General features: G+C 32.4%; 14 protein-coding genes and 3 non-coding genes across 23 annotated transcripts in view; 8 read left to right on the top strand and 9 right to left on the bottom strand.

Moving 5' to 3' along the window:
• Positions 1-13151: 13151 nt before the first annotated feature.
• LOC112422185 (uncharacterized) lies at positions 13152-15881 on the top strand. The gene is made up of 3 exons (XM_024785020.1): positions 13152-14183; positions 14231-14350; positions 14754-15881. Exons 1-3 carry the CDS (start codon positions 13152-13154, stop codon positions 15879-15881), a joined length of 2280 nt encoding a protein of 759 aa, XP_024640788.1.
• Positions 15882-22061: 6180 nt separating this feature from the next.
• On the top strand, positions 22062-28670 carry LOC11432900 (CBL-interacting serine/threonine-protein kinase 3). The gene is made up of 15 exons (XM_003617097.3): positions 22062-22508; positions 23407-23640; positions 24398-24460; positions 24701-24772; positions 24991-25098; positions 25213-25293; positions 25407-25460; positions 25565-25690; positions 25781-25870; positions 26565-26687; positions 26785-26895; positions 27465-27578; positions 27675-27731; positions 27815-27889; positions 28333-28670. The coding sequence occupies exons 2-15, from the start codon at positions 23470-23472 to the stop codon at positions 28411-28413; spliced, it is 1326 nt and encodes a 441-aa protein (XP_003617145.1). The 5' UTR covers positions 22062-22508; positions 23407-23469; the 3' UTR covers positions 28414-28670.
• A 1835-nt stretch (positions 28671-30505) lies between these two features.
• On the top strand, positions 30506-35120 carry LOC11429359 (protein TRIGALACTOSYLDIACYLGLYCEROL 2, chloroplastic). 3 transcript variants are annotated; one of them, XM_003617096.4, is made up of 7 exons: positions 30515-30706; positions 31673-32264; positions 32685-33014; positions 33417-33532; positions 34069-34159; positions 34246-34370; positions 34787-35120. In XM_003617096.4, exons 2-6 carry the CDS (start codon positions 31746-31748, stop codon positions 34336-34338), a joined length of 1149 nt encoding a protein of 382 aa, XP_003617144.2. In that variant the 5' UTR covers positions 30515-30706; positions 31673-31745; the 3' UTR covers positions 34339-34370; positions 34787-35120. The 3 variants fall into 3 exon arrangements, with proteins under 3 accessions (XP_024640242.1, XP_003617144.2, XP_024640241.1); XM_024784473.2 differs by lacking the exon at positions 30515-30706 and adding an exon at positions 30803-31024; XM_024784474.2 differs by lacking the exons at positions 34069-34159; positions 34246-34370; positions 34787-35120 and having other exon boundaries at positions 30506-30706; positions 33406-33532.
• Positions 35121-39125: 4005 nt separating this feature from the next.
• Positions 39126-43464, bottom strand: LOC25494927 (oligoribonuclease). Its single transcript, XM_024783586.2, has 8 exons — positions 43277-43464; positions 42039-42161; positions 41866-41942; positions 40935-41016; positions 40746-40801; positions 39950-40039; positions 39673-39763; positions 39126-39458 (listed from the first exon to the last, which is right to left on the bottom strand). Exons 1-8 carry the CDS (start codon positions 43356-43358, stop codon positions 39340-39342), a joined length of 720 nt encoding a protein of 239 aa, XP_024639354.1. The 5' UTR covers positions 43359-43464; the 3' UTR covers positions 39126-39339.
• Positions 43465-44994: 1530 nt separating this feature from the next.
• Positions 44995-45075, bottom strand: LOC112422298 (small nucleolar RNA snoR114). Its single transcript, XR_003012666.1, has one exon. It is a non-coding gene; the product is annotated as a small nucleolar RNA snoR114 (small nucleolar RNA).
• Positions 45076-45082: 7 nt separating this feature from the next.
• TRNAG-GCC (transfer RNA glycine (anticodon GCC)) lies at positions 45083-45153 on the bottom strand. The gene has a single exon. It is a non-coding gene; the product is annotated as a tRNA-Gly (tRNA).
• Positions 45154-46268: 1115 nt separating this feature from the next.
• LOC25495069 (glycosyl hydrolase 5 family protein) lies at positions 46269-48443 on the bottom strand. Its single transcript, XM_024785019.1, has 4 exons — positions 47865-48443; positions 47296-47708; positions 47092-47204; positions 46269-46687 (listed from the first exon to the last, which is right to left on the bottom strand). The coding sequence occupies exons 1-4, from the start codon at positions 48441-48443 to the stop codon at positions 46269-46271; spliced, it is 1524 nt and encodes a 507-aa protein (XP_024640787.1).
• Positions 48444-50254: 1811 nt separating this feature from the next.
• On the bottom strand, positions 50255-50325 carry TRNAG-GCC (transfer RNA glycine (anticodon GCC)). Its single transcript has one exon. It is a non-coding gene; the product is annotated as a tRNA-Gly (tRNA).
• Positions 50326-53079: 2754 nt separating this feature from the next.
• LOC11431828 (calmodulin) lies at positions 53080-56191 on the top strand. Its single transcript, XM_003617094.4, has 2 exons — positions 53080-53300; positions 55369-56191. Exons 1-2 carry the CDS (start codon positions 53225-53227, stop codon positions 55740-55742), a joined length of 450 nt encoding a protein of 149 aa, XP_003617142.1. The 5' UTR covers positions 53080-53224; the 3' UTR covers positions 55743-56191.
• A 3494-nt stretch (positions 56192-59685) lies between these two features.
• Positions 59686-62614, bottom strand: LOC11431827 (pentatricopeptide repeat-containing protein At4g14850). Its single transcript, XM_003617093.4, has 2 exons — positions 60714-62614; positions 59686-60238 (listed from the first exon to the last, which is right to left on the bottom strand). The coding sequence occupies exons 1-2, from the start codon at positions 62300-62302 to the stop codon at positions 59773-59775; spliced, it is 2055 nt and encodes a 684-aa protein (XP_003617141.2). The 5' UTR covers positions 62303-62614; the 3' UTR covers positions 59686-59772.
• Positions 62615-65611: 2997 nt separating this feature from the next.
• LOC11431826 (putative pectinesterase 52) lies at positions 65612-68700 on the top strand. Its single transcript, XM_003617092.4, has 5 exons — positions 65612-65855; positions 66723-66873; positions 66988-67176; positions 67297-67538; positions 68379-68700. The coding sequence occupies exons 1-5, from the start codon at positions 65632-65634 to the stop codon at positions 68545-68547; spliced, it is 975 nt and encodes a 324-aa protein (XP_003617140.2). The 5' UTR covers positions 65612-65631; the 3' UTR covers positions 68548-68700.
• A 793-nt stretch (positions 68701-69493) lies between these two features.
• On the top strand, positions 69494-72769 carry LOC11434724 (putative pectinesterase 52). The gene is made up of 5 exons (XM_024785018.2): positions 69494-69537; positions 71151-71304; positions 71449-71637; positions 72207-72448; positions 72589-72769. The coding sequence occupies exons 1-5, from the start codon at positions 69494-69496 to the stop codon at positions 72767-72769; spliced, it is 810 nt and encodes a 269-aa protein (XP_024640786.2).
• Positions 72770-77533: 4764 nt separating this feature from the next.
• LOC120580695 (putative pectinesterase 52) lies at positions 77534-80349 on the top strand. Its single transcript, XM_039834763.1, has 5 exons — positions 77534-77541; positions 77869-78019; positions 78390-78578; positions 79789-80030; positions 80172-80349. Exons 1-5 carry the CDS (start codon positions 77534-77536, stop codon positions 80347-80349), a joined length of 768 nt encoding a protein of 255 aa, XP_039690697.1.
• A 2111-nt stretch (positions 80350-82460) lies between these two features.
• Positions 82461-91398, bottom strand: LOC11424555 (SNF1-related protein kinase regulatory subunit beta-1). Of its 2 annotated transcripts, XM_039834472.1 has the most exons (5): positions 91371-91398; positions 87663-87912; positions 84433-84611; positions 84183-84345; positions 82461-83174 (listed from the first exon to the last, which is right to left on the bottom strand). In XM_039834472.1, the coding sequence occupies exons 2-5, from the start codon at positions 87831-87833 to the stop codon at positions 82857-82859; spliced, it is 831 nt and encodes a 276-aa protein (XP_039690406.1). In that variant the 5' UTR covers positions 87834-87912; positions 91371-91398; the 3' UTR covers positions 82461-82856. The 2 variants fall into 2 exon arrangements, with proteins under 2 accessions (XP_039690406.1, XP_003617136.1); XM_003617088.4 differs by lacking the exon at positions 91371-91398 and having other exon boundaries at positions 87663-88036.
• Positions 91399-105019: 13621 nt separating this feature from the next.
• Positions 105020-105610, bottom strand: LOC11421449 (F-box/LRR-repeat protein 2). The gene has a single exon (XM_024785017.1). The coding sequence runs from the start codon at positions 105608-105610 to the stop codon at positions 105020-105022; it is 591 nt and encodes a 196-aa protein (XP_024640785.1).
• Positions 105611-109707: 4097 nt separating this feature from the next.
• On the bottom strand, positions 109708-114302 carry LOC11421448 (ABSCISIC ACID-INSENSITIVE 5-like protein 6). 2 transcript variants are annotated; one of them, XM_039834511.1, is made up of 4 exons: positions 114005-114302; positions 112714-113405; positions 112524-112595; positions 109708-110342 (listed from the first exon to the last, which is right to left on the bottom strand). In XM_039834511.1, the coding sequence occupies exons 2-4, from the start codon at positions 113368-113370 to the stop codon at positions 110262-110264; spliced, it is 810 nt and encodes a 269-aa protein (XP_039690445.1). In that variant the 5' UTR covers positions 113371-113405; positions 114005-114302; the 3' UTR covers positions 109708-110261. The 2 variants fall into 2 exon arrangements, with proteins under 2 accessions (XP_039690445.1, XP_024640889.1); XM_024785121.2 differs by having other exon boundaries at positions 112714-113398; positions 114005-114301.
• Positions 114303-119544: 5242 nt separating this feature from the next.
• Positions 119545-120104, top strand: part of LOC11435209 (UBP1-associated protein 2A) — a 4572-nt gene continuing 4012 nt past the window's right edge. For 2 of the 3 annotated variants that reach the window (XR_003012424.2, XM_024784581.2), the window contains exon 1: positions 119545-120104. This exon is cut by the window's right edge and continues 1051 nt beyond it. Coding sequence is in view for 2 of the 3 variants with exons in the window: in XM_024784581.2 (XP_024640349.1) it covers positions 119662-120104 (443 nt within the window). In the remaining variant the exon portion in view is untranslated. The other variant, XM_003617084.4, reaches the window with a different exon arrangement.

Genomic DNA, 120104 nt, shown 5'->3' with positions numbered 1-120104 from the left:
TCCTTGTGCATTCCGGATTTTAAAATCCGGATTCATATTTACTATTTCAGATTTTATAATCCGGATAATTCTTACGTATAATCAGCCATCAGACTCTCTCACATTTCAACAGTTTTGAATTTTGCTTTTAAAAACAACAAAAAACTAAGTAAAAAATGCTAAAAACCTGGAAAATAAAATCATAAAAATATAAATATAGTACCAAAAAATTCTAAAAATCAACTAAAACTAATGCAAAAAATTTTGGATTTTTTTGAGAATATGAAAAAAAAATTAAAAAAAAAAAAAGGGTCTAGGCGATGGAATTTTGGATTTTGAGGGGTGGAGTCCCGTAAGAAGTCTCTTCTAAGGAAGTCATGGTCCTTGAATTTTTTCTGATCTTCTGGGGAAGTTTCGGAGCGATCCGATCAAGTAGCCCGAAAACCCAATTTTTAACTAAGAACATGTAACAATGACGAATTATGAGAGTTAGGAAGATTAATATTGTCCCTAAAATGACTATCCATGTAACAAACATGTTTAGAATTTGTGCTAATACAGTTCGGATTATATAATCTGAACTGTTTTACCTTGAAAAAGGGTATTTAAGGGGTTTCCGAATTATGTAATCCGGAAACATCATGTAACCCGCCCTATTTTTTTAAGTTTCCGGATTACAAAATCCAGAAAAATCCGTTACTCATTTTTTCACCCTTTAACAAAAGAAAGACTAAAGAAAACACAATTTCGGATTATATAATCTGGAATGCTCCGAGGATAGTTTTGGGAGAAAATAGGACGCGCGAGGAAAGTCATAGGGTGGAAAAAGTAATGCTCAAAATTTATATTCGATGGGCCTCAATATAAGGATGTTTATCAAACTACTATAGCATCATGTTTACACTTCAGTTTTTGCTTTAAAATATATGAAAATTATACTACATCCGTCTCTAATTATAAGACCCTTTTGAAAGAAAAAAAATTGTCCCTTTTTATAAGATCCTTTTTGTTATTTCCAACTACATTAATTATTTCTTTACATACATGCCCCTATTTATTATACATCTTTTTCTTGAATCAGCAATAAATAACATGTTGAAAACATAAACCATCTCTCTATTAAAGAATAAAATTGTAAAAATAATATTAATTACAAACATATTTAATACAAATACCCACAATCTTAATTTCCATTATTTTTTCAAAAGGGTCATATAATTAGGGACGGAGATAGTACATTTAACTTCAACGGTAGTTAAGTACGGTTTGAGAACAAAGAAAACGCAAGAAGCCAATGGATAATTAGTTACCGTTAGAGTTAAATGTGAAATTTTAATGTTTTTTTCAAGCAAAAACTGAAGTAAGTACAACAATTTTCAACTATTAATAAGTTTTTTTGTCAAAAAAAAAAAACTATTAGTAAATTTTAAACTATACTAACCTTTTTCTTTTACAACTCTATAATAGCACTTCATAAATTTTAAACTATACCAACGTCATTAGTTACGTAAGCTTTTCTTACTTTTGCGCTTGTAAATTGTTAGTGTTTGAATGTGACTTAACTATTTTTTATTGATAATTTAAATAATATTATTATTGAAAAGATAGAGATTAATAAGGATAAAAATGAAAGAAATAAATCTAATTCAAAATTGTGTACCTCGTTTATATATCTTTATTTAGAGGAAAATTTTAACGAGTGTTTTCGGAACACTTTTTAAGAATCATTAATAGTAAATGTTTTTTAAATTTAAGATCCTTAAAGAGTGCTCTGGAGACACTCGTCAACAAGATCCTTATTTAAAATATCCAATTTTAGAGGATTAGTCATCTTCTTTAAAAAACCAATCAGTAGTTGTCTTGGATGTTCTGTCTATTTTTGACATGTATAACTCACATTTTTAGTTAATTAATTAGTATCTGTCGTTGACCGAAATATACATGAAAGTCCACAATGACACAGTCCATGAAAGAAAGGGTAATGAAAATTGTTAAACATGAGCCATTCGTTTAGTATAAAAATAAAATTTAGGGCTTTTCTTCCAGAAAAAATATTAAAATGGAGAAAATCCCTACTCCTTGTGCAATAGATGGGCATTTGAAACATAATCCTTACTTTTTTTTTTTTTTTTAGTTGGGGATCGAACTCCGGACCTTACATATTTTATGCATTGTTTATATTAATTGAGTTAAGTTCACGATGACAGAATCCTTACTCTTTGACAAAACAATTCAAATCCCAAAATTTTTTTTTTTTTTTTGAGGAAAAATCCCAAAATTAATATAAATAGGGTCTTACTAAAAAACAAATTAAGGACTTAAGAATAGAAATAATTGATAAATTTTACGTAGAAAAATTTACTTTTAAAAACTTAAATGCATTCAATGCATCATTTTCAAGACAAAATTTCTTCTTTACACCCTCCGGTCACTATTGTAAGTAAAACTTTGTATTTTATATTTATTTAATTAATGATGTATATGATCTTTATTATAGACTACATACATCATTTAATGAACGAATCTAAAATGCAAAGATTTGTTTATAATAGTGATCGAATGATGTATATTTTTTTAATAAATATCCTCAAAGACACTTGTTAACATTTTCCATATATAAATTCAAAGTGAATTGAGAGCTTTTGAAATGAATTTGAAAATTTACTCTCAAATCAATTTTCAAATATAGAAAATGCTACCGTCCTCCAAAAACACACATGTCGAAGAATTTAAATAGAAATATTATCTTAAAAGTTAATTTCTAACTCAAATGGACATTTAATGAAAGTCAAGACAAAATGGTTGATGTAAGTGCATGAGTGTATTTTCGGTATAACTCATATTGAGTTTTAAAATGATTGTTGTTTAAGGTTTTTACACATATATTAATAAATGCATTAATTAAAATAAAGAGATATGTTATTTTACCAAATTATCCTAATCAACTATTTGTTCGTTTTTCATTAATAAAAAAATAATACTTTGAAAGTAGTGTATATAATATTAATTGAAGAGTACAATTTAAAAGAAAAAGTTATTATTGCATTGGAAATAAAAGTGATATTCATTTTAAAACAATTTTTTTTTACTAAAACGACATTCATTTTAAAACGGAGGGAGTAAATTTTTTATTTTTTTTTGCTTTCGCACCGATTTCTAACCCATCAAAGGTGGGTTACTAATCCGACTCGTGCGTAGAGGCATGCGCACTGGCCAAGTGTTGTTCCCCTGAGAATCGAACCCGATATTCCCCGAGTACGTACTTGCCACTGGAGCCCAAACAACTTAGTTGGAGGGAGTAAAATTTAGACGGGAAGAAATCCTCTTAATTTTTTTTTTTTAAATGCAGTTAGTATTTAGTTTTTGACAACTGCTTTCTTAGTACTACTAGTATTAAATTCATTCTACATTTTTTTTGTGATTTTAATTCTACATTCTTATTTAATTCAAAGAAAATTTAGTCAAAAATATTGAACATATTTATTATGAAATCATTGCAACATGCGAGTAGATTTGGGTGATAAGAAGTTTCTCTCACTGAGTTGTTTATTTAATCCAATGAAGTATATTTCCCGTAATTAAATCATTAGAAGTTTAGTCAACATCTACAGTACCTTATTAATTTGAAAAGGTTAATAAAAATGAGTTGTTTATTTAATCCAATGAAGTAGTATATAATTAAATCATTAGAAGTTTAGTCATACATCTACAGTACCTTATTAATTTGAAAAGGTTAATAAAATTAAGAAAAAGGATATCTATACAACTCGTTTTTGGACAAATTTTGGGATGACATTTTTTCTCTCTTTTTCTAAAACAAAAATAATAAAGAGAAAAAAAAATGAAAAGAGTAATTTTTTTTTTTGAAGGATGAAAAGAGTAACTTGAGGACATTCGTTAATAAAACTCAACAAAAATATATAATTTCTCAATAAATAAAGGCACTAGAGATATAAGCTTTCAACCGAAGTCTCGATTCTATAGTGCAGTCTTGTAGCATAAATGTGCTACTTTAGCATTTTATACCCACTTTGTCTTATTTATGTGACAAAATGGAAGTTTACAAGTAAAAGTGAGTCAAATAATTTTGATGTATTTGATTCAAAATTTAGTTCAAATATATCAACTTTTTTTAACTTACTTTTGTTTATATTTTACGACGGAGTGAGTATGGTCTACTTATCACCATGTTAAGTCTAAACATCATCGCTATTGTAAATAGAATTTCAATTTTTACATAAAGTCAATTAATAAAATAGAACTTCTGTGCTCTTTACAAATAAAATATAATTATAACTAAAACTATTTTGAAAAAACTTTTAGAACAATTCTCTTTCTCATTTTCTTATTGTATTCTTACTCTATTTTTCTGTCTATTATTTTTGTCCAAAAAATAATTATACAAATATCATTTCTATATGTCCCTCAAGTTGTCCACCATCTTAAATAATTTGATTAAGAGTTACACTCTGATCCAAAAAAATAATAGTTGGATCCCTTTGTATACTTTGTACGATCAAAAGGTCTAGTCTGATAAATTCGAGGGTTTTTAAGCAATGTGAGTGGTCTATAAAGTAATATTCTATTTGAAAAGGATTAAAGGATCAGAATTACTTTGAGATGGACCTAGCCCATCTTTGGTAGAACATATCAAGAAAGATGGGGTCAATAAAGGGAAGTGCTTTTTAAACCCGTCAAATTTCTAATACTACGTTTGTTTATTGAAGTATGCTTTTACTTCTAGACGACATAACTCATATGATAATTTACTCCCTGATTTTACTATCACATCTTACGGTGAAAGCTCTTTCTCCTATCTACCCTTCTCTCAATTTGGATTATCATGGTGCCACTGATAGCTAATATTTGGATGAGAAATGCAAGTATGTAACATCTTTTCTTGTCGATGAAAGCAACCCAAATCAATCAAATTTTGAATTTAATTCATTTAGACAGACTTGAAGCCTAATTACCACTCAATCAATATTTATTTTAAGGGACATGCATTCATGCTATTATTTTAAGAATTGTGGTAAAACGAAGCTCACTTATTATAATAAGAGAAATGACATTTCGACTTCTAAATTTGATATCAAATACAGTGTTTGTCAAAGCTGCTATGCCTTCATGATCAATATTCTCCAATTTGCATTTAAATTTGATTCCTCGCTGTTTTTCTTTGTTTTATTTATATATAATTTATATTGCAGAATTTTAAATTATTAAACATGATTAATACTCAATTCCAAATCCAACCATCGTGATTGCAGGGACCTATCAACAATTTGCATTAGTATAATAATTTTGCCCTAGAATTTTTCTCTCACCAATCTGACAAGAAATGATCCCCACACACGTATATGATTGTACCACATGAATTGATAAATCATGTGCAACAGATTTGTGATGGCTCAAACCTCAAGGTGTACGGAGTACTGGATTCAGTTTACTATACACTTTAACGATCTTTGCCTTTTACTGGGTTATGTACTTGCAACTTGCAAGAGGAATGTGTATGTGTTTGTTTAATTTAATTATTTTGAAGCATAAACTAAAGATCCTGAAGTTTACTAAAATTGATTATCAGATCTTGGGAGTACAGTGAATGTAGAGAAAAGAGAAACATGCATGGTTTTGTTTTGACTTAATTAAATTCACTTTTTTTCTTTTCTTTTTTTTGTTAACCTACTTGGGGGATTTAAGTACACTTTTTAACCACTCTATTTTCACTCTTTAATTTCCTCCTTTGCAATTTAGTTGCCCCTCCTCTATTTTTTTCCTCAAATTTATGCCGAAGATATTATTTGACGTTAAATCAAATACGCATGCTCATTGTCAATGTAGCTTTTCTTAAAAAAGATATATATAAAGAAAAAGTTGTAAAAATAAGTGTGAGCTCGTGAGGTCAATTAAACGAGTTCAATTTTGTTTCATTTACTTTGTTTTATTTATGGTCCATTTACGAGAGAGGTGGACGCAAAAGATAAAATAATGATTAAGTGAATTCTACTTGCTAATAGATCTCACTAAACTATCATGCGATGCTATGTGATTAAACATATGTTTCTATAAGCGTCCAGTCTTCAAATATCACGTTACGGGGCAATTTTTACCGTGGTTTTTAAAAGCTACAAAATGTGATGCAATTTCTACTGTGTTGGGCCGTTAGGGCACTTGGTGGTGTAATTGTGCTTTGACTATTACTTTTTTCACCATATACCCTTCCTCGCGCGCCTTTTTTTTTCTTCCCAAAATACCCTTTGTTCGGAAAATATAATCCGAACTACTTTCAGAATATTAATTCCGGATTTATTCGTGGATTTTGGCACTTCATCATCCTGATGGATGAAGATGTCGGTGATGAATAGATGAATCTGAATTATATAATCCAAACATTTTATATCATTTTCGAATTATATAATTCGAATAGTGTAAATCACCCCGTTGAAAGTCAACAAAAGTGGGTGGTGAACGACGGTTCCGGATTATATAATCCGGAAAGTAATAAACATGTCCGGATTATATAATCCAGAATGCATCACTACAAAGGCAGAAGACATCTGTTATAATTTTCAAACATTAATAAAACATAATTATCCAAATGTTACATAACATTATGATCCAAAATATTCAAACATTAAAAGTAAATAAAATACAATCAATCCCTAATAACTACACCCCCAACACCTCTGCCACCACTGCCACCACCCCTGCCACCATCAGTAGCTCCCCGACGACGGTAAACTTTCCCATCATGCACCTCTTTCAACGCGTCCTCCAAATGTTGTCATTCTTCAGTCTCTTTCGGCACCAGACCACTACTCATCATAGCATAGATGTGGTCTCTAATGCGGCTCATCCTTCCGCTAAGATGTAAGTAGGCAAGGTCTCCATCCTCATGAGCAGCTCGCACATCAAGGATCTCACGCTCCGGTGGCCTCGGCACCGGTACCGGCATGTTTGGAAGAATCATGCGTGGATGGGAATGTCGATAAAACCAATCGATATATTCATCTTCTGCCTCCACACCATGAATTGCAGGCTCTCCCAACTGCTGAGGTGTCAGCGCATAATCACGTGCACGGAGAAAGCGGTATGTGATCTCCTCCAAATTAACATCAATAGCTGCACTCTCAACGGGATGTCTCGGTATGGTCTGAACCCACCCAAACTGACGAAGCACCCTATCCGACAGATATCTCACCATTCGGTCTCCGAATCTCAGCCATCTAGAGTAAAGGTTGACCCGCTCAAACTAATGTGCCTAACGGCGCACTCCATATGGGGCCATGACAACCCTCGTCAAATCCAGCGCATCGAGATAGTTTCTATAGTGGTCCACTGTGCCTAAACTAGACAATGGTAAAAAATAAAAATAAAAACATCGCACGTGGATACTGATTCTCTACATAATTTTCCCAAACATCCTTGTTTCCCATACCTGAGAAGTAATGAAACACCAAAGTCTGCACCAAAGACAACCACATATAAATATACAAACCATATACACTTACATTTAAAAAAATAAAACATAGTTTTTAATTTATACTTGCAACAAAGTCAGGTATCTTGCCACCTGACTGCAGTTTCAATGTGCAGCATTGTTGAGCTCCTTATACAAGTGAGCTAGTGTTGCAACTCCCCATGAAAAACTAGAAACAAGATCAAGGTCTCTGAAGAACTTCAGGTAGACCACATCAACAGCCCACTGGCTCTTGTCAGTGAATATCTTGATCCCCACCAAGTATAGCAAATATATGCGGACAGCCTGGTCCCATAACCTCTCCACCTCCTCAGTCACACCATACTCAGCCGCCAAATCCCTATGCTCCTTCAAACGCTCCTTGAAGATCTTCTCCAGGTAGCTAAATCGACAATGTTCACCTTTGGTCTTGTCGACCTCAATAAGAGCATCACCTGTATCAGACGCCAAGTGCTCCTCCATGGGGATATGCAGCAAAGAGGCCACATCATCAAGTGTGACTATCATCTCCCCAAATGGAAGGTGGAATCTAGAAGTCTCCTCATGCCACCACTCCACAAAGGCACATATCAGACCATGGTCAATCATGTTGTAGCTGGTATCCTGGAGCCAACCAAGGCCGGTGCCCTACAATCTGTTCTCCCACCACCGTGCAGCCATGATAGGTCTTGTGTCATCATCATGCATCTCTTCTATCTTCTTTCCATTGTTGATGCATTTTAATTTTCCACTCCACTGCAAATAATTAAAATTAACAAAGTGAGTTTAAACTTATGGCTTCACAAACAAATTTCACATTACATAAACAGGAAGTTTCACAAATATCAACATTATTTTCACACAGATTAACATTAATTAAGTGAGTTTAACATTAATAAATATCTCGCCATCAGCCGCCTTCCTGGCTACGTGCACATGGTACTTCCATAGGAGGCCAGTCTCGTGTGGCCCACCAGGATAGTCATCTAGTGGCTCAGGGTCCACCACCTTCTCCTTCTTTTGCCTTTTTCGTGGCTCTGCATCTTCCATTTCCACGTCCATAGCATGCAACTCCTCCTCAAGCTCCTGCTCCTCCATGTGCTGCAAGCCCACATCAGGCTGCTCTTGCTGCAAGTCCATATACTCTTGCTGCTCCGGCTGATGGTCGACACTAGGCTCGACATCAGCACAACGCCCTCTAGCACCCCGACGCCTCGGAGGAACACCACCTTCATCCTCTAGCCGTTGGCTACGCGCTTTCCTACGGGATGCATGCCCTGCCTCCCTTACGCGCCGAGTATTAGATAGGAGCAAAAAAAACATTTTGGGTTCAAATTAGGGAAATCAAACAGCACATAACAGAAGCAAAAAAAAACATTTTGGGTTCGTCCGGATTTCAAATTCCAGACATCAACAATCCAGTCTGGAAAGTGAAATCCGGATTGCACCCGACCAGAATTCCAAAAATAAAACTACCAAATTAACCATGCAAATGTACATAAATCGAATTAACCTTCCATGCTGGTTGACAAGGGTTGAAATGCGGTGCTTTTGAGCAACAAAACTCCAAATTTGGACAAGATTTGTGGTGTTCGGATTTTGGGATAATGTAGAGAGAGAGTGAATGTTGAATGTGGAACTGTAAAACTGTAAAAATGGGGGGTGAAGTCTCTTTTATACTTCGCAGTTGTCCGGAATATAAATTCCGGAATACGCATAAATGTTCTGGATTATAAAATCTGAAGGGCATTTTGGTGATTTGCATAGGGCGTGCGAGAAGGTCATATGGTGGAAAAAGTAATGGCCCTGTGCTTTTCTTTCGAGAACTTGAGAATTGGGATTGATCCACTACTTCCTCTCTTTGGAAGAAACACCGTTTTTTACTATAGTTGTGTAGCTTATATTTTGCCCATGCTCTTGATAAAATGAGCCACTTATTTTTAGAGGAATATTATTTGAACAACCATTTTATGTGACAACTTGTGGGACAACCAAAATATACAAAAAAAAAAATGTAGGTCATGGCACAAAAACCAAAGCAATAGAGAAAGAAAATGATACTACCTTCGTTCCTTTTTAATTGTCACAATTTGACATTTTACACAAACCAAGACAATCAACAATTGATACTAATTTTGATGCAATAAACTATACTTTTACTATAATGACTTTATTCATTTAATATCTCATTTCATATATTTCTCTCTTCGCAATTAATAACTAAGGAATATTGGTAAAACAACATTTAATGTTGCATTGAACTTTGAAAGTGACAGTTAAATAGGAACAAAAATTTTCTCCAAAAGTAACACTTAAAAAGGAACGGATGGAGTAACATGATGTGAGTATGAGAGAGAAAATTATCACAAAAATTATCATAATGGTTGTTCAACTATCACAAGTACATTGATCTTAGTAAAATGTGCTTTGGATGTACGCAGTTCCAAGTTAACGCCGGATAAAAAGGATTATTTCTCTTATTTTTACCTAATCTGTAAAAATTTGTAAGCAAGCAAATCCATCTTTTTCAGCGCTGATTCTTCTCATGGATCGATGAGGTGACATGATTGTGATATGGGTATTAAGTTGCTGCACATGTGTAGGGCCATACAATTTGTAGCTAGCTAGCTCAAGTGGACAACAAACCATAGAGTCATTCATCCATTGATAATGTCATGATATTCAAAATGAGAATATATCCAATGTCTATACACTATCGGGATTTGCCTTTCTCGTGGGATTTGCCAGCGTGGTTATTTGGGGCTATAGTAATTACGTGTCAAATTTTGCAGCTAACAACAGAACAACAAGGACAATTTGTTCTACTCCCTATATGTCCCTACTCATTATACAAGCTATTCCTCTTATCCTATCTCTTTATTTTTCATGTTCTATAGAGAGTAACCATGAAACCAAGATTTGATAAGTGTTCAAATCGAGGCAAGTTCGACCTCACCAACACTCCAATATACTACTCCCTCCAATCCTATTTAACTTTTTTATTCATTGCATAAACGATATATTTAGTCTATATTTTAGATAAGATACATCAATTTTTCAGTTAATCTAAAAAGTTAAAATTTTCTTATAAATATGACCGAAGGTAGTATCAAATTATTAAAGGTAGGAATTTCGATAAAAACTTACTTTATACTTCCTCCGTTTTAAAATGAATGTCGTTTTTAACTGAAAAAATGTTTCAAAATGAATGTCACTTTCAATTTTCAATGCAATAATAACTTTTCCTTTTCAATTATACCCATAAATTAATACTTTATATACTACTTTTAAAGTATTATTTTTTCTTTAATAAAAAATAAAACAATAGTTAATTAGGATAATTTAGTAAAATAACATTTCTCTTTCTTTTAATTAATTTATTTTATAATATGTGTAAAAACCTTAAATAACATTCGTTTTAAAACGGAGGAAGTAAAATTTTAAAAGTGCACGTAGAAAACTCATTAGCGGTTCTCTTATTGTATTCACGAGACCCTTTATTTCATTTTTAACTTGATCATTTTAGTTTGAGGACATATTCGTCTGTTTGTATAAAAAGGTACGTAGTGTATATATCAATATTTTTTGTCGGTGGTTAAGTGGAAGTGGAAGTGACTAGATGAAGCGAATGATGCTTTGCTCCCCCTTATTGCGCTTTAAATACATACTTCCTCCGATCCTATTTATAAGATAAATTTAGGTCAATAAAAGTGAATGTATTTGGACTGAATTTTTAAATAGATAATTCTCTTATAAATAGGACCGGAGGGAGTAATTATGTTGGAAGCCTCATATTAGATGTTCAATCGGAATAAAATGTGAAAAGACTCTATTGGTGGGTTAAGGTCATTCATTTTAAGGTTAACAATTTTTTAATTTTTTTTCTAGTAATCTAGTTGCTAGAATTCACATTTTTCAAGGAGAATAAATGGGGTGTCTGAGGTTCGAATTCCGGCCCCTGCATATCACAATGTATGTCCCTGTCAACTGAGCTATGCTCACGGGACTAAGGTTAACATTTTTATTTGGTGCATATTATTAAATCAGATTGTAACAAAGAACAATTTATTTTGGAGAAATGTATTATTGCATTAAATATTCATTGCTCGATTAATTGTGGATGTTTGGAAGACATAGATCGTTTGTTTTTCAAATGCGACTGTTATGGTCGCCTTTAGAATTATACTTCAGACCGGTTAGGTTTTGCATTGACTTCTCATGGGAATTTATCTGATCGTCTTCTCCAATTTAAGGGGTTAGTGGATTTTCAAAAAACTCTCATTTGACTTTCAATATTACCTGGATATCAGTACCGTATATTATTTGGAAGGATCGAAATGGGAGGATCTTTAATTAAAAGACTGATCTTCTCACATCTTTACTCGAAAAGGTCAAAACTCATTCTTATTGGTGGTTAAAAGCGTGTTATGTATTGTTTGATTTCAATTACTTGGATGCTAAATTCTTTAATGTGTTTAAAAGCAATTTCCTAAGTTTTCTTTGTTGTTGTGCTTGTAGTAGTTTTGTGTTGTAACATACTTTGACTCTTTGTTTCTCTGGTACGTCTTGTATTAGAGGAACAATTTTTGTTCATTTAATATATTTTCTTCGCTTTCCCAAAAAAAAATTGTAATAAATAAAATAGAATAAGTTGGTACTAATTTTAATCCATTATCTTTTTAATTTGTAAACTCCCATTGATACAAAATACCTCATATCTTGAAAAATAAACATTGCCCTAACTATTATAGACCATTTTAAAGGGCTTTGTTCATAAAATTGTATATTTTGTAAAAAAAGGTTTTGTAAAATTCTTAATCAGCCACGGTCTTATTCATCATTTGAATGGACTGCACAATATTAAATTACATGGCACCTTGAACATGAGAGAGACGTTGGAGGTGGTACTTGAATCACATTGTTCCCCCAAAGTATCTTCACTCCAATTTTTTTTTTTGACAAAATCTTCACTCCAATCTTTATTCTGTTTATAAATTTTCTTCATTTCATAAAGTCCACGTTAAATATAAAATTTTCGAGTTAGACTCCTTTAAGCAATTGGTGTTAAACAAAAATCCTTTAACTTAAAACACCAAGTATCAATCTTAAGGATATTCAAAGCAATTTTAGCTTCTTCGAAAAAAGGATATTCAAAGCATATCCAATAAATAAAGTGACTTTCTAATCAAATCAAATGATACATAAATGGAACTGTGGCTGTGAAGAATATTAATATGGCACGGCAGGGCTCCACATTTTCGTGCAAGTTTGTTTTATTGTTATTATTATTATTATTTTGAAGGAATTATTATTATTATTACTATTATTATTTTATTATTATTATTATTATTATTATTATTATTATTATTATTATTATTATTATTATTATTGTATTCAAGTTGCTCACCTGAGAGGATTATCTGACCACTGTCCTTTGATTCTTTCGGTGGATGAAGAAAACTAGGGACCGCGTCCGTCTCGCTTTCTTAAATGCTGGTCCGACAATCCAGGTTATAAGGAATTTGTGAGGATTACGTGGAGTTCTTTTCAAGTGGAGGGGTGGGGCGGGTATGTGTTAAAAGAAAAGTTCAAATTGATCAAACTGGCTTTGAAAAATTGGCATGTGTCGCACGCGCAAAATTTACCAGCGAAAATCGCAGCATTGAAAGAGAGATTGGCGGTTCTAGATGGTAGAGGAGAATTTGACGTGATGTCTGATGACGACTGTAAAGAGTTGCATGATGTTTCGACTAATCTGCATTCCTTGGCTAGGTTGAATACTAGTATATGTTGGCAACAATCGAGGAATCAATGGCTTAGTGAAGGCGATGCAAATTCTAAATATTTTCATTCTATTTTGTCTTCGCGTCGACGACGTAACGCTATTATCTCTGTGCTGGTTAACGGTGAGAGGATTGAAGGGGTTCATCCGGTTAGACAGGCGGTGTTCAATCATTTTTCGCAGCATTTTAAGGCGCAGGATGTGGAGAGACCTAGTATTTCTAATCTCCAGTTCCGGACTTTGTCGGTGGGGGAGGGAGGTAGTCTTATTAAACCTTTTTCCGAGGGGGAAGTTAAGGAGGCTATTTGGGATTGTGATAGCTTTAAAAGTCCAGGTCCGGATGGAGTCAATTTTGGTTTTATAAAAGAATTTTGGAATGAGCTGAAAGTTGATGTGATGAGGTTCGTTTCTGAGTTTCATAGAAATGGTAAGCTGGCTAAAGGTATTAATGCTACTTTCATCGTTCTTATTCCGAAGGTGGATAATCCTCAGAGGTTAAACGATTTTCAACCGATATCCTTGGTGGGAAGTATGTATAAAATTTTAGCAAAATTGCTAGCTAACAGATTGAGGTTGGTGATGAGTAGTGTGGTGGCGGAGACTCAGTCTGCTTTTGTTAAAAATCGCCAAATTCTGGACGGAATCCTTATTGCTAACGAGGTTGTTGATGAGGCACGCAAGTCTAAGAAGGAGCTTATGTTATTTATAGTGGATTTCGAAAAAGCCTATGATTCTATTGATTGGGACTACTTGGATTCGATTATGAAAGGCATGTCTTTTCCGGTTTTGTGGCGGAAGTGGATTTGTGAGTGTGTGAGTACTGCCACTACTGCTGTTCTTGTTAATGGCAGCCCTACTGATGAGTTTCATTTTCAGAGAGGTTTACGTCAGGGGGATCCTCTGTCCCCCTTTTTGTTTTTGCTAGCGGCTGAAGGACTCAATATTTTGATGAAAGCTATGGTCGAGAATAATTTTTTAAGGGGTTTTTGGTTGGTTCGCTTAATCAGGTCGAGGTGACGCATCTTCAATTTGCGGATGATACTCTTTTATTAGGAGAAAAAAGTTGGGCTAATGTGAGGGCACTTCGAGCTGTTCTTGTTTTATTTGAATCTTTGTCTGGATTGAAAGTAAATTTTAATAAAAGCTTGTTGGTGGGTATTAATATTTCTGATTCATGGTTGTTTGAGGCAGCGGCGGTGTTGAGTTGTAAAGTGGGTAAAATTCCTTTTTTGTACCTAGGTCTGCCTATAGGTGGTAATCCGCGGAGACTTCAGTTTTGGGAACCGATCGTTAATCGCATTAAATCTAGACTGTCGGGTTGGAATAGTAGGTTTCTCTCTTTTTGGTGGTCGTTTGACTCTCCTAAAATCAGTTCTGACATCTCTGCCTGTCTATGCTCTTTCTTTCTTCAAAGCTCCAACAGGTATAATCTCTTCCATTGAATCTTTATTGAATAATTTTTTCTGGGGTGGGAGTGAGGATTGTAGAAAAATTACTTGGATAGGTTGGGATTCTTTATGTTCTAAAAAGGAGTTTGGAGGTTTGGGGGTTAGGAGATTGAAGGAGTTTAATATTGCTTTACTAGGTAAATGGTGTTGGAGGATGTTAGTTGATAGAGAAGAGTTGTGGTATCAGATTTTAGTCGCCCGTTATGGCGAAGTAGGTGGGAGGTTGGAGGTGGGGGGCCGGAGTGTTTCCTTGTGGTGGCGGGAGGTAGGTAGGATTCGTGATGGCGTTGGTGACACAGGTGGAGGGTGGTTCGGTGATAGTATTAGACGGAGGGTGGGAGATGGTACGACGACGTTGTTCTGGTTGCATAGATGGATTGGAGGTACTCCGCTTTGTGTGCGGTTTCCCCGCTTGTTTGACTTAGCAGAGAATAAAACCATTACGGTGGCCTCTTTGTTCTCTTTGGGTATGGAGCAGGATGGGGAGGGGTGGAGGTGGAGGCGTAGTTTGTGGGCTTGGGAGGAGCTTTTACTAGAGGAGTGTAGGGCGTTACTATTTGATATCTGTTTGGTTCCTAATGTTTCAGATTTTTGGGAGTGGCTTCCAGATACTGCAGAGGGGTACTCTGTGAGAGGTGCCTATGATTTGTTGACGTCTGGGGGTGATTCGCAGATGGGATTACCTTTTGATTTAGTGTGGCATCCTCAGGTTCCTTTGAAGGTTTCAGTTTTTGCGTGGCGGCTTATTCGAGATCGATTACCAACGAAAGCTAATCTGGCGATTCGTGGGGTTGTCCCCGCGGATGATATCTTATGTGTTTCTGGTTGTGGTCACGTGGAGACAACCAGTCATTTATTTTTATCTTGTACTACATTTGCATCTTTGTGGCAGCATGTGCGTGATTGGATTGGTTTTTCAGGAGTGGACCCTAACATCATTTCAGACCATCTTGTGCAGTTTACTCATTTGGCAGGGTTTGCTAAAGCAAAAAGATCATTCTTGGAGCTTATTTGGCTTTTGTGTGCTTGGGTTTTGTGGAGTGAGCGTAACAACCGTCTTTTCAATAATTCTTTTAATACTGTCCCTCAATTGTTAGATAAGGTTAAATTGTTATCTTTGGGGTGGATGAAAGCTAAAAAAGTTGTGTTTGCTTATGGTACGCAGAGATGGTGGTCCGACCCTTTTGCTTGTTTGGGGTTGACTACCTAGTGTAAACCTCTGTTTGTTGTTACTTAAACTCTTGTATTTTAGTGGTATTCTAGGCACACCTTGTGCTTGGGTATTGCTGTTTGGTGTTATATAATTTCATTTTGATTTCTTCAAAAAAAAAATTATTATTATTATTATAAGATACAAAAACATTGTATCTATATACATGCAATCTACACACTTAATGTGAGACCTATTTTAAAAGTGTAAGAAATTCACTCTTTTAAAGTGAATAATTGAGAAGTTTGAGGTTCAAACTTCGTATATTGGAAGTCTCTCTCAACTAAGTTATTTTTTTTATAGGGAGAACAAGGCCTCTCTGACAAGAGTATGAGGGACTTCACTCACTTGTCTCCGACTAAATTCCACCTTAGAATTTTCGAAATAAACATTACAACATCTTTTACATTCGTCCACTATTGCTCCAAACTCGAAAATAATCAACACCTTTCTTTGCATCCATCTCAAATCTACATTTGAAAGTTGTAGCTCATGTATCCAATGAATTGTTGGTAGCAGACCCAACGCTTCCCCTATCTCCGGTGCACATATGGGATTAGTCCACAATGTCTTTGCCTTAATGAAGTTTCCAGCAGCATTCCGGATGCATAACCCAACACCAACACGATTTAAAACTTCCGAAAACGCCGCATCTATATTGTACTTAAGTCTTCCATGATGCGATTTTGCCCACTGCCTAGCAGAAGAAAGCACATGCGACCCTCCTGCATCTTGCAAGCTGCTAGCAACACCCGAGTCTGCCAACTAAGTTATGTTCGTGAAAACACTCTTTTTATTTTTATTAAGCATTTAAGATTATTATTTCAAATGTTCATTTGAATTACTCTTTCAAATTATAAAATCATGATGTTTTAGAAAAATGATCATTAGTAGAGCTGTCAAAATGGGCCGGGTCGTAAGGGCCGGCCCGAAAGCCCGAATAAAATGTAGGGCTTGGGCCGAATAATTGGAGCCCGAAATTGAAGAGGGCTTTTTAGCCCGGCCCGTAAAAGCCCTTGGCCCGTTAGGGCTAGCCCGTCCGGGCTCCGGGCTGCCCGGAAGCCCGCAAAAAATACAACTTTTTTTTTTTTTTGTGGTCTGTGTGTGTGAGAGACTGATACGGGCCCGGGCTGGCCCGTTAGCCCGACATATTTATGTATGTTCCGTACTTAAAAGAATGAAAAAGGGAAGAAAAAATACGGGCCAGGGCTGGCCCGTTAGCCAGGGAGCCCGTATAGGGCCGGGCTCGGGCTCATTTTTTGCAGCCCATATTCAAACCGGGCTTTTTAGCCCGACCCTTAAAAGCCCTTGGCCCGGCCGGGCCGGGCCTAAACGGGTCGGGCCGCCCGTTTTGACAGCTCTAATCATTAGAGTCGTTTTAATTAATACTAATAATTTCTTTCGTCTTCAATGTTATTTTTTAAAGAAGCGCTTAAACAATTTTTTTTTCTTGTTTCTCTTTATAAATTACTCTCTTCATTATTTTATCTATGGTCTCTTTCAGTTTTCTGTTTGTATTTTAAATCGAAACACCCTATTTGAATTATTTATACTAATTTAATGTCTATTTGGTGACAGAAACCAGTCTTGCACTTTTCACACCATTCCAACACTAATATTGTGCTTGATTTGACGTGTTTTTTTAATACTCTAGGTGCTCAATTTAATTTAAACATCTCTTCTTTATTAGTGCTCAATTAAAAACATCTTAATCAACCACAATTATACGAGAAATATTTATATATGCTGAATACTCATTTTCAGAATAAAAAAGAGATAGTGTGGTTAAATTATTTTTTATCCAAGTTGTAGGTTGTATATATTAAGCTATCATGAAGAAATGCTTATAAAAAAAAAAAACTATCATTAAAAAATGTCCTGAAACACAAGTCTCATTTAAAATTACTTAAACATTTATTATTTGGAAAATTATACGGTACACCTAACATATTTGAGTGTACTGGTACACCAAACTCTTAAATTTATAGTTAAATGAGTTATTTTTTGAACAAAAATATTATTTTTTATCATTTATAATTATAATGATTAAAATCGTATTCACCAAAAGCATCAATGAATTAAAATTGATTTTTTTTTTGAATTTTTATCGCTCGTAATAGAGAACTTTGATTATTTTATACGATAATATGTAAAAAAAACTTATTATGATTCTTATAAACAATGAATGATGTGTTTTTCTGAGATATAAGTGCCGACAAATAACTATTTATTTCATAAAATTGACTGTAGTGTATAAATTTAAAAAACAGGAGTACCGATACACCTTAATTTATGAGTGTACACCAGAAGTCATCTTATTATTTTTGTTTAGTACTTGCATTGGATTTTCTAACAGTCGCATCGAATCATTTGTTGTTTTTTAATCATAATTATTTTTGTCGTATTATTTGAAATATAAAAAAATACTTTGGCATGTGATAGAAATAGATGGTACGTTTAGAAGGCATGAAAGATCTGTGTCGACATATTGGAATTTGGAATAACAATGCATCACGGCAATTAACTATTAAACCTGTCTTTTTTTTTAACTATGAAACTTGTCTTGAATGATTTTTTTTTTTTTAATAGCTTAGCAACAAAAAATTCACACACACTATTAACTATGTAATGTAAAGTGGAAAATTATTGATTCAAATTGATGATGCACCAGCACACCCCTTAAAAGAAAAAAAGAAACTGATTCTCCAAAAGTATAATGTTTTTTTGTTTCAGAGTCACATCCAAGACACATAGAGCTGATATACCAATACAAAACTCAATTTTAATATGCATCAATGCATTGTTCATTTGTGTTTATCAACTGAGTTAAGCTCGCGAGAACGCATAAATGAAAATATGACTACATATAATATCATATCACAATTATAGTTTATAATGAATTTAAATGTACGAAAAATTAATTTAGGTTAATAAACTTAAATTACATAAAAGGTTAGAAAAATTTATGATCTAAACCAAAGTATAAAACCTAATATACTTACTAATATTAATAATAAAAAGTTATTCATATTTACTTACCAGCCTGGCCTAATATTTCTAAAAGAAATTTATTTTATGTTTTGTAGTGTGTTCATTTTGGTTAAATAGACTTTTAAATAGATTTTTTTAAACTACGACATCTCCATGTAGATCCACATGAAAACAATCCTAGTAGGATATTATTGGAGAAATATTTTTTTTGTGGTGTCCGAGGTTCAAATTTCGGACCTTGCATATATTATGCGTTGTCCTTACCAACTGAACTAAGCTCACGGAGACATTGGAAGAATATTTTTTTTTTTTTTTGAGGGATGGAAGAAGCAAATATAGTAATCTCGCATTGGAACTTGTGCATTCAACTCCTCAAAAGTCTAAAAAGTGGTATTTTCAACTTAAAACTTTCTTTTTTTAATTTCCTTAACCATTGCCTTAAGGATACCGGTTAGCATAACCCTGTATTTTATGCATTGCTAGTCACACTACCAATAAAAATACGGTACTTTAAAGTATTATTGATGGTGGAATTCATGACTGTCTATTAGACTATAATTTGAGCTTAAGCTTAAGGTTGTCTTTAGAACAACTTCAACGATGATAAACCACATCATCCTTTAATATTTGAGATAAATTATTTACTTGATTCGTTCTTTGATAGAGTTCACTAACCACTTAAATTAAATTGTTTGATTGAAGTTGCTACATTTTGATTTGTTTTGTATCCTACCAACATGTCACAATATGTCCAATTTAATTCAAACAAAAATGAGATGAAAACTATGAACAAATTACAACTATAACGAAGACACCTTAACCTAATCAAACTATCAGGGGTCGAATATATAGAAAACACTTGTTGATGGACCAAACTCAAGTTTTGGGTAGCATCTATTAGATAGTTTTCATTTGATTTTTTAATGAAATTTTTTATATCAAACTTTATTTACCTTTATGCCGAACTCTTAAATAAAACTCATCTTTTAAGGTTCCAATCAAGTTATGGTTGGCCCTACCCTAGGGATGTTACATATTAAATCACCTTTAATAAAAAACCAATTGTCTTATCTTGCTGTTGATGAAGAGAAAAGAAATGGTTATGATGGGCAAGGGAAACATTGCGTTGTTTTTTGGAGAGAAAACAATACCAAAGGATGTGATTTTAATGTTAGAAGAAACTTGATAGAGGTCAGAAAAAGGTTTGACAAAAAAACAAAATAAAGAGGAGATGCGAACAATTTTTTCAAGAGAGATGATATAGAAGAAGTTGAGTTATACACATACATTGTTATTGTTTAATTCACAAACCAACCAAAAAGTTTTTCACATATTACCTAGATTGACCGAATCACACTATTTTGGCATGAATTTCGTAAAATCTACACTTTGAAGTTTCGGCAAAATTATAACACTATTGTGAATTTGTTAAATTTATCGTCAAACTAAAGATGTATTTTGTTGGTGATAACATGATGAGTGCCAATAACAATGATTTTAAGATAAGATATGTCGATATAAGAATGTTTTTGAGAATAATAATTTAAGAAAATGAATATGATTTGTTATTAAAAAAATGAATTATTTTTAAAATTAGAGTGAAGAGTTATTTTAGTCGACTCAATTTAGTAGTTCTTGAGAAAAAAAAAAATGTTTCACTCTTGAAAAGGAAAAAAGACATCATAATCCATACCTTGGTAATACTTTGTTTGGTGAATAAAGAAAGAGAAATGCTGACAAGTAGAGCGTTTGAAGTTCGAACCTCAATCCTTACATAATTTTTAAATTTGAAACTCTTAAATAGTGCATTAGAAGAAACACTTAATGGCAGAGTCAGACAATAAAGTATGAGATGGCCGCCATTAAAATAAACTAAAATATATGAATCATATTGCATACAACACATTTAAGTTGTAATAAACCAAAAATCGATCATTCAAAATTTAAACACTTTACACTTTCCGAGTGACTTAGAATCATCAATAATTGATTCGGAACTAATAATACATGCACTAATTGGTAATTTTCATATTAATTGAAGGACATTATGGTAATTTTAAGTGTATAAATTTTTACTTTTTATTTTTAAGATAGGGTGGATGTGGCTCCCCCTTGTCACCCCCTGGTTCCGCCACTGGAGCAGGGACGGATGCATGTTGGCACATGTGTGGGCTTGTGCCAACACAAAAAATTTAGAAACACTTTTTTTTAGTAGTATAATGTACCAATAGTTAACATTTTTATCATATAACCCATACCTATTACAAATTATTTCTCTCTTGGTCACATATCTCAAATTCTTTCTTGATAATATGAATATTATCAAGAATATGTGAAACTATGTGAGATATAACATGATTGTTTAGTTATTTATGTAAAAAAAAAAAATATTTTTATTGATATTAAAAATGAAAAATCATTCAAAATTTACGTAATATAAAAAATCGTATAAGATAATTTTATATATGATGCCTCCACTGTTAAAAAATTATGAACCCGTCACCAGAGATACTTGTTATCTAGAACAGATACTTAAACAAAAGATAATTATTTAGTACCGTGACAACATACTTTATTGCTTTTAAGGACTAAATTTTTAATTCCCTCAAAAAAAAAAAGGACTAAATTTTTAAATAAAGTAAAAAAGACATATACTAAATTTTTCCACTTTATTGCTTTCAAGGACTAAAAATTACTTTTATTATTTTTAGGAACTTATGATACACGTGACTCCTTATTATTATTCCACCTTTTTTTTACCTACCATAAATAGTTAAAATATTTCCCTTTTCTATAAAAAAAAAAAAGTCAAAATATACTTTTCATAAAATAATATTCCCTCAGTCCCTCTAGTCTCTATATAATAAAAAATTATGTTTTAAGTTCACTAAATAATTGATATATCTAGTATGTAATAAGGACGATGTAGATCGGTTATTCAATATATTTAAAAAATAAAATTCTTTTAGATAAGTGTTGATATCAATTTAAAAATAACATATAAATCAACAAAAATTCTTAAAGTGTGTATAACCAAAAGATAATTCTAATCAATGGTTAAATTCTATATCAAGTAACAAGAAGTCAAAAACCATTGAACCAAAGCAACCTAATAAAGAAAATGGTCAAAATCAAAGACTATAAAACAAATGACAAAAAATAAAATAATATTCTCACTGCAAATCAATTCAGCACCACACCATTTTAACTCAAATTTTTGTATTGAAGTGTCACAATATAGCTTGTAAGAGATGTACAGAAACATTTGTGACCACAAAACAATTATGATTTTGCAGAACTGTTAAGAACAACAACCTCAGAAATATTTTCCTATCTGTCAATGTTTTTTTCCACAAATATTTTATTTATTTATTTTTAAGACAAACATTTTATGAAAACCAGATAAGCACTGATGTGTAACTGTTGTAGCTTTTTCTCCCATAATTCATTGATGAAAATGCAAAATTAGGCACAAAGATTTTTTGTCTGGTTTTGTTAGTTGTTGTCTCAAAATTCTCTTATACTATACCCTTTGGCCATAATCAAAAGCCAAACATATACTCTTCTTCACAGTCTGCACATATTCATCAACCTTCTCTTCATTCCTTCCACTGCCATATCATTTATCTCTTCAAAGTATTCTCTCTCTCTCTCTCATGTTTTGTATATATAGCTTATTAGCTTATTGTCTTGTGCAGCATGTTTGGTTATTGAATTTGAAAAAAAAAAAAAAAAAAGATTGGTTTGGTTTGTTATTTCTTTTTCAGCAACCCTTTGGATCATATATTGGTTTTCTGAGCTGTTTTTATGTTGATTTTTCCAACTTTACTATAAAGTTCAATTTTATCCTTTTAAAAATTGAATTTTTAGGATTTTTTGGAGGTTTCCTTTTGTCTTTTTGATTTGAAGAGTCTTTTTTTTTGTGGGGTGGGTCTCATTAGTACCCTTTTTGGTGATTGATGTTTGATGTTTGTGAGTAATTCATGATGAATGATCTTTGAACTAAGGACCTTTTTGAACATTGATGGTTTTCATACAAATCTAGTGTCTAAAGTTTGTGATTTTTTGGTGTGTAATGTTGAAATTGACTGGATGTTTCATATTCAAGCTGAATTCTGGTTTATTATTTACTAGAAGATAGACTTTGAAGTTTTTTCTCATACCAAAAATTGTTCATTTTTCTCTCTTCAACTTAAATCTAGCATCAATTAGATCTCTCTAACTGCATTGCTGGTTGAAAGTTGTTGGATCTCTAAGAATTTTCTAGTACTTAGAGCATGTCTGAATTGGCGGCGAGTTTGGTGAAATCACACTAGCACCTGATTACACCAAACTAGTGATTATTTCTTTTAAAGGAAGGAATAGTTTTAAATAGTTTGCATCTTGGACTCAAATTATTGTTTTGCTTAAAATTTGAAATTACTAGCTAATTTGCTTAATACATGAATTAAACTGTTTTCCTAAACACACACATTGCTGTTCAGTGTTTAAGTTTTGGATTAGTTTAGGAACTGAATTCTGATATGCATTTCAGGTAGAGATTCCTAATAAGCGAGGAGAATTTCTGTTTACGGAAAAGCTTAAAAGGGTGTAGAGAATGAGTCAGCCTAAAATTAAGCGTAGAGTCGGTATCTATGAGGTTGGAAGGACCATTGGTGAGGGAACATTTGCAAAGGTGAAATTTGCAAGGAACTCTGAGACAGGTGAAGCCGTGGCTCTCAAGATTCTTGACAAAGAGAAAGTTCTCAAGCACAAGATGGCTGAGCAGGTGGTTTTTGGAGATTCCCTTAGTCCTTTTGCTTCATTTAATTCTTGAAAAACATACATTTATATGACATAATTGTTTGCTGTATGAGCTGCACTTGTCTGCTCTTTTCTGTAATATCAATGATTGTGATCTAACTGCAATGGCAACCGCAATTTAAAACTTCCTTGCTAAGTAATTTTCTGACAAAGTCTAGCTTTTGTTAAACATATCATTAGGAGGTTTTAGACATCAGAACTCAGATGCATATTATTCTTTTGCATAACTATTTGTAGTTGCTTTAGACTTTGTTTGGTTTCGGAAAGAAAGTGTAAATAATGATTGTAGACGGAAAGAATAAGAGTAGAATATGAGATGATTTTTTAGTTGTTTGGCAGGTTAGAAATTAAGAGTGAAGAATGTTAAAACTTTTCTTTTCTCTTGGTTTATTGTATTTGTGTATATAAAATGAGAAGATATATGTGAAATGACATAAATATTAATGTTTGATATGCCAATCCTGTAAACTATTAAAAGAATACAGGGTACAACTTTTTCATTCCTTCCGCCTTGGGGGGGTGGAAACCATTTTGAGTGTGGATTCCACATGTAAATGTAAATTTATTCTTTCTGCGTTATTATGTACATCAAAACAAAGGAACAAAATTCAGTTTTCATGCATGATCTTTTATTTCCATCAAATTTTGTTCATTTCAAACAAACACTTAGACCCTCACAGGATGAAGTCAAGTCTCTTATATGTTTTAATGTGTTTTTTCAGATCAAGCGGGAAATTGCTACCATGAAGTTAATCAAGCATCCAAATGTTGTTCGACTATATGAGGTTGCTGACATGATGACATTTCTTTTCATTAATCTCACTAACCATGCAGATACTAAATTTGATGATAGTGTTGTCTTGTTTGCGTATCCTCTAGCATTTTCACTAGTGCATACCTTCCAACTAAACAAAATTTACTTTATTAGGAAGTCAATCTGCAATAAGAGAAGTCAAGTTCATTCTCAACACAGTTTATTATTTTGTCAAATTCTGATTCTAACGTTGAAACATTTTTGTTTACAGGTCATGGGAAGCAGGACAAAAATATATATTGTTTTGGAGTTTGTGACTGGCGGGGAGCTTTTTGACAAAATTGTGAGTAAATGAAATCTTGTTGTTTCATTTTCAATCAGTTCAAAATGGTGATTAATTGGTGACATATGGAGTCCGCAAATCATGAGCCTTATTTTCTTATTCAATCACAATCTGTTGGTTTTTTAAATGTTGTTGCGTTGGATCAAAATACATGAATTCCATCTTTAACTGCATGGGGGAAAATATTGTACGTGTCTAATGGAGTATTTGTTGTGAAGGTAAACCATGGACGGATGGGTGAACCTGAAGCGCGTAGGTATTTCCAGCAGCTTATAAATGTTGTTGATTATTGTCATAGCAGAGGTGTCTATCACAGAGATCTGAAGGTAAGAGCCATTTGTCAGACATTCATATATGCTGATGCCAGAACAATGTATTGATATAATTATAAAAAAAAACTCTTAACATAAATTTCATTGGTATTCATGAACTTTGTGCAGCCAGAAAATTTGCTATTAGATGCTTATGGCAACCTTAAAGTCTCCGATTTCGGATTGAGTGCACTCTCCCAGCAAGTTAGGGTAAGCATGATCCATTGCCTTCTGAATTTTTCTTTTCTTGGTTGTTATACTCGATGAAGTTCTCATGCATCAAACCGGTTGATTCATATCTTACAAAATGATTTTCTTTACAGGATGATGGACTTCTCCATACTACATGTGGAACTCCAAATTATGTTGCTCCAGAGGTAAAGACAAACGCCGCATTATTTCATGTTACTTTGTCGTGTGTATTTCTAAATTCATATTGAATCACTTTCTAACTATATATATTCTTGTTATATATATATAGGTTCTTAATGATAGAGGCTATGATGGGGCAACTGCAGACTTGTGGTCTTGTGGAGTGATCCTCTTTGTATTGGTTGCAGGTTACTTGCCTTTTGATGACCCTAATCTTATGGAACTGTATAAAAAAGTGAGTGCGCACCATTTGAACATTTTTCCCCCCTCCAATTTTACTGTTTGAATTGTTTTCATTTTATGACTTTCGTTTCTTGATCCACAGATCTCGTCTGCTGACTTTACTTGCCCCCCGTGGCTTTCTTTCAGTGCAAGGAAATTGATAACTCGAATCTTGGATCCCAATCCCATGACTGTAAGAAACAACATTTTATTATCTGTCTGCTTCTTGTCATGTAAATTGGCTGTTTGTAATCCTGTATTATCGATTGTTGATCTCAGAAAATAGCGGTTAGTTCAAATTTTGCTACCCAACAGTGCTATAGCACCGCTATTTGACAACATTTTGTAGTAAATAGTGTATCACAGAACAATAGTGACTTTTTCAAATTACGCCATGCTATAGTGCTGCTATAGCCGCTGTTTAACAATGTAGTTGTAATCTAACGATTATAAGGTCTAGTTTGGCCGACGTAGTCTGCATCGGTTTGATTCCATGGTTATGTAAATCATGCTAATAGATATTTTTGGGCCAGTTTGGTTTAAGAAAACTTTATTTATTTTCGTTTTATGTTTTCACTTTTGATTGAAAAATTTCCCCTTGTTTTCACTATGTTTCTGGTTTTCAAAGATTTGTAATAGTGAAAACAGAAGATAGAGTAAAAATAAGGGGCAGCTTTGCAATTTAGAATGAAAATAATTAATAAAAACATTAAATGTTTTCTTAAACGAAACAGACCCTAAAGTGTTAGAAGCACATTTAGATTATATCCTACTCCAACAAAAGGCTAAAGAGAAAAAAAAACTAATCAACTACATTGTCATGTTTATTTTTACACAAATTAGTTAAATTTTTGCCTGCGAATCTGACTTCCTCAACTGTATGGCAGCGTATCACCATGGCTGAGATTTTGGATGATGAATGGTTTAAGAAAGATTATAAGCCTCCAGTTTTTGAGGAAAGTGGGGAAACCAACCTCGACGATGTAGAAGCTGTCTTTAAAGATTCGGAAGTACGTTGAAGATTTTTTAAATATGGTTTTGATATTTGATTTTATTTTAGTTCTGGAACATTGTATCATAAAGGATTTTGTCTATATATATTCACAGGAGCACCATGTGACAGAAAAGAAAGAAGAGCAGCCAACATCCATGAATGCATTTGAGTTGATTTCCATGTCTAGAGGGCTGAACCTTGAAAATTTGTTTGATGTAGAACAGGTTTGCAAGTTTACATAATAAGATTCTTTCCGAGATATTCCATGATTGTGATGAATATTTAAGCTTTGTTTGGAAAAAAGTACCACATGATAAATAAGCTAGCTGATAGCAGATGAATTTATAACTTATAGCATATAAGCTAGCTTATAGATGATGACGGATAAGCAAGCCGGTTGAATTTGAAGTGTTTGTAATTGATAAATACAAATGACATAAAAAATATATGTTTAATTAATGTTTAAAGTTTTCAAACAAAGATAACGAGGGTAAAAATAGAGAAAAATGATACACTATAAGGTACACATTACTTGTAGTACAATATGAAAAAACACCGTTAGTGAAAAAATGCTTTAAGCTTGTGAGAGAAGATCGTTACCAAACAACCCTATTTTGATCATACGAGCTTAAACACTATAACCTATTTGTTATAAGCTAGCGGTTTGGCCTTTTCAGAAAGAGATGGAGAATTCAAATACAAGGAAAAACATGCATATTCATTTTAATCTATAAACAAGCATTTTGTTTTTCTTAAAACTAGTTAACTTTGTGTTGCTTTATTCTTTATGCAGGGATTTAAAAGGGAAACAAGGTTCACGTCGCAATCTCCTGCAGACGAGATAATCAACAAGATTGAAGAAGCTGCTAAACCTCTTGGCTTTGATGTGCAGAAGAAAAATTTCAAGGTAAGCCATACTTTTGCAACTCAATATCGGCTTCTAGTCGAACAAAGACAAAAGATTCAATGATGTTTTATGAAATTAATAAACCATTACCTGCAGATGAGGCTTGCAAATTCGAAAGCTGGAAGGAAAGGAAACCTTAATGTTGCCACAGAGGTATATGATCTTCATTTTTGTGTTTTTGTAATGTGGTACACTTTTATGTCATATTCTTGTATTAAGGTTGTCATTGTAAATAGGTATTTCAAGTGGCACCTTCTCTTCACATGGTTGAAGTAAGGAAAGCAAAAGGAGATACGTTGGAGTTCCATAAGGTTTCCTTCTACCCCTTTTTTTGTTTAATTGTTCTACATTTTCTGATGAACTTATTTGATATGCTTTGACAGTGTAAATATAATCATTCCAAAATATTCGACTCAAATCATATCCACCTTAGAAGTCCTACAAATGATGTTTTGTAATTGGTTGGCGGTGTAAAAAGTTTCACCTTGAGAATGCATCAAAATTAATCTTTTTTCTGACTCCCACGTTTCAAAAATGAATGTTCTAACTTCTATGTCATGATAATGTGTGAATTGTGAGAACTATGCATTGACAGTGTAAACAAATTGTACACAGCCACCAATCATGTTTCATTACTTATATTGTTGGTGTATAATCATTAAGTCATAATATATCATGATAACGGAATTTGTACGCGTGACACTTGTCATCACTTTGAAATCTAATTGAAAACCATTTGCCTCACCCTTTGCAGTTCTACAAAAAACTTTCAACAAGCTTGCAGGGTGTTGTTTGGAAAACAGAAGATGATATGCAAAAGCAAGAAGCAAAATGATATTAATATATTAGTATCATCATCAAAGTATAATATTCTTAATGTCTGAAGTCAATTTATTTATTCGTTATTTCCTCTTCAGCTTTCTTCTTGTAGGTTTGTTTGGACATATTTACATATTACTGATATATATATTGTATTGCATGCTGTTATTTTTTGTAAAGCATGAAGTTTATGTAAGAATTTTAGAACCAAGAGTTATTGTAATGTTCATGAAACAATTATATATATATAAGATAATTTGTATATTGTATATATTTATTTATTAATTTTTCATTTGAAAATAGTCTCTTTTCCTTTACTGCCACTTTCTAATTTCTAACTTCTAACAAGAAATATCATATGGTAAAGCTCATTACGTCCGAGAGGTGACTGCCACTTTCTAATTTCTAACAAGAAATATCATATGGTAAAGCTCATTACGTCCGAGAGGTGTCAACTCAGCGGTTAGAGCTTAACATTGTAACTTTATAAGAGACATGGTTTGAATCTCACCTTGGACGGTTGTGATAAGGATATTAGAGCTAATGTTATTAATAAAATGGTAAAACTCATTGTAGAAACTTGCAAATGATGTAAACAAAAACGAAAGATTGAGAGAAAGATACTGGTCTAAGTGTGAGCAATCTAATCTGTGATGTTGTATAGCTAAAAATTGTAGCACAAGTGCTAATCCTTTTAGAAATTAGTTGTATCTTTCTGAATTTCGCATCTGAAAGAGTGTTAGAAAATGTGTTGCGATAAATAACATTACTCAATCAAAATATATACAATGAAAAACAAAAATGGGACTCAAGATCTAAAGTAATTAAATTAATGGCCGGCTGTTGTCATATAAACACCCATTATAGGTAATTTCATATCACACACTCAGACACGTCTTTAATATGAAGTGTCGGTATTACTTAATTTTCTCCTTCCGCCGTATACCATTCATCTTCCCCACCCTATACCTAAGTACCCACCTTCTCCCACTCCTTAAAGGAGTCTCCATTCTTCACATTATAAATTGGCAATATGTGAACAAAAAGAAATTAATGTTAAAATATTTGGACGGTATTGTGGTCAAACACATTTGTGATCATTGCTTGGTGACTTTGGTGCGAAGAATGTTAAAGGTGGGCCAATTTAGTGACTATTTTTTTTATAAGCACCGGTTTACTGATTTAGTGACTATGATAAAAATTATTACCTCTTTTACACAAAGTAAATATAGCACGTTAATATTTTAATAAAAACACGTAATGGTTGAGTTTTTTTTTTCCAACAAAATATTTAAAGGTAATTAAAATTGTAAAAGTTTAAGTTTGATACATTTTCTATGTCAGCCAATCACATGTGTAACTTTAGAATTAGTTCGGATTAAAATCAAATATTTTTAATGATATGATAAATACAATAAATTGACAAGGAAAAAGCTTTCACAAGAAAGTGAATATGAATTAAATCCAATATAAAATATTTCCATTTGTGAATATATAAGAACCTTATAAGCACTCCAAAATATATCTTCTATTAATACTTTATCTTGAGTAAAACAGGCAAACTAAATATATATTTCAATTGATTAATACGAAATAACAACAACTATTGGAAAAACACATAAGTAGAGGAGTGAGGTTCGAACTCTGATCATAGCGCCCAGTCTAACAATTTTGATGAGTGGAGGAGTGAGGTTCGAACTCCGATCATAGCGCACAGTCTAACAATTTTGATATTGTTGTCAATTGAGATAAAACTTAACGATATATTCAAGTACTTATGTAATTATTCTCTTATTTTAGTCAAATACTATTGACTTAAACGCGTTTTTGACCCCCAATTTTTACAAACTTTCATATTTGGTCCCCTAACTATTAAAATAACACTTTTGGCCGATACGTTTAGGTAAAACTCTCAAACATTTACCCTTTTGTTAGATAAAACTAATATGAGTCTCACAATTTTATGTCAAATTCATTTTTAAAATGCAAGACTCACATGAATTTTAGTTAATAAGAGGATAAATGTTAAAAAGAAAGTGTTTATAAACACTTACAATGATGAAGGACCAAAAGTGTTATTTTTAAAGTTAGAGAACCAAAATGACAAGCTTACTCAAAGTTGAAGGTCAAAGGTTGGTTTAAACCAAAACTATTTTTTTCCCATTCCAACAAAACAAATCCGAATGAGAATATTCGAAAGTAACTACAACTACAACGTTTTTGTCTGCTGCACGTTTTTCTTCGATTCGGTGATGTCTATGATTCATGCTTCTTAGATTTCTCTCTCTCCCTTCCATCAACACTCTAAAGTACGTATCTTTCACACTCCTACTCTTTTCTACACTTCAATTTCATTCTTTTCTCTAATTGGGTCTTCAATTTTCTTTCTAAACTCATTCATCCAAAATAATCAACTTTTCATGATTTTCATTACCTTCAATATCATACATACCTTTATGCTTATTCATCATTCTGAAATTGCAGCATTTTTACATGAAACCCAATTTTAATTTTTCCTGGGATCATGATTAGGGTGATAATTAGAACTCAAACCCACTATTAATTTGGTCTCAAATTGCTACCTTTTTCATTTCTGCTATAATACTAATGTTCACATTATGGAAAAGGTGAAATTTTTAATCCTAACCCTGTTATTATGACTATCTTCATGGATTTGGTTTGTTTAATGGATTCATCTTGTGTAATCTTTTTACTCGTGTTATTAGAATCTTTGGAATTAAATAGTTGATTCATGTTATTTTGGCTAATTATGTGTGGTAAGACTATACGAGATAGGTTTAGAAATGACATTAGAGACTAGAGAGGAAGTTGGGGTAGCAGCTATAGTAGAAAAGACAGTGGAAAATAGGCTTAGGTGGTTTGGGTATGTTGAATGTTGATTATGTAGTAAGGAGGGTAGACCAGATGGAGGGCAATCGAATCACTAGAGTTAGATGAAGACTTAGAAGAACTATAAGAGAAACTATTAAGAAGATATAGAGATTAATTTGGATCGAAGTATGGTTTATGATAGAACATTATGACGTAATTTAATTTGATCTACGTAGTCGACGCTATTTAGTGGGATAAGGGTTGGTTGTTGTTTGTTTCTTGAATTCTTTTTTGTGTTAAATTACTTTTGTTATTAGATTATTTGGAATTAAATAATTGATTAATGTTATTTTGGGTTTACCTTTTTGTCCCCCTTTTCAATTTTTATGAATTCATTCCTGGTTAAGATTTATATGATTTTGATTTCTAGTTCAATTGTGCAGTTACTGCAGATCAAAACTTTTTTTCCTTGATAGATAGAACTTCTGAGTTTTGAGCAAGGAGGTTGGTTTGAAGATGGTTGGCAACCCTGCAATCCATCTCTCATCGTTGCCAACTTCTGTTTCTTCATGTCTGATTTCTCTACCAGGCAACTCATTAAAGTTCGCGCCGCTTTCAATTCGAAATCGGAATAAAATCAACAAGATTAGAGCTATATCTTCTGATACAGGCAATGTCAAAAAACAGTCATCTAGTTCAGAAACAAAGAATCCACTTTCAGTTGTATTCGACATTCCTAGACGTATTTGGAAGCAAACACTGGTTCCATTAAGTGATTTTGGGTTCGGTCGTAATAGTGTCTGGGAAGGTGGGGTTGGACTATTTTTGGTATCTGGTACGATACTATTTGTGCTCAGTATGGCTTGGTTGAGAGCATTCCAAATAAATTCCAAATTCAGAAAGTACACGGCAGTTTTCGAGTTTGCTCAAGCTTGTGGTATAAGCACCGGAACACCTGTGAGAATCAGAGGGGTCACTGTTGGCAATGTCATTCGCGTTAATCCTTCCTTGAAAAGTATTGAGGCAGTTGTCGAGGTTTGTTTCAGTACCATAATTTCATTGATGACTCTAATACATGGTTATAAATATCCTATGATACATGTGACTAGTGTCTCAATTGATGCTAAATTGAAACCAATCAATACGAATCTCTAGTGTGTATCTATTTGGACATGAATCCCATTGTGAATCCCAATTTATTGCGATGAATCCCGATTCACTATGATATACCAACATATAATTTTGTTATGTCTTTTGTTTCTTACTTAAAAATAGCATTTATTTTCTTGACAAACTGACAATGTATCTTACACTTCATAATAAGATTCGATTCACGGTTAGAATCTTGATTTGATAACCATGCTCTAATATCCAAGTGTTAATAATAATCTTGCGTTGGTTTGACTTTCATTTTTAGTTTTTGGATTCTATTAAACGTAAGTTTTCAATTTGCAGATAGAAGACGATAAAACAATTATACCAAAGAACTCATTCGTTGAGGTTAACCAGTCAGGTCTTTTGATGGAAACTAAAATCGACATCAATCCTCGTGATCCAATTCCGACACCTTCAGTTGGTCCTCTTGACGAAAAATGTGCTAAAGAAGGTCTCATTGTGTGCGATAGAGAAAAGATCAAGGGTCACCAAGGAGTAAGTTTGGATGAAATGGTGGGAATATATACCCGTCTTGGACGAGATGTAGAGGGAATTGGTATCGTCAACAGCTACTCATTGGCTGAACGAGTTTTTGCTGTTATGGAAGAAGCAAGACCACTTCTTACACAGGTGTGATGTTACTTTACTTCTGTTCTTGGCATGTGGAAATAATTCTCTTGATCGTATTGTTGATTCAGACAATTTTCATGCCAATAGAAAATGGATTAATGCATGGTAATGAATGAAGAAATAGTTTCTTCCATGTGCCTCTCTTACCCTAACTTCTATTGGTGATGTCTTGGACATAATCTTTGACTTTGGTAGGAGTTAAACTGATAAAAGATTGTTCATTAGTGCCTTAGAAATAAGAATTTTATGCTCATTAATGCCGTAAAATGAGTTATTAAAAATGATAATGGTGTCTAAATATGTGTCTGCAGCTTTATGGTAGTCATGTGTCATCTCTCTATTCCTTTACTATATGATGCATTCTCATGCCCGTATTTTCGTTTTGATGTAGTGATGCCTCAGATGAAAGCCATGGCTCTAGATGTTCAACCTTTGTTGGCCGAGGTCCGTGATAGCGGCCTATTGAAGGAAGTTGAGAGTTTGACCCGAAGCCTTACCCTAGCTTCTGATGATTTGAGGTCAGTTGCCTAAACACCAATGGCTTCTCTGTACGACTAATTTGGCTATCATGCATAATTGCATACATGTATGTAGCTATGTAGCGCATTGTCCTTTGTGTAGGGGATGTGACAAACTCAATAACCTCTTGATATAAATTATGATTGAGGAGACTTGTCAGAGATTTAATGGGAAAAATATGAGGTTGTGTGGCCTGCTCGAGAACACAGATGCCCTCATCCTAAGTTTAAATCAGTTGCCATTCGTATATTGATAAGCACGTCTCCGTATGTGATAAGATTTGCGCGTTTGTAACCTGTTCAGTTGAAGACCCTAAAACTGAAATTTCACATGAAGTTCTCTTATTATTACATCCACTGCATGAGAAAAATCATTAACCTATTATGTTTATCCTAATATGCAACTTGTGAGAATTGAACCGATTCAAAAATCTGTGTATTTCACATTGATAGTTAGATCATTCTCTAAGTATGATGACTAATTCAACTCTCTTGAAACATGGTAACTAATTGAAATATTCCCGTTGTGTATTCAGAAGGGCACATTCAACGATTATGACCAATGAGAACGCTGAGCTGATCCAGAAGTCCATACACACACTTATATTTACCTTGAAGAACATTGAGGTTTGACTCTAATTTCAAAACTGATTAAATCTAATTATTGTGAAGAAAAAAAATTCTCATGTTTTTTTTTGGTTGTATGTTTGCAGAATATTACCTCTGATATGGTGGGTTTTACTGGTGATGAAAGTACCAAAAAGAATTTGAAACTACTTATCAAGAATCTCAGCAGGTTATTGTGAAGTCAAGTTTCCAGCGAAGTAGCATATAACAGGTAAAAATATTATGTACCATATTTTTCCTCTGCCACAACATTGAAGGAGAAAATAGTAATTTAAATTGTTTTAAGGGCTTATTTAGATTAGCTTATTTATTTGTGCTTATCTGCTGGCTCAAGCACTTGACAAATTGTTTTGGAGAGCTTACGGAAACAGCTTATGACATGTCCATAAGTTGGTTTAGCTTATTTCCATAAATTGATGTTTGCTTATTTCCATACGTTTTCCATGATAGTTTATGAAAACGGTTTGACTTTATTTTATTTTGTTATAGAACTAGCTTATAGACAAAAACAAGTGTGTATGCTATAAACGCTTAATTAAGCTGTTCATCCAAACAGGGCCTAAGTCTATATTTCTTCTTGCATTCTGTTCTGTTAAAAGTTGTCGTTTGTGGTGTTGATGCGTGCAGGTGTCATTGAATCGAGAAAGTTGATTTTTATGTGATGACTTTTTTGGTTTCTGCTCAAGTTATTGGCGTCATCTGTGGATTATGTCACTTGTTAATGCCAGATTTTGAGAAGAATGAAGTCACGGTTTAAAGGCTTATAGAATTTCTTAGTGTTTAATTGGGTTGAGGTTTTGAGTTGAATGCAACCACCGTCTTAGCAATGTATTAATTGATGAACATGATCAATTCAATTCCCATGCAACAGTGCAGTTTAATGTTATAGAGGGTTTTCGATACTTTTTTTAAGACAGGTTTTCAATACATTGATATAATGTAGAACGTTCTTTTTTGTGTTTCTTAGTTGCTCTCTCTTCTTTTGGTTAATTCAAGGTTGCCAACAAATGCTTTTTAAGATGTGAAAAACTGGATTGGTTGGTTGCTTGAGAACTAGTATTTTGTTTCTCAAATTCAAATTACCAACTGGTTTCAGAATCGATAAATAAAAAATAGATCGAATTGATTGAAAATCGGTTAAAAATCCCTTGTATGAATCAGTTTGAGCTAGTCAGATTTATTGTTTTTAAGGTTCCAACTTACATAAGTAAGAGAGCTCCTATAACAACTAAGAACTCTACCCCCAGTGCTAAAAGCAGACTCCGAAGCAACAGTTGATATTGGCATAGCCAATATATCTCTAGCTATTAGACCAAGAGTAGGGTATTTGGTGGAATTCACCTTCCACCAATTCAAGATGTCAAAATCAGGATTTTTCTTCTCCCTAGGCTCTGAGAGATAGATATCCACTTCAGTTTGACTCAAATTCGGATCTTGATCCATATCCTTCTCAAATTGATCATCCACATCTTCTGTAACAAATTATGAACCTTCTATTTCTTGTGAAACACTTTCTGCTTGGCCTTTATTTGAGAAACGACTATAGCTTTCAAACATTTTGTTTAAAGCTTCCTTTACCTTATCACACAAAGAATCAGCAACTTCCTTTTCATAATACTTATTCAATCCCCAATTAATAAATTGGAACTTACGACGAGGATAAAAAATTACAGCAATAAAGACCAACATATTCATCTTCGCGACGTCCCCCCAATACTTGCTATATTTTGCTGTCATTTTGGTAGCCATATTTGCAAGTATAGGGTCATCTTTGTGACATCCCATCCAAGCATTGAATCCACCCAATATCTTACAATGTTCCATGAAATACGTAGAAGATGTTACATAAGTTGAACCTGACACCTTCTTAGTGATTTCAAAAAACAACTTCAGAAATTTCACAAAACATTTAGCATTATCCCAATCCACGTTATTTGGAACACCACCTTCCAACATCGCATACTCAACACACTTCTCACCTAATCTCTTAAATGCCTTTTGAAACTTCAATGCACTTTCAAGCATAAGGTAGGTGGAGTTCCACCTAGTGGGACAATCATACTGCACTGTAGACTTGTCTTGTATCCTAGCTTCTTTAATACATATCTTAAACCTATCCAAACGACTAGCTGACCCACGAACATATCGAACCGCATTCCTAATTTTGGAAATTGAAGAGTGCATGTCCTTTGACTTCAACCCATCACCTACAACAAGGTTAAGAATGTGGGCACAACACCTAACGTGTAAATGCTCCCCTTTTAAAGGATGTGAATTCCAATCCTCCATCCTATTTTTCAGGTAAGAGATAGCAAGATCATTTGAACTAGCATTATCAACAGTGATGGTGAAAACCTTATCTATCATCCAACCCTCCAAACACTTCTCAAACTTTTTTCCAATTACCTCCCCCTTATGAGATGTGATTGGACAAAAATTAAGAATTCTTTTATGCATCTTCCAATCTTGATCAATGAAATGTGCAGTTAGAACCATATAATTAATATTTTGCACAGATGTCCATGTATCAGTTGTTAGACAAACACTTTGATTTGCTTTAGTAAACATGTTTCTTAGCTTATGTTTCTCACTAGTGTAAAGGTTCAAACAGTCCCTAGCAATTGCAAGCCTTCCCGGAAGCGGGAGTCTAGGTTGTGTAACACTCATAAAATAACGAAATCCTTCATTTTCAACAAATGAAAAAGGCAACTCATCCACAATTATCATTCTAGCTAAAGCTTGTCTAGACACATCAACGTCAAAATGGACAGCAACAATTGTGCTATTACTACTGGTTCCTTTACTATCTTGAAGGCTAAGAATGGTTTGGTTAGGATCATAGTTAGGATCAAGATGTTTGGGAAATTTTTTACATTGTTTTCTTAAATGAGTTGATAAATTGGAGGTTCCACTATTGTGTGAATCAGCAGCATAAGATGCATTTTTACACCACTTACACATAGCCCGACCCTTTTCTTTTATAAAATGATCCCAAACCCAAGATTTAGGTCTACAAGGTTTTCTTTTACCTGGATCTTCAGCATTAGGATCATCAGCATTAGAAACATTCTTTGTAGCTGCTTCTCTGACTTTCCTTTTCTTTTTCTTTTGAACATTGTCACCTTGATCTTTGTCCAAATCAATAGTTTGGGGTGGTTCTGGTGTAGGCATTTGTGATAGAGTATTTTCAGCCTGCTAAAAAGATGAATAACATGTTATTTTCAATTAAGAAATACCAACAAGGCAGCGAATAAGATAAACAACTTATTATGCAATTTTACCTGATTTTCGTATGTGGATATTAAAGCATTAAAGGTTGCATTAGAACTCACTTCCTTATCGATAGTCATATCTAAAGTTAAAAAACAAAAATCATAAACAGCTGTATGTAGAAAATTCTAAACTTCAAAATGAATGGCACTCATGAATGACAGTAAAAAATGAATATTGTGTAGTTTCTGCAGTGTGGTATTGGACAAGTTGTCTTGAGTACAAATTCACAGTATAATTATACAATTCACAAAATAGTAAATGCTCCAAAGGCTAAGTACACTAAGATATAGACAACATATAATTTTATAGTTCAGATATAGACATATAATTATATGACTAATCAAAATAGTTAAAATTATAATTAACCATATTAAATTCAATACAAAATAGTGAAATAAAGTTTCTAAAATAGGCCAAGGAAACAATTGCAATATCACCGTCTACTACTGTAGTGTCTAGAATCTAGATACACATGAATTTTCTTAAAATTATCAACATAAGATCTTAAATATATAATCATATCATATATAGTCATATATAGTCGTATAATTGAGAGCTTCGTCTTCTTTTCTTTTTTTTTTTTCCTTTTTTCGATAACATATAATCATATATAGTCATAACAGGTAAAATTATAACTAACCATATTAAATTCAAACACAACTTATATTAAAATAGGTAAAATTAAGAAGAAACATAAGCATGAATCAAATTATTGGGAAGAAAATGAAACAAATTCATCATTGGAAATGAATTGAAGGAGATGGAAAGGAATTAGAATCGAACCTGATGATGCAACAATGGGAAAATCGAATTAAAGGAGATGAAATTTGGATTATATGGGAGATGGAATTTGGATTATGGGAGAGATTGAGGTACGCAGCCAGAAACCCTAAGGAAAATGAATTGAAATGAGTCTCCGAATACTGAAATGAAATGAATAGCTGGATAGTGTTGGGCTTGGGCTTGGGTTCACTTTGGTATTGGGCTAGTACAGTAATTACTTAGTTTAATAACATTGAGTATTTTTGCGGTTTGGTTTAGTTTGGTTCGGTTGCTGAGATGCAAACCGCAAACCGAACCGAACCGCGCGGTTCAGTCTAAAAGTCATCCGAACTCATCCGAACCAAGTGCGGTTTTTTGCGGTTTCGATTTGGGTTGGTTCGGTTTGCGGTTTTTCTATTGGGTTGGTTCGGTTTTGAACACCCCTACATAAGTTGATCTCAGTGAAAAGAGCTTGAATCCTTTAAGCAAATAGGTTCAAGGATATACTTTTGAGTGGAGTAACTCAGCTTAAAAATAGTTCCTCGTTGCACCGACAGTATCTTGAATGATTAGTTTTCAGTTATATGCGGGAATGTCTAGATTTGCCAAAATAACATTTACAAAATTCTATGTCTATATACATAAAATTGGTCATCTCTATAAAAAAAGAAAAAATTATCTATAAAATTTATCTTCAACCTTTTTAATGTTGTTCTTTATATTGCAAATCATTTTGATATAAATATAAATTTTAACTTTTGTTTTAACTGAAATTTCACTTTTCGTTAAAATATAAATTTAACTATCATTGTTTCATTTGTCAAAATAAAAAACTATCATTGGTGCAACCTGTGAACAGCCTTTGCCAAAAATATTAAAACAAAAAATCATGTGTACCAATGTCTTTGGTTGTTCAATCTCTGGTATATGATTTCAAAATCATCGCCTTTAGCATAAGCAAAACACTTTTTTGGGCACTGTAATAGACAATAAAATGATTGTACAACAACTGAAATGAGTTAATTTTAAATGTCAGAGTTCTCTATAATTTTAAATGTGAGTGTGCAATAACTGCAAAAAATACACTTCATAACAATGAGATTTGCACTTGTCAAAATTCACATGTTTTCTTGTTAGCAATACTATCATTTTTTGACCTTTGGCTTGAAAATGTTTGCCTTGTAGTATTTAAGTTCCTCAATACTTTCTCTAATATCATCCAGAGCTCTGTGCCTTTTTTGTTTTGTAGGTACTTTTTTCTGATCTGCACAAATCATTCATAATCCTTTACATATAAGTACACAATTTTTGTATTCTCAAAAGGACTAAAAATGAATATTTTTTTTGTAAAGACACTATATTTAATCCTAGAAAGAATCAATAAACAAGGACCATATAACCAGAAACCAACTATGGCCTTGTTTCTCATCTTTTGAAAGGCTATGCACTAATTACCAATGAAAGGTTTAATTTCTCACCTTTAGGATACCAGCGAATGCAAAGAGCTGAAATACTACTAACATCAACAACCACATGAGAGAAGATCCCCGCCAATTCTGGCATGTATTTCTGCGAAATTGAAGTTAAGACATGTCATGAAACATTTCAACATAGGAATAGTAGGTCTCAAATAAAACTGATGATACCAAGAATTTACAGATGACCATATCAACACGTTAATCGATGCTTCAACAATATGAAAACATAAAATTCACAAGTACACTATCGACTACTTTATTATGGTAGCCTCGATACCTTCATATATTGTAAATCCACATATATCGAATTTCCTGCCAAGAGAGGTTTGTAAGTACCTCCAACATGTTTCTTAACGAATTCAATAACCTGCAAAATAGAAACTTAATCAGTTGCCTCACAGATCAAGGGACGATGTACGGGAAAAAGGTAGCCAAACCATTATCTCATAATATGATTTGCAATGACTGACATAATTGGCTTGATATAGGAGTAGGATACTAAATCCCAGCTGTTTAAGTTACATTTGCAAACACTTAACAGCTATGGACAAGTACAAGATCTGCCACATTCTGTAGAGAAACGATTATCTCTTATTGATGATTTTAGGAAGAAATTTGGAAATCGCATATGTTTGTAAATGTAATTAGCTCTTAACATGGGATCACAAACTGGCCAAGTAAACTGTAAAATTAATAATACGTTTATTTCAAATACTCATTCTAACACCGTGAATCATTAGAGAGGGAAGATAACAGGTTCTGTGATAGGAACAATAACACTAATGTCTAATAGCCGCCAAGAGTTCCCTAACAGGGACTGAGTCCCGCCAGTATTCTTTATGAACTTAATGAGAACTCAATTCCCATCTATATGCATAGATGCTGGGATTATACAATCCTAATAGATGAGCTTAGCCATTTCATCTGTCTCATTCTATCTATATGAAAGAGAGAACAATATTTTTAAATTCATTGAAAATATATGATAATATTGCTCCTATTTAAAATAGAAATGTAAGTTCCCACGAAATGAGAGCATGTCAATTACATGGTATGGTATAGTTACTACAAACCTGTTCTTCAGCTTCTCTTTCACTAATTGTACTCTGAAGCACCTTTTTTGTTAACCCTACATTCATTGAAAACCGTTAGTCAATACCTTCAAAATTCAATTCAACAGGAAAAAGAAAGGGATTTAATAATGTTAAGGAGAACCAACAAATCAAAATGCAAATTAACATAAGCATCAAACTTCTACTTACCACTAGCAGCGTGATGACTTTTACACCATTCTCCCATCCCGTCAAGGCACTCCTTAGTTTGATGTATGACCAGATCAGGACCCTAAAATAGTAGATAATTTCTTTCAGACACAATCCAAGGTGATCATCCATACTAAATCAGTTTTTTACTTAAATATAATAGATAAATATGTAATCAACTGCAATTAACACTTCCATCTAGTACCAAGGGATTCTGTTTACAAACGTTTGATCTAGTAACACTTCCCCTCCTTCTTTAAATAAGGGTGGAGGCTATGAATATGATCACTAGTTAAAACCTGATAAATAATATTTCAAATTTATAATGAAAAAGCACATATTTTATACTTAGAGTCTTTGTCGATTATATTTTATACTTAGAGCCTTTGTCGATTAGCTTTTCAATCACTTAAAAAAAAAAGAAATATTACAAGAAAAGTACATTAACTACGACTATGAGTTTTTTTAATTAACTTCTTGTATAAGTTAAAACTAATATCTACATATCAATTTTTCAGAAGCTTTCTTAATAATTTTCAAATCTAGAAGCCAGGAACATCAATTTTGTGATGTTAAATTTTATCAATAGTTGTGCCATTTTAATAGCAATATTCCAGCCTTTTAACTTGTAGCAAATCAAATTGTAACTAGTAAAACATATTGAAGGATCATTTGGTGCTTTAAGCTCTACTAACACTTGGTATGACACAACAACTTCTAGCTTGCAAGCACATGAATGTCAAGCAAGGTGAGTTATGGATTAAACAAGTTTTCCCATAGAAAAACAGAGGAAATAAGTTAAAAAAACAGGGAAGTTACTGGCTAGAGACTGGAAATGTAGAATGTCATTCAAAATATACTGATGCAAGAAGACAATCCTCTAAATAAAAAACAGCAAGCATGCAAAATGTAACATCAAATAATTATATACCTCCACTGATTTGGTTAAGTTTCCATCTGTAATTATACAAGCAATCTCCAGAATTCTATCCAATTCAATATTCAAACCTGCAAAGTGAAAACACACAAAAGATTTAACCAGAAGTTTCAATGTACTGATCGAGAGCTTTGCCACTCTCGAAGTAACACATTCTACTTGCTCACCAGTCATTTCCAAGTCAATCCAGACAAGAGGTAACCTGTAATCAGACAAATATGGATTGTGTTGATCTTGTTTCTCAATTTTCACTGGTAAAGCTTTGCCGTTAGCTTTCTTTCCACTACTACCTGCACCAAGAAAGTATATTGCAGCTGCTTCTTTACAAACTTACGAATTAACATAATAATAACACAACCACATGTAAGCATTGGTCCAGAAATTTTAGAACTGGTTATTAATTTACATAAAAATGACAGGCAAAGAGGTAACACATAAGCATAGGTAACAATATAGCTAAAGAAGATGCATTATTACAACTAGATTAGCCTCACTGATGACTCAACGACGCAAAAACTACCAAGCATAGTTGTTTAATTGGCTGCATAACAGAATCTTGCATTGAGCAATGATCTCCCAGGAACTGAAATCAGATTCACTGAAGGTTATAAATGCTGTTTCTTTTCTTCCTGCATCCCCACTTAGGTTCTGGAACACGTATACCAAATCACCTATTTAACTACTTATAGCATGTTTGGATGGAGGAGTTTAGAGGGAAAAGAAGCGTAAAATATTCATTTCAAAAACCTATTCTCCAATTTGATAATTTCAGAACGAACCGGAAAGAATGACATTTTATCATAAAGCTTAATGTCCTAGTGCCTTGGTCATTTTTATCAAATTTACATAACTCTCATAATTCAAAACGGAAAAATCATACCATCCTTTCCTTTCCCTCCAAAACCCTCCATGCGAACATACACTTCTGGTTACAAGCAACAGTCGATTAAAAAAAAAAAACTTTGGTATTGCAGTTTTTCACCTATTTTGATCAGGATCTATCTAATCACGCCAATAAAGATTTTCTATCTTTTCTAGAACCTAGTGGGATAAGGCTCGATTGTTGTTAATCTACCATACCATAATTGTGCATCTTAAATTCCGCAACACACGAAGCACATGCTTAATTACAATAATCACAAACTCTGTAGCACCGACACTTCAGATCAAACATGTGTCAGTGTCGTGTTGGTGTTGGTTCTTCAAAGATTCACCAAAGTAAAAAAATGATTTTTTTTTTAAAGCATTTGAGCAGTAAAATGAAGTACACCCAGCATGGTAGACATGAAATACATTTCTTGTAATTGAAAACAGAAAAAAGAAAAATAAATTGATTGATTTGTATAATAAACATGAACAGTATTGAAACCCTAATAATAAAAAAGAAGTGAAGATTGAATAATACCAGAAGGAAGAGAAAGAGGTTGAATGGTGCTATCGTCAGCATCAAGTTCCAACACCGAAAAAGAGTTAACAAGATTTTCCATTTTTCTTCTTCTTCTTCTAATTTGTTTCTTCTCTCTTTCAAGTTTATAACTTTGGCGCAGTTTGTTTTTGTAAGTAAAAAAAATGAAAGTACTGTACGGTTTATTTCACTGGATTTTGTAAGACAAACAATCTTATTACATCATCACTCACTCACTCACGAGAGTCAAAACCCGATTGTGTTGGGTCATGGGTTTTGAGTTTAGTACCCATTGCTTGGGTTTTTGGGGTTTGAAATAACCCGATACATTTTATATTTAAGTTGTTGTATTTTGAAAATAATAGAAATTGTCTTTGAAATAACAAAATAGTTTTTAATATATAAAATATCAAGTCAATTTGACACAAAAAAAGTAAATAAAAAAAGAATAAGATCTACATCTCAAAAATAAATAATACATAATATACCAACATAAGGATAATGTTTGAGTTTTTTCTTCTTTTTTTCTAGACAATTAGACCAAGATTTTTTTTTTTTAAGAAGTTAAACTAAAGAATCGAACGTGAGACTTTGAGGAGGAGTATACTCCAAGGTCACACGGTAAACACTACTAGGCAACCCAAGTGGTAAAATTATTGGTTCCCAACATCACTAAGGAACAAACTATATTCCCAACACATTGGTAAAATGATTGGTTCTGAGGATTGGACGCGAAGGTCATAGTTTCGAATTCACCGACTGTTGTAAGACTGCTTGTCGATCGGGGGACAAACCAGGAACAATTCCTTTGATGTCTCTTCCCCGAGCATGAAACAATCAACTTAAAATTGTTGCAGATAAGATGAATCTGATTATTTTTTTAAGGGTCTTACTAACAAGTGCCCTTGTTAAGGATTCAAAAAAGGAAATAATTCATGAATTTTATGTTAAAAAAGTTACTTTTTAATGTTTCAATGTATTAAATACACAACTTATAAGACAAACCTTCCACTTTAAACTTCGTATCAATTGCCTTAGGGCACTTGTTAGCATTTCCCTTTTTTTAAATCAAAGCTCACATTTTCTTTTCTTAACTCTTCATTGTTTCTCAAGAGAAAGGACATATGATAATCCATAATTTGGTCGCGAATTGTTCAACCCAAAAATTGATATATGTTAGGTTCTTCGGAATCTCAACCATTTTTTACTTTCCATCATTTCGGTCACAAAAACGACCATGAATCCATGGGTCAAAACTAAATAAAATTTTACTCAGAAAAACGAAGGTAGAACCAAAACCAAAACCATCCAACAGAAAATAACATGAGTAAACCAAACTACAAACGCAAAATCGCAGTGCAAACACAGATGTAAAATTGTTTCCGGATGCTCTCACAAATAATGTATTCTGCCACGGTCCCCCCAAATAGTACTCATCTACGAGCTAAGTTTACTTTACATGGTATACAATCATATGAGGTAGTTTCTAGGAAAATGCCATCACTTTTAATGGAGTCGCAATCTTCCATTCCATAATGTTTGAAATACAAATGATTTCTCCCTCTCCAAATCTCTTTCATTCAAAAACATCGGAGCGAGAGCAAGCTATAGTTAATGTACATAAAAATGACTACCAATAATATAACACAACTAAATTAGAATCACTAATGAGGCTGACATTAACTGAGAATTGAGCCAAAAAAAAGAGAAAACCATGAAAGCTCAGAGGTATATTTTTTCATCCAGTGTTTCAGGGAAGGTGATGTTACCCAACACCACAAATATTTTCATCACAGCTCTAAGAAATGCACCAGCCGGGAATCGAACCCGGGTCTGTACCGTGGCAGGGTACTATTCTACCACTAGACCACTGGTGCTTCATATTCTTTTCATGCGGAAACTACAATATAATTATACACTATTTTAATGCTTATGCGACCTTCCTCATCATTCATCAACACGTTTTTGTTTTTCCCTTTCGTGGCTTTATATCCACTGTTATATAATATCATCATGCAAAATAGAGTCCATGAGGATTTCTAAAGTTGGTTTTGAGTGTGGAGGAGAATCAAATATTTCTTGATGGATAGGGACATATTTTTACATAGGAAAACATCAATTAGACGAGACCTTCTGTATTTTGGATCAATATGGTTTCAATCCAAGCCTTAATATATGTATGTTGGTCAACTTTGAACACTTCTAATGCAAAGGTTTGTAAAACTTAAACCATCCAAGTAAACTTTCAGTGGAAGCATTCAACAACATAACTATATAAAAAATTTATAATGAGAGAGTTACACTACTAGACTGATACAAAATTGGTTTTTTCTCTCATTTTCTCCTTTTTAAAGACACATAAAGAAGGAAAATATTTGTAAATTTGAGCAGAATTGGACATGTCTATAGTGGATAAAGAGAAGACCAATTTATAAGTTGCTCTATTTAATGTGAGATGCTTATCAAATACCAATATTTTTTTTAGTAGATAGACGAAATGACAAATAACTATTAGAACTCACATACAATTGGAGGGGCAGGAGTTCGAACCTCTGTTAAGGTATCGGTTGAGTTAGGAATTGTGGACTATCAAATTTCAATACTATGAGATTGAATCCTCATAAACTTCAGCAGTTACAAATTAGTTATTTTTTCAATAATTATCTTTAACAAGTATAACTGAAAACCTTTCAATAATTACATTAATTTATTTTAGACTATATACTGGACTGTTACAAAATGTTACTTATTATTTCCTGAATTTAAAAATGGGGCAACCATTGCTACTACATAAACAACCTTATTGCATGTCTCTAACTAAACTGAGCACAAGAGTTTGTAAAATGAGAAATGAAACTACACTTAAATACAATAGAAGGTTACAAAACATTAACATTGCAACAAGATTATCATATTAAAAGTTCTATAATTATAAAACAATTCAATTAGACAAACTATAAAGATAATATGATAGAGCAACTAGTTACTCAAACTAAACATTGGTTGCAACAAGTTGGAACCATTGGCTCTGTGGATCATCAAGACAAAGAGAATCATCATTTATGCAGATACATTTTGAAGTCACAACAAAAGATGAGTTATAATCCTTATGCAAGCAAAGATGTTTCCCATTTTGATCCACAGTAGCCAAATGAAGTCTAGAAAGTGATTCAGATTTCCATGAACTGTTCTTGTTTTCGTAATCATCAGAAATAGCTACTGGAAGCCCTTCACCAATAGCAGTTAAGCACTTCTTGGAATCATTCAAAAGGATTTGAGAACCATTATAAATCCATCTTGTTTGATTCTCGCAGCTACCGATTTCAAGTTCATTCTTGTCATTCACTTGACCACATTGACCAGTAAGAGGATGGTACATAATATATGCTTCAGAGACTTTGGAAGTAGGATCTGCATTAAGAATCAGAACGAAAAATCAAGTTAATTTTGTTATTAGCAGATATATAGTCGTTTTATAAGAGTGATCGCATAGCTCTTATGAAGAGTAAATAGTCGTTTTAGTCTCTAAATGTTGAGGCGTTGTCAACAAGTAGGAAACTAGAAAAGGAGAGCGACCACATTTTGCTTTTGGAAGGCCCACCACTTTTCTTCATAGGACCGGCAACGAAGCCCTATAAAGGCAAACAGCTGGTATTGCTCGCTCTTGCCCTTAAATATATCGATATTACAAAATTATTCCAGAGCTTGTCTTCTCTTAGTAGTATTATATACTAAATTGGCTAACGGAACAAACATTTTATGACCAATCTCACTGATGAAAGACACATTCACTTGCTAATAGTAAGAACAGTCACCTTGATTCTTCCTTTGCAAAAGTTGAAACTTGTCCGCGAAATTAGGGTATCTAAGCTTGTGCCAAGTAGCATCTACTACACCAAATGACTCATCGAGTTGGAGTTTGTCTTCTCTAACATAATAATTAATAGCTACCATGAAATGACCATAAACCAAAATCCAAGTCTCTTCCAACAAGGTATGTTTGAAGACATGTCAAGAACCTATTATCTTCAACTGAAGAACCTGTCTGGTCAAATCCAAACTCAGTAATGATCAAAGGAACTGCATTCTTACCGGAGGTAAGGAAACCAGCGCTTTGGTCTAACCCTTCAATGTTTTCGGCGCATATTCTATTCAATGGTTGCTTACTCCAAAATTCTTTCAATTTGAGTGTTCCAATTCCAGACCATGAGTATAAATGTGCCTCATACACCATTTTTTCCCCTAAGTCTATCTTCAGTGGATTGTTCCTTAAAAACTGCAACTCAGTGTCATAGTTCAAACCTGAGATAACCACAAGCACATTTGGATTTGTTTTATGGATGACTAATGCTGCATGGCTCATGTACTTGTACCAATCTCTTAGGTTTTGGCGTGGACCACGCAATTCATTCCTCAAGCTCATTGCCACAATCTGTTAGTCGATAAAAAACAATCAAAATTTTGTTATGCTACATTCAATTTAGCAAGCTATTAACATAAATGAATAATAGTAATGATTATCTTAAAATTCTAAAACTCGAGAAAGGAATAAAAAGGATGAAGTAGCTAGATAGGTAATAATACTTACAGGTTGATGTCCATAAAAGTGCTTGGCTGCCAAGGTAAGTCCATGAATCCATTCTTGAGGATCAAAGTGTTGATCATGAAAGAAACCATTGTCGTCGTCGTCATTACAACACCATTTAGGCTCACTAACATGATTATCAAGCAACACTTTAACATTTCGAGCACCAAGTTCGTTCACAACAGCATCAAAAGCCTCAATGTGAGTCATTTTCAAAATTGAAGGATTATACTTAGCAATACCAGCCACAACTTCTGGTGCATCCAAATAATTAAAAGTGTTATTCACAATGCCATGTGCATGTCTTGTCCACATATAAACTGCATATGTTAGTCTAACACAATTGAACCTGTTTTTCACAAGCTCACCAACAAGTTCCTTTAAGGGTATTCTATCTAGACCCTCAGGGATCATTGGTTGAAGGTGACCAGCCCAATTGCCGCAAACAAGTTTCACCCGTTCACCGGTTGAATCATCGATAATCCATCTTGATTGTGTTGATAGAGGATAAGCATTTGAATGTGATGAAGAGGTGAAAACAAAGAGAAGAAGAATCAAGGATTGGAAGGATTTTCTCAACATCTTCAATTTGAGTGGAAGATTATTTTTTTATTTATTTGAAATTAAGCATGCATGGAGTGTTTATATATTCTCAAACTTCTTTCTTCTACATTGCATTCCACAATTATGGCTATGAATGCATTTATTTTTTTTGAAACCTGCAAATGAAAACTGAAGATTCTGAGGCATTTACTCTAATTGATTCACTCAGATGACTTTTCTGGTTGATTTGTTTTTAAATACATATATCATATCCATTTTCAAGAAGCATCACTTACAAAAAAAATCCAAGAAAATTACATTAACTACGAGTTTTATAAATAACCTCTAGAAGTTAAAATCAATTTGTGCATATCAATTTTTTTAGAGGCTTTCTTAAAAACTTCTAAACCTAGAAGGCAGGAACATCAATTTTGTGATGTTAAAGTTTATTGATATAGCTGTGCTATCTCAATAGCAAAATCCAAGCCTTTTAACTTGTAGAAAATCAAATTAACTAGTGAAGCATATTGAAGGATCATCTGATGTTTTAAACTCTACTAGGAAAGTCAGCAAGCATACACACTGTAAGATTAAACAATTATTTACCTCCACCAATTCGGTTCAATTTCCATCTGCAATAATGCAAGCAATCTCCAGTATTCAATTCACTTCAACATTTAAACTTGCAAAGACACAAGGTTTGTTTCCCATTTTTTACTTGCAAAGTGTTTGTCAATAACTTTCTTTTCACTTTCTACCTACACCAAGAAAGTATGTTGCAGCTGCTTCTTAACAAACGTACTGGTTAACATAATACTAATGCAACTGCATGTTAACATCAGTCCAGGAAAACCTCCCAGGCCTTACAAAAAATCTGCCATCTCAGGAAATAATAACTATATTGAATGGCAGTACACCAGTATATCTCAATGAGCCATAACAATAAGCTTTAAGCAAGTAACGCTACTAAACAACAAAAGAGATAGCAGAAATTGATGCAGGGATCACAAATAAACACCAAAGCCTTTTGATTCCTTGACACTGACAAAAATACTAAGGCTGCCCTTCCAAACAAACAAAACCAATTCAAGACCAGCAGGCTGAAAACTTCAACTCCTAATCTCTAGAAACCTCGGTCATCAGTACAAGAAGTTACAAAACAGCACCTGGACTGAGGAGGAGCCGCCGAACTAACACCCAGAAACAGACAATGAACAAACAGTGAGACGTATTCATACGACCCAATCCCCATCTCAACGCAACAGTTTGATCTCCTCCACCACTTCCATCGGCTCCTTTAGCCTGTTTGAAAAGGTTTCGTCATTCCCTGCTTTCCAAATAAGCCATACCATTGTCATTTCTAGCAGCCCCAGTTAAGCATTTGAGAAAAGTGAACAAGTTCAAACTATAGGCACAAAACCACAGTGCAAAGTGCAAACACATGCAAAGCTGTTATTGGTATCCTCTCACAATGAATGCATTCTACCACAGTACCATTAGACAATAGTCTTTTATGAGCTAAGTTTATTTTACATGGTATACGATTATGAAGCAATATCCGTGAGACCGCCGCCACTTTTGATAAAGCCGGACTCTTCCATGATATTTGAAATAAAAATGAGTTCTCCCTCTCTCCAAATCATTTTCATTCAAAAACATGGGAGATAGCAAGCTTTTAGTTATGTACATAAAAATGACTACTAATAATGAGGCTGACATTAACTGAGAATCTTGCATTGAGCCAAAAAAAAAAGAGAAAAAATGAAAGCTCAGAAGTAATTTTTTCATCCATGTTTCAGGAAAGGTGATGTACCCAACACCACAACTATTTTCATCACAGCTCTCAGAAATGCACCAGCCGGGAATCGAACCCGGGTCTGTACCGTGGCAGGGTACTATTCTACCACTAGACCACTGGTGCTTCTTGTTCAACATTTACGGAAATAGATATAAATAATTACGTAGAGCTACCTCATCAATGTGTTTTCTTTTTTCTTCATGACTTTATATATTATATTTATTGTTAATAGCATTATGCAATTCAATAAAGGCTTAAATGCACTTTTGACCACTAGCAAAAAAAATGCAATTTTAACCCCCTAATTTTCGCAACTATGCTGAGAAGCCGCCACGTGTCCCAAAAAAGGGGTCAAAATCGCAACTTTTTTGTAAAGATAAGAGGTCAAAAAACTAAATTTCCCTAAACATGGCAAAATTAGGGGGTCAAAATTGCATTTTTTTTGTTAGGGGGCCAAAAGTGCATTTAAGCGTTCAATAAATTGTCTGCTAATGAAGTATGGACAATATTCTTTGCAAAATGCGACAACCTTCCGTAACTTTATGGATCAAAATTTAAATAAAGATCAATGAAGTTTTTTAAAAGTTGGCTTATAGATTTGGGGAGTCGAATATTTCTCTATCGATTGAGACATACTCCAATCATTATTATAAACAAAATTTCACTTTTTATATTTCATTAAATAACTAGTGTATTTGATATACAGTATAAACTAATTATATCAATTATTTAATAAATCTAAAAAGTGAAATTTTACTTATAATAATGATAAGATGAAGTATTTACGCGTATATAGGAAATTATGGGTTAGATGAGACCATTTGTTTTATCTTTTGGGTCGTTATGGTTCCAATCGAAGCCTTGATATATGCATGTCAAATTTGAACAATTCTCTAATGCATGATTAAAATTAAATTTTGAATTCAATATAAAACACAAACATCAGTTTCAATACATGGATTCGTACCCGGTTTCAATACATGTACGATAATTATGGGGTACTCTTTTTTCTCATTATTCCTCTACTTGTTAAATTTGTGGCTTTCTTGTATATTAATGTAATGACATATAGTATGTAAAGTACTTTTGTATTTGAGTTTTTATAACAAAACACAGTTTTCATTTTTTAAACTTTTTATTGTGAGTTGAACCATGTAGCTCTCTCTCCCTCCCTCTCTTCATGTTATATTATATATTAAACAAATCTTATTTTTTTATCTAAGGTAATATACCTCGAACATTAATGATCGCTCCAAGAATTCTTTGATATTGGTCCAAGATTTATATTCAAACTTGTTTCTTTCCATAGTCTTGATTCTTCTCTTATATGGTTAATTGTATCCTAATTATACATTTGTTGATGACGTTAGATATTTTTTTGGAAAACTATGTCTTCTTTGCCTTTGTATGTTTCAAGTCATATTTTGCCCTCGTTTTGATCTTGTTGTGTTAGTTTCTCCTTCTTCTCTCTTATTCCTTTGTGGCAACCCTTCTTTCTCCATTCCATCATGAATTACCCACACGGTAAAGGTGTCATCTCTAACACACATAATCAAACTATTTCGTTGAGTTCAAAAGTTGTACACTCCTGTCCACAAATTTCTCAATTCCTATGAATCTCCTCACAATGGTAACACGGGATCCACCAGTGGAACTAAAGTATATCATATAATTTTTGGATTAAATTATAAAAACTAGAATCAAGGAGGTATTAAATTGGGTTCAAGTGCTAATCAAGATAGTATCTTATTTCAAGACTATCGTTATGCCTAATGGTTTTGCCTTTCGTCGTGGGCTTCTTTAACTACCCTCCTTAGGTGAGGTATTTAGTCACATCTTTGAGTTGGATGCAGTATTAATTCTGCATTGTGGGCATTCGTTCGGTCGAAACGACTAACAAGTTTTTACTTTAGTTGTTTTGCGATTTTTACTCCCTTTTTCTTGAATTTAGAGTTTGCATAATCTAACAAAATGTTTTCTGTTGAGGTAATCAAAGGATTGTACTCTAAGAATTTTCCCATTAACAGTCAGAACTCGTGATTCCTACATGTCCTAGTTTTGTTTGTTTTTCCTTTTGCATTAGCGACATTCACCTTTTCCATGTATTGGATATAGTTTATGTTCATGGCTAGCACCTCGTTGAATGATGGATTGTCTTGTAGTTCAACCTTTTTGTGACTTAGACCCTTATCATAGTCCTTGTTTGAGCTTCATATGATTGTTAGTATCCTCTAAGCGCTTCACTATTTGCTTGGACGATATTTGTTAAGGATGCGACCAATTTTGGTTGCTTGCGGGACACAATGAAATATCTTGTGAAGTGTTTTTTAAAGGCTGGCCATGTATCAATGGAATGGAGACAAAGACTTTTAAACCAGACCATAATTCTCTTCTTGATAGTGAGCATAAACAATTGGCATTTTACTAGTCTAGAAAAATTTACATCATTAGGTCATAAAATCAACCCCTATAGAAAACCAAAGAGCAATAAATGATATAATAAAATAAAATATCACTTCGTATTTGGACAAGAGGTTGTTGGTTCGAATATAGTTATCCATTACAGTTTTTCTCGATTCGAATTATTAGTATACGCAGCTATTATAAAGTTACTAGAATGTTATTAACACATTAATAATGATTGTTTGAAAAAAGTGGTTTTAGTTCACATAAAATATGTCAATCGTTTAAGTAAAACGCGTCGTACAAAGATGACCGATTCACACAAAACAATATCACTATAATAAAAAATGGTGTTAGGGATTGACACATTTAAGTATGATGGTCTGAAATAGATGCGATTAAGGTAATGAGAAGATGATTAAAATTTAATTAAGGTATATAAAATTCCACAAAAAGAAAGAAAGAGAATAGCCATAGAAAAAAAAGAACTAAAATAAGACTATAGTATATAAATACCTTAATCCTCCTTTTTCTCTTCTTCTTACATTTTCCACATCACAGACACACACAAATCATTCTCTCTTCTTTCTCTCTGCACAACCAAATCTTCCTTCCTCCAATGGCCGATCAACTCACCGACGAGCAGATCTCTGAGTTCAAGGAAGCTTTCAGCCTATTCGATAAGGATGGCGATGGTATCGTTTTTCTCAGATCCTTTTATTTTTTTCTTAGATCTGAATTTTTATTGAAGTGTTATTGTTTTTCTCGATTTTGTTCACACCCCATGATACCTTTTTGAAGGAATTTTGATAAAAATTGAAACTTTTTTAGATTTGTTTTTAGGGTTCTTGTTTGACTTTTTGGTTTGATTTTTGTTTTTATTCATATTTTTGATGAAATTTGTTTCGTTTCACGTTTTTATCTTATCTGATCAATGTTTTATGCGATCTATTATGTTGTTATGTCATGTATTTGTGTGTGGATGATTTGTTTGATTTTTTAGGAATGAGTATTTTTAATTGTGACTTGAGATTTGATTTGTTTTTGTTGTTTGATTTATATTAAAGGATTGATTTTTGGAGATGAATTTTAGTTGCATGTTTGGATTTGTGATTGTGAATAACTCAATATGGAATCTGTGATTGTGAAAGATCTATGTGATAATGAAATAACAATTAGGTGTACCTATTTGGGATGACATTTTACTTTTATACTTTTAGTATTAAATTATGATATGTTTCTCCGATCGTATTGGTTATCATTGTTGATCTGTATTTGGATATACTTTATTAATTGATAAGCTAACATTTGTTACATTCGAGTCAGGCTCTTGCAAGTTTTAATGTTTTTTTTGGAAACTTTTGTTTTGATCGAAAAATAGAATGTATGGTTTGAGAAGAAAACTGTGTTTTCAATTGCGGAAAATGGCGCCTTTTTCAAATTGACACGTGCTACAGTAGCACTGCCTTTAGTACCGATGTAGCTAATAGTATTATATGAAAATATTTAAGTTATGTTTATGTTTATCTCTCTTTCATGTGTACATTCCTGTCATGCGACTGTGAGTTTTGATATTTTTCAGAAACTTTTGCTTTGATCGAAAATAGAAAGTGTAGTTTGAGAAGAAAACTATGCTGTCAATTGCGGAAATAGTGTCCGTTCAAATTTTGCTATGCTACAGTGGCACTGCTATTCAGCGCCACTATAGCTAATAGTTGACAACATTTTTATACCAAATCCTGTATCAAGCTGTCTTGGAACAACAGTTGCCTGTTAAAATGCTGTCTTGGAACAACGTTAATATTTTGATACGCGATCTAGTAGAATGCGGCCTTGTAAAAACAGTGGTTTGTTAAAATTCCATTTATGGAAGTGTTATTATGTTTCTCAATTTTGTTATAATTCTGTTTATTGAAGGATGGCGATGGTATCATTTCTCAGATTCTTTTTAATTTTTTTTTCTTAGATCTGATTTTTTTATTGAAGTGTTATGTTTCTTGATTTTGTTCATACCCCATGTTACCTTTTGAAAAAAATTTCATAAAAATTGAAACTTGTTTAGGTTTGTTTGTAGGGTTCTTTCTCATTTGACTTTGTGAGTTTAGTTTTTGTTTTTATGAACATTTATATGAAATTTGTTTCCTTTCCTGTTTGTGCTGATCTGATTAAAAACAGATTTTTAGAGTTGATTTAGAAAATAGAATTTAAAAACTAAAAACAAAACTCATTCAACCGGCCCTTAGTGTTGCATGTTTGGATTTTTGAATAACTCGATGTGGGATTTACCCCTTTATGTCTGTTGTGCATTTTGGTCACTTTGGTCACTTTTTTGTGGAAGATCTATTTGTGAATGAAATAGCTATTAGATGGTAACTATTTATTACGTCATTTGCTTTTACATTTTTAGTATTCAATTAAATGCTGTGTTCTCTGATCTTATTGATTACCATTGGAGATGAATATTAGGGCATAATTTATTGATATAACATGTTCTATTATGTTTATCTCACTGTCATGTGTACATTCCTGTCAGGCTCCCACAAGTTTTGATGTTTTCGTGAACTTTTGCTTTGATTGAACATAGATAGTTTTAGAAGAAAACTATGTTGTCAATTGCGAAAAATAGCGGTTTTTTCAAATTTTTCTATGCTACAGTAGCAAAATTTTGATCGAAGTATAAGTTCAATGATTTATAGAATTTGTCTATGTCTTGTGGGGCTGAATCACTTGTATGGGTTTTAACTGGTTGTTCAAAATGCTCAGGTTGTATTACCACCAAGGAGCTCGGGACTGTAATGAGGTCACTAGGCCAGAACCCAACTGAGGCTGAATTGCAGGACATGATCAACGAGGTTGATGCTGATGGAAACGGTACCATTGATTTCCCTGAATTCCTTAACCTGATGGCCCGCAAGATGAAGGATACTGATTCCGAGGAAGAGCTTAAGGAAGCTTTCCGTGTGTTTGACAAGGATCAAAATGGTTTCATCTCTGCAGCTGAGCTCCGTCATGTCATGACAAATCTCGGAGAGAAGCTGACTGATGAAGAAGTTGACGAGATGATTCGCGAGGCTGATGTTGATGGTGATGGTCAGATCAACTATGAGGAGTTTGTCAAAGTCATGATGGCTAAGTGAGGGGACAAATCACAAACCATAACTAAAATTTGAAAAGCACATGAACAGAAAAGGGACAGGGCAAATGAGTTTTGATGAGAATCATTATTATTCTATTTTCATTATTAGGACATGCTTTATTTCGGGTCATTAGTTTTTTGTTGGTTGGTTTGTTTGCTTTAATTATTGCTACTACTCATTATTAGTATTCTACTTGTTTGCTTTGTCCCTTTGTTTAAGTAGTTTGAATTAGTTGTGTCCCTATGCATTTGTACTTCACTTTTCATCTTTTTTTGGTTACTATTTATGAACATGGAACAATTGGTTGCAATTTGTGCTTTTACATGTGGGTGACTAGTACAGGTAATGCCATCTTATGCTAGTGTGTCAATTGTTTCTGTGACTAGTGATTACACCCGTGCAACGCACGGAGAGAAAATTAGTTATAAATATATATTTTGTTTGTTATAGTCAATATCAAATTCAGTATATATTTAAAATCATATAAGTATTTTTTTTTTTGGTACTAAAATCATATAAGTATTATTTCTCTAAAAAAGGTTTTAACGGAATATAATATAAAATGTTGCCATTAATGCAACACATAATTTGTTTTATATCATATACTATATCATGTCACCCCTATGTTTTTGAATGCATTATAAATGGATAAATATGTTTAATTAAATAATACAATTATAAAGAGATATTAATTAATATCATATATTATATCATGTCGCCCCCCATGTTTTTGGCATGTGTCTCTGATTACATGTTTTCGTACCAGAAAGATTAAAAAAAAACATCAATATTGGATTAGATGATAATTCTTCCCATATTTTTGGCATGTTTCTAAGTGAGGAAGAAGACAAAAAAGAGCAAAAAGAATGAAAAGGAAGAGAGGAAGGGGTTTGGGATTTTGAGAGAAATTTGAATATGACAGAGAGAAGTGAGAGAGAATGCACTTTAACATTTTTAAAGGTTTATCCCACTTGGGTTGGCCCAGTGGTATTGGTTTGGGACTGAGGAGTATGCTCCTCCTCAAGGTCTAGGTTCGATTATTTAAGAAAGTGGGTAAAAAAATATTTATACCAACTTTGGTATAAATATCATATATCCCCCATATTTTTTGGGGTGAAGAATGTGATATTTACTCTAATGAATGTGTAAATAAAGATTTATTGAAAATAATATCCTAAGGAATGAGACATTCTCCCGTTGAATTAATGAAAATAAATTATAAAATGCTATTATTAATGCAACAAATGAATTTTGTAACTCATTTAATTTTTATACCATATGCTATATCATATCGACCCCGTGTTTTTGAATGCACTACAAAGAGATAAATATGTTTAATTAATTATTTGCTTATGATTGAGCTTATAAAAAAACATTTTTAATTAATTAATACTATTATAAAGAGATATTATTTGTATGAATGGATAACTTCAAAAAAATTATACCAGATAACATATCCTATACCCCCGTGTTTTTTTGGGTGAAGAATGAGATATTATCCTATTGTAGATTTTCCTTCAAAAAACAAACTCTTCCTAATGTGTTTGCACACAATGAAATTGGATTGAATTGATGCTAATGGTATATAAGGAAACAATTTGGATTTGAATTTTGAAAATGTTTAAGAGGGGGAAGACTCAGTTGGTGTCTTGCTAGGTATAATATTCCTTTATAGATACTTGTTGACAGAGATTGTCTAAAAAAACCAGCAAATTTGTTTCACATTAATTAATGTTATTCTATGTCATGATTCTTGTCTGAAATTATATGTATTGATAGAAATAGTTATGATTATCTTGACCAAAAAAAAAAAAAAAAAGAAATATTTATGATTCAAATGATTATTTTCCATTGACATTTTTTTTATTGTGAATTATATGATGACCAAGTGCAATGCTATAAATCAAGAAAATATTGCTTTTGCAAGTGGAAACAATTCCCTTTCAAATTTCCCTTAACTATTGCTTTTCTACAATTAAAATTTTATCCACATGATGAAAAAGTTAGAACTATAAATCAAGAAACCAATATGATTTTGCAAAAACAAAAATGAAATTTAAAGATAGAACTATAAATTTATTGAATGGTCACACGCAGGCATGCCTAGAAGGAATAAATCAAGAATTCAGTTTACATTATCATTGTTGTGGAATGTTACACAGTGTTCATTTAGATCAATCAATTTGTTTGATATCATCACTTGATCATTGTCTTCTACTTTCAATTCTCCATTGAAACTTGATAGGAACTAATATCATTATGCGCTCCAAGAGCATGCTAAGCTTCCTTCATCCTCTTGAACCAATCTCCACCAATGAAAGAAACTATTTATGACAACGATACTATTATTATCCCTTTACAAATATCTGAAAATAATTAAGCCCAACAACCCATTAGCTAAAACACCTCAATTAGACATATGTACAATTAGTCATAAAAAGTGAAATGTATTAAACAAAAATTAAGATTAGAAGAGTGTGGCAAGTAAAAATAGTAGAAAGAAAAAATGTTTGAATAACTAAATGCTTCATTGCTTTCAAAATATAATCCACATATAATACTCCTGCACCTTGGTTAGGAGAAAGAAGAGGGAAGAAAAGAGACTGGAATGAGATAAGGGTTTGAGAGATTCAAATTTTAAAAAGTAGAGAGGGAAGAACTTGATACAATTTGAATTTGAATTATGGGGGATTGAGGAATCTTTCACAGAAAAATAAATTGTTGGAATCAGCTGATTGAGTAGAGGTTGATAAATGTATGCAATGTGCCATCAATGTTGCCCTTGCCTTACTTTAACTTGCCTTTCTCCATGGAAAGTGATGCTTTAGATAAGGCACATAGCAATTGAGGTGATTTGAGTTATTTATATAATTGCACCATACATAATATATTTCGTGAAATTAAAAGAAAGTCATACATGGTGTATGACTTTCTTTTAATTCTAAGAAATTTTATTTAGGATAAAATGAATCTACTTATAGATTTATTCTCATTAGAATCATTTTCATTCTTTTTTATTATATACAATGAGTCATCCACTCTTTTTTAACCGTGAGTGTAATTTCAACATCAGTTTTAAAAAACTCGATCAGGATAGCTTCATAGAATAACCAATAAACAATTAATGGTTTTAGTTCATCATCTGCACAAATAATCATAATCTCAAGCAACCAAAATTGATTAAAAAAACTGCAAATAATACCATATTTCACAATATTTCTTCAAATATTTTATGAGATTAAAACTCATCACAAAAATATTACTAACAATAAACTCTGTCAATTGGTTAAATTGAGTATACTTCAAATAATTAAAAATACAATGAAATTTCTCTTACACTTTCGGGATCATAAGGTAGTCCCCAAAAAATTATTTCCAAAATATATAAAAGTACGTATGATGAGTAAGTATGACTGTTTATGGCTATAAAACCTAATGGAAAAGGTCAACTTGAAAAGATTTGAACAATGTTAGAGACTTAGAGTTACTAACTTGTTTTTTTGTTACCAACATTGTTAGTATTGTTATTTGTATACCATAATTTTTTTCAGATGATAATGCTTACATCTTCTTAGCATCTTTTCTACTGTGAGATAATATAGATACAGGAAGGTGCATTAGAAATTTTAAAAACATTTAATAAAAAGATGGTGCAGAATAATATAATAAAAAATGGTGTGCAAAATAACACTTTTATGACTACAAGTGTATTTTGTTCTGTTTTGCTATATTTTTTGAGGCATGTAATATAGATCATTTCTGATTTTCCTCCTGTAAAATATTTTTTTTGATTTACCCTTCTGTATTTTTTTTTTTTGTTTTGATTTACCCCCTAATAGGCCAAACAAAACCGAAAAATTCTGGAAAAAAAATATATAATTCGTTTTTGTTTGACCTATTAGGGGGTAAATCAAAACAAAACAAAAAATACAGGGTGGTAAATCAAAAAAAATATTTTACAGAGGAGAAAACCAGAAATAATCTATATTACAGGGGATAAAGACCTATTAACCCATATAAAAAAATAGTATTACCAATAGTCTTTACAAGAGCAACAACCATCCTTAAAGCGATGAAAACGGTGATTGTCTCTCACAATAATTTCTCTCCCAACAATTCGTGAGATGAACTTAATGGCACTATGGCAATCTCCACAAATTCTAAGATTTTTTGTGATACGTATAGGGACACCTTGAGGGAGAGCTATGAGGCCAAAAGCAAGAGCAATTTTCTCACTGTGGTACCAAACTTCTGAAGCTTTTTCTTCATCTTCTAAATCGAAGAGAGATAGATTGGTATCAGGAACATAACCAGCCTCCTTCATCCCTCCTCTGAGCTTACCTAGCATAGCCTGAATTTCAGAGTTCCTATCATGAGAACTATCCTTTGCTTGGAAAACATGGATTCTGTTTTTTACAGCTATCCAACTATATCCAACATTTTTCTTTATACCAATGTCTTTCATTTCCTTTCTGACAACAGTGGCTTCTTCCCATCTGCATTTAACAATTACAAGTATGACCATAAGAGCTTTGATAATGTTTGAGTCATATGAAAGTGACAACATCACTTTAGTTTCAACTAGATATGTTAGCAACCGAAGAAAAATGAAAAAAAAAAAAAAAAAAATTGTTCGAGGATTTTAAGTTTTTTTTTAGTCTCGTTTTGGTCCCTTCTGTTAGGTTTCCGTTAGGGTTTTAAAATTGAATCTGAGTTTAAAATAATTTAAAAAAAAAAAAAAAAAAACTCAGATCCAATTTTAAAACCCTAACTTAAAATCCTCAAACAATCTTTTTTTTAGTTAAGGGACCAAAGCGATACCAATTAAATAGTTAAGGGACCAAAAGAGCATTTAAGCCAAAAAAATAATAATAAAGGAATGAAGAAAAATTTCAAATAAAACTATCAATTCATCTAACTAAGCAAGGCAATTCAAGAAGGAAAATTAATAACATGGTTTAAAATCAATACCTGCCAGCAGATGCAAGCATATTAGAAAGCACTACATGGTTGCCAGAGTCTACATGATCAAGCTCAAATAATTTTTCGGCAGCAATTTTTCCCAATTCTGTTTTCCCGTGCATCCTACAAGCACCGAGTAGAGCTCCCCACACTGAAATAGTGGGTTGAATTGCCATATTTTGAATAAATTCATAAGCACGGTCTACCAAACCAGATCTCCCTAAAAGGTCCACAACACAAGCAAAATGCTCAGCACCTGGTTCAATTCCATAGTTCAATCTCATTGATTCAAATATCTGAATGCCTCTCTCCACTGCCCCGACCCTACTACATACTGATAATATAGAAACTAGTGTCACATAACTCGGTCTAATACCACGGCTACCCAATGTCATCTCCTCAAATAGACGCAAGGCCATGTCAATGTCACCTTGATGTGCATATCCACCTATCATTGCATTCCATGTTACTAAGTTCCTTTCAGGCAATTCACTAAAAACTTGCTCAGCATTCTCTATACTTCCACATTTTCCATACATGTCAACAAGTGCACTCCCAACAAATATATTATCCTCAACACATGCTTTGACAGCAAGAGCATGAACCGACCTCCCCAATTCAAGCCCCCCAAGCTCAGCACAAGCACTAAGCACACTCGATATCATGAAATCCGTCGGCTCAACTTCTTTCCTCGCCTGCAGGAAAACCATACAAGCCCTCTCTTCCTCATGGTTTTGCACAAGAGCAGCCAGCATAGAGCACCATGAAACAACATTCTTCCTATTACCAATTCTACTAAAAACCATTTCAGCAGATACAATGTCCCCACATTTTCCATAGAAATCAATAAGCCCATTCGCAACAGAAACATCCTCTTTATATCCACACCGAACAATAAAAGCATGTAACTGACGCCCGAGATTCAATCTCACCATATCAACGCAAGCATTCAAAAATGCACAAAATGTAATCGAATTCGGCTCTCCATGCACACAAAGAAACTCCTTAAACGCCACAATCGCATCCAAAGACCTTCGATCTTGAACTGCATTAGAAATATAAGCATTCCAAGTAGCCAAGTTTCTATGAGGCATTTCATCAAACATGTTACAAGCATCACCGCGAAACCCAGTTTTACAATACATATCAAAACAACTACACCCAACAAACACATCATATATCATCCCACCCTTTAAAGCAAGACCGTGAATCTGTTTACCAGTCATGGGTATCTGCACAAAAGCAGAAGCTTTGAAAACACACGGAAAAGTGAAGTCGTTAGGTTGAACATTATCACGACGCATGTTGGTGAAATGAAGAAGAGCAGGGAGAAAACGACGGTTATGAACGCAACCAGAGATAAGAGAGGTCCAAGTAACAACGGTGCGGAGGTGAGTGAGTGAGAGAACGTGTTGAGCTGAGTTAAGAAGGTCGAGTTTGGAGTACATGTTGACGAGGTGGTTGGAGAGGAAAGATGGGAGTGGGGTGACATGTGTGCGAATGATGTGTGCATGGATGGTACGACCTAAGATGGAACAATGTGTTGAAACAGCTGATTCGAGTAAACTACCTAGTAGGTTTTGAGGATGTATGTTCATTGTGTTTTTTGATGATGTTAAGGTTAAATGGTGTATGAGGGTTTATTTGGATTTTGGATTTTGGTAAGAATGTCTCTCTATTATTTTAAGTTGATAATTCACTGCAAAAATGATGTAAAGAAACCATTGACTGTCAGTGGCGGTGGATTCATCGGCACTGAAGGCGGAGGATCGGTTGTGTCGGCGGTGAATATGGTGTCAGTGAGTAAGAGAGAGTTGCCTTCTAAATTGGATCCAAGAAGAGTGTAGAGTGAGAGGGATGTGAAGCTCTAAGTCGCATAATGAATGAGAGAGAGGAGGGGAAAGGTTTGAGTTATGAGTAGGGTTGACAATTGGACCCAGATCCGATGGATATCCGCAAAAAATATCTATAATGGGTATGGTAAAACCCCGCTTTCATAGGTATGGGCACGGGTAGGGTAATTATCCGTAAATTTTAATGAATATGGAGACGGATAAGGGTACTATACAACTCAGCCCCGCAACCCGCATGTACATATTTATATAATATAATAAATACTTTATTTATTTTTGGTGTGCAATTATTTAATTTATTTAGCTATTTAAGTCTAAACCTAAACCTAAAATCTAAGCTATTTAAGTTTAAACCTAAATACTACGATTATTTTAATGTTTTTATTTTAATTTTTGAAGGATATTTTGGATGTTTTTTTTATTTGGCTAAATATTACGATTCGTACTATTTTATTAGTTGATTTAAATAATTTCGGATCATAGTTTTATTTCAATTGTGATGTTTTTTGTTGTCTTTTCATAGAGAAAGTGCGGATAATGTGTGCGGGTATGAGCACTTAAGTGCCCATAGGGTATGGGAAAGGGTACTAAAATTGTTGCCCATGAGGGTACGGGCTCGAGTACGGGCATTTTTTTATAAATGAGGGTATGGAGATGGGTACTATAGTACCCTATCCATTGGGTATCCATGGCCATCCCTTCGGAAGTTTGTTTGGAGTTTAGCTAAAATTTTGGATCAGATAGCATCTTCACTTGTCATTTAATGGATTTGAAATTCAAATGAAAAAATTTCCCTCCTAATGCATGAAAGCTAAATTTGGCTAAAAAAGTGATTTTGAGTTTTTGTGATGTATATGTGGATAGCTTGAAAATTTGACACTTTGTCAAAATCTACTCAAAATGAGACCTACATTAGTCTAATATTTAAGATTCCTCATGAATCAATATCATGAAGTTAAACGATCCCTTAGATTTTTCTTCCATATCCGATGGTTGATTTTGTGGCAACATGATTTTGTTGAAACTCAAATATAGTTCAAGATGGCTCAATGTGATTATGCTAAATTTACTAGCACAATGTGGTTATCCCAAATTTACTACAACTTAAGTTTCTTACATCATAGTTAAAGATAAAGATATTAGAGAGACTAATATGATAGGATATATATCGACTGACAAAAGAATGCGACAACGGTTAGATATTTGCAGAATCGTTCTACTGCAAGTTACATATGTGATTTTTAAGGCAAAGAAAAAATCACATATGTAAGAAAACAAATGTATTTCGTGTAAAGAAGTATGGTACCTCTTATTACTTTTATTTAAGGGTTAAATATGTTTTTGGTCTCTATAAATATGTCAACTTTTTGTTTTAATCCCTCTAAAATTTTCCTTCAACTTTTAGTCCCTATAAAATTTTCAATCACTACTTTTGGTCCCTATTTTTAATTTAATTTTTGTATCTTTAAATGAAATTGTGCAGAAATGTGTCAAATATTCTAAAAAAAATCCCTAAAAAATTTTAGAATTTTTTAACAAAACACAAATTAAATATGAATTTTTAACCGTAAAAAATATAAAAATTCATATTAAATTCATTTTTTGTCAAAAAATTCTAAATTTTTTTGGAAGTCATTCTTATAATATTTTAAATTTTTCTGGAAAATTTTATTAAAAAATATGAATTTTAAATATGATTTTACTTTAAAAGAGGGACCAAAAATGAAGATTGAAAATTTTATAGGGACTATAAGTTGCAGGAAAATTTTAGAGGAACTAAAAGGAAAAGTTGACATATTTATAGGGACCAAAAACATATTTAACTCTTTATTTAACTTAGGCAAATTTCACTTGCATCATATGAAACAAAGCAAAATGTCATCTCATTCAATAAGTAACGTGTAAAGGATGAAGTAAAATTCCACAACGGTTGGACTTAAATCATTAATGGTTGACTTCGATAGCTTGAGTTTGTAATATTTATGAGGTCAAATTTCACATGATACATATGTAAAATAACCAAATATTTTTGTTCCTGTTTAACTATCACTTTCAAAATTCATTGTAATAATAAATGTTGTTTTATCAACATTACCCTTAGTTATATATTGTAAAGAGAGACATACATGAAATAAGATATTAAATGACTAAGGCTATTATAGTAAAAGTATGAATTATTGTATAAAAAAAAGTAACATTTATTGAGTGTCTTGGTTTGTGTAAAATGTCAAAAAGTGACCGTTAAAAAGGAACGGAGGTAGTACTTTATTTATAATAAAAAAAAAATGTTATGTTAACAAGTGAGTTAATATCCTCTCCATTTATCATCCTCAAGTGCACTTAGGACACTAGTTAAGAAATCAAAAATAGAAATAAATTATGAATTTGATGTAGAAAAAGTCAATGTTTAAAGTTTCAAGATGTTGAATACACTATTTTCAAGATAAACTTTTTTTAAGACACTTGTTAACATTTTCCTAAAAAAAAAATACTACTAACTTGTGTTTTTAGGATACAAATTACGAAACCAAAATTAAAAATAAAATTTTAAAAATTATGTATTCTTAATTTTGAAAACTTTAAATTTTATCTTTTTTTTTTGTCAGGTAGCCTAGTGACTAGAATTCACCTTATAAGCTGAATAAATGCATTGTCAGGTGTTCGGGGTTCGCCCTGCATATCATATCATAATGCATTGTCCTACCAATTGAGCATTTATTGAATAATTTATTTTTTAAATATACAAGTGTGAAAAACTTATATCTACAAATATTTAAGATGTGTTTTAAAAAATATTTAAGATGTGTTTGACCCTCGTTTTTTGGAACTTCTCTTCTCCTTAAATGGAGAAGTTGGAACAAACGAAATTTTTAAAAAGCTTTCTCAAAATAAGTAACTTGTTTTTTAATGAACAAAAATAGGTCAAAATTAGCCTCGTTTTTTTGCATGATAACGTTATCTAGTAGAAGTGAGGAAAGAATACACTTAATTTTTCCAAGTTCGTATATATACAAGGGACAAGTGAAAAGGTTGTTCATAATGTCACACAACTCACTCAACACAAATCAACTATAATGGGTTTTCCTCCTCAACAAAAGATTTTCCATCTGATCATATTCTTTGGTTATTGTTTTTGTCTTGGTAGAGCCATTGATTGTGGTGGAAATCATGTTACAAATATCATTGTTGTTGATCAACAAGGAAGAGGAGCATTCAAAATGATTCAACATGCCATTGATTCAATAGTGAATAACAATAATCAGTGGGTTAAGATTCACATAAATCCTGGAAAATATGTGTAAGTTATTTTTTATTTATTTAATTTATTTGAAATAAAAATACATGTAAGTTGTTTTTTCTTTTGAATAACTTTTATATATATAACCACACGTAAGTTGTTGTTACATTGTTAAGTTCACCTAAATTTTAAGACTCAATCCATTTAATTTATATGAAGGATCTAATTCATATGCTCTATCAAATATCACATCTGTTGCAATTTTAAGCTCAAGCCATAACTTCTACCCTTCAAATGGTAATTTTTGGCATTAGAAGAGGTATTTACTCTTTCAATTAGACAACAATTCATCATTTATTGAGCCAAAATCACAATTTTAAAAATACAATATATGCATGATCCCGTTCGAACCCCAAACTCCCCACTAATTCATTTTATATGAGTAAATTTCAAGTCATCTAGGTTAATTGACAAAATAAGAATATAAATTTTAGGTTGAGATCAAAATTACACCAAATGCGTTAGTTAAGGGGCAAACAAATTTGATTTTAAAATGTGAAAGACAATTTTTATGATAACCGATCCATTGTTGAAAAAGTTTGACTTTCATAATATCTAATGTAAAAGTTTATAAAAAGAGAGTTTGTGATTGGTTGACCGTTTAACAAGTTTAAGCGTCAAAATTATTATAAAATATCAGAGTAAGGGTTTGTTTGATTGTATTTGGTTTTTAAAATTATTTTGTAAAATTGTTTAATACAAAATTTGTTGCAAAAACAAGGTTATAAGTAACACATGCAAATTTTACAAAACAAATTTTTCTCTTTTATAATTTTCAAAAACTAAAAGAGTTTTTAAGAAGATAAATCAAACACATCCTAAATTTAAATTTAGATTTTCTCATGTTTTAATTATTTGATTGTGTAGGGAAAATATTTATATTCCCAACGACAAACCATGCATCATTTTAGAAGGATCTGATAGAATAACCACAATAGTTAGTCATGGTGATAGACAAGCAACAACAACATTTGTTTCAAATCCACCTAATGTGATTTTGAGTGGTATTACATTTGAGGTAAATACAACAAAAATGGCTAGAGCAATAACTTCTTTATTCTTAGTAAATTAGTAATGATGCCAAAATTTAACAACTTGCATAAATAATTCATTGTTATATATGCAATTGCAGAATACATTTGGAAGTGATGGAGCAGCTGTAGCTGCTACTATAAGTGGTGATAAATCAGCAATATTTAACTGTGGTTTCTTGGGTTATCAAGATACTTTGTGGGATAGAACGGGACGTCATTATTTTAAGAATTGTTATATTCAGGGTGACGTTGACTTTATTTTTGGTGAAGCTCAATCTTTTTACGAGGTAATAATATATTTACAAGATTTTATTTTAGACCCTTTAAAAGTATCATGCAGTTCTTCAAATTTTGCTTTTGGTTTTAATGGTTGATTTTAGTCTCAGTAAAGTTTGTTGATATTGTAGGATTGTGTGATAAATGCAACACAAGATATATCTAAATTTTCGGGATATATCACTGCCCAATTTAGGAATTCATCAAATGAACCAAGTGGTTTTGTTTTTAGAGGAGGACGCATTGACGGAATTGGGAAAGTGAATCTAGGAAGGGCATGGGGCCCTTATTCAAGAGTTATATTTTGGGAAACATACCTTTCTTCGGTTGTACTTCCTCAAGGATGGGATGCTTGGGACTACAAAGGCCATGAGTAAGTTTTTTATTCATTGAAAATGATTAACATGCATATATAGGGTATATCATAGATAGGTAGGACTAGGAGGGTTTGAATCTATCAAGTTAAAGCGAGTGAGGATAAGGTAATGCAACTCATTATAAGATTTATAATTATAGAGGTGAAACCAAATTTAGAAAGAATAAGTTTCATAAAATCCCAATATATTATATCATATGCTTTCTTGAAGTCAACCTTAAACAACAATAAGCCTTTTTTTTTTTTTTTTTTACCTTTCTTCTTATATACATGTGATGTACAACTTCTTGGACAATAACGGTGTTATCAACTTCTTGGACAGTAACTTCATATTGTGTTAGAGGGTTTGATCCTAGCATTCCTCGTACCTCTATTAGGTATAAAGGAGCTAATGAAATCATCGAAGAAGGGTCTGATACGCACGCCTGACAAACTACTTAAAAATAGTCTTGAACAAAACATTGTACAAACCGATAGGGCGAAAATCTACAAGACTCTTGGTCAAAACATTATCAGAGAAGTGATTGATGTTTTTTAGAGAATTCTGGTGGTTGATTAAGAACATTCTTTTTCATTGACTATTATTCCAAGATAAATGTCATGTTTAACTTTTTTCATTGTTCCAACCTTTTACCTTTATATACATGCCTAGTACATTAAATGAATTAGATTGATGAGTCATGCTCATACCCCCTTAATTAATACTTTTTTTTTTTTTGTGACAAGTTCATGTTTTTATGCATAAAATGACCTTTTTCAGGTGTATCTTGGTATGTCTTAGACAATATTTTCCACCATGTCTTGTAACTTATATGAATTCTTAAACAAATGATGCAGAAACAACTTCGTCTATGCTGAAGTTGATTGTACAGGACCAGGGTCCAATACTAAAGGGCGTGTACCTTGGGAGAAGAAGCCGAATGAAATAAACATAAATGATTATTCTTTATCATCTTTCATAAATGAAGATGGATGGCTTAACAATATACCAAATATATTTCTATAATTTACTTTACATAGGCTGAGTTGAGATATTGATATACACAAATAAGGTATATTGAATCAACTTCTCTACTTTGAATGCCAGCTCGTTCCATTATTAGTTTTTCAATAAAATAGTTGTTACGAATCTTGTAGTTATTCTAGGGGTTATTCTAAATATTGCAGCAATTCTGCACCTATCAATTATATTATATTCGTTCAAAAAATAAAAAAAAATTACACTATATAGTAGGGTTGACTAGGTTTTTATTTTTTTTTTTTTAAGGAAGGATTGACTAGGTTTATTTCTAGTCAAAGTTGAGGAGAATTTGAATGGATTTAAACGGTTGCGAATTATGTTATCTTACCTACAACTACAAAACATGACACTACCTTTATTTCAAAATAGTAACTTCATATTGAGTTTAATGTTTTCTAATCAAACACAAAATTTATGAAATTTTTATCCCTTCATTATTTACACCCTAACCTTGTCACCAAAATTTCAGTACCTTAACTTTTAAGCTAAATACATAACAAAGCTTAAGCTTAATCATTTAAAGAAACAAAAACTTATTAGAAAAAAAGCTGAGTGGATATAGAAGTTGACAAGTGGTTCATTGTGGTAGTGTTCATGCTCTAGCATAAGCATCTATCAATTACACTATTCGCAAAACTTTTACAAACATTTCTCATTGTATTTGAAATATTATCATGAATAAAATGTGTTAAATTTTGTTCGAGTAAAAAAAAAAGTTGCTATAACATCCCAGTCCTGTACAACATTGAGGTTGTTTTACTTTTCTTAATTTTTATAATAAAAACCAAATAAAAAATTATTACAATATTTTGTATAAATATTTAATGTTAGAAATTTATATATAGACATTACTCTTACTATTGAAAATTTATGGATCCATCACCTTTTACCCATATTATGCTAACCCAAAAAGAAAACTATTATTAGTATTATGACTGGAAATACATTTGTGGACTACGAATCTACGATACATATGTTTTCCTTTCTTTTTAGGCTTATAAATAAGAAAACAATTTCACAGTAAAAGAAATAAAATTAAGAAAACAATTTTAGTGATTTTTCCTCCATGTTCATGAACCTCTTGAATTATTCCAAATGGTAGAAAAAAAATTACATCAATTAAAATATTTAATATCTTTTTTTTTTGAAAGAAATATTTAATATCAATTAAATATTTTCAATGATTTTGACTCAAACTTTTTTAATAGTTAACATTCAATTATATATAAGTGAAAAGGTTGATCATAATGTCACTACTCACTCCACACAAATCAACTATAATTTGGTTATCTCTTCGACCAATGATTTTCCATTTGATCATATTCATTGGTTATTGTTTTTGTCTTGGTATAGCCATTGACTGTGGTGGAAATCATGTTACAAATACCATTATTGTTGATCAACAAGGAAGGGGGGCATTCAAAATGATTCAGCCTGCCATTGATTCAATAAAAAACAAAAATGATCATTGGGTTAAAATTCACATAAATCCTGGAAAATACGTGTAAGTTGTTTTTTTGTTTTTTGTTTTTGTTTTAAGGAAACATGTATACTGTTTTTCTTAAGGGAGGAAACATGCACACTGTTGTTACTTGTTAAGTTCACATAAAATATTAAGCATCCAATTCATATGCACTCACGCTTCCGGCGGAGTTGCATATGGATTTCTATCGAGATAGAATTGGCTTACTCAATTATAGATTTTCGTAGTCGTTTTATTTCATGTTTCCTTTTGTTTTTTTTTTTAGGGTTTTGGCCTAGTCCCCCTCTCCTTGTATATATATATTTTTTCCCTTTTTTAATAAATTTTTAGGCTTTGTTTGGGAGTTTGGAGGGGAGGGTTTTGAAAAAAAGGAAGGAGCAAGTGGAAGAAATAGAAGACATTGAGAGGAGAGGGCTTTGGAGGTTAATATTTTACTCATAATAAAAAATTCCCCCTCATTTGGGGGAACTCAAAAATTGTACAAGGGTTTTGGAGGTTATGAAGGGTTTATATGAATTTTTCAAATTCAATCTATGTTATTATAATATTCTTAAAATTAAAAGTATATTAATCATAAGTATTAGTTTATCATTCTCTAAAAAACTGTTCTTTCAAAAAATGTGAATTTTTTGTCCATTTTTCTATATTTCCAACCTCCCAAAGCCCTCCCCTCCCTTCCCCTCCAAACTCCCAAACAAAACCTTAAAGTTTGGCAGGCAGAGGATAGAGGCTTCCCAGGATACCAACCTAGTTGGGATGTCGGTGTTGCCTTCTGATGTCCGTCTCTCTCCCTACTTAGAAAATAAAATTCATATGCACTGACAATGTATATTTTTAACATCATTAGTCAACTATAATTGTTTTGGATTGTTGAAAATGTTTGATTTTTGTCATATTTAATTTAAAAGTCATACAAATGATGATTTTTGATTGATTGAATGTGTCTATAATTTTTTTTTGATTTACATGCTTCGAAATTATTATTAAACATTAAAGTAAAGGTTTGTTTGATTATAATTTCGAAGCATATAAATAAAAAAATCAAACCGTTTTGTAGGATAGTTTTGAAAACCGTTTTCTTATTTTTTTTATTTTGGTTTTGTAGGGAACATGTTAATATTCCCTATGACAAACCGTGCATCATTTTAGAAGGATCTGACAGAAAAACCACAACAATTACTTATGGTGATGAGAATATTGCAACACCAACATTCTTTTCATTTCCACCTAATGTGATTTTGAGTGGTATTACATTTGAGGTAAATTAGTGATTATGTTGGTTTCTCATGTTCTAACATTCGATATCCTGATTAATTTTATTTTACTTTATTTTAATTTTTCTTATCTCACAAAGCAACAATCTTCATACCTTGTAGATTTAATTCATTGTTGTACAATTGCAGAATACATTTGGAAATAGCGAACCAGCAGTAGCTGCTATTATAAATGGTGATAAATCTGCTGTATTTAACTGTGGTTTCTTAGGTTATCAAGATACTTTGTTTGATGCAATGGGACGTCATTATTATAAAAATTGTTATATTCAAGGTGAAGTTGATTTCATTTTTGGTGAAGCCCAGTCTTATTTTGAGGTAATAATAATAATAATATAATGATAATACTTGACCAAAAATAAAATGAAATAATGATAATAATAATAATAGTAACAATAACAATAATAATAATAATACATATTACTTCTTTTAAAAAAATAAATATTTATAATATTTTTTATTGTCTTAAAATATATAATTTTTATTCATTATAATTTTTTTCTTTTTATAGTCGTAAAATGTGGTAAAATAATGATAATATTTTTTTCTTTTCTTTTTGTAGAATATGTTTTTATTTTAGTCTCTAAATTTTTGTTCATAATGAAATTATCCCTTCTAATATTTATTTTAGTCTTCATTTGAGGGACTAAAATTAAATATTCTACAAATTTTACAAGGATTAAAACAAAATAATAAAGGACAAAAGTGATATAACTATAATGACTAAAAAAAACAAAAATTACAAAGACTAAAAACAAAAATGACATATATACAGGGATTAAAAAACATATTTAAATTTTAACTTATTTACAATTTTTTTCATTAATTTCTATCTTTGATACCTTGTTCAAAAAATGAAACAACGAGATTTTTTTTACCTGTTCCAGGAATGTGTGATAAATGCAACACAAGATAGTTCTAAACCTCCAGGTTTTATCACAGCACAACGTAGGAATTCATCAACCGAACCATCTGGTTTTGTTTTTAGAGGAGGAGAAGTTACTGGGATTGGTAAAGTGAATTTAGGAAGAGCATATGGCCCTTATTCAAGAGTTATATTTTGGGAAACATACCTTTCTTCAGTGGTACTTTCAGGAGGATGGGATCCTTGGAAATATGGAGGCCATGAGTAAGTTTTAATGATTAAATACTTTTTTTTTTATGCATAAGAATGACCATTTTTGGGTGCATATATTATTGGAATGTGTCATAATAGACAATCTTTTCATTATTTTTTTAGCTTATGTTAATTGAAACAAAATGATGCAGAAAGAACTTCATCTATGCTGAAGTGGATTGTACTGGACCAGGATCTAATACTCAAGGGCGTGTACCATGGGAGAAGAAGCCGAATGAAATAAATATAAATGATTATTCTTTATCATCTTTCATAAATGAAGATAGATGGCTTAACAATATACCAACTATACAGAAAAAGGATTATTCTTGAGTCAGCTTCTCTACTTGATTGGATTATTCCAATACTAGTTTTTCAATAAAATAAGTATTTGCAGGAATCTTGCAGTTATGCTAGGGTTTATTTTCATTATGTTTGAAAATTTTGTAGCGATTCTGCAGCTATCAGATTCATTATATAGTAAGATTGATTAAATTGATTTATCCGAAATGATTGTCTTTGAACCATTACAATTGGAAAATTGCTCTTCTCCCAACAAAAAACGCTCACTCACATACAAATTAAACTGACCAAAATACGCCCACGTGAGTTAACTTACGTAGGTGTTAAACCAACGTGACTTAAGTGACGTTCAATATCCAACTCACGCAGGTTATAACTCAGCGTGAGTTAACTCACGCGGGAGTATTTTAGTCAGTTTGTATGGGAGTGAACGTCTTTTTTGGGAGAAGAGCAATTTTCTTACAATTGATTTGCGGAAGCACAATTGAAAGCCAAAACACAGCACAATCTCTACAATATCTTTGTTCTTTTACTTTTTGAAGAAGCTAAATTAGCCCACGCAAATTAGCACCGGAGAAAATCGAATCTGAGACCTCAAGAACTACCGAGACCACTGAGAGAAAGCCATGCAAATTTAGAACATTCCGTTGTCCTAAATAACAAAAACTTCCAATTATGCCAATTTTGTAGAGAGCCTAATATGGAAACTAACTTCAGGTGAGGCCACAGATGTAGAACATAACGCTTTCTTGTTATAATGGTTTAGGGTGATGTAAATGAGAATCTGGCTAGGGTTTTGATGGAAAGAGACCTGCTTTGTGGTTTGAAACGAGCTGGGAGCAAAACCATAAAGACTTCAGCAAGGAAATGAGGGTTCTTCAAAACATGCTTTGTGGTTGGCTATATATTCCTCAATATGTGTAGGTAGGATCTAGGAGGTCCTCGATATGTTTTTGTTATTTTACTCGGTGAAGCCCTTTTTGTCTTGGGTTAAATAAGTAAATATTTTCCTTAAATATACCAATATTCGATTTTAGTTCCTCTAAAATTTTCTTTAGGCTTTTGGTCCCTTAAAAAAAATTTATTAATGAAATTAATCCCTATTTTTAGTCAACTCATGTCTAACCTTCATATTTTTTAATGAAATTTTCCATAAATGGGTAGAAAATTATGACAATATTTTTCAAAAAAAGTTAGAATTTTTTAACATAACATGAATTTAATATGAATTTTTTAGTACCAAAAATATTAAAATTCATATTTAATTCATGCTTTGTTAAAAAATTCTATTTTTTTTGGGAGAGATTCATAATATTCTATCATTTTCTCGAAAATTTCATTGAAAAATATAAAGGTTAGACATGAGTTGAATAAAAAGTAGGGATTATTTTCATAGATGAATTTTTTTAGAGAGACAAAAAACCTAAAGAATATTTTAGAGGGACTTAAATCAAATATTGATATATTTAGACTGATCATTTACTTATTTAACCCTTTTGTCTTGATAATTATACACGTTACAATAGTAAAATCTTTGCCACCGTTACCTTGACTTTTACCGTTTTGACATTTTTTCTACGACCCTTGAATTTCTCAAGATTTTCTTCATGAGTATGGTCATCAATCTCTGTCTTAACCTTTTATGCTCTATCAAATAAATAAATGAATATCGTTTATTTTTTGTCGGATAAAATATCTATTGAAATAAAATCGCTAATGTCATATGATTGGTTCACCAAATCTTCAACATCCACATTTGGAATACTCCTATATTAATGTTGGATCCCCATAAATTGACCTCTACATTAAATATCGTCTGAGACGACCTACCAGGCTGCCACCACTATCATGCCCTTCAAAATCTCCCTCCATCACTCTCCTTGGTTTTTGAACTATTGTTCAAGGACCAGACCCATCACTATTGTAACGTGTGAATAGCTTCAAATTCCACTTTGTTATTCCTATCTTAGTTAGTAACAATTAATAAACTTAACCTATTTGGGTTGGCAATTAATCAACATTTATAACAATTGTTTCGTAGGTAGGATCCAACTCGACACATAGCTATGCATATTATCAAACGTTACCTAAGCAACGTATTTCTATCCCCCTTCACATTCCTCCTTTATTATACTCCCTCCGTTTCTTTTTAAGTGCCTCTTTTGAATAATTTTTTTTTCCTATTTAACTGTCACTTTCAAAGTTATGCATCATTAAATGTTGTTTTACCAATATTATCCTTTGTTATTTATTGCGGAGAGAGAAATATATGAAATGATATGTTAAATTAATAAGGTTATTATACTAAAAGTATACTCCCTCCGTTCCTTTTTAAGTGTCACTTTTGGAGAAATTTTTTTGTTCATATTTAACTGTCACTTTCAAAGTTCAATGCAACAATAAATGTTGTTTTACCAACATTACCCTTAGTTATTTATTGTGGAGAGAGAAATATATGAAATAAGATATTACATGATTAAGGCGATTATAGTAAAAGTATAAATTATTGTATAAGAAAAAGTAACATTTATTGAGTGTCTTAGTTTGTGTAAAATGTCAAAAAGTGACGGTTAAAAAGGAACTGAGGTAGTAACTTATTGCATCAAAAGTAGAAACAATTATTGATTGTCTTGTTTTGTGTAAAATGTTAAAAAGTGACAATTAAAAAGGAACGGAGATATAGTAATCAATAAAATTATAAGATAGTGTTCATAAACTAACCACTTACCTTATATTAAAGCCATAGACTATTCTTCCTTTATGCGTAAAAGTGACAGAGAAACGGTCTTGCCCTATATCAACACATTTTTTTTACAGCAGCCTATTCTTCTATCAAATTTGAAGTATAAAAAATACAAGTTACAAATTGATTAAAATAAAAAATACAAGTTACAAATTGATTAAAATAATAATAAAAATTACAATCGTTTTTCATAGGTCTATTTTTCTATCAAATTTGAAGTATAAAAAATACAAGTTACAAAATGATTAAAATAATGATAAAAATTACAATCGTTTTTCGTTTTTCATAGGTTCTCTCCTCTAAAGATAGCTTATTCAAACCAAATTGTTTGGGCTCCAGTGGCAAGGAGCTCCTTCTAAGGATGTACTTGAGGAATACCGGGTTCAATTCCCAAGGGGAACAACGTTTGGTCAGTGCGCATTCTTCTACGCACCGTTAAAACAAATAATTACCATACTGATTTTATGAGAGAATATCTTATTTTATTGAGAACAAGAGTTTGGTTTTATATAACCTTACACATAATTCAAAAATGGAAAGCGTGAGAATAGATGCAACCACATTACAAGCCTTATAATGTGTAGACTATGTTCCAAGAGAAAACTAAGTCATACTTCCTAATAATAGAAATATATTAAATATAACCACAACATAATCTAACACGCACGAGTCGGATTAGTCGCCCACCTTTGATGGGTCGGAAACCGATGCAAAAGCAAAAAAAAAAGAAAAAGATATCTTATCCGAGGCATGTCGTACACTAAATGTAGACACCTCTTTTAACCAAGACAATAATTTTGATTCGTTGCGTTGGGGGTCTCCCCGTTTTGCAAAAACTATGAAAGAATGAGTTAGTTATTTGGATAATGTACATGTAGGGCGAAGTTATAAATAAAATTATAAATTATAAATTTATAATATAGACAGTGATTAAGGTGTTATAACATCCCGGTCCCGTACAACATTGAGTTGTTTATTGTAATAATTTTTAATTTGGATTTTATTATGAAAAACATATTATGGAAATAACTTTTGGATTACGAGACATATGTTTTCATTTTTATTTTTTTTGAAAATTTTACATAGTTATTGACACCTTTATACACCCCATGTAGTAAGAAGAAAGAAGAGGAGATGAATGAGAAAGTGTGCTTGTGTTGGATCCACGTAGCTACGTGTCTGATTTTTGTGTGGGTATTAAGAGGTGTATTGACACCTAAGATTGTCTATGTATCATAACTCTTTCTTTTTAGGCAGCTAAATATGAAAACAATTTGGTAAAAGAAATTTTCTTTTTGAAGGAAATTTCACCGTAAAAGAATAAAATTAAGAAAAGAATATCAATGTTTTTTCCTCCATGTTCATGAATGTGACGAATTATTCCAAATGGGAACAAAAAAGCACTTCAATTAAAAATATTTAATATCTTATTTTTTTTGGAAGAAATATTTAATATCTTATTATTTTAGATGATTTTGACACAGACTTTCTGAATACCTAACATTCAATTCGTAAGACTTATTATTTTCAATAGCCATTAAGGGAAAAGGAAACTGAAGAATATATAATTAATTTTCCAAGCATATATAAGTGAGAAGGTTGTTCATAATGTCACTACTCACTCGATACAAATCAACTATAATATGGTTAATTATATATCTTCTCGACCAATGATTTTTCAATTGATCATATTCATTAGTTGTTGTTTTTGTCTTGGTATAGCCATTGACTGTGGTGGAAATCATGTTAGAAATGCCATTATTGTTGATCAACAAGGAAAAGGGGAATTCAAAAAGATTCAGCCTGCCATTGATTCAATAAAAAACAAAAATGATCATTGGGTTAAAATTCACATAAATCCTGGAAAATACGTGTAAGTTTTTATTATTATTATTATTTTGACTCACAAATACACGAAAGTTGCTTTTTTTGTTTTGTTTTGAGGGAACAATATATACATCGTTGTTACTTGTTAAGTGCATCTAATTCATATATAGGGATGACAATTAGATCCAAATTCAATCAATATGCATCTTTAAAAAATATTCACAATGGACGGGTAACTACACACATTGTAATTACCCGCAGCCAGGACATTACATGTTGCAAGGGTTTGTTTGATTATATTTCGGTTTTTGAGTTTTTAGAAGTTATTTTGTACAATAGTTTCGATTTTTTTTTTCTTTTAAGACAAGTATTTTTATTTATTTATTTATTTTGTTTCAGAAACAAGAAAATAAGAAGCAACTTTGCAGAACAACTTTTTTGAAGAAGCTTTACAGAACATCTTCTTTTTCTTTTAAAGTTTTTAAAAAATGAAATCAAGCATATCCTACATATTTTTTTCATTTTCATTTTCTTATTTTTGTTTTGTTTTGTTTTGCAGGGAAAATGTTAATATTCCCTATGACAAACCGTGCATCATTTTAGAAGGATCTGACAGAAAAACCACAAAAATTACTTATGGTGATGGGAAAGCAACAACAACATTCTTTTCATTTCCACCTAATGTGATTTTGAGTGGTATTACATTTGAGGTAAACACAAGAAAGCAACAATTTTTATTTTCTTTTAATAAAAAAATGTTAGTAAATTACTCCCTCCGGTCATTATTATAAGCAAAAAAACTACTTTATAGATTTCTTGAATGAGTGATGTTTGTAACCATTAACATATATGTGGTCTATATTAATGGTCACATACATCACTCATTCAATTAACCTATAAAGTAGTAGTTTTTTTTGCTTATAATAATGACCGGAGGAAGCAGTGATTATGTTGGTTTCTCAGGTTCTAACCTTTAATATCTTGATGAATTTTATAATTTTATTTTATTTTAATTTTTCTCATCTCACATTGCAATTATCTTAATAACTTGCATATATAATTCTTGTTGTGCAATTGCAGAATACATTTGGAAATGAAGGACCAGCAATAGCTGCTATTATAAATGGTGATAAATCTGCTGTTTTTGACTGTGGTTTTTTAGGTTATCAAGATACTTTGTTTGATGCAACGGGGCGTCACTATTTTAAGAATTGTTATATTCAGGGTGAAGTTGACTTCATTTTTGGTGAAGCCCAATCTTATTTTGAGGTAGTAAATAGTATTAATAATAAATGTAATAATAGTACATATTTACAATATTTTTCATTAATTTTTTATTCATTATAATTTTTTTTTCCTTTTTATAGTTGCAAATATCCACATTTTACTTTTGGTCCTTGGTGTTTTATTTTAGTCTCTAAAAATTTTGTTCAAATTGAAATCATCCCTTTTAGTATTTTTATTATTCTTTATTTTGAGAGACTAAAATGAAATATTCTGCATTTTATATGAATCAATTTCGATATGAACAAATTTTACAAGGACTGAAACAAAATAATAAGGGACAAAAGTAATAAATTTGTGAACAAAACAAAAATCACCAAGGTTAAAAACAAAGTGAGGTGTACCGGTACTCTCGCTTCATAATTTTACAAATTAAAGATCATTTTTCATGTAAGAAATAACTATTTTTCAATATTTATATTTTATAGAACTTCATTTCGTAAGAAAAAACATCATTTCATTGTTTATAAGAATCATAATATTTTTTTTACATAATATCGTAAAAAATAATCAATGTTCTTCAACATGAGTGATAAAAATTCAAAAAATATTAATTTTATTTCGTTACTTTTGATAAATAAGATTTAGTTATTATAACTTTAAGTGATAAAAAAATAATATTTTTCTTCAAAAACAACTCATTTAACTATTAATTTAAAGAGTGAGTGTATTGACACACTCAAATATATTGGATGTACCATAGAATTTGCCTATATATATGAAGGTGTCTTTTAACAAGTTATTCTATGAGCATTTTATTAAAAGACACCAACTAATTTTTATGAACGTGTCTTTTAACAAAGTTATAACTAAAAAGTGGAAATCACACCATGAGGTGTGGATTGTTAAAAGACATCTTCATGGCTGGCTTATAGCAAAACTCATATATATACAAAAGAAATTGAGAAATGATATTTTTACAACCATTTTATAACAATTTTTGTGACAACTTTCTCTATCATACTCACATTATATTTTTACCTTCTCTCTCTATTACTTTGATTTTGTGCCAATGTATATACTTTTCTTTGTAAAAACATGATTGTCTATTTGGTTGTCAAGCAAATAGATGTTCAAATAACACTACTCAAAGAAATTATTTAAATTTATTTACAATTTTTATTTTTCATTATTTCTAACAATTTATAAACTTGTTCAAAAAATGAAACAATGAGATTTTTTTTACCTGTTCCAGGAATGTGTGATAAACGCAACACAAGATAGTTCTAAACCTCCAGGTTTTATCACAGCACAACGTAGGAATTCATCAACCGAACCATCTGGTTTTGTTTTTAGAGGAGGAGAAGTTACTGGGATTGGTAAAGTGAATTTAGGAAGAGCATATGGCCCTTATTCAAGAGTTATATTTTGGGAAACATACCTTTCTTCAGTGGTACTTTCAGGAGGATGGGATCCTTGGAAATATGGAGGCCATGAGTAAGTTTTAATGATTAAATACTTTTTTTTTTATGCATAAGAATGACCATTTTTGGGTGCATATATTATTGGAATGTGTCATAATAGACAATCTTTTCATTATTTTTTTAGCTTATGTTAATTGAAAACAAAATGATGCAGAAAGAACTTCATCTATGCTGAAGTGGATTGTACTGGACCAGGATCTAATACTCAAGGGCGTGTACCATGGGAGAAGAAGCCGAATGAAATAAATATAAATGATTATTCTTTATCATCTTTCATAAATGAAGATAGATGGCTTTCCAACATACCACCTATACATAAAAACCATGTTTAGATACCACCTTATTCCAGTACTAGCTTTTAAAATAAAATAAAATAAGTGTATGTAGGAATCTTGCAGTTATGCTAGGGTTTATTTTTGATTATGTTTCAAACTTTTGTAGCAATTCTGCACCTATCAGATTCATTATATACTAAGATTGATTAAGTTGATTTATCCGGATTGAAAGCCAAAACACAGCACAATCTCTATTCGTTAAAAGGAACATCATATTCATATACATACCGAGTTTTATGTTTGCTAACCAAACACAAATAATGAAATTGTACCCCTTCCAACATTTTACTCACCCGAGTTTCAATACCTCAACTTTTAAGCTAAATGCTTAACAAAGCTTAAGTTGAATAAAGCAAATGAAAACAAGGTGCTTGAAAATTTTCCGGGAAACTTTTCAAGTGTCCCATGTTAAATGCCACCTGAAAACAATTAGAAGAATATGTATGAGATTTTTCTGTTTGTTCTAATTACCACTGCAGACGGACACTCTCGTACCTCGTACCTGTTTGTACGCTTTAGTATTACGCTAACATATGTATACATTTATATGTTTTTAAAGACTTGCCAATAACAAAGTAGGATGTATAGTATGTTTTTCCTTTTTTCCACCACTTGATTGGATTCTCCAAGGACATGAATCCATTGAATAATACCCTGACCTTAATGAATATGTATGGTTGTTTTTATAACCAAAGCATAAGAATCATGAGCTCGACAACACCGGTTCGTCAATACTTATGTAGTAACTATTTCGAAAAATATAAACATAAAAATAACTATAGACCAAGGTCTACATAAATAAATCTACACACAAAAAAAAAAAATCACTAAAAAGTGAAAATATATTATTATTTTTTTTGTAAGATAAAAAAGTGAATATATGTTTACTGGTTGAAGTTGCGAATATAAGATATAAATATATATATAGAATTATGAAAAATAAAATTAAAGTTTAGTCAAATGTTCCAGAACAAAACACGTTAACTTAAATTATAATCTTATCCCATTGCAAATTTAGGAAGAATCACAACATCATGAGTTGAGGATTGATCACCATTTGGTAGATGTCTTAAAAAATTCCCCTCCGCTCTAATGAAGACATTAATATATGCATAGATAATTTCAGAATAATTAAGAGAAAATGAGTCATAGAACAACTTGGTGAGACAAATGTTAAGTATCTCTCATCGGTTCGAATAACGTGTCTCGAGGAATAAGGCATGCACACGCCAAAAAATGGCACAACACTTGAAAGGTTGCATAATGAAATAGAAATAGATAGCCTTTTGCTTGTCCTTGTCAAGTTGTCATTATGCAAATCTAACTTACAAACTTTTGTAAGCAAAAATCGATAAATGCATGTCTGCCGATTGAAATAAACATAGAGGGGATCATCCCAGAGTCTAATGAGGGTTTAGGTTGTCAAAACCTTTACAAATAAGGTATCTTTTAATACGTGAACGAGTATAACTGAATTTAAATGAAAAAATCTACACATGTGAAACAAAAAACAGAAAGTATCACAGTTTGGTCGTATTTTCTATATCCATGTGTTTGTTCTAGAGTTTCCTAATCAATGCACTTTATAAAATGCAACCACACAAAACAAAAACACACGTCTTCCTTTATGAATCATGTTAAGGAATTTTTAGGATTTAAAATAAAATTTAAGAAAAAATCCCACCCTATGAGCTTCTCACACGCCCTATGTAGTTCAGATTTTAGAATCCAAACTGAATAAAAACCCCATAAAACCTCCAAAAACATGTTGAAATCTTTCTAATTTTAGAATCCGAGTAGGATGGGAAAAGTAATGGTCAAAGAATCTTGAACCAAAATGAAAGGCAAAAAGAAAGAAAAAAAGATCCAATAACACATTAAACAAATATCTAGATTTTGTTGCACCTTCATTCACAACCAAGTTAATCTTCCTATTAAAAAGATTGTCAAATGAAGGGCAATATTGGTAAGAACAAATTGCTACACCAAAATTGTATGTTGCCTTTATATATTGTCATAGAAGATGCAAACAAACATTTAAGAAGAAGGGAGACCTTTGAAAGCTATTGAGTAGCATAAAAAAGAGGGGAACTGAAGGGGGTAAAATCTGAACCAAACAAGCTGTTTAAGATGTAGAAACAATAGTTTCACTGCTAATGCACTAGAGTTACACTACTCCCATTGTTAACTTGGGATTATAAACCAAAAAAAAAAACATAACTGAGACAGGAACGAAGTTACTTCAGTAGCACTGCCGACATCAAATTTTAGGTACCTTACTGACATTTTACTAATAATTCTAAAAGGAGAAGAAAAACGCAAAATGTTACCAAAAATCTGAAAGTTTTGATGTATCAAGTCGAAACAGAAACACCAGATTCTTTCGAGCATATCTACAGATACAAGACCTTCACATACCACCTACGGAGGGGAGTATTATTTGAACATTTTTTTACAGACTGAGGCTACAAAATAAAACAACAACCTGGACAGCTGTCACATATTTACCTCTTGAGAGGTTTGTAAAGGACAACTGTCACATATTTCGATTGGAACCTGTGAGTCACTCCCATGGCAACAACAGATTTTGAGGCCATGTTTTTCTCTATGAAGACATGATTTAGCACAACATGTTGAGGCTTTGAAGAGGGACCGGAGTCAGCGTTCTCCATGCCTAGGACTGTAAGATGCAGCTGCGAAGGAACAGCCATTGGCTCTTTTGCAAAATCTTCCTCAGCTGGATATGCTTGACCATAACTAGATTCTGGGGAGGGTGGTGCCTCAAACTCAGACACACTTTCAGGGTTTTCTGGCACATAATCCTGCAAAAAACAAGAACATTCAAATCATTAAATGGAAGACAAATCATTTTCATTAAATGGGATGATAACTCCTCATCATAATCAAACAATCAAAAGCAATCATGGACACTCGCCTGGACTAGATAGGACAGGAAATATTAACAAACATTTATTACAATTACAAGGATTTTCTTTTCCTAGGCTTTGTTTGGGAGTTTGGAGGGGAGGGGAGGGATTTGGAGGGTGGGAAATATAAGGAAAATTTGATAAATCTTTCACATTTTTTAGAAGATTATTTTTTTTAGAGAATGATAAACTAATGTTTAAAATTACTATATTTTTTAATTTTAAGAATATTATAACAACATAGATTGAATTTGAAGAACTCGTATAAACCCTCCAAAACCCTCTAAAGTCCTCCAATACAACTTTTGGGTTCCCCCAAATTAGGGGGATCTTGTATTATGAAGAAAACTAAACTCTCCAAAGCCCTCCCCTCCTAAAACTCCCCTATTCTTTCCATTTGCTCCTTCCTTTTTTCCAAAGTCCTCCCCTCCGAACTCGCAAACAAAGCCCTACTGATTAACAACTTCAAATTCATGGAAAGCAAATTAAGTTAGAACTCAAGTTTAATTTAACTATTAAGTATGTTCTATAGTAAATTTCATCACACTAATGCTCTGGCCCTAAAAGCAGAAAATCTCATGAAATTTGGCTTTCCAAAACTCAAGTAAATAAACCAACAGTAGAGTACAGAATCCAGTATTTCCTCGGTCTATATTCATCCTTGATATATGACATAAAAAACAATGAACTCTTTCCTTACCCCTCACATCTAGTTACCTGCACCCCACCACCACCCCCAAAGAAGAAGAAAAAAACTGCCACATATTACATACAAGCAAGCAATCATCGTTGCACCAAAAGGACAAGATCCTCGAATTTCATTTCATAATGAAAAGGATATTGTTCACATAACAATAAGATGTTTGCAGAAGAAGAAAAAAACACAAAAAGGAAGATGCATACATTAACATCAAGAAGATTGCAGACATTCCCCATCTCATCAGCTACATAAGGAAGATCCGGAATATATCTTTGTTCACCGTCGACAATGAACCTGTAATGAAATATACCTGATGGGAGGACTATAAGAATCGAGTGATCCTTGCCACCTCGCTGCAATACCTTCCTGATAATTAAAATTAACCGATTGCTAACTTTTCATGTCAAATTCAATCAAGCTACCATTACTAACAAAGGAGTTATCAAATCTTACCTAGATGCCCAGTTATCCCAAGATCCCTCCACAGCCACACTGTTACCTCCATAATTCCAAGTGATCATAACAGGGATTCCTTGCTCAGGAGCTTGATTAACAATACCATGAGGCTCATTCTGCCACATTTGATTGAGAAAAGGAGGCCCGTTACCTCTTTGTAATGGAGCTAGAGGAACCTGAAAAGTACAGAGAAATCCTATGTTTAGATTTTAATTATTGGCAAGTCTTTAATTTTAGGAAATTCCTAATTTTTTCCCACAGTCATATGAAAATATAACCATGAAGCTTCATTAGACTACAGCTGTTAACAAGGACACATAGCTATGGTGCGAACTGACCCCAATCATTTGGGATCAGTAGCAGAGTTTTATCAGTATTTTAGAGGGGGGGCAAGTATGTAAAGAATATATATAACAATATTGCTTTAAATTTATAGAACTAGTTGGCTGGTGTAGTGGTTAGTTTTGTTGTAATTTAAAGCTAAGTGGACTGAGTTCAAACCTCGCGTTCAACATTTTAGCCAAGGAAATATAAAAAAGGTTTCTGCCAGATTCGATCCCAGGAAACTTAAGCTGCAAAAACGCTCTTCCACAATTGCGCTGGCATACATAGTTTGGTAAATAAATACACATAATGTGTGTGTGTGTGTTGATACTACAAAATTTATGTGTACCTATTGAAAAGAAGAAATTTTTGGGTGGCCATGGCATCCTCATCAAAACTAAGATCTGCCGATGTTTCGGATGTTGCATAGTTAAAATTGTCTAAGATATCTCATGAAATCTAACTTGTTTTGGAGGGCAACTATCACGTTTCCAGATATGGAATCAAATAGTCAATAAAAACGATCACATCAATTGAATTGAATCATGTGGAGTTAAACGAATTTAAATGTGTCATGATTAGGGCCAAATACAAAGTTGTTGGAATATGAAATATATTAAGAAAATGCTATGAGTATGAGGAGCACCACTCTTTTATTTAAGATTGAAAATGTTTTGGAAAACAATTTCCACAATTGAAGATAGACAGTCATTTTCCACATATTGATGGTTTTTTTTTACTGACTAGGAAATTATTTTTGGGCTGACAGCTAAAAAAATATGCATTAGCAGCAGCAGACCAAGGAAAAACTTTCCTATATATGAAAGGGTAAAAAAATAAAAAATATTTTGTCCATGTTAAATGAAATTGTGCACAATCCATTCATCTAAAATTCAAAGAAGGCAGTAAAATAGCGAAGGACAGTGATAACTCGTATAAAGTTGATAAAGTATGAGCCTGGTCTGTTAAAATTTACTGGAAATGGAAATCTATGAACTCTACATGAGAGATTCCCAGGAGAATGGGGGGATAACTGCCAAACAAAACATTTTCTCTCAATTCTCTTATCAACGCAAAAAATAGAAAATTCCAAACAATGACCAGGAAGAAAGATGACAATGAGCAATTTCCAAATCAACGGGATCAATATAAAGTGTACACAGATCAGGAGAGAATAAATGTATATGCAATGCAAGTGTTCATGCTTATAATCTTGCGTAGAAATTTTGATATTAAATAAGCTTAAAAGCTTAAAAATATAACCGCATACAAGATTTTTTGTGCACATCATGATGCATTGGTTACGAAATCCAAAATTGCTAGGTCAACATTGGCACAGTGTTCTGTGAACTCACGTTCCAATACTGCATGTGTTATTTTTCAATTCAGAAACTTCGAGGACAGTAAGCTAGTAGCCAAGGGAACATGTCACAACAAAACTCAATACAAAACAAAGTCCATAGTGTTTCACCCATAAAATGGCTTCTACAAAATATATATCTTATTGACTTTCCAAAGTCCACACATCGAATCGCAAACAGTCAATCCAGAAGCTTGAATTGAAAGCCAAATTGACAATCGTACTTCTCAATTACAACTATACACAACATATGGACATAAAGCATATATCTCATAGACATTCCTCCAAACAGATCATTTCACAATTTACACACTTGATCAAGGACGTTATTAAATGCAATTCCCGATACACACTTGATCAAGGACGTCATTAAATGCAATTCCCAATTTCCAAAACAGACAAAATCAACAGATTGAGTCCGTTAGACTAGAACAATTAATGTGAATTTCCAAATGGTGTAACGCTACATATACAATTATCTGGTACAACTAACAACCATCTGCAACGTGAAGACATGGCTCCACGTGTTTTACAAGGACAAAAATCATGTGGTCCAACTCAAACTAAGATGGAATCGTGTGTTAATGTCTGAACCGTGAAGTTATGACTAAGTGTCTGTTTGTTTTCAAGTTCAATAAGCACCAAATGGTCAACGGCTTCTTGCCTGTTTGTTTTCAAGTTAAACAGGCTCCAAATGGTCAACGGTTTCTTCCTTATCAGTAAGGACTGCTTTTAAATGTGTGCATGCTTGGCCCACATAAACAAACACCCTGCGTTAGTAAATTTGGTAAATTGTTTTCGACTCTCACTAAACCAAAATGAGATTGCATTATTGCAAGGAATCGCAAAAATGGTAAGCTAACTACATTAACAGACAGATTGTCAAGCATAACCGTTCTTCAAAATCTTCAAAGAGATTAAAGCAATTAATTAACTTTCTAGATTCGCAACATTACACTTCATCACCCCCTCATTCCCTATCTAATCAAGTTTTGGACAGACAAATCACATGGAAATCAACCACACATTAATTCCTTTTGAAATCACATTCATATATACATACACAATCAATGCGCGCGTGAGCCAATCGATCAATAAATAAATAACAGAATTTGCGGATCCATTTAATATAACACACGCAATAACCTACAGTTTAAACTTGGTAATAACATTAATTCCTAATTCAATCCAAATCACATTCATCAACTATACACGATCCATGCACTCGCGAGCCAGCCAAATCAATAACAGAATCCGCAGATCCGACCAATTAAACAAACAGAATAATCTACATACAATTTAAACTCAATAATAATCCACAGTTTCAACAAAATTAACCTATTAGCATTTAATTTAATTCATAAAATGATTATTAACATTAATCAAACATACTAATCACAAAATGAACAGCATCATCAACGAACACACAAAATCGAAATTCAATTCAACAGTAACGATTAACGAACGAAAATAACAACTAACATTATTGTATAACAAAAAATTCAGAAAAGCGTAAAATGAAAGAACGAAATAGAAAGCGAACCTGAGGACCGAAGAGGATCGGCGATCTGGAACGACGAGGACTTTGAGGCGGACTATTTGCCATTGAATCGGAAGAAAAAGCACGAATAGGAGGTGGCGCGTGAGGTTCACGACCGGAAGGATCGCCGGCGTCGGGAATAGCTCCGTCTTCTCTTCCGTTAGCGTTTCCCATATTGTTGTCGTTTACTTGCAATGTAGATGAAGGAAGAAGAGTAAACGACAACGAGAATTGTGAGAGAGAGAGAGAGAGAGTTTGTTGAGAAGTGAAAGTGTTGCAAAGAAGAAGAAGAAGAAGAAGAAGAAAACGGTTATCGTTGTTCGTTCTTATCAAGTTTTGTGTCTGAGTCTGATCTGACGCTGGGATGTTTTGGACTTTCGAGCCAGAAATTTTATTATTAAAAATAAAATATGAGGGAGAAGAGAAAAAGATAACTTTTTTTATTTTCTTACACTTTTTATGGTATAAAAATATCGAAATTATTAAGCGGAACATTATGATTAGGGTTCGAATTTAAAAACTTCACTTATGTGTGAATTTATAATAATTTTGTCATTTCGTATGTCTAAAAAAAAAAGATACGCGCAACATTTTCTCTTGAATTTGACTCAACTATTACGATATCTTTGGTTAACAAAGGATGTCCCTCGACACACACATCCTTACTTTTCTATTGTCACTCTCTTTTTTCTTTGAAGAAATTAAACTAATTGATCCAAATTAAAATTTAAGATGTCCGCACAAGGGATCAAACAGATGCCTTGGTCTATCGATGACAACCTCTTTACCACTTTGCCAAAGTATATGTTTGTCTCACTCATTAATCGTCTTATAATGAAGGATTAACATATTAGCGTTTCTTATATTTTTAGGCAGACAAACCAAAGTAGCTGATTGATTTTCGAGTTATGCCTTTTTAATACCTACGTGTACTTACTATTTGGACCTCCATTGCCGAGTTATCTTAACCTTTTACGACAGGATATAGCCAATGTCTATTTTAATCGACGTATTCGTTTGTAATTTAGCCTAATAACCTCCCTTGTAATTAAAAAACAAGAAGAAGAATCAAATCACGGTTTTCTTTCACGGAAGTTACACATATCATCGTATTTACAACCTAATTTCTTACTATGATTTTACTTTGTTGTATGTAAATAAAAAACAAGCAACATTTGTAAGATCAACCACTATAAATTACATCAATATTGTTAGATTTAATTTCTTTTGAAGTGTCGTAGATTTGAACCTCTTATTATGTGTGTATAACTTACTTCGTCTGTGACGAAAAAGTGAAAAACAAACAAAAACTATTGTATTAAAACTTAAAAGGAGGAAGAGGAATCCTAATAAAGGCTCTAGTGATTTAAAAGGGTTGAGATCCTCTTCATTTAAATTTTTCTCCATTTTTACAATTTGGAGAGATATAGACACATAAAGTAGGTGGTGGGTCATATCATTAAATAAGTCTGACTATCATTAATTATTTTTAAGAATTTGTGTCTATATCTCTCTAAATGGTAGAAATAGATAAAAATTTAAATGGAGAGGATCTTAACTCACTTGAAAAGAAAGAGGAAAAAAAAACATGGTTGGAGGATTTTGATAAGAAAGATGAAACAAAGAAATAATGTCTCAAATGAGAGGTTCAAGGGACATCATACTTGTAAGACTCAAAGAAATCATGAGATGATTCAAATTAAGTATTTTGATATCGCAAGGCAAATTTCTACTCCTTCCGTTTCAAAATATAAGCAAAATTTATTTTTAAGGTTCATTCAATTAATGATCTATGTGGTTCATGTGGTTCATAATATAAACCTCATACATCATTAATGGAATGAAGTTAAAAAGTAAAATTTGCTTATATTTTAAAACGGAGGGAGTACCACTGAGCTAAAGCTAATAGATAATTTTCATTAATTTAAAATTTAAATAGTTTCTACTTTCTAAACAATGAACGAAAGTCCTTTTTAAATAATAACGAACAAAAGTACCTTTTAAATAATACAAATTTTTATTTTTGATATAATTATACGTTCTGAATAGATGTGCATCCATTGAAAAGATGGTATAATGAATGAGTAGTACAATTTTTATGTTTAATGGATAATTGAATTTAATTTTAGTTATTATGTCCTCGTGAGCTTAGCTCTATTGATAAAGACTATGCATAATATCTGTAAGGTAGGGGTTCAAACTTCGGCCACCACAAAAAATATAAATTAGTTATTATCATTCGAACTCCAGCCACCACAAAAAAAAAAATTGGTTATTATCGCTGGGGAAAATCCAAATTGATTTTTAGGTGAAAAATGATTGCTGAGACTTTATTTATCTCCTAACCTATCATTAAGGCAATATTCCTTTAAAAATTGGAGGGTTAACACACACAAAATTGATTGTTTTGATTCATCTATTATAAACAAATTGACATTGATCAAATATTCATTTTGCATCGTAAACCAACAGAATTAGTTTATTGTTGAAGTATTTAGTAACATTTTTTATTCATCGTAGTTCTGAGTGTGGGTTACAGATTATGAAATCAACAAATGGAAAACAAAAGTTTATTTCTAAATGATTAGCTGACAAAATGCAAGATTCGCATGAAGAAATAGCTGCCAAGCCTAATTTTGATGCGTCATGTTAACCGGTGTTCTCGGGATACTAGTTAAGAAAATTAAAAATATGAAATTTTAAAATGAAAATAACACTTTTTATATTTTTAAAGAGTTGACAACACAAATTTTAATGTAATATTTATTATATTTGACTATCAATTTTTATACTAGGGTTTGCGAAACGAAAGACACTTTGTATTAAAAAAGTAGTAAAAAAAGACGTGCTTCACACTCACGGACAAAGGAATACTACTAAAATGCAATGTACGAGTCTCGTCCCCCGGTCTAAAGACAATTTGACATTTTCTTTTCTTTCCATTTTGGTAACTAATAAAATATGCTCTTTATCCCGTATATAAGCATGGTTTAATAGTTAGTTAATCAATACAAGACATATTGAATACAAAGATTATGATTATAAACTACCTTGTGATATACAATATGTTGATTTATCAAATATATTAGATATTTGAAATTCATTTGAGTTGGTTTGATACAGTTTGATTCTTCCTGAAGTTAATTTAGATAGGTTAGTTTAACTTCAATTAAAAAATTTACTCAATTAGATATTTGAAATGCATGAATTCTTTCTCAAATGATACTTCTTATGCATCTCTCTTCTTATCACCTTATATATATATATATATATATATATATATATATATATATATATATATATATATATATATATAAGGTGATAATCAATTAGAATTCTCATTATTCTAAAATGGATCATCAATATCATCCTCTTGTGTGAGCTCAATATAATATGAGTCTCGTCTCTTGATTGATATAAACTCAATAGAACTGGATGTATTAATGTCAATAATTGACCATTTCGCAAATAATCTTACTTGATATATATCATGCAATCACCAAATCACAATTTACAACATTATAATAATACATCATGTAGTTGTAACTTGTAAGCAACACTTTTTTTTTATTAAAGCAATAAAAGTTCCCCAAAAGGACTTGAGGACGAAGATGGTGTGCATTCAAATGATTGAATCAACAAGTTAAAGATAACTCCAAATCGATTACTATCACGTGTGTGTACTATTGAAAACTAGCAAAGTTCTGAATTGAGAGAGAGAGAGAGACCTATTGTAAATTGACCACTCACCAAATTGTTTACAATTTAAATACAAGGTAGGACCAATGGAAAAAAAATTCCATATAAATTATAATTACAAGAATCAAGTTCAGATGGATGAAGACGGATGTTAAGGATAATTTCAAGATTGAAAATAATATTTAATATAATTTTTATTAACTTTTACTTACGTTTCAGCTCAGATTTTCAAACTACCTTCTTCCAAGAATTAGAGGGTTGAGTGAAAGAAAAAAAAGAATCGACCTTCCATTAAGGAGACCAATTGCAATTGCGGTCACCTTCACTCTAGTCTAGTGGGACAAGCAGGGGCATGCCCATCATTAGCAACTTGCCAAGGGCCATAACCATTCAATAGTTGGACATGCAGTAACAATAAATATCCAAAGGGTCCAACTTTTTTTTAAAGTAATTAGGGTGTAGTAGATACCGAGTTTCTCTTTGGAAAAAAAACTCAATTTTGAAAAAAATAAGAGAAAATGTTACAATTTAATCATCATATCTTATACTCCCTCCGTTCCAAATTATAAGCAAAAAGTTTTTTAGAGTATAATTTTGTGCTTTCTTTGAAAAAAGTTTTATAGGAAAATGTAAAAACAATTTTCATTGGTTATTGATTATGGAAAAAATGAAAGAGAGAGAAAATTGAATATAATTTGCATTTAATTTTATGAGAATAAACAAAAGTTTTTCTTGAAAAATAGTTTTTTTTAAAAAAAATAAGATTAAATAGGATAAAAGTTTGTCTTTTTTATTTATATTTTGAGACAAAGAACGGAGGGACTATAAAGTAAATACCTTGTGATTGTCAACGAGGTATTGAGAGACAGTGGCACCTTAAACTCATTACAAAGACCCAAAAACCAATATGTACCTTGCAGCAAAAGTATATTGAGAGAACTTAATTAGTCCCTTAGTTAAATCTTGGCTAGTCAAACTCCCATTATCAAATACATGAATACGTTGCATATTTCCCCAACTATTCTTCAAACTGAGTGCTGCGTCATAGTCATTAGAGTGTGTGTCCTTATTTTTTCTTATCAAAATATAGAAATGTCAATGATTATGCATCATAATAAGGTGTGACAAATGAAATCTTCAATAGTTGCTTACTTATCATCCACAATACAACAAATTCCTTAATTATTTAAAGTGGTGATACATGTACATCCATAGGTGGTATACACACTTAAACCTCCACATAAACATGTGACACGTGTCCTAGACCCCACAAACACTTTGTCTCTCTTCTCTTTCATCCATCTCTCTCCTCTAGAATATGTGGGGGTGTATGAGTGGTATGGAAATATGAGTGGTCTACCAATCATTTTCCATTATTTATGACATGTACTCGAGTAATCCCAATATCCTCGTCATAATATAAACATTATGAACACGGACCACAAACTCCATAGCTTGAAGGCAAGAATAAATTATTTGGCAAAAACTCCATAGTGAAAATTGTATTGTATTAACATTACTCCCTTCAAATGCAAAATATTTGTTTTTGTACTTACCAAACCGATGCTGAAGCATAATTTGAATTACGAGTTGTGATGAATATATAATTTGACTTTTCAATATATCCGCAACACAATGTGAGTTGAATTTGATCAAAGCTGTCTAAACACATGTTCAGATTTTAATATCCGAAAAATTTCAATTACACTTTGGTTTATAAAATCTAAACAAAAACAAAATGATCAATTTGAAGGACGTGCAAAAAGAAAATAATTTCTATTCTCAAAAGGAGATAAAATGGTCAATTTGAAGAGTGCACGAACATAAACACAGTTCTTCTCTTCTCTTTAGAGGTTTAAAACGTTTAAAATGGAAGAATGATGATATATGACATAAATTGAGACGCTTAAGAGACAATCTATGTCCATACACATCTATCTCTTCCATTTCTAATTTACATTTCAGACTAATATAAACATAATGTTTTGTTGTATTGTGTCCGATGTGGGCCTTAAATAAAACCAACATGATATGCAGTAATTACTTTCTGTCATGAAATTTGTCTCAAACATCATCAAAATTGTAACGCCTTGGATTTTGATCCTAGACATTACGCCTAATTCATTCACATTTTCGAAAATTACTACTATTTTCTTTTTATCATTAATAATAAATTCTTAGCAAAATCTATACAAAATTCTTAACATAATTTAATAAAAATTCCTAAAATAAATATCCTTTAAAATTTAAAATTCGATCAAAAACCCAATTTGTCCCCCGTACGCACTTCAAGCAAAAATCATAAAAGGTTGCTTGGCTGGATCAAAATTGAGAAATCTTAGAGACAATCAATTTAATCCCCTCCACTTTCATCATAATTTATAAGACATTTCACCTCGATTATAAACATAGTATTATGTTGTATTGTGTCCAATACGGAACTTTAATAAACCCAACATGATGTTCGTAGTTACTTTTGTCATAAAATTTGTCTAAAAAATCATTTGTCCCAATTATATGAATCCCTATGACGTTGGTGTATTCTATTCTAAAAATAATAAAAGATACATGATAAAATAAAAAGAAATAGTAAAGGAGAGACATTGATAGACTTTAATAAATCCAACTCTTTGCAGGTTGCTTCCAAATTGATACATAGCCAGCCAAAGACCGTTTACGAACCTTCACTGTGGAACAATTTGACTATTTACCAGTTCGTGATTTCTCAACTGTCTACTAATTGAAAAAACAATTTCTCCTTTTTCTTGATTATAAGGTTATTAGAGATAATAAACAAAGAAGAGTTCACATTCTAGTTAATCAACACTACAAAAAACAAAATCAAAATAACAATTCAAAGATAAATACAACTTTTAAAGTATTTTGTATTTCTTTCAAATTACGTTCAACATATAATTATTTGTTTAATGAAATTTGTAGAAGCCATGTATATAATGCATTAGTGCCAACATTCCACAGTTTCAAGATTTCAATTTTGAACATATATTTTGAATCCAAAATCTTAAAATGAACAAAACTGCAACACTGTAGCATGTTATAGTGTTAGTGATGGAATTAAATATTTTCAAGTTCTTAACAATAGGTTCACAATTTCACATAAACTACTTAACATAAGTTTTAGGTGACAATTGTTTTACATTTTCTCAAATTCTTATTTCTTATTCACTTGAAGAGGTTGTTCTAACAGTGGTAAAATAATCAATTTTGAAGGCGCACGAGAAGTTAATAGGTCGGAAAAAGAAATTCTCATCCAATATAGAGGTCTATAAAATGAAACTATGTATACGCAGACCAAAATGAAGACACAGTTGAGGGAAATAAATTGTGATAATTTATTTCCCTTACACATGCCTCACACTTAAAATTGACATATGAGACAATTATAAATATAATGATATGTTGTATTGTGATCGATGTGAGACTTTAATAAATCGAACATGATATATAGTAGTTACTTTCAGACATGAAATTTGTCTCAAACGTCATCAAAATCATTTGTATATTGAATAAAATGAAACAAATTATATATATGAATCCCTATAATGTCCGTGTATTCTAGTCTAAAAATAATTAGGGTCATGCTCTGGTCTGTCTGATTAGTAAGGTTCGGCCAAATAAAGATACATGACAATATAACAAGCTAATTATATGAATCAGTAAATGAAGAATACAAAAAGGAAAATAAAAATAACAATTCAAAGATAAATATAAATATGTCACTCACCACATCCTAAAATATCAACACTAGTTTGGAAATATGGTGAAACACATGATGGCAACCTTTCATTTCCCATGAAGACTTCTTTAGCAACCTCATAGACCTAGTAAATAAATGAAAAACAAAAGTTTCTCCAATCCACAAATAGAACATAACAAAGATGAATATGGAAAACTAACAAAAGTAATTTGATCATATTTGTTCTTGGTGCCTTTATTTCTTTATTGGCATCTAAAATATAGAAAGTTGACATTTGTGTTTTATGCTTGTAATTCCTTGAGTGAGAGTGTTAAACAATATGAGACCTTTACATTTTTTATAAGTGAAGTACTTAGAAAGGGAAATAGGGAGTGTCTTGTGTGGTTGGCCTCTAGTTCTCGACCGCCCATGTTGAGCTTTCCCTCCTTTTGGCCTCCATGGTTTCTCGTTGGGGGGTTGATCAGTGGGGTTTTGGTGTTCTTGCTTTAGCTTCCGTTGTTGTTGTGGTGTTTTCGTTTTTCTCTTTTTCTTATAGAGGATCAAAATGAAGTGATTTTAAAAGGAATATATAATCAAAACCGTGAGTTATGATGAATATATAATTTGAAATGTGAGTTGTATTTGATCAAAGACTATTCAAATTTTATAATCCAAAAAATGTCGGATACAGAGAAGTTAATAAATGGAAAAGGAGATTGTTGGAGACAATAAATCGAGAGATGTTAGAAACAGTTAATTTATTGCCCTTACATTCTCCTAAGCTTATAAAGACAGTTTAAACAATTATAAATATAGTGTTATGTTGTCTTGTGTCCGATGTGGGATTTTAATAAATCCAACATGATGTTAGTAGTCATAAAATTTATCTAAAAAATCATCAAAATCATTTCCAAACTAAAAATCATTTACCAATCATATGAATCCATATAATGTCCATGTATTCAAATCTAAAAATAATTAAATATACATGACAAAATAAAAAGAAATAGTGACATGGATAGACGTAATGATAAGATACATGACAAAATAAAAATAAAAGAACAAGTTGGCTAGTTACGGATTCGCGATTTCCCAACTGTCTACTAAGTGAAAAAACATTTTCTCTGTTTTCTTGATTATAAGGTTATTAGAGATAAACAAAGATGAGTTCACATACCATGAATCAACAATACAAAACATAAAATAAAATAACATTTCAAAGATGAATATAAATTTGTGATGCTCATGTCACAGTCCATATCCTAAAATATCAACACTACTTTGGAAATATGGTGAAACACATGATAGCAACCTTTCATTTCCCATGAAGCTTTCTGACCTATGCATTCCTCAGAGCCCTAACTATGAATGATGTTATTGCTTATAGAACATAGCAAAGATGAATATGGAAAACAAATACAAAAAACATGTCTCAAAGGTGGAAGAATTCGATAAAATCATGTATCATAGACTAATTTTTCTAGAAAATTTCTCTACACAGCACATCATCTAAGATCTACTTTATTTCAGTTGATTTGGAAGTTAATCATCTTTTCAAGAACTAGACTCCCTAATATCACTCTGCACAGACTCTTGCCACACCTGCAAGGACACTTCCATGACTTCTTTCATCCAAAACTTGACGCGTATTAGCTTAGAGTTTTTGAAGGATAATAGTGACTTTGAAAGGAACTTATCGGTGAGTTTGAGCTTCAAGTCTTGTTGATCTGACTCAATGAATCGCACACTGGTCTTGTTGAAGGATAATAGTGACTTCTTGAAATTGTTTCTTTTTTTAGGGGAAAAAATTGAATTTGATAGAGTTGTTGAATGTTAGGCCCAGCATCCTATGTTGGTAGAGACTTTGGAGTGGTACAACAGAATACTTAGGTCATATGCTGAAGTTACTCAAGTCAGCAATTCAAAGTCTCGGTTAGAAGTATACAAACACAAAGTTATATCATTTAGTTAGCTCTGTGGGAATAATGAATCCAAGTTGGTATAGAATTCGTGATATCCCACAGTTACCAATGAATCTAAAAATTATTTACACTACTAGAAACTCACGTTTTTCCTGCGGAAATTATTCCACAGGAATTCCTGAGTATTTTGCTGCCATTTCCTTTTTGAACGAAATTTCCTGCAGTAATATTACCTTTTAACTCTTTTAATGTAAACAAAACTTTGTTAGTATTAATCTTCACACCGTATGTTTTTCAAGTCGAAGGCACTGCAAGATACAAGGGAACTTTTTCAGCGTTACTGTGATGAGAAAGGGATAAAATTACTTCAAGATCTGCACTTGTATGGGGTCTTTTATATGTGAAACCTGTGATCACATTGCAGAATATTCAATTTCTTATTTATCGCCAAAGGCTCTCCTATCTTTCGAACTAAATTGTTGATTTCATAACTCTAATTTCTAGCTGGTGAGTTTTTCCTTATCCTTATAATTTTTATGCATTTTCCCCCCTTTCGTTATCAAAGATATATTTATTTTCTCAACAGTCGGTAAGATGTTTGTTATCCACGTCTCTAGGTGTCAATGTATTTTGTGTGTTCACTGTCATGCTTTTAGAATTGAGATGTCTGAGATGATTCAAGGAAGAATGGATGATGTGGTTATAGTTTTCGGTTCTCTTTTATTTCATCAAATTCCCTTGTTTGTGTGTGAGGCTACGGTACAATTGAACTAATTGAACTCGATCCTTTCTCTTCGTCTATTCTCTTCTTACTAAACAGTGAGCTAGTTGTTCTGTTGTGATAAAATGTTATTGTTTGTTATTGTCCCATGATTTGTCTTATAAATTGAACACAACAAGACAGTTTGGCCGAGTGGTCTACGGCGCCAGATTTAGGCTCTGGTCCGAAAGGTCCCACAGCTGTCATTATTTTTGTTTTTTCATCATTTATCACCAAAACACAAAATGCTCAAATAATATCACCAATTATCATTGCTATGAATACTCTCATCTAACTAAACGTATAAATTATGTCTCAGGTTGTAGAATTCCATAAAAACAACATATAAATGTATCATAAACTAATTTTTCTTTTGCTATTTAATTTTTTTTTAGAAAAATTTTCAACACAGCACACCAATTTTCATAACATAATCATCATTGTAACTTAGATTAAGTCGATTACAATCCCGCAGTTTAAACGTGCTAACAAAACCTTCTTAATTTCAGTTGTTTTGGAAGTTAATCACCTTTTCAAGAACTAGATTCCCTAATATTACTCTGCATGGACAACTGTGTCTATTCATTTACAACAGAAATCACGACAATCTTCAGAGCTAATCGGAACAACACAATCCTAGACTGTAACAAAAGTCAAAATAAACGTTTAAAATGACCCAATCAACCAAAAATGCAATAAACACACAAAAAACCGTCTGAATCGTCCACAGCCTGACACATTTCGGTTTTATAATATGAACTATTGCTCAGTATTGGTTCGAATGATATAATTTGAAACGGGCACATATTGTGTTAATAATTATGATTCGGGTGAATTGACACATTTTGGATTATATACTTCGAACTGTGTTCGACACACATAAAAATAAAATTTATTGTTAAATCAACCAGGATTAAAATGTGAGTTGTGATGAATATAAAATTTGAAATATGATTTGAATTTGATCAAAATTGTATAAATACAGTTCAGATTTTATAATCTAAAAAATGTCAAATACTCTTTGGATTATAAAATCCAAATAAAGGTAAAATGATCAATTTGGAGGGCGCTTAATAAATTAATTGGGTGGGAAAAGAATTTTGTTTCCCTTATTGAGAACCATAATTAAGTGATTTATAAAGGGAATAGATTGATCATAGTGATTTATAATTTGGAATGTGGGTTAAATTTGATCATAACTGTGAAAACACAGTTCGGACTTTTTAATCAAAAAAACGTCAAATACATTTTGGATTATAAAATCCAAACAGATGTAAAGTGATCAATTTGGAAGGCATGCCGGATGTTAAGAGGATGGGAAAAGAAATTATCTTTGATTATAGAGGACCAAAATGAAGTGATTTTCTAAATATTTTAAAATCCAAAAGGAGGTAAAATGAAATTTGAAAGGTGCACACAAGTTAATATGGAGGAGATAAAATTCTCTTCCATTTTAGAGATAAAAAAAGAAATTATGTTACAAGATTATAAATTGAGAAGTAAGATCGTGAATCTATATCCTTCCAACTTTTCCTTCCATTTGTAATTCACATTTCAAACAAATATAAACTTTGTTGTATGGTGTTCGATGTAGAACTTTCCTAAATCGAACATGATATAGTAGTCACGTTCTGTCATGAAATTTGCCTCAAACATCACCAAAATCATTTGTATTGAATAAAATGAAACCAATTATACGAATCTCTATAATGTCTGTGCATTCTAGGCTAAAAATAATTAAAGATACATGACAAAATAAAAAGCCAATTATACGTATAAGTACTTTACTACGTCTTAAGAAACTAGTCGGGATTGGGAAGGGAAGGAACTACGGAAGGCTTTGTCTTAAGAAATTTCTCTACGCAGCACATTAACTATTCCTTAACTGAATCATAGTAACTAAGATCAATTTAAAAATGCTAATAAGACCTACTTAATTTCAGTTGTTTTGGAAGTTAATCATCTTTGAAAGGAACTTATCTGCGAGTTTGAGCTTCAAGTCTTGTTGATCTGACTCAATTAATCACACACTTGAAACTAAACTAACGCCTCTTTCTCAATCCAATGCCATAGCTAAAAAAAGTAAAATAATACGTAAAATATTACGTAAATGAAGTGCTCTAAAAGATAAGATGGAAAAATATTTCGTTTGAAACATTTAGGAGACTAAATTCAAGAGATGGTGCACAAAATCAACTATAATTATTAGACATTGAATACTTGTAATCAACTATAATTCTAAACATGCATGCAGTACAAACCAAAATCACAGGACAAAATTATTAGACATTGAATACTTGTAAATTTATGCAGTTAAAGGAGGGAAATCTCAAGTTGAATCAAACACAATATGATTGAGCATATGCAGTAACAATCTCAAGTGTTGGTACTAATTATGGACTAAGCTCAACTGCAAATCAAATTCGGAGACGTTTTAAAATAACCCAACATACAAGTGAGTCTACCTATTTACTTGTTTGAACTCTCGCAGAGGGAATTGAAGAATAGGTTCACATAAACTACAGAATGTCAATTTTGAATCCACAATCTTAAAATGAACAAAACTTTTTCTCAATTTTGAAGAGGACTAAGCTCAATTTTGAAGAATGGGAGACAATTGTTTCACATTTTCTCAAGTTGTAATTTCTTAATCACTTGAAGAGGTTGTCCTAAACATCTCTGGCACAAGGTCACAAACACCAACAACTTTTGCACCTAGCTTGAGATTGTTGTACAAATAAGTAGTTGGTAGAAAAAATCTGATAGAGAGAACTTGCATAAGATATATCATCAAACTGATATTTTATTGCAACTTAGCAGCACAACAGTCTGAATTCTGTGCTTATTTGAAAGAGTAGCAAAGTTCTGGAATTTTACTTTTATCTAATCCATCCACAAATGACAATCCTCAACTGATGATTTGTGCTCCAAAGGCCATGAGAAAATCGGTTAAAATCTGGTCCATTATAATGATGATTGTCTTTCACAAGAAGTATGCTGCAATGCAATTTGAATGCTGTTACTCTTTATAATGAACCATGTTTTCTGAGTCCCACATCGGCTGTTTATAATAAATAGCATAAAGACATAGAGAAGAACGCCACAGAGGAGAGCGAGATTCGCATTTCTGGTCTTAAAAAGAATGGCGTTGGAAGATAGATTGAGAAGCTTAAGAGCCAATCTATCTAATCTATCTTCCTTACACTCTTCTCCCATTTACAAATGACATTTGAGACAAATATAAACATAATGTTTTGTTCTATTGTGTTGGATGTGGGACTTTACTAAATCCAACATGATATAGGAGTCACTTTCTGTCATGAAATTTGTCTCAAACATCATCAAAATCATTTGTATTGAATAAAATAAAACCAATTACATGAATCCTTATAATGCCGGTGAACTCTAGTCTAAAAAGAATTAAAGATACATGACAAAATAAATCATAGTAACTATGTTAAGTCTATTACATTCCTGCAGTTTAAAAATGCTAGCAAGGCCTACTTACTTTCAGTTGCTTTCCAAATTATTCACCTTTTCAAGAACTACATTCTCAAATAATCACCTCAACTTAAAAAGAAAATCTTAATTCTTACACAAACAACTATTCCTCATAGTAAATAAGATTAACTCTATTCCAACCCTTCAGTTTAAAAATGCTTATCAGACCTACTTAATTTCAGTTGTTTGGGAAGTTAATCATATTTTCAACATCTCGTGTAAGTAAGGCAAGATAGTCCGAAGTGAAATACAGCATTGACAATGGATTCGGTAAATATGACTTGAGAAAATCTTCAACGTGTTCGAAGATAAATATGCAATCTCAAATGTTGGTACCTATGGACTAAGCTCAACATCTAAAAATCAAATTCGGAGACGTTTTCAAAGTAACAATCTCCCGCAGTAGCAACGATTAAATTTCAGATTTGATTGACTTTTCTTACAGAAAAAAATAATAACCTTATAAGAAGTTTCATTAGTAAAAAGCTGTATGTTTTGAGATTAATACTAGCCGCAAATGGAAGGACAGAAGACTTAGTAATGTATTGTAAAATGTTTTTTTCTCCTTACAAGTAATATGTATTTTTTGAAGGGAATCACAATTTGAGAGAAAGATATGAAACATTTACCTACTTTCAGGATGTTAAGGACAACCTTTTCAAGTGAATAAAAAATCACAATTTGAGAAAATATGAAACGTTTCTCTCATAGAACTTTTTGTATTAAACCAATGTATCATTATGTAGTAGTTTATATGTAACACTTTACTACTTTTAGGATTGGCTTTTACGTTTTGATGGTAGTCTCTAATAAACTACTACAGACAGAATAGGTTCATATATAAATTGTTAGTTCAAACTACATATGCTTCGATTATAAAATCTAAAGAGGTAAAATGATCAATAGATGAAATTCTCTTCCGTTTTAGAGGTCTAAAATGGAGCTAATAGTGAATGACAAAGATTGAGAAGCTCAAGTGCCAAGCTCCATTTGAAATTGACATTTGAGACAAATATAAACATGATGTTTTGTTGTATTGTGTTCGAAGTGGGACTTTACTAAATCCAACATGATATAGTAGTCACTTTCTGTCATGAAATTTGTCTCAAACATCATCAAAATCATAGGACAGACTTATAGAAGAACACTTCAGAGAACAACATGTAAAGAGAGATGATAATACGTAAAATGGTACATAAATGAGGTGTTCTACAAGAAAAGATAGAAAAAAATATTCGTTCGAAACGATGGTGCACAAAATCAACATTAAGTGAATCTATGCTTCTAAACCAAAATCACAGGACAGAATTATTAAACATTGAATTCTTGTAGTTTTAGGTAGAGTAATTGCACTGAATCTTTCTTGAAGGAGGGAAATCTCAAGTTGAATCAAACATAATAGGGTTGAGTATATATGCAGTATTATTTTCTTTACCCTCCTTCGATTCCCAACCCAGCCTCCTCCATCTTTTGTGTAACCTTCTTCTTCTTCTTCTATATAGATATAAATTTTTTAGCTTTCCTTTCTCTTTTGTTTCTTCACTACCGTTTTGATTTATATAATCATCATGACCTTTTTTTAAACACCTGCAACCAACAAAAAAAAATCAACAAATTCAATTTTTGTTTTCCCTTCGTTATAGCTTCAATCGATACAAATACTGTTTGTTTCTTTGCTTTTGTGCTTCCCCTATTTTTGTTACTTTCCATGTATCCTAATCCATATTACGACTGAAGAAAAAAATATTACGTTAATTGAAATACCCACAAGGTTCCTTCTAATTTTGGTAGTAATGTTCCTTTTTAAATTTGTTTATTGAAAAAAAATCATGATATTTTGTATCTTTATTGCCAATAACAATTATCAAGTGTACACCAAACATATGATAGCATAAAATAATGTTATCATCTTTCATATCATATGTGCACCGTACACATGATATGATAAGCATATATCTTGTCACTATCATAACATATCATTATCCCACTTCTTCTTTTTTTTGAAGAATCATTATCCCACTTCTTATTATATTTTGTCTTTATTATATTATGCGCACGAAATAGACCCTTTGTATTAAACCATTGGCGGTTTCACCGCCCGGCGACTCCGGGCACTTCCGGGCTCAATCAACACTTTCTTTATACATGGTACAACCCAATAGTTCGTTAACCCACTTAAAAAAAGAAAAATTTGGGCAAAATCTAAAAAATTTCACACAGAAAGAGGTGTTAGAAAAGACATTTACCTCCTAATTTTATTTGGCACACTATTGGCAGGTTCATCTCTCTTATTTTGAAGGGTTAATTGTTCAAATTGATCATGTGATATACACTATGTTTGAAAGATGACCCTCTAAAATAAAAAAACATATATTCTAGCATTGTAATTCGAGTTTCTTCTTATTTGTTACCCTATAATATATGCGTAGTATAAAAATGTGATATAGAGGTTTAAATTTTTTCATACATGTTTAGCACGTTAAAATATAGCTTTACATAAATAAATTAAATTTTTTCGACCAGGGACAAATTAATTATGAATTTTTATTCCCCATAATTATGAATTTCTTAAACAATTTATAATTAATTTGTATCTCGTATAAAAACTACAAAATTTCATTGTGAAGGTTCTTATCATGCCTACAAAATTAGGGAACTAAATTTGACCTGTAAGTATACGCTTACTCGGAACAAAATTTCAATTTTGCACGTTTTGGTTGAAAAATCAAAATAAATTGGAACGACTTCGAACTGTAGAAAATTAGGTTAAATTGTTGCAGACCTAACAAAATTAATAAATAATTAAGGATAAGGATATATTTTCATTTTGCGGTTACTGCATATTTTAAGGGTTTATATTTTTCTATAACTCGCTTCACACTTAATTTTATTTCTTCCCCAAAACGTCTCTTCTTCTCTCCCTAACCCTAAGTTTGCTTCAACTCTCATCCTCTCTCTCACTCTCTCTCTAACATTGTGATTAACCCAATTTTAGGATTATAGAATAAAGAGAATTTAGAGTAGTTAAAGTAGTTAAGAGTTGCAATTATATTAGAAGTTAGTTGAGGTTGTTATAGAGAATGTTATAAATAAGATAACACTAAGGGTAAAGTTTGTGAGTAGATTTTTCTCCCCATTCTCTTTTATCCTTTCCTTATCTTTCAATAAAATCGCTCCTTTGTTTATTCAATTCTACCCGGTTTTAGGAATTCTTTCTTATACCAAACGAAAGGTTCCTAACAATTGGTCTAACCTGCCGCTACAATGGCAAGTGCCATGGTAAATCGTATGACGTCCATGGAGAAAATGGTTGATGAACACAACCAAACTCTCCAAGAGGTGAACACCAATTTGGAACAAGTCACTAACCAATTGTTGACTCAGCAGTTCCCTGATATGGAGCAGATCAAGAACTTGTTCTTGGGAATGCAAAATGACAAGAATACTCCAGGTGCTTAAGGTTGCTAATAATAGTAATAGATTTCATCATTTGATTTTATCTTGTAATTGGACCCAATTAAAATTAATGAAACACGAATTAGTAAATAGCTTTAAGAGACAATATCAGACAAAGGGTAACTTCAAAATAAAAAACATACTATGTAGGTATTAATGAAGAGAAAGATCCAATAATCCATGGAACATTTACATAATGAGGAAAAAGGGAAAAACGTTAGGCATACATTGTCATATTTGAATTTAGGAGTCATTTTGCCCTGCACCTTATTATTGTGCCCAGTGAGATAAACCTGCGACTACCACTACTTGAGCATGTCAGGGTTCAAAGTTCAAGAAGGCATCCATGACGCAAGAAGAGTGTCCTATTTCTGTCGGTCGTAGGAAAATCAGGTGGAGCAGCTATCTTTCTCAGGGATGGGCTTAAGAACACCATGGATGCAACAACATTAGCATGGACTCCACTACAATCATCCAAATTGATCTCTCTGAGTTTTGTGCAGTTTTTGACCACATGCATCACTCCCTTCTCGGTGACATTCGTACAAAGTTGCAGCGACAGTTTCAAAAGCCCACGGCACGTCTTTGAGATTACATAGAGTGTGTCATCATCAACTCTTGTATGTGTCAAGTCCAACACCTCAAGGTTGGGAACTTCAAAGTTGATTTGAAGTGACTTGAAACTTTTACAGTTGGTTAGGTTCAAATGTCTAATCTTACGGCATCTCTTTAAAATCTGAGCAACAGATTGGTCGGTTATGCGAGAGCAACGATTCAAATTAAGAAATTGCAGACTGGGGAAAATGGAAGCATATAGTATGAGGTTTTCATCTTGTAAACGAAAATTGTTGGACAAACCGAGAGACTTGAATTGAGGGTATGCAACAAGAGAATCCGAGTTGTGAGTGGAGGCCATGACTTTGTTCCCTATACATGCGAATCTGAGATTGACCTCACTAAGTGAAGGACAGTTCCTAACGAGTGCAAAAAAAGCAGAATATGAGAGGTTAGTACAATAACTAAGGTTTATAGACACCAGATGAGGAAGAAACAAAGACAACTCGGCAACATGGTGATCAGTGAGAAAATCAGTTTCTTGAAGGTCCAAATGTTGTATACGTGGACAGTAGGATAAAAAAAAGCAAGATTCCAGAGAAAGTGTAGCCGGTGCAATATCCGAGGCCAAGGCTCGTCAAAGGAAGACTTTGCATTGCAATAGAGGAAAGGAAGTGATCGGAGATGTGCCAGCAGGACAAATCAAGACAAGTCAAAGCCTTTAAACTGGTCAAGGAGTCGATGAAATGAGAAGTAACAAACGTTGGTTGTGCTTTGGACATGAGTGAAGGGGAGTGGGATAAAGAGTTCAAGTCAGGTCTCAGACGTAGAGCAGAGGCAATACAGTGGTTGGTAATGCAATAACAGTCTATTAGGATGGCTTCTTTGAGAAACTTACAGTTGGTAAACAGCTGGAAAATGAATTCGTCGTTGACATAGTAATGACGAGAGAGATTAACCTTACGAAGGAGTTTGAAAAGTGCTGCGACAACCGAAAGAAGCTCCTCCTCCTCCTCAACCACTTGGAAATTTGAAGGGTTACTGAGATCAAGTTGTTCGAGGAAAGGAAAACAATCTGCAATGAGCTTGAGATCAGGAATGGTATTGGAACAAGTGAGAGTGGTAATTGTAGAGGAGTAGGAGGAGGAAAAAGAAAAAGCTTGCAAGCCGATTGCGGGAATGGTGGATTGATTGGAGAGATTGAGAGATGTCAGATGGTTCAACTTCAAAGAAGATATTTGGATGAGAAGATCGTCGAGGTCACCGTAAAAGTGTGAAAAGTCGAGGGAGGTGAGGTTGGTGAATCTACGGAAGAGACGAGGTATGAAAGGGACGGTTGGAGAGAGATTAGCTTCGTTGCCGGGAAGCAACTTCTCCTCTGCCTTTTCAATTTCATTGCCGCCGGTGGAGAGAGATTAGCTTCGTTTGTTTAAAACTTGGTTCGATAGATTTTGTTGGTGTTGTTGTTGTTCTCTCTCGATAAATAAATAAGGGTTAAGTAAGCTTTTGGTCAATATAAATATTGCATGCAGTTTTGTTTTTAGTGCTATACAAATAAATCACGTCTTTTAAGTTTCTACAAAATTTTCTGTTAGTGTTTTTAGCGGTGTTCAATTAAAATTTGTTTAATTATTTTTAAATTTCTAAATTTTTGAAAGATTTTGATATGTTCATAACATCGTAAGACACTCTTTTATAAAATCTTTTATTTTTTTTAACATGTAATGAATTAAATATGAATTTTTCTAAAAAGTCAAATTTTGAAGATTGTACTAATGAAAATTTGGATCTAATAATAAAATTTTGAGCTACTTTTTTGCGGAGGAACTTTGTATAATGTTCTTAATAAATATGTAAAAAATATGTTGAAAATTTAAAAGTTTAAGTACAATTAAGCAAATTTTAATTTTACAAAAACTAAAAGTATGTGTTTGTCCCTCTTAAATTAAAATTTGTTTAATTATATATAAACTTTTATATTTTTAAATGATTTTTAACAGACATGTTAAGAACATTATAATAATCGCTTTCATAAAAAAAAAATAGAATTTTTAACATGTAATGAATTAAATACAATTTTTTTAAACGCAAAAAATTCAAAATAAAGCTAACCAAAATTTGGACTTAAAAATAAAATTTTGAGCTAAGTTATTGCGGAGGAACGTTTTATAATATTTTAAACAAGTATGTGAAAAATTATTAAAAAAAATTAAAATTTTAAGCATGATTAAACAACATTTAATTTAACATGGACTAAAAACACAAACGGAAAATTTTGTAGGGACTAAAAACAAAACTGCAAATATTTATAGAGACTAAAAACTTAATTAACCCAATAAATAATAAGAGGAAGACAATATTACGATAAGATACAGGACACTCAAACAAACAATGGATGAATGATGTTCCTTTTATCATTTATAATTTAATTTTCAGAACAGAGTCCATTAGGCAGTCATTTTTCAGACCCGTGCCCACCGTATAGAAAATTGCTCATCTCACCTAAAGAATTGATCATTCACCCCCGAAAAAATATACATACGCGTGTGTTTGGTTGTGTATGAGAATTGATTTTGATAAAATTGATTTTGTAGAATTGATTTTGGTTAAACGCAATTCTAAATAAAAGTGATTTGTTTTTGGACACATTCATCTAAAAGGTGAGTTGAACTTTAAACATATGTATGAGAATCAATTCTATAATCAAAATTCAAAAGTTACAACTTCTAACTTCAAGCGGAATAAAATATGCTTTGCTTTGGTAACAATTAATTGTATATAGCGGTGTATGCTACACAGATTAATTGTTCCCCAACTTCTACATTAATAATTATCAGATTATACAAATATAAACAATTTTGTAAACCAACTAGTTCAAGTTCAACTATGATACAAAAACATATTTAAGAGAGTTCTTAAAAACTTTTTATGCCTTGCTGTAATGTGTTTGGGAGTATGATCCAAAGTGTAAGGATAAAACTTGAAAGTGACTTTCCATGTCACCTGTAGGTAGTACAGTGTCAATCCATTAGTTCTATTCATTATTCAAATTGAAAATTTATGAGAAACGATGAGGTTGATACGATGTTATTGTTGTTAAATAGACTTCGATCTCGTTTTCAAAAGCTAACTTAAAGAGTGAGATGGTTTAACACATATTTAAAATGCACAACCCAAAAATGTTGACAATGTAGGATACAAATAATCATATAGTTTCTCTTCAGTGACCTGCTTAGTTCTCATGTTATTCTTGCTTCTCACTCAGACATGCAAAATTAATAAAAAATTATCTTCAAATAGTCAGGTGGAAGATAAACGGCATTGGTATATAAACGAACGGGTGGAAGGTGCTGCCAAGGGCAACTTTTAGGGTCTGAAACTGAAGAGATCATATTTTCAATTTGGTTGATGTTATGATATTTTCAAAGTCGATGATGACCTTCAGGTTCTATCAAACAGTAAAATATTACATCTATTTAACTATTGAATTTTTTATTGACGTCAATTCTCACACTAGTTAAAATCTATTAGATTGTTAGCATTCCTCTTTCTGTTAAATCATCTTCACCATTAATTTCATATCGATAAAACCACATTTTCCACATAGTAGTGCAAAATAATTGTGAACCTAACATATCTTTCTTTTCCAACCAACCTAACAGCCAACTATTTAAATCAAGTGTTGAAGGCACATGGATCCCAAGGCTAGATGAGAACCATGTAAGCTTAAAATTACATTCCATGAAAAGATGTTGAATTGTTTCAGTGGCAGAATTGCACATTGGGCATAACGGTTCAATTTTAATTCCTTTCTTGCACAAATTTGCTCTTGTAGGTAGGATGTTTTTTTACAGCCGCCAAATGAAGCTCTTGACTCTATTAGGAAGATTCACCCACCATATTTCTCTCCACAACTTTTCATGGGGGTCATGAGATGATCCTTGTAAACTGTTCTTCCTTTCATCCCATAATAAATGATAAGCTGAACGCACGGAGTATTTCCCGTCCTTTTCTCCAGGCCAAACCAAGGAATCTTCAGGGAGCCTACACGATAGAGGAATACTAACAATGAGTCTTGACTCAAATGAATTAAAATTGGTGAAGACTGAGTCTCTATTCCACTGTTTAGTGTCTTGGTCAATAAGCGCGCTGACATAGGCATCTTGTTGAAGTGTCCCAGTCCGACTTTGAACTATTGTGCTGCCCTTACTCGGAAGCCAGTTATCATGCTAGATCCAAACTTTTTCTCCATTTCCAATTCTCCATTTACTTCCTTTCATAATTACTTCTCTAGCACTCATGATACTATAGATAATCTTTATTCTTATCTATAGTCAATTGGATGTAATAAAATCCTTTAAAAAAAAATTATCTTTCTATTATCAATAATTAGTTTCATATCCAACTAGTTTATTCAAGAAGAAAGATATTTGAATAATTAAAAAAGCACTTTATTTATTCGCCAAGGGCATCAAAAATCTAAGGAGCTACCTTGATCAAAGAGTCAACTTTTTACCAACTCGGTCGACATCCAACAATAACTAAGACTAATTTTGCTTTCGCTATTTAATTTTCTAGAAAAATTCTCTACACAGCACACCAACTTTTTCATAACTGAATCATGATGATTAACTATCTATTACAATCCTTCACTTTAAAAATCCTAATAAGACCTACTTAATTTCAGTTTCTTTGGAAGTTAATCGCCTTATCAAGAACTAGACTCCCTAATAATCACCTCAGCTTACAAAGGCAATCTTAATTCTTACACAAACATGTAATGCTTCCACCACGAGACTCAAATCTTTCCTGAAGCCTATGAACATCAAACCTTAGCTAATATGTACCCTTTAGTTAGTTAATATAGATGCAGATTGAACAAGCTACTACTGTAGTGAAAGCACACCAGGGGCAGCAACACCGTGCAATGAAGTTATGATCTCTTTATCCAGGACACTTCAACATAAATCCGTGAATATGGGGAACGAGGAAACTTCACTGCTGGTCACTTGTCAGAAAATGGCAGAACTTATTCTTCGAAGACGGTATTTAGGTTCAGGTGATGATTCAGGTTGTAGCCCCTGCTCAAACTCCTGTACAAGGGAAAGAATACACAATATATTAGGAATTTTCGATTGCAGCATGACACGGTTCAAGAAAATCTTGCAATAATTAACAAAGAATTCAGTTTTATAGTACTTAAATAAACTTCACTTGTTATTTATGCCTTTGAAAAACATGTACAAAACGATGTATCAATCATGATTGTAGTCAAAATATTACCCAAAATGCAAACCTTTATGCAACTCTACTTAAGTTACAAACGACAAGAGCCTAAACAACAAACAGCACTGACATTTCACTAGCTCGCAAAGCATTCATTTTTACTATGGGTGCATCTGATAAAAAACTAAAGGGACCAGACAACACAAACAAAAGTCAGTGTTCTGTGTTTTATTTAAAAAACAGTCATAAAACAAGATAAAATGAGGGATTAGCTACAACACAAAAACCCAAAATCATTTTTCCGCAAGCTATGGGATTGCGGGACAACTTAAAGTCCCAACGACAAACTACCTAAAAGACAAAACTAATCATTTTTACTGCCTACTTAATATGTAATAAAGGTATCCTCTCTCTCATCAATGCTACTCCAAAATAAAACATTTCATTGATATTTCACCATATTAGGATAACACTATCAAATCATATTTCAGCATCATTACCATAATAATTAATACATTGACAGTGAATTGTAAAAGAAAAACAATTTACAAATGTTGATTGATTAGGCAAACGACGAGTAGCAGAAAAACACCAAGATACGATTGAAGTTACATTTCAGATAGTTGTTAGATCACTAGTTAAAAACAAGTTTTTTCTTTATGCAAAGCCTTTTCAATGCAGCTTATCCAAATTGAATGACAGCTGAAATACATTGGGTGAAAAAAATATCCAGGGTGTGGAGAAGCGAAAACAAATCCACCAGAATTAAGAATCTAACAGCTGAAAATGTTTAAACTTGTCTTTATAAATTAGTTTAACATAGGGAAGAAAAAAAAACAATTCAAATGTTGAGATGCACTACATTTGTGAAACAACTGCGGCGGACCTTGAGCCATGGACAAACATCATGGAAATTTCCAGGTCAGATTATTGATTTATAAAGAAAACAAAGATGCCTACGGAAGGAAGCCGTACAAAAAGGATACAAATCATAATTGTAGAGCATGAAGCCACAAAACTCATCATGAACGAAAACCATTGGTTAGGACAAACATGCCCAGGCTATAAAGTAATTGGTCCTTTATAGAATACAGTACAAGACTCGGAGGATCAAATCATAAGGTACTCTACTAAATGCTAACATACAGTAAAGCATGACATTAGAACATTTCATCAACATATAATGTACAAAAAGAAATGAAGAAAGATGATTCATTCAGTAATGCAAAATACATAATAATGGAAACAAGCAAAAATTTGTCAATGTATTATGCCCCGAAAAAAGGAATGCTGGGAAAATATCATATTATTCACTACAAAATATACAGAAAAGGGATTTATTTATGTATAAATGAAGTGAATTTACAACACAAACGCATGATTTTTACAGGCCTTATATAGAACGGTTTAGAATCAACATTGTGAAGCTTAGAACAATTCATTCATACTTCTTAAATTGCTGTAAGGAATTTTTTCTCTGTTTCTATTTTTCATGGTAAAAAGTTAACATGCTCACTTAGCACATGGAGTGTACCTCTAACCTTAGAGTGGTTCTAGCTTTTAATTGTTAAATGTTCTTAGCTTCACTCTGTCACTCAGTCCATATTTGGGAAGGTCTGAAGGAATTGGCCGTTTCTGCTTTATTCCTAGTTTCCTTATCCTTTAGTTTTATTTTTATTATGTTTTACTGTTGCGATTTTTTTCATTTATTAAGAATATTTCATCCTCACACCCAATGAATCGAGTTCACATTTTTTTATTAGTAATTCTTTTCCTATAAATAGAATATTACCTCACACTGTGATTCTGATTTCTTAATGTCGGTGATATTAATCATTCATACACTAAAAGTCTTTCAGATTTCAACAAATTTTAAGTAAATCGTACACCTTCACATGAATGAGAAAGTGCTCGCACAACAGACAAACTAGCTTGAGCTACAAAATAACAGAGCGTCTACGAAAAGATAATTAACAGTCTCTAGACACACTCATAAACTCAACAAACAGCAAACGCTAAGTGGAGGAAAAATGGATGAGATCTTTCACCTTCTCTTTCTTGAGCTGCATATTTTGTTGTTCTAGCAGTGTAACCTTGGTAACCAGTTCATTATGATAAGCCTGCACCATCAAACATTTATAAGTGACAAAACAAATATATTCCAACTAAGGAAAATGATGAATAGACCGATACAATCAATTTAAGCTTATTACTTTACATAACGCATAAAGGTCAAACCTGTTTTCTTGCACGTGAACGAGCGGCAGATTCCCTATTCTTGATTTTCCTTCTCAGCCTCCTTTCCAAAGCCTTCTCATATGCATCCGGAGCATCCCTTTTGCGACCTGGTTTTGCATCTGACAAACTACTAATTGAAGAAGAGGATACCAAGCTTGTATTCGGTTGAAAGCTTTGAGGAATAGCGGTATCCATTGCATCCAACCCCACCGTCGGACTAGTAGAAGCTCCAGCAAAAAGCCCTGCTTGCACTAAAAAATCTTCCAAAGTCGTACCACCAAGACTCATTTCCCTATCCTCGACTTTCACGTCGTCTCCATATTGTTTCTTCTGACCTAGCTGGATTTCTCTCCATACATCATCCACCGTCTTCCCACTCAAAGCACGAGCCAACGTCATACTAGCCTGCCGTTGAAGAGAAGACGATGACGAAACCTGCTCACTCTCCATCCCTACAACCTTATTTCCTTCAGCAGTCCACACATTCTGAAGAAGCTCGTCAAGATTCATGCTCCCTAACGGCTTCCCCAAATCTCCTAGTAGACTATTAACCTCATCAAGAGTTAGACCATACCATGAATTTTGCTTAACTAACTGATTAGCCTGTAAATGAGACTGTTGCCCATTACTTTGAGAACCCATTGTTTGAATCCCCATTCAACACACTTTCATTTCAACACGAAACCTGTCATCATCACAGTCAGTGCTTTATCAAAATCATCACCAACCAAACCACAAGCCCTAGAACAACTTACTTTCCCAAAAAAAAAAAAAAAAAAATCATTGACTAGATTTTTTTTTTGTTTGGAAACTAAGTATCCCGCCCAAAGACCGACTAATCCGGGGGACAAATCCCATCGTTCCCTAGCCGGGGCCAATAGCTCTGTATGGAATGGCCCAACACAAGAATTGTTGGCACCTGGGGATTCGAACCTAAGACTTGCAAAGCACCACACTTCCAAGTCCAAAGCCTAGATTCTTTTTTCTTTTTTTTTCTTAAACAAATTCACATACTTTTTCCAACAAACCTAACACTCAATACAACCTTATTGCAAGCCCCATGTTGTGTTACATCAGCTGGGCAAAATCATGACAAAAACTACTCACATTGAACAATTGAATACAAATTTTCCATTTTTGTACATTTTTTTCCACCAAGTTTTAACCTTTTTAGGAAATACCACAAATCATGATCAACCCCATTAATCAAAATCATTCATTGTGTGAAAAAAATTAAAAATTACACAGAAATCCATGAACATAAAAAAGAAGAGGAACGAGTAATTATGACCTGAAGGAGAAGAAATAGGATCTGAAACCCAATAATCTGAACAAGTTAGAGGAAGAAACCCATTAAAGTATGGATTTTTTTGGTGGGGTGTCTTCAAATCAAACTCGAATTTCGAGCAAATCAAGTGGAAGAAAAACACAGAACAGAACAGGAACGTTGCAGCAAAATTTGAGTGTGTTGAATTCAGACAGAAACGTTGGATTTTGATGATTGTATTGTTTGTTGTGTCTGATCAGAAATGAAATTAGTATTTTTCTATCATGAGAAATAATTTGGAAAAGTAGTACGATGTTGAAAGCGATGGTGCTTCTATTTGATTAAATTAAAATAAGTTTATCATTCTATGAATTTTTTAAATTTTGTTTTTATTTTTTCTAAAAAATTTATGTAATTTTTTATCTCTAATTTTTATGTTGATTGATTGATATGTACCCTTCAATTTTTTGATTAAATTTTGTAGGATATAGATAAGTTATTTAAAACATGGTTCTTGTTTAAGGATGTTTTGAACAAGTAACACATCTTAACTACTCTTTTTATTTGTGGGATCAGAAACCTTTTATATTCAACGATATCTAGTTAGATCATTCGAGTTTTTATTTTTGAGTTGGTTCTTCAAAGTTGAAATTCTTCTAATCATTCAAATTGGACAACTTTCACTCTTAAAGAAATAAATGATTTAAAAGGAGTGCTCAAGAGTTGGAGTAAATAGGTGTTTGGTAATCTATACTTTCTGATATATAAACTCGTAGATGAGATGAATTTGTTATATGGTTAAGTGGAAGCATGTGATTAATCTTTTGTCGATAGTGCAACATGTTGTAAAACTAGTGTAGACTTGTGGGAGCTATTAAGAATCAAGGAGACCCAAGTTTTTGAAAGATCTGATGTGAGGTTGAAGGAAGTTGAGGCAAATTCCAAATTCTTCCATTAAGTGTGAAGCAGCATGGTAGAAAGAATTATATTCTCGCTTTGAATGTAGACAAGAGGTGAGTAAAAGGAGGTAGTGGGGGTTCGTGAGGAAGTTGTGTGCTATTTTGCGAGGTTTAGTTTGTTATTATAACTCTGAAAGAGAAGAAAACTTTTCCGGTCCTTTGGTGCTAAAGAGTTGGAAATTTTTGTGATTTTCAATGTATGTCTCGATGATTTCAATTTCTCCTTCTTTAAAAGATTGTAGCCTTATCTGAAAGGTGATGTCAGGATCATGTTTCGGCAGTTTCATCTTAATGCCACCTTGCCTCATAGTTTCTCTTCCTTTTTTGTGACCCTGGTCCCAAAGGTTGCCTTAACTCAAAATTTGAGTGATTTCCGACCGAACTATTTGTTGTGGTCTTTTATGAATTGGTGGCTAGATTTTGGCTAATAGATTGGTCGTGTGATGGATAAGTTAATATCCCTTGATTGGTCAACTTTTATCAAATGTATGCTTTTGGTGGATGGTGTGGTTGTTGTGAATGAGATAGTTGACTTGATAAGGAAGTTCATGACTTAATCAATTGATGTGTGTGTGTGTCTATATTGGTCTCGAGCATCTAAATTTTAACAGAAGAGGACTTTAGTAATTTAGAGTTCGGCCGAGAAATAATAAAAATCCATAACCACTTACTCTTGATGTTTTGCTGATGATTATGGATTTGCAAATCATTTGAAACAAGGAAAAAATAAATACATCAACCAATAAATAAAAAGTCTAAACATGGAAAAGGGATACATGAGAAGGAGGTTCTAATGTTTCTCTTTTGTCCTTCTCTTCCCTCGAATCTTCAATTCAGCGATCAACATCATTGTCAGCACTTACTAGATGCATGTTATTAATAAGTTAGACATGTTTCATGCACTCTGTTCTGAATTTTAAAATAAGATCGAAAAAGTTACAAGATATAATGAAACATTCTTCTTTCAACACATCAATTAATATCATTTAATTTTATTCTCATTTAAATTTTTCTATGTTTTGTGAGTGTGCCTAAATCATTTTGATTTGGGGTCGTGCCCATCCAGGTCTTTCTCAACTATTCATATACATTAGCCACTTCTGAGAAGCCAATGTCATTTAAAAAGTAGTTTATGGGAACAAATGAATTTTGGCTCCAAACATAGCACCCACATTTTATTCTTGATGTTGTCTTTCTTTCAAGTCCTAGAAAAAGATCATAATTGTTGAATTCAGTCGTTGGATCAACATTTGTGGGATACCATGAAACGTTTAGCTAGCTGTTTGATTCTCATGTGTTACCTTGCAAACAAAAATCTCTGCACCAGCAGTACAAGCATCCTTTACAATAAACCCCTTGTTGGGATTGTGATTTGATGAAAAACTAAAGGCATGAATGAAGGAAACCCCAAGTTCTTCAGACTTGCATTGAAATCATCATCCATTTCTGGCCAATTCATGTGTCAATTCAGTTGTGTGAAAAGAAGATTGAAGCAACTAGTTTATGAAAATACTATGATTAAGCGCTAGGACACTTACATTTTATATACATAGCAGTATATCACTGCAATTTCTTATGAAAAAATTCTACAAGAAAGTGAATAATACATGAAAATAGGGGTGGGCATAAAAACCAAAAACTGAACCAAACTGTTGAACTAAACCGAACTGACCCAATATTAAACTGAACCGGTGTGTAAAAGTTCAAAATTGAACTGTATTGTAAGTATCAGTTACTAATCACACAGGTTATCAATCATGGCGGAGGAAAATTCCCATTCATAAATTTTGTCACAATAAAATGGAATTCAAGAGGTTCCACCAACTCTTGTAAAATAAGGAGTCGTTGAGCTTTCTTTATCACCAGAAAAGAAAAGAAAAAGAAGATGAACTAAAGCAGTAATTCAGTTCAATTTTTTTTATTAATCAAAAAAGTTAACTATTTTGAAAACCAGTTCAGTTTGGTTTAAACTATTGCATTATGGCTCGGTTCAATTTTGACATAGTTTTCATCTAAAGTGAACTTTGTCCATCCTTGCATGAAAATAAGATATTTGACCAATCATATTCTCAGTGACAATATATGAGAAAGTAGATGGTTAGTATTTGGAAAGTGTTAACTGGTGTTAATTATTGTTCTTGCATTTTTTATTTCTTGATCGGTTATTCTTGCATTTTCTGACAAATTAACTTATTTTGTCTTAAAGACACTTATTAGCATTATTCTTTATTTTACTTTGTCTTGTAGTAGTTGTTAGATGTTTGCATATTTAGACATCAGTGTATATTAACTAGAGATGTGTAATATCACTTTATAACATCTAATTCATTAGGAATGAGATTAATTTATTACTTATTACACTGATCGAGCCCAAAGGTCTTCCCTATTTTGGACTGGGGCACCATCTCCTCACCTTAAAATTAGTGTAACAAAAAAAAAAAAAACAGATCAATTAATGTAAGAGGTTTGTACTAGACACCCTTACAAAAACAAAAGTTTGTACTATACAATCATCATGTTTTAACTCTACTAATTGATTACGACTTCTCGTTAATTGATTAGTGTGTGGTATAATTCAAAAATAATATTTTTCTCTTATTTTGGAAAAACAAATACGAACCCCATCTTATGACACTCGTATGGTAAAAAATAATGTCCTATAAAATTTGTGTTCATTGGAGCTTAGAAGTTGGGTTGGGAATAGGTCAGGCCGATCTACAGGGGTCTACGGCCTGGCCTGTTTTGACCTGTTTTGGCTTGACCTGGCCTGGACTGTTTAGTAGATAGGCATAGACTTAGGCTTTTTAGAAAGCTTGTTTAGTTAAATAGGTCAAATTTAGGCTTCAAAAAAAGATTGTTAAGCCTAATAGGCGGGGCTATTAATACTTATTTATTAAAAAATATTTTTTTATATTAAAATAATTGCATATATTAAAAATATAAACATATTTTTCTCTATCTATTAGTCCCTTAATAGACTTTGTTGTTATTGGCTTTTATGTAGACTTTAATCTAGTTGAAATTTACTTGTAGTGAAATAGGCTTTTAAGTAGGCTTTAAGACATGTTTATCCTATTTAGTAGGCCAAATGAACTATTTGATGACCTTAATATGAAGTAGGCATGTAAGTAGGCTTTCAGGCCAGTCCAAGCTTTTAAATAGGCCAGGTCAGACCTGGAAAAACGGCCTATGATAGGCCATAGGCCAGGCTCAGACTTGTGATTTACTTCGTAGGCCAGGCTCAGGCCTATCAAAGTCTGGCCTGGCCTGGCCTATTCCCACCCCTACTTAGAAGTTATCTTGAAAAATAAACACTCATACAATTCTCAACTCTTCATATTATTTTTTTATATTTTGTTTGTTGTTGTGATGTCTAACTCTTTGAGGAACATTTTTCGATCTCAATTTTCCAGCGGTCATATGTTGGAAAATTTTGAGGGTTTTAAAAGAAAAACTTAGCATAACAATATAAACAAATATTAATCAAATCATTAATCACAAATCAAATATCACATTAAATATTCTAGAACTATCTTTTGAAGTGTTCTTTATTTTTTATCATGAGTGCAAAAAATATTGGCGTCTCTACTTAGTCTAAGCGAGCAAAAAACAAAATATGGTGTTATCAATTTCATAATGGATGTGACGAGTAGAACTACTTGGGAAAGATGGCGAAGTGATTGATCATGGTGTTATCTAGGCATCTTCCAAGATGACGGTACTATACCTAATGTGCATGTAAGCCGTACATTGGCTTTGGATAGTTAAACCTGAACAAGTTCACATCATCTTTACCATGGTTATTAGCAAGAATGATACATGTCACATCACGCATCTGCTCGTTGCATACCAATCAATCCCACAACTGATTTTTTCTAATTACCAAACTTAAGGAGATGAGTAAGATCAAATAAAAAAGATAGATCTCTTGCGTTACAAAAAGCTCTGGACAGATAAGAAGGATAGAAGTCACGGATAAATTAAAAGAAGGTGTCATGAAGAGATGTGATAAAACAGTGGCAATGGAGTTTTTTTTTTTTTTTTTTTTGACAATAGTGGCCATGGAGTTTTTGTTGAATTATTAAAAGAAAATGTTATTTAGCAATTGGGACTTCCTATTACCGGTAAATAAATAAAAAAATTATGGATGTGACCCTAACATTTTACTTCTCATAAAACCCCAAGAGTGCTTAACCTACTTAACAAATGCATTCACTTCAGGTAAAACAACTTTTTTTTATCCTTATCATATATACAAACACTCAATCATAAACAAAGAGCCAAAAAAGGACGATTATACAAATTACCCTAAAACATAAAAATTCAAAGAGAAACCACTTACAAATACATAAAGGAAAGAAAACTTTAAACACCAACCCTAATAAAATATCTACAAGATATATAAAATGTACCAAAAGACAAAACAAAGATTACATAAAAAAGGAAGAATATTCTGAAAATAAAAAAGGAAGAATATTCTGAAAATCAATAAAGTAAATTCAAAAAAAAAAAAACCTAATTTCTCATGGGCCAATTTCTTCTTGTTAGGTAAAAGCCCAGCCCAAAAGCAAATAGTATTAATTAATTATATAATAATTTTTCTCACCATCGTTCTCATCATTACAATCACTTTCTTTCTCTCTTCACATAATAGCCACTAATTTTCCCCTTTCTCTCTCTGTTTCACCAAACCCTAACCCTAATTTCGATTCAATCACCGCCATGGCTAAGAAACGAAAGCTTCGATCTTCTGACCCTGAACCCACCAAACAAGCTGAACCCGAACCACAACAAGAAGAAGTAGCCGAAGAAGAACCAACAACACAAGAAGAAGAAAACACACCGATTGAAGAAGATCAACCTCAAAACGAAGGTGAAGGTGAAGAAGAACCAGAAGAAGAGGTAGCAGAAGAAGAAGAGGATGATCAACAAGGAGAAGACGAAACCCTAGAAAACCAGCAACAACAAGATGGCGGTGAAGCTTCAAACAACGCTGCCGTGTCGGAGCAGACTGTGACGGTGGAAGCTAACGGTGGTGGTGAAAACAATAACGGAGAAGAAGAGGAAGATCTTGAATTGGAAGATGAACCTGTTGAGAAGCTTCTAGAACCATTCACGAAGGAGCAATTACACGCGCTTGTGAAACAAGCGGTTGAGAAGTATCC

The sequence above is a fragment of the Medicago truncatula genome, chromosome 5, assembly GCF_003473485.1.
Source record: "Medicago truncatula cultivar Jemalong A17 chromosome 5, MtrunA17r5.0-ANR, whole genome shotgun sequence".
In the NCBI taxonomy this organism is placed as follows: domain Eukaryota; kingdom Viridiplantae; phylum Streptophyta; class Magnoliopsida; order Fabales; family Fabaceae; genus Medicago; species Medicago truncatula.
The sequence above is the reverse complement of the archived record's forward strand: the minus strand, read 5'-3'. Positions and strand labels throughout refer to the sequence as shown.

Bases quoted from the DNA above. Each gene is read 5' to 3' on its own strand.
- LOC112422185 (XM_024785020.1), top strand. From the start codon at position 13,152: ATGTCTGATGACGACTGTAAAGAGTTGCATGATGTTTCGACTAATCTG. The intron at 14,184-14,230 runs GTCGAGAATAAT...TCGCTTAATCAG, and splicing joins ATATTTTGATGAAAGCTATG to GTCGAGGTGACGCATCTTCA. The intron at 14,351-14,753 runs GTAAATTTTAAT...TGTTCTAAAAAG, and splicing joins AATCTTTGTCTGGATTGAAA to GAGTTTGGAGGTTTGGGGGT.
- LOC11432900 (XM_003617097.3), top strand. From the start codon at position 23,470: ATGAGTCAGCCTAAAATTAAGCGTAGAGTCGGTATCTATGAGGTTGGA. The intron at 25,461-25,564 runs GTAAAGACAAAC...ATATATATATAG, and splicing joins CAAATTATGTTGCTCCAGAG to GTTCTTAATGATAGAGGCTA. The intron at 26,688-26,784 runs GTACGTTGAAGA...ATATATTCACAG, and splicing joins CTGTCTTTAAAGATTCGGAA to GAGCACCATGTGACAGAAAA.
- LOC11429359 (XM_003617096.4), top strand. From the start codon at position 31,746: ATGGTTGGCAACCCTGCAATCCATCTCTCATCGTTGCCAACTTCTGTT. The intron at 32,265-32,684 runs GTTTGTTTCAGT...TTCAATTTGCAG, and splicing joins GTATTGAGGCAGTTGTCGAG to ATAGAAGACGATAAAACAAT. The intron at 34,160-34,245 runs GTTTGACTCTAA...GTATGTTTGCAG, and splicing joins TTACCTTGAAGAACATTGAG to AATATTACCTCTGATATGGT.
- LOC25494927 (XM_024783586.2), bottom strand. From the start codon at position 43,358: ATGGAAAATCTTGTTAACTCTTTTTCGGTGTTGGAACTTGATGCTGAC. The intron at 41,943-42,038 runs GTGAGCAAGTAG...TTCACTTTGCAG, and splicing joins GATTGACTTGGAAATGACTG to GTTTGAATATTGAATTGGAT. The intron at 40,802-40,934 runs GTAAGTAGAAGT...CAATGAATGTAG, and splicing joins AAGTCATCACGCTGCTAGTG to GGTTAACAAAAAAGGTGCTT.
- LOC25495069 (XM_024785019.1), bottom strand. From the start codon at position 48,443: ATGTTGAGAAAATCCTTCCAATCCTTGATTCTTCTTCTCTTTGTTTTC. The intron at 47,709-47,864 runs GTAAGTATTATT...ATCGACTAACAG, and splicing joins ACTTTTATGGACATCAACCT to ATTGTGGCAATGAGCTTGAG. The intron at 47,205-47,295 runs GTTCTTGACATG...TTATTATGTTAG, and splicing joins TCTTCAGTTGAAGATAATAG to AGAAGACAAACTCCAACTCG.
- LOC11431828 (XM_003617094.4), top strand. From the start codon at position 53,225: ATGGCCGATCAACTCACCGACGAGCAGATCTCTGAGTTCAAGGAAGCT. The intron at 53,301-55,368 runs GTATCGTTTTTC...CAAAATGCTCAG, and splicing joins ATTCGATAAGGATGGCGATG to GTTGTATTACCACCAAGGAG.
- LOC11431827 (XM_003617093.4), bottom strand. From the start codon at position 62,302: ATGAACATACATCCTCAAAACCTACTAGGTAGTTTACTCGAATCAGCT. The intron at 60,239-60,713 runs GTATTGATTTTA...TGTTAAATGCAG, and splicing joins ATGCTTGCATCTGCTGGCAG to ATGGGAAGAAGCCACTGTTG.
- LOC11431826 (XM_003617092.4), top strand. From the start codon at position 65,632: ATGGGTTTTCCTCCTCAACAAAAGATTTTCCATCTGATCATATTCTTT. The intron at 65,856-66,722 runs GTAAGTTATTTT...TTGATTGTGTAG, and splicing joins ATAAATCCTGGAAAATATGT to GGAAAATATTTATATTCCCA. The intron at 67,177-67,296 runs GTAATAATATAT...TTGATATTGTAG, and splicing joins AAGCTCAATCTTTTTACGAG to GATTGTGTGATAAATGCAAC.
- LOC11434724 (XM_024785018.2), top strand. From the start codon at position 69,494: ATGACTGGAAATACATTTGTGGACTACGAATCTACGATACATAT. The intron at 71,638-72,206 runs GTAATAATAATA...TACCTGTTCCAG, and splicing joins AAGCCCAGTCTTATTTTGAG to GAATGTGTGATAAATGCAAC. The intron at 72,449-72,588 runs GTAAGTTTTAAT...AAAATGATGCAG, and splicing joins TGGAAATATGGAGGCCATGA to AAAGAACTTCATCTATGCTG.
- LOC120580695 (XM_039834763.1), top strand. The intron at 78,579-79,788 runs GTAGTAAATAGT...TACCTGTTCCAG, and splicing joins AAGCCCAATCTTATTTTGAG to GAATGTGTGATAAACGCAAC. The intron at 80,031-80,171 runs GTAAGTTTTAAT...AAAATGATGCAG, and splicing joins TGGAAATATGGAGGCCATGA to AAAGAACTTCATCTATGCTG.
- LOC11424555 (XM_039834472.1), bottom strand. From the start codon at position 87,833: ATGGGAAACGCTAACGGAAGAGAAGACGGAGCTATTCCCGACGCCGGC. The intron at 84,612-87,662 runs GTTCGCTTTCTA...TGTACTTTTCAG, and splicing joins CGATCCTCTTCGGTCCTCAG to GTTCCTCTAGCTCCATTACA. The intron at 83,175-84,182 runs GTATGCATCTTC...TGTTTTTTGCAG, and splicing joins GCAATCTTCTTGATGTTAAT to GATTATGTGCCAGAAAACCC.
- LOC11421449 (XM_024785017.1), bottom strand. From the start codon at position 105,610: ATGGCCTCCACTCACAACTCGGATTCTCTTGTTGCATACCCTCAATTC.
- LOC11421448 (XM_039834511.1), bottom strand. From the start codon at position 113,370: ATGGGGATTCAAACAATGGGTTCTCAAAGTAATGGGCAACAGTCTCAT. The intron at 112,596-112,713 runs GTTTGACCTTTA...TTGATGGTGCAG, and splicing joins GTTCACGTGCAAGAAAACAG to GCTTATCATAATGAACTGGT. The intron at 110,343-112,523 runs GTGAAAGATCTC...TCCCTTGTACAG, and splicing joins TGCAGCTCAAGAAAGAGAAG to GAGTTTGAGCAGGGGCTACA.